This window comes from Aquarana catesbeiana, linkage group LG01, assembly GCF_042186555.1.
Source record: "Aquarana catesbeiana isolate 2022-GZ linkage group LG01, ASM4218655v1, whole genome shotgun sequence".
Taxonomy (NCBI): Eukaryota; Metazoa; Chordata; class Amphibia; order Anura; family Ranidae; genus Aquarana; species Aquarana catesbeiana.
In genome coordinates, this window is record NC_133324.1 from 930,709,503 (window position 1) to 930,853,097 (window position 143,595).

The following is a 143,595-nucleotide window of genomic DNA, read 5'->3' on the forward strand; positions in this document are numbered from 1 at the left end:
GCATCCCTGGTGGTCCAGTGTGGGCATCCTCAGGGGGGCTGCGCTGATAATCGATCAGAACAGACCCCCCCCGATCAACGGCTCTTCCTGTTTACATCGTGATCAGCCGTGATTGGACACGGCTGATCACGTGGTAAAAAGTCTCCGTCAGAGACTTGTTACCTAGATCGGAGTTGCGGTGTGTCAGACTGACACACCGCAACAACGATCGCCGCGATACGCACCCCCGGGGGAGCGCATCTGCTTAATATCCTGAAGACATCATATGACGTCCGGTCAGGTTATTGAAACCCCTTTGCCGCCATCATTTTGCTATATGGCGGGCGGCGAGTGGATAAATTTGTGTGCGCCCGTGAAATGGCGACAGACTTCAGTACCCTATATTTTCCATAGGTGACACTTTAAAAGCCTGCGATAGGTTATTCGTTTAGCGTTATGAAGGAAGTCTGGTTATAGAAATATTGCTCTCATTCCGGCATGTGTGGCGATATGTAACATGTGTATCGCAATCAATGTTTTCAGGTGTAGGCGCGTGCGTTTACATTTGTACGTGCGTATATGTGGGGGGTGGGGGGGGGGCCTCCATTTTTGGCGGGAATTTGTGCTTTGGTGTAACTTACATTTTTTACAATTAAAAAAAAATATATTTTTTTATTTAACTTTTTTTTTCCATCACATAGGAGACAAAAAGTCCCCATGATGATTTTTTTTTGTGACAGTATCTCTTTAATGAGACATGCACATTGCTCTGTATTATATTCTTTCCCGGCCGAAACTGTCAACGGGGACCAGGAAGTGACATCACACATGACTTCCGGGTCAACAACAAGCAGGGGAAGCAAGGTTCATAAAGACATGGATGAGCGAGTTTGGGGTGGAGGAACTTGACTGGCCTGCACAGAGTCCTGACCTCAACCCAATACAGCACCTTTGGGATAATTTAGAACGAAGATTGCGAGCCAGGTCTTCTTGTCCAACATCAGTGCCTGACCTCACAAATGCGCTTCTGGAAGAATGGTCAGACATTCCCATAGACACACTCCTAAACCTTGTGGTCAGCCTTCCCAGAAGAGTTGAAGCTGTTATAGCTGTAAAGGGTGGGTCAACCCAATATTGAACCCTACGGACTAAGACTGGGATGCCATAAAAGTTTATGTGCGTGTAAAGGCAGGTGTCCCAATACTTTTGACAATATAGTTTAGGCTGTGATTGCCTATCGGAGTGGTTACGGGTGCACTTACACGAGCACTTTTAACTGGTCCCGGGGCGCAGTTCAGTCCCTTGGGCTGGTTCATTTGTGAAGTGGGATTGCTCTAAACCAGCCTTTTTCAACCTTTTCAACAAGGAGGAACCCTTGAAGTAACTTTTCGGTATGAGGGAACCCCTACTAAAAATGACTAAATCTACAACTCATGATACACTAATGTGATGGTCAGTGGAAAGATTGTTCCTCACACTTGTGGTCATTGAGAAGAATTATCCCCTTACAGATAGCTAAAAAGATCTGTGGTGTCAGTGGGAACGTATATGAGAGGTAGAAACTGCTCATTGCTCAAGGAACCCCATAGCAACCTCTGGAGGAACCCTAGGGTCCCATGGAACCGTGGTTGAGAAACCCTGCTCTAAACCGAGGCCAGGATCTTGGAACAGGTGGTCCCGGGCGCAGTTCAGCCTCTTTGGGCTGGTTCATTTGTGAAGTGGGATTGCTCTAAACCAGCCTTTTTCAACCTTTTCAACAAGGAGGAACCCTTGAAGTAACTTTTCGGTATGAGGGAACCCCCTGCTAAAAATGACTATATCTACAACTCATGATACATTATTGTGATGGTCAGTGGGTAGAATGCTCCTCACACATGTGGTCATTGAGAAGAATTATCCCCTTACAGATAGCTAAAAACATCTGTGGTGTCAGTTGGAACTTATCTGAGAGACAGAAACTGCTCATTGCTCAAGGAACCCCATAGCAACCTCTGGAGGAACCCTAGGGTCCCATGGAACCCTGGTTGAGAAACCCTGCTCTAAACCGAGGCCAGGATCTTGGAACCGGTGGTCCCGGGCGCACTTCAGCCTCTTTGGGCTGGTTCATTTTTTGAAGTGGGACTGCTCTAAAACAGCCCTTTTCAACCTTTTCAACAAGGAGGAACCCTTGAAGTAACTTTTCGGGATGAGGGAACCCCCTATTAATAATGACTAAATCTACAACTCATGATACACTAATGTGATGGTCAGTGGGAAGAATGTTCCTTACACTTGTGGTCATTGAGAAGAATTATCCCCATACAGATAGCTAAAAAGATCTGTGGTGTCAGTGGGAACTTATCTGAGTGGCAGAAACTTCTCATTGCTCAAGGAACCCCTAGCAACCTCTGGAGGAACCCTAGGGTCCCATGGAACCGTGGTTGAGAAACCCTGCTCTAAACCGAGGCCAGGATCTTGGAACAGGTGGCCCCGGGCGCAGTTCAACCCCTTTGGGCTGGTTCATTTTTTTAAAGTGGGATTGCTCTAAACCATGCTTTTTCAACCTTTTCAACAAGGAGGAACCCTTGAAGTAACTTTTCGGTATGAGGGAACCCACTGCTAAAAATGACTATATCTACAACTCATGATACATTAATGTGATGGTCAGTGGGAAGAATGCTCCTCACACTTGTGTTCATTGAGAAGAATTATCCCCTTACAGATAGCTAAAAAGATCTGTGGTGTCAGTGGGAACTTATATGAGTGGCAGAAACTGCTCATTGCTCAAGGAACCCCATAGCAACCTCTGGAGGAACCCTAGGGTCCCATGGAACCCTGGTTGAGAAATCCTGCTCTAGGGGAAGTATTTCATAATGAGCTAGTATGCAATGCATGCTAACTCATTATGCCTTTGTCTTGCAGGTGTTTTTTTTTTAAGAAAGTTTACAACCGCTTTAATGCCGTGAGGCTAGGGTTTCCACCTTTTCTGCAAGCCAATCCCGAAGATTCTTGTACCAATAAAATATGCTTACAATGCTGGGCCACAAGTAAGTTTCCCACAGACATGTGTAAACCTCAGAACAATAATTAACCGCTTCCCGACCGGCTCACAACGGTGTACGTCGGCAGAATGGCACGGCTAATCAAATCGACGTACCTGTACATAGTTACATAGTAGGTGAGGTTGAAAAAAGACACAAGTCCATCAAGTCCAACCTATGTGTGTGATTATATGTCAGTATTACATTGTATATCCCTGTATGTTGCGGTCATTCAGGTGATTATCTAATAGTTTCTTGAAGCTATCAATGCTCCCCGCTGAGACCACCGCCTGTGGAAGGGAATTCCACATCCTTACCGCTCTTACAGTAAAGAACCCTCTACGTAGTTTAAGGTTAAACCTCTTTTCTTCTAATTGTAATGAGTGGCCACGAGTCTTATTAAACTCTCTTCTGCAAAAAAGTTTTATCCCTATTGTGGGGTCACCAGTACGGTATTTGTAAATTGAAATCATATCCCCTCTCAAGCGTCTCTTCTCCAGAGAGAATAAGTTCAGTGCTCACAACCTTTCCTCATAACTAAGATCCTCCAGACCCTTTATTAGCTTTGTTGCCCTTCTTTGTACTCGCTCCATTTCCAGTACATCCTTCCTACGGGCCTTCCTTTATCTAGCTGTACGTCCATTCCCCTTCGTGGCATTGCGTGCGCGCTGCCGGCGGCGCGCGCCGGCCGGGAGCTCCGTGAGTCGGGTCGCGGGTCCCGCGGACTCGATCGCCGCAGGGATACCTGCGATCGCCTCACGGAGAGGACAAACGGGGAGATGCCGATGTAAACAGCATCTCCCCGTTCTGCCTAGTGACAAGTGTCACTGATCTCTGCTCCCTGTCATCGGGAGCAGTGATCAGTCTAGTGACACATACAGCCCCTCCCCCCTACAGTTAGAAAACACTCCCCTAGGACACACTTAACCCCTCCCCGCCCCCTAGTGGTTAACCCCTTCACTGCCAGTGTCATTTACACAGTAATCAGTGCATCTTTAATCGCACTGATCGCTGTATAAATGACAATGGTCCCAAAAATGTGTCAAAAATGTCTGATGTGTCCGCCATAACGTCGCAGTCACAATAAAAATCGCTGATCGCCACCATTACTAGTAAACAAAAAATGATTAAAAAAAATGCCATAAATCTATCCCCTATTTAGTAAACGCTATAACTTTTGCGCAAACCAATCAATAAACGCTTATTGCGATTTTTTTTTACCAAAAATATGTAGAAGAATACGTATCAGCCTAAACTGAGGAAAAAAAAAGTTTTTTTATATATTTTTGGGGGATATTTATTATAGCAAAATGTAAAAAATAATGCGGGGGGGGTAGTAGAGTGTTTCTCCTGCCCGGGACAGTTAGCCACAGTTCAATGTGAATAAATTTGTCCGGGTTTCACGCAGTCCGAAACCAGGACACATGGTCCAAAACCTGGACCATCCGGGTGAATCCTGGACAGGTGGCAACCCTACGTGAGGCACCACGGTGTGCCCATCCACCAGAGGCTGGTGGCATTTGCGTGCATTCGTGGAAATCCACTCTGCCTGCGTAGATGCGCTGCCGGTCTCTGCCAGCTCTCAAACGCCGGGAAGAGAGTGGCAGCACCTCTGCGCTTATGCCATTTTTTTTTTTTTTTAATGCTGTCACAGAACAGGTGGGCATTTAGGAGCCTAGGAAGACAGAATTAATCAGTTCAGTCTTAACAATAATGCCCCGTACACACGGTCGGACATTGATCGGATTTTTTCCGACGGATATTGGCTCAAACTTGTCTTGCATACACACGGTCACACAAAGTTGTCGGAAAATCCAATCATTCTGAACGCGGTGACGTAAAACACGTACGTCGGGACTATAAACGGGGCAGTAGCCAATAGCTTTCATCTGTTTATTTATTCTGAGCATGCGTGGCACTTTTTGCATCAGATTTGTGTACACACGATCGTAAATTCCGACAACGGATTTTGTTGTCGGAAAATTTTATAGCCTGCTCTCAAACTTTGTGTGTCGGAAAATCCGATGGAAAATGCGTGATGGAGCCCACACACGGTCGGAATTTCCGACAACAAGGTCCTATCACACATTTTCCGTCGGAAAATCTGCTTGTGTGTACGGGGCATTAGGCTTATATAGTAGTTTACACTTGCGGTTGGGGGGGGGGGGGGGGGGGCAGTAAAAATAGGTGGTTGAGCCTCGTCCCTGTCAAGTGATTGAAGCCATGCCGCAAAAACTAAGAGCTAGGCACTAGGCTTGCGGTTGTGCCATGGTATTCCCATTAAAAAAGAGTTGTCTGGCTGTTAAAAAAAAAAAACAGCTATTCAGCCGTATCACCCCCCTGAATGCCCATCAGCCGCGCCTGCACCGCTTTGTGAAAAGCAAGCAACCACCGATCAGTTTTCGCAGACTGATGCAGGTTCAAGGGAGCCCTAAAAACATTTTATTAAGTACGTGTTTTCCTGGGCAATAAAACAGAGCGGAGGACTTTCACACAGGGATGGCAATAATTTCACGTATTTCTCAGGGATGGTTTGCTGACGAATTGATGCAAATAATACCCAACTGATAGCGTCTTAAAGACAACCAGTCATGGCAAAAACACAGATTCAGTTATGATGGTCTTCCAAAAATGACAATTGCCTGGCCATCGTAATGAGCCCCAGGCTGCAGTCTCTGATGCAGAAGCAAAGCTGATCATGTACTTTGCTAGGATAGGTTTCCTTTAATCACTTGGCGGCCGCCCTATAGCCCATTTACTGCTACAGGGCGGCCACGCTGCTCAGGATCTCTGGGCATTGAGCGCGGGTGCATGCCACTGGAGGCTCGCTCCTGCTGTGATTCTACACAGTGGGTCCGATCTTCGCCGGCGCCCGCTGATCGTTCCGAACACAGGCAGAACGGCGATCTGCCTATTAGACATGCGCACTGCCGAAAAATGTGTTTGTTTGTTTTTTTATTATTTATTATTATTATTTTTTATTTATTTATATATTTTTTTTTCGGTTTTCGGGTCATTCATTATGATCGGAATTCGTTTAGTTTGAATAAATTAGTAACTTTGGAAAAATTCAAATTAGTTACGTTCCATTCGTTTAGATGCAGTGTTCGTTATTTTGATAATTCGTGAAAAATCCAAAAATTCGAAAATCCGAAAATGAGAAGAAAAATCCGAAAATTCGAAAGAACGAAAATCCGAAAATTCAAAAATCTGAAAGAATAACTAACTAATAATAACTGACTATTAAATTATAGGTATTGGAATTTCCTTTCAAATTTGTCTGTTAGTGAACGTAACAAATACGAATTTATCCGAAGTTACAAATTAAGTATCCGAAATTATTATTATTATTATACGAGATTTATATAGCGCCAACAGTTTACGCAGCGCTTTACAATGTATAAGGGGGACAGCACAATTACAGTACAGTTCAATACAAAAGGTACAGGAGGGCCCTGCTTGTAGAGCTTACATTCTAAAGGAAGGGGGTGGTGGTACAAAAGGTAATAGCTGCAAAGAATGATTTGATGGGGGTGGAAATAACGAAAGCCGCATCTAAAAGAATAGAACGTGATGAATTAATAACAATTATAATAAAAATAAAAAGTTTTTATTATTATGATGATTATTATTAATAATTTGTTACGTTCCATTATTTCCAATAATAAAAAGTTTTTATTATTATTGTTATAATCATTATTTATTATTAATAATTAGTTCCATTCGTTTAGATGCGGCATTCGTTATTTTGGATCATTCGTAACTTCGGATAAATTCGTATTCGTTACGCTCACCAACAGCCAAATTTGAAAGGAAATTCCAATACCTACAATTTAATAGTTAGTGATAGTAATTATTATTAGTTAGTTATTATTTCGGATTTTCGTTCTTTTGAATTTTTGAATTTTCGAATTTAGAATTTTTGAATCTTTGGATTTCCAAATTTTCGAGTTTTTATTATTATTACAATCATTATTTATTATTATTAATTAGTTCCATTCGTTTAGATGCGGCATTCGTTACTTTGGATAATTCGGAACTTCGGATAAATTCGTACTCGTTACGTTCACCAACAGCCAATATTGAAAGGAAATTCCAATACCTATAATTTAATAGTTAGTAACAGTTATTATTATTATTATTTTTTTTTTTTACTCTCAAACACTCATCATCATGTTTTTTCACTTTTCACATTTTTTCACTTTTTCCCCTTTTTTTTTCACTGTTTCTACACACATTTTTCTCATTTTTATACATTTTTTTCAGAACACCACACTTACAATCATCCCCACACATGTGGAATGTGTTCCAGCAATTGGGCATGTTATGTGGAGGTTTTCTTGGCTGTGGTGGGGTTCCTGGCCTCAGCTCCGGAACAGACAACCATTCGGGGTCCCATGCTCCTCGATGCCAGCCAAGCACAGTGCTCCAGCCGACCTGTGAGTATAGATCTCTCTTTCCCCATGAGGTCTTTTCTCCCTTTAAAGGGGTAGAACATATTTGCTAACATTACATATTTATTTATATTTACAGTTTACTTCTGTACCCAACTCCTGATGAATGGCATGTAGCCATGAAACGCGTCGAGTTTCCATGGGGTGCTCAGACAAGTCTGGCTCATTACTTACTTAATGGCCCATATATACTTTTTATACATCTAAAATTCATTGAGTACTATGTAATTATCAATGTATATGTGTACCTATCTTATAGCAGCTCTTTTGCATATGATGTACTAATGCCTGCTAATATGAAACCTCTTGTATTATATTTATTAACATTTACTATCTTTTATGTGCTTCCAAGCTAATGTATATGTATCCATTATGTTTATGCCATTGTGCATGTATATATATGAAAATACTTTTATTCTAATGTTACAAATAATAAATGATTACTATATACTCTACCTCCACAAGTCAATTGCCACATTTAAAGTCCCATACTCCCTTTTTATGTAGTTATTATTATTAGTTAGTTATTATTTCGGATTTTCGTTCTTTTTTTGAATCTTCGGGTTTCCAAATTTTCAAATTTCAGAATTTTCGAATGTTCATTTTTTTTCGGAAAAATTTGTTAAACAGGTTTTCGTTAATTCCAATATTTCCGAATTTGTCGAATTTCGTCAAAAAATGAATTTGCAACTAAACGAATTGCACACCTCTACTGCCTATGTAAACAAGGCAGATTGCTGTTCTGTCAGTAAGGAAGGCATGGGTCCTGTGTTCTCGCGAAGCAGGGACATGGATCTATGCCTTCCACCAGTCCAAGCACCTCCCCCACACTACAGTAGAACACCAGCTAGGCACACAGTTAACCCTTTGATGTTAACCCCTTCCCAGCCAGTGTCATTAACTAAAAAACTAAAAGGATATTTAAAACTACATAAAGAATTGCAAACATTAATATTACATGTGTCTGATCTCTCAAGGTGAATATTGAATAACGTGAATAATAATAATTCATTATCTACTGAGTTTGTACTCAAAGTGCCAGTGCTGCAACAAACTTCACATCAAGGGGTGCAAAATAACACAAATAAAAATAATAATCTTATGTCTTATCACATTCCAACATTAAAATAGTAATAGTACTAGTAACAGTAATAGTAATATTAATAGTACCCCTACTGGGTATTGTAGCCAAAAACACCAGTACTGCAAATAATGCAAAAAATGTGCAAATAAGCAAAAATAGATTGCCACCCAGGCCAATTCTGACACTTCGCTCCTACCTGTAAAAATCGACTTTTTCTAGCTAGAAATTGACTCAGAACCCCCAAACATTATATATATTTTTTTAGCAGAGGCCCTATAGAATAAAATGGTGGGTGTTGCAATTTTTTGATGTCACACAGCAGATTTTCAAACGCAATTTTGTTTGAAAAAAAAAAAAAACACTTTCATGAATCAAAAAAAACAACAAAAAAACACTAAAGTTAACCCCATTTTTTTTGTATAATGGGGAAAGATGATGTTACACTGAGTAAATAGATACCTAACATGTCACGCTTTAAAATTGCCCGTGGAATGGCGGCAAACTACGTCGCTAAAAAATTCTCCATAGGCGACGCTTTAAAGGCCTTTACAGGTTACCAGTTTAGAGATACATGGAGGTCTGGTGCTAAAAGTATTGCTCTGGCTCTGACGTTCGCAACAAAACCTCACATGCGTGGTGCGATTACTGTTTACATAGGTGTGCGGGAGTAATGGAGTATGCGTTCGCATTAGCGCGTAAGCAAGGCAGGACGAGGAAGCTTTAAATGTTTTTTCATATATATTTTATTATTTATTTTTATACAAAAATTTATTTTTTATTTTTATTTTTTTTTACACTTTCTTTTTTTTATTAACTTTATTGCTATCAAAAGAGAAAAACAAGATCCCTTGTGACAGCATGGGCCGTGACAGGTCCTCTTTATGGAGGGTGCTGGAAGATAATGGTAGACACACAAAATATTGACACTTTGGGCCCAATTTGGACATTTTCACTTAGGGGTGTACTTACTTTTGTTGCCAGCGGTTTAGACATTAATGGCTGTGTGTTGAGTTATTTTGAGGGAACAGCAAATTTACACTGTTATACAAGCTGTACACTCACTACTTTACATTGTAGCAAAGTGTCATTTCTTCAGTGTTGTCACATGAAAAGATAGAATAAAATATTTACAAAAATGTGAGGGGTGTACTCGCTTTTGCAAGATACTGTATATTCTTCTACATGTTTTTGGTAGAAAAATCGAAATAAGCGTATATTGATTGGTTTGTGCAAAAGTTATAACATCTACAAACTATGGGAAAGATTTATGGCATTTTTATTCTTTTTTTTTACTAGTAATGGTGGTGATCTGCGATTTTTAGCGGTATTGCGACATTCCGGCGGACAGATCGGACACTTTTGACACATTTTTGGGACCACTGACACTTATACAGCGATCAGTGCTATTAAGATGCACTGATTACTGTGTAAATGTCACTGGTAGGGAAGGGGTTAACACTAGGGGGCGATCAAGGGGTTAAATGTGTGTTCCCTCAGCGTGTTCTAACTGTGTGGGGATGTGAGGAGACATACCATTGTTCCTACTTAGTATGAACAAATGACTTGTCTCCTCTCCCCTGACGGCACAGGGATTTATGGGTTTACACACACAAATCCCTGTGCTGGCGCTCATGCACGCGATCGCGCCCGCCGGCCACGTGCATCGGGTCCCCCGTCATACCCTCTGGTGGCCACTAAGGGGAAGGACGTACCCATACGGGATTTCGCCCAGGAGAGCCATTGTGCCGCAGTATATCTACGTGAGCCGGTCGGGAACCGGTTAAAGCGTATTTCAGTATAACATGGATAGGGCATAAGGAGCTGTGGGATACTCCACAGTGTAGAACAGTAGCAAGAGGATGCTCCTTCTTCTTCTATGGATACTCCTTAGAAAAGTTCCTTAGCAATGGCTCTGGGAATGGGCAGCACTGGGACACCAATACATTGTCCCAAACTAGGCAAACCTCAGTCCTTGTGCACCAGGAGGTTAACAACAGTAGCATTTACCTAGATCCTTCTCTCAGGTCGGTACTCATAGGTCCCTGGGTACTTGGATGCCTCCCTCAAAGACAGGCAGACAGTTGCTTAGTGGACTCGCCGGACTGGATCCTAGGTGAACTCCCCCTTCCTTAGCTTGAAATCCCTCAGAGAGTAGGTTCCCCCAGCCTTTGGGTAGCTTGGGCCTTAATGAGCTCTTGACAGAGGTGCTGGGTTGCCTGGGAGGGAGGCTGCCCTCCAGGCTAGGTGCTTCTCCTACTGGACAAGAACCATGACTGATCCAACCCCAGGCTATTTATGTTCTCTCTGGCCACCTTCTGAGCACACCTCCCCAGGGATTGGCAGGAACCTCATAAATATTCAGACTGCTCACTTAGACTGCTCCACTCCTATTGTCAGTAGCTTTCCATAAAGCAGGGAGAAGCAATCAGACGTGCAGCCTGTGAGAACCTGATCAACCCAAAACAAACAGCCGCTGCTCCACTGATTACAGAGGAGAACAAAAAGAACTAAATTTACCCGACAGCCCAACAGCTAACTACGAGGGCTCCCAGGACTATGAGTATCCCAGGAGGCTTTTGTAGAGGATATAGAGCCATTTTTCTCTGGGCCACAAAGCCAAAAGTGTGGGGAAGGATCCTGCTAAAATGTTCAAGTGTCATTAAACCCACATCATAAAAAAACTGTCAATAAATGGTGTATTACATGCTGTCCATACTCGCTCAGTCACTAGGAGATTTGTTTTCTGTATTCTGCAAAACACCTGGTTGATCCTGCTGCTCTCTATCTCCCCCTTCTGTTCATGTCCTCAGCTTGGGGTTTTTGCAGCTGCGGTGTCAACCCTGCACATGCTCAGTTTTCAGAGAGTTTCTATGCTGAGCATTTCCTCCCTATCACATCTCAGCAGCCCATGTGACTCTATAGAGCAGCGATGGCGAACCTTGGCACCCCAGGTGTTTTTGGAACTACATTTCCCATGATGCTCATGCACTCTGCAGTGTAGTTGTGCATCATGGGAAATGTAGTTCCAAAACAGCTGGGGTGCTAAGGTTCACCATCACTGCTATAGAGTCACACATGTGGGTGTATACTCAGTGCTAAATGACAGCCCACCCCATCCCTCCTCCTCCTCCACTAACCAACTAAACACAATAAAGGTGGAATATTACATGTAGATTAATGGAGGCTTCACCTGCCTGTTATTCTAAGGCACAAGCTGGAGGAGTGTGACACAGCCTGTGACTGCCACCCACACCATGTTATAGCCCCCAAAAAAAAATAAAGATTTGATTTCAAATATATATTTGTATGACAATTTAAAACAGTTTATTGTTATTATTTTTTTTTATTATTATTCTGTATTCCAAAGGCTGTTTATTTATTTTTTATTTTTTAACATGTGACCAGCAGCAGAGGACTAGAAGCTCCTACTGCTTATGTTTCCCTGCAGACCGGCTGGGAGAGATCTGGGTCATGTGACAGCTGGATATCCATTAGGAAAAAAGGTACTTTTTTTGATTATTAAAATAATTTCAGAGGCATCATCCATATACAGAAATAGAAGGGACGATGTAAATTATACAATGTGTGTTTAGTATGTTTAAATGTCCGATTGTGTAACATAGGAAGGGGGAAGTAGAAGATTGCAGAAACGGTACTTATTGAAGAAGGTAACGGTCTGCTTCATCTGCTTTTTTTTTTTCAAATATAAGTTTTATTAAACACCAAAAAAGGGCGAAGCCCCCACATTACAGAAAAGAGTGTGAACATTGCCAAAGTTACATAGTCTATATACAATGCCTAAGGTAATTGCAAATTACATTACATTACAGCTTACATGTTAGCACGAGACAATAGGCCAAGTGTTCGTCTCCAAAGAGGTTCACATTCACAGACATCAATTTCCGTGAAAATGTCAGGAGGTAAAGGGCACCCCCCCCCCCTTTGTTTTTTTACCTTTTCTTAACCACTTGCTTACCGGGCACTTAAACCCCCTTCCTGTCCAGACCAATTTTCAGCCTTCAGCGCTTTGAATGACAATTGCGCGGTCATACAACACTGTACCCAAATGACATTTTTATCATTTTTTCCCACAAATAGAGCTTTCTTTTGGTGGTATTTGATCGCCTCTGCGTTTTTTTTTTATTTTTTGTTAAAAAAATTTAAGAAGACCAAATTTAAAAAAAAAATGTTATTTTTTTTATATTTTACTATAAAATTTTGCAGACAGGTAATTTTTCTCCTTCATTGATGTACGCTGATGAGGCGGCACTGATGGGCACCGATAGGTGGCAGTGATGGGCACTGATGGGTGGCAATAATGGGCACTGATTGGCACTGGTTGGTTACACTGATAGGCAGCACTGCTAGGTGACACCACTGGTGGGCATTGATAGGTGGCACTTGTGGGCATTGATAGGTGGCACTCATGGGCATTGATAGGTGGCACTGGTGGGCACTGTGGGCACTGGCAGGTGGCAATGGCAGGTGGCACTGGCAGGGGGTACTGGTGGGCACAGATGAGGCAGAATTGCCTCTTTCTCCTCAGGACCGGTGTCCCTTGCACATAAGCCGGTGATCGGCTTTTTTTCTCCTCGCGCTGAAAAAAACGATTACCAATTGTTTACATCATGTAATCAGCTGTAATTGGCTGACAGCTGATCACGTGGTAAGGGGCCGAGATCGGCACCTTACTCGGATCCATGATCACCTGAGTCTCAGTGACTCGGTGATCACAGCGTACAGGGAGCGTAGGGCGAGCACGGGGAAAGTGCAAAGGGCAATTCACATCCGCACTGTGGCCGTCATTCGGCTATAGCGCGGACGCCAAGTGGTTAAAAAGAAAAAAAAAAAAAGGAAAAAACCAAGGGTGCTATTTGGTTGTAGGGTAGAATAGTATAAGGGAAAGGGAACACTCCAGGAGGGGGTGAGGGAAGGGGACAGAGAAAGGGAGGGGAAAGACATGGCGGTAACCGAAGGATATGAACTCAAGGCAAAAACATGGATGATCTATGACCCCAGAAGATGTTGCCCTTCATTAGAATAGATAAAGACATTCCATATATTCCAGGTCTTCGTATAAGTCTCCCGTCTGTGTTGTGCAGTGAGGATTAAATCCTCCATTCTGTTTACTTCCTCCACTTTTCTCAGCCAATGTGCAATGGTCAGGGGGGGGCTGTTGCTTCCAATAGAGGGGTATGCACACCTTTTCGGCATTAAGCAAGTGACGTATTAGTGATTTCTTGTATGTTTTGGTTGGGATCTTTGAATGGTGTAAGAGGAAGAATGCGGCATCATCCGGAATGTTATATTCCGTAAACTCCTGCATGATGCGGCGGACTACTCCCCAAAAGTTTTTCAACATGGGGCAGGACCAGAAAATATGTAGCAATGACCCCTCTTCCTCCCCACGGAGACAGCAATGGTTCGAGGCAGAGGGGAAGCATCTGTGTAGTCCAGAAGGTGTCAGGTACCAACGGGAGAGCAATATAAAATTTGTCTCTTGTGTTTTAGTACGCAAGGAAGATTTGAGAGCAAAATTAATGATACGCTGCTTTTGTACTGCTGAGAACGTGCACAGTTTAGGTCTCTCTCCCATCTAGTCAGGCAGGGTAGCTGTGGTTGTTCCTTTGGAGTATTTAGCAAGGTGAATGTTTGGGACAATATGTGGGCTAATGGGACAGTACCCGAACAGAGGTCCTGGAACGTTGTGAGCTGACATGCGAAGTGTTGGGGGCCAGGAATGGAGTGAAGGAAGTGGTGCAATTGCTTTCCAGAAGGGGAGTTGGAAGGTTCCCGTCGCCTCAGTCAATTCTAAAATTGATGGCCATTTCCCACTGATGACAAATTTAGCTGCATGTTCACAGTCAGAGCTTCTTAGTGTGGGGTACTCCGCAGGGTGTAAACCTGGCTCAAAATTCGGGAGGCTGAGTATTGGGAATAATGGAGAGTTTCTGGACGTGAAGGACGCTTGATTGACGACTAGATGGCAGTGTCTCAGAGTGGTGCCTATTAGCGGGTGTGATTTCAACCCCGGGGGCAAGTCGTTGTAACACCACAGCGTACACTTTAATGGTATGTGGGTTTGAGACTGTTCAATTTGTACCCAGAGTTTGGATGTCTCGTTTCGCCTCCAGTCAAGTATGCCGCCCAGGTGAGAGGCCAGATAGTACTGTCAGATGTCAGGCAGAGCTCCGTTTTGCTTGGGGAGCGTAATTTGTGTTCAATGAAGTCTGGGTTTTTTATGTGCCCAGACGAATCTGGTAAAAAGTTCCTGTACCTGTTTGAAAAAGGAGGATGGTATCTGTATCTGTATGGGCAGGGCTTGAATAAGATAAAGGAATTTGGGTAAAATGCTCATTTTGATGAGGTTGCATCTGTCAAACCAGGAGTGGAGGCCTGTGTGCCACTTCTCTAGTAAGATACGTGTCTTGGTTAGCGGGGGGGGATTGAGGTCAAATGTGCGTGATATGTCGGGTGGGATGTACGTACCAAGATATTTTAGTGTCGTGTTAGTCCATTTAAAGCGAAAATTGGTTTGCAAGGTAAGCAAGATGTGGGGAGGGACTGCAACGCCCATCACTTCTGACTCGGAAAAGTTTATTTTCAAATGAGAGACTGCCCCATATACCTCGAATTCCCGAAGGAGGTTTGGTAAGGAGATCCTGGGGTTTGTCAGGGAGAATAGTAGTTCACCTGCATAAGCTGATATTTTACAATGAGATTTACCCACCTGGAGCCCTGTTATATCTGGGCTTAGTCTTATCGTGCAGAGCAACGGCTCTAGGCAAAGGGCGAAGAAGAGGGGGGATAAAGGGCATCCCTGCCTTGTTCCATTCCCGATGGAGAACAGGGCCGAGAGTACTCCATTTGCTTTTACCTGAGCTGTAGGGTTTGAGTATATCTTGCCTATCCACCCCATCATCTTATCCCCCAAGCCAATGTGGCGGAGGACAGAGAACATAAAGTTCCAATTCACCCGATAAAAAGCCTTTTCGGCATCAGTGTTCACAAATACACAGGGGGTCCCAGTGGTGTCAGCTACCTGAAGGAGGTTAAGCACCTTAACGGTGTTGTCCCTTGCCTCTCTAGTAGGGATGAATCCAACCTGATCGAGGTGTATTAGGGCTTGGAGATGTTGTGCCAGTCTAGTGGCTAGGATTTTCGTGAACAGTTTCAAGTCTATGTTTAAGAGGGAGATGGGCCTGTAACTCCCGCGCAGACCCGGATTATTATTATTATTATTATTATACAGGATTTATATAGCACCAACAGTTTGCGCAGCGCTTTACAACATGAGGGCAGACTGTACACTTACAAAACAAATCAATACAGGAGGGATCAGAGGGCCCTAATCGTTAGAGCTTACAATCTAATCTTTCCCTTCTTTATGAATCAGGGAGATGTGGGCTCTCAGGGTGTCTCTAGGAAAAGTGGCATCTGATCCAAGTGCATTAAAAAATGTCACCATCCGCGGGCCTAGTATTGGGAGGAAGGTCTTAAAATATTGGTTGGTATACCCATCTGGGCCCGGGGCTTTACCCAATTTCATAGAGCCTAACGCTATTTGCAACTCCTCCAAGGTGATCGGTTTGTTTAGTTCCTCCTGTATCTCTGTTGGGAGTGACAGGAGTTGGGAGGTCGTGATGTATTTCTCTATATCAGCATGATTAGACTGAGCACTCGGTAGGTTGTAGAGGTCGGAATAAAAGTCGCCGAACCCCTGCGAGATTTGTGCTGGGATCGTGGCTTTCTGCCCGTTGGGGCAAGTTATCTGAGGGATGTAGGCCACAGATTTCAACTCTTTGACCGATCTGGCTGTTTTCCCACATTTGTCACCCGATTTATACGTCATCTTGCAACAGAATTGTAGCACCACTTTGGCCTTATAGTGTAACAAGTTTGTTATCTGTGTACGTAGTATCCTCAATTCAGTCTCTAATGTCTGTGAGGGAGCGTGTTTGTGATGTGCTTCCACGGAGGCTAGTTTGGAGAGTAAGCCGGCAAATTGTTCATTCCGTTCCCTCTTAACACACACACCGTGTTTAATAAGAACCCCTCGGAGGACAGATTTGTGGGCCTCCCACAGTGTACCAGGGTCACAGTCTTGTGTGTCATTTTCCTGAAAGTAAAGGGTCATTTTCTTAGTCACGTCCGTAAGAACTTCAGGGATTTGCAGAAGGCTCTCGTTCGGACGCCAGGATAGGGATCTGGGCGAGGGGCTTTCGGAGAGGGTGTACGTAAGGGAGATGGGGGCATGGTCCGACCATGTAATCTGGCCTATGGTAGTGTTGCTCATTAGATGTAACTGATCGTGAGGTATCATAAAGAAGTCTATCCTGGTATACAACTTATGTGGTGAGGAGTAGAATGTATAAACCCGCTCTCCCGAGTGTTGCAGGCGCCACACGTCAATTAATTGAGCAGTGTGAAGGGCTTGTGCTATTCGTTTCCTGTGCGCTGGAGGGACGGAGGAGGTGCCTGTGGAGGGGTCTGAGGAGGGGATCAGTGGGACATTAAAGTCCCCGCCTAAGATCAGTTGGCCTTCTCTGAACTCTAGTAATTTGTCTAGTGTGTGTTTGAGGAATCTGCCCTGGTGGTCATTGGGAACATACAGTGTTGCTAGTGTAAGTTGGACCTCCCCCACAAGTCCCTTAAGGAACACAAAGAGTCCATCCGGGTCTTTGACTACTGCCTGACAGTGCCACGGTAGCTTACCAGAAAGTAGTATGGACACTCCTTTCGACTTGGATGTGGGGTTAGAGGGGTGTGTTCTGGGCTAGAGATTGAGTAGGAAGTGGCTATGGAAGGCATTCTGTCTACATACAGACTAAACAGGATGTCAAATGGTACAAAGCCACAACTAAACCCAGAATACCAGAGGATCTGCAGACCACAGAGCAACATGGTACAGAGTTATGCATACCTCCCAACTTTTTGAGATGGGAATGAGGGACACCTATTAACAAAAGTATGTAGGCATAGGACGCACCCCCTGCCACGCCCCCTTAAAGAAAAATTATACAAAAAAAAATGACTAGTTATACACACAAGTGCTTTTTTACCACTACTATTCCTTTATACTGGCTTTTGACATTTACAAATGCAGTCATTTAGAAATTGGATGTTTAGGTTTAGGAAACACTATTTGAAAGATAAAAAGTGCATTTTATATACAACTATATAGACCAGATGAAAATGAGGGACAAATGAGGAGGAAAGAAGGACATTGCTCCAAATTAGGGACAGTCCCTCGAAATCAGGGACAGTTGTGAGCTATGGGTCTGATCTGTGCTGGGACTGATCATTCTATTCAGTGCTAGTGAAAAGAAAGTTGGCGTTCAGCTTTAAATTAAAGGCCAAAAACAGCAATGCATGTGACATGGCATTCCTAAAATCATGTGTGTAAATTATTTTTATTATTATTCAGGATTTATATAGCGCCAACAGTTTGCGCAGCGCTTTACATCATTAGGGCAAGACAGTACAATTACAATACAATTCAATACAAGGCAGAATCAGAAGGCCCTGCTCATTAGAGTTTACAATCTAGGAGGGAGGGTCAAGTGATACAAAAGGTAATAACTGTGGGGGGATGAGTTGATGAAGAAAATTAAAGTACAGTTGTTAGGTGGAGGCAGGATAGGCTTCTCTGAAAAAGTGGATAGAGTTGGAGATAGACAGATTGGGGTAGGGAACTCCAAAGGATGGGAGCGGCTCGGGAGAAGTCCTGGAGGCGAGTGTGGGAGAAGGTGAAGAGGGAGCTAGAGAGCAGGAGGCCTTGGGAGGAACGAATGGGCTCTTACAGATTTTATGAAACTTTTTTTTATGTCTACAGGACAGGAATTAGAAGGAATCTCCCCAATGGGTTGCAAACATGAACAAGTAAGGTATCCGTTAGACATATGCAATTCGTTTAGTTCCGAATTCGTTTTTTTAACTATTTTCAAAAAATCGTTAATTCGGAAACATCCAAATTAACGAAAACCTGTTTAACAAATATTTCTGAATATTCGTAAATTCGAAAATTCGTAAATTGTAAATTAGAAAAATCCGAAAATTCGAAAAAATCGGAAATGATAACTAACTATTAAATTATAGGTATTGGAATTTCCTTTCAAATTTGGCTGTTAGTGAACGTAATAATTACGGATTTACCCGAAGTTACGAATTATCCGATATAACGAATGCCGTATCTAAACGTATATGACCGTAACTAATTCATAATAATAAATAACAATAAAAAAAAAACCTTTTTTTTAATATTATTTTTTATTGATTTGTTTCGTTCCATTTGTTTAGATGCAGCATTCGTTATTTTCGGGTTAATTCGTAACTTCGGATAAATTCGTATTCCTTCCGTTCACTAATGCCGCATACACACGGGCGGACTTTTCGACCAGACTGGTCCGACGGTCTATCCGACAGACTTTCAGCGGACTTCCGACGGACTTTCCGAACAAACGGACTTGCCTACACACGATCACACCAAAGTCCGACGGATTCGTACGTGATGACGTACGACCGGACTAAAATAAGGAAGTTGATAGCCAGTAGCCAATAGCTGTCAGTTTTCGTCTGTCGGACTAGGGAGACTTTTCGACCGGATTCGAGTCCGTCGGAAAGATTTGAAACGTTCCAAATCTAAAGTCCGTCAGGCATACAGACGGACTTTTCGACCGGACTCGAGTCCGTCGGAAAGATTTGAAACATGTTCCAAATCTAAGGTCCGTCAGATGTTTGACCGAAAAAGTCCGCTGCAGGTCCGATGAAGCCCACACACGGCCGAATTGTCCACCAGACTCGGTCCGTCGGACCAGTCCGGTCGAAAAGTCCGCCCGTGTGTACGCGGCATAACAGCCAAATTTGAAAGGAAATTCCAATACCTATAATTTAATAGTTAGTTATTGTTAGTAAGTTAGTTGAATTTTCTGATTTTCTTTCTGATTTTTGGATTTTTTTTTGAATTTTTCGGATTTTTGAATCTTCGAAATTTACGAATTTGCGAATTATGAATTTTCGAATTTACGAATTGCGATCATAGCAAATTACCCGAAAAACGAAAAAAAAAAAAAAACTAGATGAAACGAAAACGAACATATTTTTCGGCAGTGCACATGTCTAGTAGCCGTCTTTATCCAAAACTGAATGGCCCAGCAACGCGTGAAGCCTGCATTGCCTCGCGTTGCAGTAACACGTGCGATAACACAGCTAACAAGTCTAAATGGGCCCTAAATGGAAAATGAGATATATTGTAGATCTATGTGTTATACTGGAGTGTGGGGGGGGGTTTGCCCAGCTGGTGACTGTACTGCTCAGCAATGATCTGAATGCAGCTGATGCACCTTGTGTTATAAATATCCTCCCCCTCCTCCACACCATGACTCTGCCTGGAAGAGACTGTGGACACAGCCTGATATACAGAGAATACCACCGACCACGGTCACATTATATGGCTCTGTGCGTTGGCGGCTTGGTGGTTCAGCTGGATGAGGGTTATATTACTGCTTGCTGCCAGAGTGTTTTAAAGTGAACCTGCAGTTTTGCAGAGGGTATATATATATATATATATATATAAAAAAGGAGACAATGGAAAGAAGAAGAAAAAAAAATTCAATGCAAATCAGCTTTATATTGCCGAGTGTAGCAAAAAAATTCCTTTTGCAGACCCTAACTTGCTTCTGTGCTGGAGATCAGGAGAAAGACCATCCCAGTGCACTTGCTAAAATCTTTTAGGATGAGTACTAAATGAGAGGTTATCGCCCCCTAGTGTTGTATTAAGGAATTTTAAACCTGGTGTTTCGTCACATATGATGACCCATCACATTTGACTACCCGCAGGACTGCGCATGCGCAACGCCGCCATATGCCACTGGGGCGATCTGCGCTTGCGCAGAATTTTGTGGCCACACCCCTGAGTCCAGTTTCAAGCCCCACCATCCAAGCGGACATAGAGTTAGATTAAACAGGCATACCCCACTTTTAAGTACACAATGGGGTTTATTTACTTAAAGTAAAAGTGCAAAATCAGGCTCACCTCTGCATAGAAACCAACGAGCTTCTGGGTTTTATCACGAAGTTTTCCTGCGGCAGAATGGCACGGCTGGGCGAAACCACGTTACCTTACGTCACTTCACCTTTTGGCCACTAGGGGCGCCTGCACTCACCCGCAGCGTGTGCCCGGAGCCGATGCGAGTGCCCGGTGTGGGCGCGATGACCACCGGTCTCCTGCGACCGCTTGTGACACACTGAGACCCGAGATCAACACACAAATCCCAGTTCTTTCAGGGGAGTAGAGACAGATTGTGTGTTCATACTAAGTACTATGAACACCGATCTCTCTCTCCTCCTAGACAGTCCCCTCCCCCCTACAGTTAGAACACACATAGGGAACACACTTAACCCCTTGATCGCCCCCTAGTGTTAACCCCTTCACTGCCAGTGACATTTACACAGTAATCAGTGCATTTTTAGATGTAAAAATTAAAGTTAAATGTGTCAAAAGTGTCCGATGTGTCCGCCGCAATATCGCAGTCCTGATAAAAATCACAGATCGCCGCCATTACTAGTAAAAAAAAAAAATAATAATAAAAATGCCATAAATCTATCCCCTATTTTGTAGACACTATAACTTTTGTGCAAACCAATCAATATACGCTTATTGCGATTTTTTTTTTTTTTTTTTTTACCAAAAACGTGTAGAAGTATACATATCGGCCTAAACTGAGGAAAAAATTTGTTTTTTTGAAAACAATGTGGAATATTTATTATTGCAAAAAGTAAAAGATAATGTGTTTTTTTTTTCCAAAATTGTTGCTCTTTTTTTGTTTATAGCACAAAAAATAAAAACGGCAGAGGCGATCAAATACCACCAAAAGAAAGCTCTATTTGTGGGGGAAAAAAAAGCACATCGATTTTGTTTGGGTACAGCGTTGCACGACTGCACAATTGTCAGTTAAAGCGACGTAGTGCCGAATCGCAAAACATGGTCTGGTCATTGAGCAGCCAAATCTTCCGGGGCTGAAGTGGTTAAGCTTTGACAAAAAAAAAAACCTGAAAGCTGATTGGTTACTAATCAGAGCTGCACCAGATTTTGCATTCTCCAGATTTATTAAATCTACTGCTAAAGCCTCGTACACACGGTACGATTGTTGGCCAACCGAGCGTCTGATTATTGTCAAAAGGGCGTGTGCCAGGATCTTGTCTTGCATACTAACGTTAGGAATGGAACAGCTGAAAAATAATCTTAAGATTTGAATATATTTGGTTAAATAAAGAAAAATAAAAAAACAATAGATTAAAAATATAGAAATAGTGAGATTTTCGCTGTTGTTTCTGTGCGGTGAACTGGAATTATAATTACTATAACTGTATGATTATATATATATTATAATAACTGAAGTTAGAATAACTGGAGTTACTTTTAATTTACTTTTATTGTTACTCTGATGTCTTCTGACACATTAAGTCGATTCCTCCACTTTGATCTACAATTCTATAATGCAGAGAATCCTGTTCTTTATTGTTTTGCAGGTATCCTCCCCACTATGAGGACCTACCTCAACCATCCAATCTGTATACAATCAGGCAGGCCCTTGCCCCATATCCTTGTTGGTAGATCTAACAGAAAGCATACAATCAGATTGTAACATGTGGGATGAGCTTGAAATTTGACCCTTGCATTGTATGTGATATTGTCTGAGAGGTGCAACACTATAGAGCAGCAAAAGTGGACTAGTCATATCATGGCAAGGAAGACGCCTGCAGGAGAGAAGAATAAGTTATTTAACTTTGTTCTTTACCCCATAGACCAGGGGTCTCCAAACTATGGTCTGGGGGCCAAATCTGGCCTGATGCAAGATTATATCTGGCCTTCTAATGTAAGATGGGACTCTGATGAGGACTCTCGTGTAAGGGGGGTCTCTGACGAGAACTCTGATGTAAGGGGAAACACTGATGGGGACTCTTATGTAAGGGAGGACTCTTACATAAAGGGGAGTACCATGTACAGTAAGAGGGACTTTGATGGGTTCTCTGATGTAAGGGGAAACTCTGATGGGGTCTCTGATGTAAGGGGAAACTCTGATGGGTTCGCTGATGTAAGGGGAAACTCCGATGGGTTCTCTGATGTAAGGGGAAACTCCGATGGGGTCTCTGATGTAAGGGGAAACTCTGATGGGGTCTCTGATGTAAGGGGAAACTCTGATGGGGTCTCTGATGTAAGGGGAAACTCCGATGGGTTCTCTGATGTAAGGGGAAACTCCGATGGGGTCTCTGATGTAAGGGGAAACTCCGATGGGGTCTCTGATGTAAGGGGAAACTCCGATGGGGTCTCTGATGTAAGGGGAAACTCTGATGGGGTCTCTGATGTAAGGGGAAACTCTGATGGGGTCTCTGATGTAAGGGGAAACTCTGATGGGGTCTCTGATGTAAAGGGAAACTCTAACAGGGACCCTGATGTAAGAGGAGATTCTGATGGGGACTCTCATGTAAGGGAAGACTTTCACATAAAGGGAACTCCCATGTAGGAGGGGAAAATCAGAAGGGGAGACTGATGGGGACTCTCGTGTAAGGGTGGACTCTGATGGGAACCCTGATGTAAGGAGAGATTTTGATGAGGACCCTGATGTAAGGGGGGTCTCTGATGGGGACTCTGATGTAAAGAGAATCTCTAACAGGGACCCTGATGTAAGGGGGGATTCTGATGGAGACCCTCATGTAAATTAAGACTTTCACATAAAGGGGACTATCATGTAGGAGAGGAAAATCAGAAGGGGACTCTGAAGGGGACTCTCATGTAAGGGGGGACTCTGATGAGGACCCTGATGTAAGGGGTGTTCTGATGGGGACGCTGATATAAGGGAGGATTCTGATGGGGGCTCTCATGTAAGGGGAGATTCTGATAGGGACGCTAATGTAAGGGGGGATTCTGATGGGGACTCTCATGTAAGGGGAGTCTCTGATGGGGTCTCTGATGTAAAGGGAAACTCTAACAGGGACCCTGATGGGGACTCTCATGTAAAGGAAGACTTTCACATAAAGGGGACTATCATGTAGGAGAGGAAAATCAGAAGGGGAATCTGAAGTGAACTCTCATGTAAGGGAGGACTCTGATTGGGACCCTGATGTAAGGGGAGATTCTGATTGGGACCCTGATGTAAGGGGGGATTCTGATGGGGACTCTCATGTAAAGGAAGACTTTCACATAAAGGGGATATATCCAATCTTATACTGTGGGTATAGGATTGTGTATATGGGATTGTTTGATATTATTTCTTATTTATTTATCTATTTATTTTTATAACTATGTAACTATGTAGGAGAGGAAAATCAGAAGGGGACTCTTATCTAAGGAGGGACTCTGATGGTGACCCTGATGTAAGGGGAGACTCTGATGGGGACCCAGATATAAAGGGGGGAGGGTGTTTCTGATGGGGACTCTTTTGTAAGGGGAGACTCTCATGTAAAAGGGACTACCATGTAGGAAGGACTTTGATGGGGACTCTCATGCAAGGGGGAACTCTTTTTTTAAGGGCGGGCTCTGATGGGGACCCTAATGAATAGGGGGGACTCTGATGGGAACTTTCGTGTAAAGGTGATTACCATGTAAGAGGGACTTTGATGGGGACTCTGATGTAAGGGGGGTCTCTGATGTAAAGGGAAACTCTAACGGGGACCCTGATGTAAGGGGGGGGGTCATCTTTTGTAAGGGCAGACTCTGATGGGGACCCTAATGAATAGGGGGGACTCTGATGGGAACTCTTGTGTAAAGGGGATTACCATGTAAGAGGGACTTTGATGGGGACTCTGAAGGGGACTCTAAAGTAAGGGGGGGTGTCTCTGAAGAGGACACCCCCTTGATGTAAGGGGGTACCCCCCTGATGTAAGGGGGTACTCTGATGGGGACTCTCATGTAAGGGGGGGTGTCTCTGAAGAGGACACCCCCTTGATGTAAGGGGGTACCCCCCTGATGTAAGGGGGTACTCTGATTGGGACTCATGTAAATGGGGGGTGTCTCTGAAGGGGACACCCCACTGATGTAAGGGGGTACCCCCCTGATATAAGGGGGTACTCTGATGGGGACTCTCATGTAAGGGGGGGGTCTCTGAAGGGGACACCCCCTTGATGTAAGGGGGTACTCTGATTGGGACTCATGTAAATGGGGGGTGTCTCTGAAGGGGACACCCCATTGATGTAAGGAGGTACTCTGATGGGGACTCTCATGTAAAGGGGGGTGTCTCTGAAGGGGACACCCCATTGATGTAAGGAGGTACTCTGATGGGGATTCTCATGTAAGGGGGGACTCTGATAAGAACTCTCATGTAAAGGGGACTACCACATAAGAGTCAGTTTGATGGGGACTCTGATGTGGATCTTTTTGTGTTTTCCTGTGATCCTCTATCCGTTATATGTAATCCTATCATGCTGATTACAAAAAAAAAAAAAGTTCATTTATTAAAATTTGATTTGTTCATTTATTTCAATTATTTTTGGTCCACAAAGATTAGAGAGAGATATAGGACGTGGCCCCCCGGTACTCCTGCAGTAGGCAAAACGATCGTTTAACCCTTGCAGTGCTGGGGGGGTGGGGGGTATGGCATAGTGAAATCCTGGGAACCCCTCAGACTTTTTTCATAAGATGAATTCTAACGTGTTCACAGAGTATAATAAGGCCTGGAGGGGTTTGTAAAGGATATTCCTGTCCTTTCCCAAAATACCAGCAGCTGTCATCGCACTGTCATGCCTGCTGCCCCCACCCCGGCCTGAGCAGAAAGCATGCTCGCCCATACCCCCCCCCCCAGCACAACTTACCCTGGAAGACCACCGAGCAGTAGGTGTCACTGATGTCGGTGTCAGGGGTCTGCACATTCTCTGCGTGGAGAATGAAGACGCGAAGCATTGCTGCGGCTGGGTGTAGCACCCTCCCTGGCTGCAAGTTGCTGGCAGCACCCACTCCTCTCCTCTCTTCTCCTCTCCTCTCCTCTCCTCCCGGACAGCTGAGCTCTCTGCACTGAGTGCTGCTGACACACACACACAGAGAGACACAGCATCTATTCAAAGCCCCAACCTGCCCACTGACAGAGCAATGACACATGGGCGAGTCACACTCAGGTCTGCCCACTCACTGGACAGCAGAGATCTTCTTACTGGCAGAATGCAAGACATTAACATTGCAAACTGATTGTTCTGTAATGCTGAATTGTCCAATAAAATCTACTGTTATAAAAAAATAAAAAATAATAAAAATAAAAAAAAGAATGCAAGACATTGATTGAATCAGGAGAATCTCATATTCACTGCTCTCGGATTCCCCTGAATATCTGCATGAAGAATCGCCCCATCTGCAGACAGCAATACAGTTTGAGATTTTTTTTTTTTTTAGAAGTGGCCCCCCAGAGAATAAAATAGTGGGGTTTTGCAATTTTTATTTATGTCACACGATATTTGTGCAGCGTTTTTTTTTTTTTTTTATGGGAAAAAGATACACTTTAATAAATTTGAATGCACACAAACACAATATAATCCCCCCCCCCTTTTTTTTGTAACATATAAAAGATGATATTACACCGAGTAAATAGATATCAAACATGTCACGCTTTAAAAATTGCGTGGCCCCTGTGGAACAGCACCAAACTACGATACTTAAATACTTCAGCTCCAGAAGGTTTTACCCACTTCCTGATCAGGCCATTTTTTTTGCGATACGGCACTGCGACATTTTAACTGACAATTGCGCGGTCTTGCGACGCTGTACCCAAAAAAACATTGACATCCTTTTTTTCCCCCACAAATAGAGCTTTATTTTTGGTGGTATTTGATCTTTTTTTTTTTCTTTTTTTTTCTTTAATTACTTCCCACCCAGGCCAACTCTGACATTTCTCTCCCACATGTAAAAAATTATCTTTTTTTTTTTTTTTTTTATAGAAAATTGCTTAGAACCCCCCCAAACATATATTTTTAGCAGTGGCCCCCAGAGAATAAAATAGTGGGGTTTTGCTTTTTTTTTTACGTCACACGATATTTGTGCAGCGTTTTTTTTTTTTTTTTTGGAAAAAAAATACACTTTAATGAATTCTACTGCACACAAACACAATATAATCCCCCCCCTTTTTTTTGTAACATATAAAAGATGATATTACACCGAGTAAATAGATATCAAACATGTCACGCTTTAAAAATCGCGTGCCCCTGTGGGACAGCACCAAACTACAGTACTTAACCATTTCAGCTCCGGAAGGTTTTACCCACTTCCTGACCAGGCCATTTTTTTGGCGATATGGCACTGCGACAAGAGAGACAAACTCTGGCTCTAAAAAAAAAAAAACAGTCCCGGGGTGATGCCTGTGGCTGCGGGCATCATTCTGGTATAACCACCGAAAGTCGGTAAGTGTTTTTTTTTTTAAAAATGTACATGGTCTCTCTAATTTTTTTTTTTGGATCAACTTTATTGCTATCACAAGGGGTGAACAACAACAAGGGCAGTGACAGGTACTCTGTATTGAAACATCTGGCGTCTATTAGAGGCATCCATATAGAACGCAATGAGCTTGGTATTCACATTTGAATTGCATTGCAGTACTCCAAAAACGCACAGGACTCTTTTTAACCGCTTCAGCCCTGGAAGATTTTACCTCCTTCCTGACCAGAGCACTTTTTTGCGATTCGGCACTGCGTCGGTTTAACAACTGCGCGGTCGTGCGACGTTGCACCCAAACAAAATTAACTCCTTTTTTTCCCCACAAATAGAGCTTTCTTTTGGTGGTATTTGATCACCTCTGCGATTTTTATTTTTTTGCGCTATAAACAAAAAAAAGCGACAATTTTGAAAAAACTGCAATAGTTTTTACTTTTTGCTATAATAAATATCCCCCAAAAATATATAAAAAACTATTTTTTTTCATCAGTTTATTCCGATATGTATTCCTCTACATATTTTTGGTAAAAAAAAAAAATCGCAATAAGCGTATATTGATTTGGTTGCGCAAAAGTTATAGCGTCTACAAAATAGGGGATAGTTTTTATGGCATTATTATTATTTTTTTTTATTAGTAATGGCGGCGATCTGCGATTTTTATTGGGACTGCGACATTATGGCGGACACATTTTTTGGGACCATTGGCATTTATACAGCAATCAGTGTTATAAAAATGCACTGATTACTGTAAAAATATCACTGGTAGGGAAGGGGTTAACAATAGGGGGAGATCAAGGGGTTAATTGTGTTCCCTAGCGTGTGTTCTAACTGAAGGGGGAAGGGGACTGTGTAGGGGAGATGACAGATCGCTGTTCAAACTCTGTATGAACAGACGATCTGTCTCTTCTCCCCTCAGAGAACCGGAAACTGTGTGTTTACACACACAGATCCCGGTTCTCGGTGTGTCAGCAGCGATCGCGGGAGCCTGGTGGTGATCGCGACCGCCGGGCACTCGCATCGGCTCCGGGGCCAAGCAGCAGGCGCGCGCCCCTAGTGGCCACGGGGCGAAGCGACGTAACATAACGTCGCTTCGCCCAGCCGTGCCATTCTGCCACCGTAAAACTGTGGCGGCTGCTCGGCAAGTGGTTAAACACCACGGCCTACCTGAGTATTGTTGCTGACCATGTCCATCCCTTTATGACTACAGTGTACCCATCTTCGGTTTCTGATATAAGTTTGGGGTGTTATTAACCATATAGACTAGAACCAGCATGCAGACCACAAGGGCAACGCAGCCACCTGCGGAGCTGGAAACACACACAGAATACACATTTCCCACACCCTGCTCTGGTGTGAACTGGCCCTTAGAGATTTGTGTTCATGCCAACTCAGTAGCTTCAACATTGGTGATTCCATGCCCACTGTGAGCCCTTTTTTCCTGTTCTTCGCTGAGAGAGTTGAACCTGACCCGGTCTTTCTGTGGCTGTAGCCCATCCTTTTCAAGGTTTGGTGTGATGACCTTCTGTAAACCACCGCTGTATAGAGACGTTATTTGAGCAGCTGTGACTTCCTGCCAGAGGGAAAAAGCCCGGCCATTTTTTTCTGACCTGTCATTAGCAAGATCATTTTACTCTCTACTCTTCTACTGGATGTGAACCTTCCGCAGCATTCCCTGTAAACTGTAGACTGCAATGTGTGAAAATTCACCACAAATCGCCACATCTGACACAAACAGTCCTTTCAAGGTCAACTGCATGACCTTCCACCTTTCTAATGTCACAGCATTTCACTTTTTCCACATTTTATGTTACAGCCTAATTCCATGGATGAAATTCATTATTTTCCTCAACATTCTCCAAACAACACCCCATAATGACAACATGAAAGAAGTTTGTTTGAAATCTTTGCAAATTTATTCAAAATAAAAAAACGGAAAAAATCCCATGTACATAAAGTATTCACAGCCTTTGCCATGACACTCAAAATTGAGCTCAGGTGCCCCCTGTTTCCACTGATCATCCTTAAGATGTTTCTACAACTTGATTGGAGTCCACCTGTGGTAAATTCAGTTGATTGGACATGATTTGGAAAGGCACACACCTGTCTATATAAGGTCCCACAGTTAACAATGCATGTCAGAGCACAAACCAAGCCATGAAGTCCAAGGAATTGTCTGTAGACCTCCGAGACAGGATTGTATAGAGCAGGTGTCTCAAACTGGCGGCCCTCCAGCTGTTGCGAAACTACAAGTCCCATGAGGCATTGCAAGGCTGACAGTTACAAGCATGACTCCCACAGGCAGAGTCATGATGGGACTTGTAGTTCCGCAACAGCTGGAGGGCTACAAGTTTGAGACCCCTGGTATAGAGGCACAGATCTGGGGAAGGGTACAGAAACGTTTCTGCAGCATCGAAGGTCCCAATAAGCACAGTGGCCCCCATCATCCGTAAATAGAAGAAGCTTGGAACCGGACAAACTGAGCAATCGGGGGAGAAGGGCCTTAGTCAGGGAGGTGACCAAGAATCCGATGGTCACCCTGACAGAGCTCCAGCATTTCTCTGTGGAGAGAGGAGAACCTTCCAGAAGAACAACCAACTCTGCAGCACTCCACCAATCAGGCCTGTATAGTAGAGTGGCCAGACAGAAGCCACTCCTCAGTAAAAGGCACATGACATCCCCCCTGGAGTTTGTCAAAAGGCACCTGAAGGACTCTTAGACCATGATAAACAAAATTCTCTGGCCTGGTGAGACAAAGATTGAACTCTTTGGTCTGAATGGCAAGCCTCACGTCTGGAGGAAACCAGGCACCACTCATCACCTGATCAATACCATCCCTACAGTGAAGCATGGTGGTGGCAGCATCATGCCGCGGGGATAGTTTTCAGCGGCAAGCGAACTAGGAGACTAGTCAAGATTGAAGGCAAGATTAATTAAGCAATGTACAGAGACATCCTTTATGAAAACCTGCTCCAGAGCGCTCTGGACCTCAGAGTGGGGGGGAAGGTTCATCTTCCAACAGGACATCGACTCGAAGCACACAGCCAAGATAACAAAGGAGTAGCTACGGGACAACTCTGTGAATGTCCTTGAGTGGCCCAGCCAGAGCCTGGACTTGAACCCGATTAAACATGTCTGGAGAGATCTGAAAATGGCTGTTCACCGACGCTCCCCATCCAACCTGATGGAGCTTGAGAGGTCTTGCAAAGAATGGTAGAAACTGCCCCAAAAATACAGTAGGTGTACCAAGCTTGTAGCATTATACTCAAAAAGACTTGACCCTATGTGAATGAGTATGTAGTACATTGTACCCCTACCCATTTACCTAAAAAAATAAAGTGTCAAAAATAAACAAAGTACACAGGTTTTTACAGTAATTTATTAGGGCCGCTCCGGCCTTCTTTTCTTCTTTTCTCTGGCTCTTCTGCCTCTGCCGGTTCTTCTCCCCTCTCCGCTGATGTCTGCTAGCCCTCTCCGGTTCTTCTCCCTTTGTTCTTCCGATGTTAACACGATGCTCTCTCCCGCTCTAATGCTGGGTGCACGGTGTGCCACTACTTATATTGGCATGGGGTCACTGGCTGAGGTCACCCGGAGGCCCCGCACCCTATGACGTCAGGGGGCAGGGCCTCCGAATGACGTCAGCTGGTGACCCCACCCCATGCCCATATAAGTAGTGGCACACTGCGCACCCAGCATTAGAGCGGGAGAGAGCATCGAGTCAACATCCGGAGAAGACAGCGGACAGAGGGAGAAGAACCGGAGAGGGCTAGAAGACATCAGAAGCAATGCCGGAGCTGCCTTAATAAATTACTTTAAAAACCTGTGTACTGCATTTTATTTTTGACACTTTTTTTTTAGGTGAATGTGTAAAGGTACAATGTACCCCATACTCATTCACACAGGGTGGGGGGCCGGGATCTGGGGGCCCCCTTGTTAAAGGGGGCTTCCAGATTCTGATAAGCCCCCCCCCTCAGACCCCGACAGCCAATGGCCAGGGTTATCAGGAAGAGGCCCTCGTCCTCATCAACATGGGGACAAGGTGCTTTGGGGTGGAGGGGCGCTAAAACAAAAGTACGAACATGCGCGGTGAGTGCCGCTTCCCGACCATAATCAACAGGAGAATGTCTCCCATCAAAATCCATGCCGGGCACACTCCCGGCCATGGAAACGTTACATAGGAGGAACAATTTTCATCCCTACATATTACATTGTAATATGTAATGTAGCAGCATATAATTGTTAGGAGGGACCAATGATGCCTTCTTGTTTTGGCGTGGATGAGTGGCACGCCATGCACCTTTTGGGTGCTGCAGATTCATCTAATTATATGGGACCCCATATTTGGATATGATCTGGGGGCAGAGGGTCTGTTCACAGGTCTCCGCCTGGCCAAGGTGGTGGAGTGGAGGTGGTTGGATATATGGGGTCACCCCCTACATCTGTGGTCCTTTATTACCTAGTCCTTGGTCCCAAGTCCTCAGTTTTTCTTGCGTTTTGCTGGGAAATTACATATGTGGTCACGAGTATACACAAATGAATGTTGCTCTAGGACGGATGATACTTTGATCTTTTGCCATGAAAGAGACTGATGGACTCTGTCTTGTGGCTTTTTGCCCCGCATAATGAGGAAAATTGTTCCTCCTATGTAACTTTTCCATGGCCAGGAGTGTGCCCAGCTTGGGTTTTAATAGGAGACATTCTCCTGTTGATTATGGTCGGGAAGCGGCACTCACCGCGCATGCACGTACTTTCGTTTCATCTAAACTCATTGTAGTTGTGATGATGCGCAAGAAGAAGGACATGTGTTGCGGTCACGCCCATCTGTGAAAATGGAGTGAGCCATTGACATCCCTGATTGCAGGGAGGCATTTGGTTGATGTGGTAGGGCAGACCTCCCGCACTCACGTAGGAAAGAATTGCTTGACACAGATGTAATCATTAGGCGATTAGATGACGTTTTTTTTACGCCAAACACAGATACTTAAAGTGATTGTAAAGATACGTTTTTTTTTTTTTTTTTTTTTTTTTAACCACTTGCTTACCGGGCACTTAAACCCCCCTCCTATCCAGACCAATTTTCAGCTTTCGGCGCTGACGCACTTTGAATGACAATTGCGCGGTCACACAACACTGTACCCAAATGAAATTTTTATCATTTTTTCACCACAAATAGAGCTTTCTTTTGGTGGTATTTGATCACCTCTGCGGTTTTTACTTTTTATTAAAAAAATGTAAAAACCTGATTTTTTTTTAAAAAAAAAGTTTATTTTTTTATATTTTGTTTTAAAAAATTTTAAACGGGTAATTTTTCTCCTTCATTGATGTACGCTGATGAGGCGGCAGTGATGGGCACTGATAGGCGGCAGTGATGGGCACTGATGGGTGGCAGTGATGGGCACTGATGGGTGGCAGTGATGGGCAGCACTGGCAGGTGGCACTGATTGGCACTACAGGTGGGCATTGATAGGTGGTACTTGTGGGCACTGATAGGTGGTACTTGTGGGCACTGTTAGGTGGCACTGTGGGCACTGTTAGGTGGCACTGTGGGCACTATTAGGTGGCACTGTGGGCACTATTAGGTGGCACTTTTATTGGGCACTGATGAGGCAGATGTGCCTCTTCCACTTGGGGACCGATGTCCCTCACATCCGATCCGCTGATCGGCTTTTTTTTCTACTCGCGCTGTCAGCGTGAGTAAAAAAAAAAAACCGATTACCGATCTTTTGTTTACATCATGTGATCAGCTGTCATTGGCTGACAGCTGATCACATGGTAAGGGGCCGGGACCGGCCCCTTACACAGATCGGTGATCAGCCGAGTCTCAGTGACTCGGTGATCACAACGCGCCCGGCGCGCGCCCTGTAGGGCGCGCGCAGGGAGCGTGCACAGGGGAGGACGTCATATGACGTCCTCCCGGGAATGTAGGTCCGCGCTGTAGCCGTCATTCGGCTATAGCGTGGATGCCAAGCGGTTAAATAGTGTGATGCCATACTTATCTCCACTGTGAGGTTTGTTTTGCACAGAGTGGCCCCGATCCTTGACTTCTGGGGTCCCCCAGCAGCGCTGGTAGCTCCTCCTGCATCGAATAACCCCCAGGAGAAGCGATCTCCCGAGTACAGCATTCTGCATAGACGCAGAATGCCGGACTCGGCCCAGGCGCCCGAGTCATTGGATTTGATTGACAGCACCGGGAGCCAATGGCTGCTGTTTGTCAGGATTAAATGGTCCTGAGGAAGCAGATAGCAAAACACGGTGATGTCAACGGAGCAGTACAAGCTAATACAGTCTGGCCATTTGCTTACATTCTTATGAGCTTTGCTCTGAAAGTCTAATGCCCCGTACACACGGTCGGATTTTCCGATGGAAAATGTCAGATCGGAGCGTGTTGTTGGAAATTCCGACCGTGTGTGGGCTCCATCGGACATTTTCCATCGGATTTTCCGACACACAAAGTTTGAGAGCAGGAAATAAAATTTTCAGACAACAAAATCTGTTGTCGGAAATTCCGATCGTGTGTACACAAATCCGACGGACAAAGTGCCACGCATGCTCAGAATAAATAAAGAGATGAAAGCTATTGGCTACTGCCCCGTTTATAGTCCCGATGTACGTGTTTTACGTTACCGCGTTCAGAATGATCGGATTTTCTGACAACTTTGTGTGACCGTGTGTATGCAAGACAAGTTTGAGCCAACATCCGTCGGAAAAAATCCTAGGATTTTGTTGTCGGAATGTCCGATCAATGTCCGACCGTGTGTACGGGGCATTACATGTGTTATTTTAAGTTTTTTGTAATAAAACTTTGATATAATTTTGGTTGCTGCGTCTCCTGATACCGTTAAAGTGGTTGTACACCCTGTACAACCACTTTTACCTACAGGTAAGCCTATATTAAGGCTTACCTGTAGGTGCTGGAAATATCTCCTAAATCTCCACGGTTCAGGAGATATTTACAATAAAGCCGCGCGCCGCTGTCTACGGCGCATGAGCACTTTAGAAAGGGCAGATCGTGCTGCTTATGAAGGGGGTCATGCCATGACTGGCGGCTCCAGCGCGGTAGTGACATCACGCGACTCCAGCCATTCACAGAGCCGGAGTTCGCGGCCCCTAAGAGGGGCGAAGATTGACACTCGCTGCTAGTGGGGACAGCGGTGACATTGCGGGCTTCGTTTTAAGGTGACACATAATGGGCTACTATGCATTTCATAGTAGCAAATTATGCTTTACCTTTGCAGGGAAATAAAGAGGAAGTAAAACCCATTGGGGTTTACTTCCTCTTTAAAGTTAGTACATTTGTTCTCTTTTTTTCTTAAATCTGATGTTATTGTTTCTGCGGTAAGGCTCCATTCACACTTGTGCGACTTGTCATGCAACTTTGGACAAAGTTGCATGACAAGTTGTTTTACAACGATAACCATTCATATATGCGCGACATAACCACTTGCCAACTGGACACAGTGTGTGTGTGTGTACATATGTATATACACACACACACACACACACACATATACACACAGTATCACACAGAAGTGAGTACACCCCTCACATTTTTGTAAATATTTTAAGATTATCTTTTCATGTGACAACACTGAAGAAATGACACTTTGCTACAATGTAAATTAGTGAGTGTACAGCTTGTATAACAGTGTAAATGTGCTGTCCCCTCAAAATAACTCAACACACAGCCATTAATGTCTAAACCGCTGGCAACAAAAGTGAGTACACCCCTAAGTGAAAATGTCCAAATTGGGCCCAATTAGCCATTTTCCCTCCCCGGTTTCATGTGACTCATTAGTGTTACAAGGTCTCAGGTGTGAATGGGGAGCAGGTGTGTTTAATTTGATGTTATCACTTTCACTCTCTCATACTGGTCATTGGAAGTTCAACATGGCACCTCATGGCAAAGAACTCTCTGAGGATCTGAAAAAAAAGAATTGTTGCTCTACATAAAGATGGCCTAGGCTATAAGAAGATTGCCAAGACCCTGAAACTGCAGCTCTGTGGCCAAGACCATACAGCGGTTTAACAGGACAGGTTCCACTCAGAACAGGCCTCGCCATGGTCGACCAAATAAGCTGAGTGCACGTGCTCAGCATCATATCCAGAGGTTGTCTTTGGGAAATAGACATATGAGTGCTGCCAGCATTGCTGCAGAGGTTGAAGGGGTGGTGGGTCAGCCTGTCAGTGCTCAGACCATACGCCGCACACTGCACCAAATTTGTCTGCATGGCTGTCGTCCCAGAAGGAAGCCTCTTCTAAAGATGATGCACAAGAAAGCCCACAAACAGTTTGCTGAAGACAAGCAGACTAAGGACAGGGATTACTGGAACCATGTCCTGAGGTCTGATGAGACCAAGATAAACTTATTTGGTTCAGATGATGTCAAGTGTGTGTGGCGGCAACCAGGTGAGGAGTACAAAGACAAGTGCGTCTTGTCTACAGTCAAGCATGGTGGTGGGAGTGTCATGGTCTGGGGCTGTATGAGTGCTGCCGGCACTGGGGAGCTACAGTTCATTGAGGGAACCATGAATGCCAACATGTACTGTGACATACTGAAGCAGAGCATGATCCCCTCCCTTCAGAGACTGGGCCGCAGGGCAGTATTCCAACATGATAACGACCCCAAACACACCTCCATGACCACCACTGCCTTGCTAAAGAAGCTGAGGGTAAAGGTGATGGACTGGACAAGCATGTCTCCAGACCTAAACCCTATTGAGCATCTGTGGGCCATCCTCAAACGGAAGGTGGAGGAGCGCAAGGTCTCTAACATCCACCAGCTCTGTGATGTCATCATGGAGGAGTGGAAGAGGACTCCAGTGGCAACCGGTGAAGCTCTGGTGAACTCCATGCCCAAGAGGGTTAAGGCAGTGCTGGAAAATACAATTTAAAGGCTGCGCTGCTAGTGCAAATACATGATCATATTAACTGAAAATACCATAATTATGAATGAACACAAGTGAATTGTCAGTGCGCAGATCGGAAGCCACCTCTCCAGGAAATCAATCCAAACGTGATTTATCCGCTCACAGACCATGGATAAATAGGAAAGAAATGCTCCATAGCGTAATACAGTTAAAATCCACTTTAATTTATAAAAGAAAAGCACTTACAATTTGTGCAGTAAAGATCGCTTATAAAAACATGTAGCGCCGGCCGGCTTCAGCTGCTGCCCGTTTCTTCCGGGTTCAGCGTGGTATGGTGGTGACGTCAGCACGCCGCTCCTCCCTCCTCCTCCGCTTCCGATCTGCGCACTGACAGAGACCCAGTGGCTGGGGGACACAGCCACATGTGTGCATGATCTCTGTGACAGGAGATCTTTGGATCTGGTAAGGGGCTTACCTTACTTGAGGTGGAGGATCTTCTCTCTATTTTAACATCACGCTCCCTACGGAGATAATCTTTATATCACTTGAAGGAAGGGTGTCTTTCTCCCTCTATCCAACCATTTTCTACACCCACAAGACCTACAGTTCATTTCAATCTATGACTAAATGGACTCTACTTAATCGTTTTTGTTTACTGAATGTTCCACTCATTTTTTTTGCATGCGATTCTTTTTTTTTTTTTGCATGCGATTTATGTGCCTTTTTGTTTTTTTTTTTTTTTTGTTATGAAACAATTCACTTGTGTTCATTCATAATTATGGTATTTTCAGTTAATATGATCATGTATTTGCACTAGCAGCGCAGCCTTTAAATTGTATAGCTAGTAAGGTGGAGGTTGTTTCACATCTAAGGTTGCAGCAGCATTTTACATTTCAATTTTTGGTTTGAGATATTTGTCTTTTCATCACACACATGTGGGGATCATTTCCACTTATGGGATAGCGCAGTATTTTTTACGATATTACAGTGCTGGAAAATAATGGTGACCACACAAAATATTGACACTTTGGGCCCAATTTGGACATTTTCACTTAGGGGTGTACTCACTTTTGTTGCCAGTGGTTTAGACATTAATGGCTGTGTGTTGAGTTATTTTGAGGGGACAGCAAATTTACAGTGTTATACAAGCTGTACACTCACTACTTTACATTGTAGCAAAGTGTCATTTCTTCAGTGTTGTCACATGAAAAGATAGAATAAAATATTTACAAAAATGTGAGGGGTGTACTGACTTTTGTGAGATACTGTATATATTTATTTATATATTACACACACACTGCAGCAGGTCAGCTCTATTGCATGAAACGACGTACCTGTACATCATTTTGTGCAATAGACAGTGGGGGCGCGCTGATTAGCCAGAGAGAGAGCCAATCAAAAGGGTCCAGCGGACCTGATGTCCACCAGCCACCCGTGATTGCTCCACAGAAAGGGAGAAGGGGGATCTGCCTATGTAAACAAGGCAGATCCCCATTCTGACAGGGAAGGACAGAGATCTTCTTTACCTGTTAAAGCGGAGTTCCGCCAAATTTTTTGTTTTTTTTAACCACTTGGCGTCCGCGCTATAGCCGGACGACGGCCACAGCGCAGACCTGAATTTCCGGGAGGCTGTCATATGATGCCCTCTCTTGTGCACGCTCCCTGCGCGCGCCCTGTAGGGCATGCTGTGATCACCGAATCAGAGTCACTGAGACTCGGGTGATCACCGATCAGAGTAAGGGGCGGGTCCCAGCCCCTTACCATGTGATCAGCTGTCAGCCAATGACAGCTGATCACATGATGTAAACAAAAGCTCGGCAATCGTTTTTTTTTTCTCCTCACGCTGAGGAGAAAAAAAAGCCGATTACCCGCTTATGTGCAAGTGACGTCGGTCCCGAAGAGGAAGAGGCAATTCTGCCTCAACTGTGCACACTAGTACCCCCTGCCAATGACACCTACCAATTCCCACAAGTGCCACCTATCAATGCCCACCAGTGGTGCCAATCAGTGCCGCCTATCAGTGTAACTGATCAGTGCCCATTATTGCCACCCATCACTGCCACCTATCGGTGCCCATCATTGTAGCCTCATCAGCGTACATCAATGGAGAAAAATTACCTGTTTTAAAATTTTATAACAAAATATAACAAAAAAAAAATTATTTAAAAAAAATTTCGGTCTTTTTACATTTTTTTAACAAAAATAAAAACCGCAGAGGTGATCAAATACCACCAAAAGAAAGCTTTATTTGTGGGAAAAAAAGATAAAAATTTAGTTTGGGTACAGTGTTGTATGACCGCGCAATTGTCATTCAAAATGCGACAGCGCTGAAAATTGGTCTGGACAGGAGGGGGGTTTAAATGCCCAGTAAGCAAGGGGTTAAAGTCAGCAGCTACAAATACTGCAGCTGCTGACTTTTAAAATATGGACACTTACCTTTCCAGGGCGCCCGTGATGTCCTCTCCCGAAGCCGATCTGTCCCTCGGCTCTCGGGTGGAGGCACCGCCATCTTCGGTAAGGGAATCAGGAAGTGAAGCCTTGCGGCTTCACAGCCTGGTTCCCTACTGCGGATGCGCGAGTCGCGCTGCGCAATCCCACAGATCCCTGGTGTCTTCTGGGACCTGTGCGTCTCCCAGAAGACTGTGTGACTGTGTGTGTGTGACTGTGTGTGTGTGACTGTGTGAGAGTGAGTGTGTGTGTGTGTGTGGCTATCTATGCCCGAAAGTGGTAGCAAATACCTGGCATATACAGGTATCCGTTTCCCCCCGAAGGGTGCTAAATGTGACACCGGAAGGGGGGGGGGGGTTGGAGGGAGGATTCCAAAAAGCCAGAAGTTCCACTTTTGGAACACTGACCTGTGTTCATCCAGTGAGTCCACCCACACAGTAAGCAAGCACCTCCTAGGGACACACTTAACCCTTTGATCGCCCCTGGTGTTAACCCCTTCCCAGCCAGTGTCATTAGTACAGTGACAGCGCACATTTTTAGCACTGATCACTGTATTGGTGTCACTGGTCCCAAAAAAAAGTGTCAGGTGTCCAATTTGTCCGCCGCAATGTCCCATTCCCACTAAAAATCACTGATCGCTATTACTAGTAAAAAAAATTTAAGAAATAAAAATTGCCATAAATCTATCCCATAGTTTGAAGACGCGATCACTTTTGCGCCATTCAATATACGCTTACTGGGATTTTTTTTTTTTTTTTTACCAAAAATATGTAGCAGAATACATATTGGGCTAAATTGATGAAGAAATTAGATTTTATTGGGATATGTTTTATAGCAGAAAGTAAATAGTTTTTTTCAAAATTGTTGCTCTTTTTTGGTTTATAGCGCAAAAAATAGAAACCTGCAGAGGTGATCAAATACCACCAAAAGAAAAGCTCTATTTGTGGGAAAATTAGGACATCCATTTTATTTAGGTACAGCGTCGCACAACCGTGCAATTGTCAGTTAACCACTTCAGCCCCGGAAGATTTGGCTGCTCAATGACCAGGCCATTTTTTTGCAATTCGGCACTGCGTTACTTTAACTGACAATTGCGCGGTCGTGCGACATTGTACCCAAACAAAATTGACATCCTTTTTCCCCCCCCACAAATAGAGCTTTCTTTTGGTGGTATTTGATGGCCTCTGCGTTTTTTTTTTTTTTTGCGCTATAAAACAAAAAAAGAGCGATAATTTTGAAAAAAAACGCATTATTTTTTACTTTTTGCTATAATAAATATCCCCAAAAAATATATTGAGCCCGGGTTCACACCTATGCGAATTAGATGCGGCTTACACCGCATCTAATTCGCAGGACATTTTAAAATACATTCATATGAATGCATCTGGTTCACATATGTGCGTTGCATTCGCACTGCGCATTGCACAAAAAACGTGTGCGTTTTTTGGGCATTGCGGTGCAAACTACAAGCCTATTATCTCCTATGGGAACGCATCTGATTCGCAGATGCATTGCGTTCTGAACAAGGAATTTCTACTTCTCCTCACTACATCTCCCCCCCCCCCCCCCCCTCCCTCCCCCTCTCCCTGCTCTCTGATACTGAGCAAAAACGCAATGAATTCTTTGAACAGGAGATTTTTATCTCCCCAGTGAAACCTGAGCTTCAATTCGCACCGCACATGTGTGAAACAGGGCTAAAAAAAAAATATTTTTTTTCTTCAGTTTAGGCCGATATGTATTCTTCTACATATTTTTGGTAGAAAAATTGCAATAAGCCTATATTGATTGGTTTGCACAAAAGTTATAGCGTCTACAAAATAGGGGATAGATTTATAGCATTTTTATTTATTTATTTTTTTTACTAGTAATGGCGGCGATCTGCGATTTTTATCGGGACTGCGACATTATGGCGGGCACATCAGCCACTTTTTTGAAACTATTGACTATTATACAGCGATCAGTGTTCTAAAAATGCACTGATTACTGTATAAATGTCACTGGCAGGGAAGGGGTTAACACTAGGGGGCGATCAAGGGGTTGTGTTCCCCAGGGAGGTGTTTCTAACTGTACATATTATGAACGTCAATCTGTCTCTACTCCCCTGAAAGAATCAGGATCTGTGCTTTACATACACAGAATCCCGGTTCTTGCTCTGTCACGAGCGATCGCGGGAGCCCTCTGGGCATGCCCCTAGTGGCCAAAAGACGAACCGACCTAAGATAACGTGGTCTCGCCCAGCTGTGCCATTCTGCCGCAGTAAAACTGCAGCGCCTGGTTGGCAAGCAGTTGAAGTAATGCAAAGCCGTATCGCAAAAAAAAAAAAAAAATGACCTCGTCATTAAGGGGGTAAAACCTTCCAGGGCTGAAGTGGTTAAAGTTAGAGCAACTTCAAAGTAGTTCATGCACTATTTCGGTCAGACTTTCATGCAACTTGAGGGCCATAGACATGAATGTTTACCCTCAGGAGTTACATGAAAGTCGTACCTGAATGACGTACAGTACGTACAATGCAACTTGTGTGCAACAGTTGTCCATTAGCACTGATTAAAGCCAGTCGCACCCAAGTTGGACCCATCCAAAGTTGGCGCAACTTTGGAGTCGCACAAGTGTGAATAGAACCTAAAAAAGGAAAGCTTTGTAAATTCCTCTCCATTCCTGCTTTGTACACTTACCGCTCTTGTTCGGCCTAATGCCACTGAACGTGATTTTGTACTTGCTTAATCGCATTACCTAAATATTTTTTTTTTTTTTTTTTTAAATTGGATGCACTGGATGCCTTCAGCTGCCATTGTGCTCTTACTTGGGCATCCCGTGCCTTTAACCTCTTCAATACCAGGCACTTTCACCCCAGTCGTGCTACACCAGTGATTCTCAAACTGCGTGCTGCGGGAGAGATTTGCAGGTTGTGTCACAGGAGTTCTGAGAAATATTTTGGGGAGCCCTCAAAGACTAACAGCGGTCAGACCCCCTCCAGGGCCAGGGTGGGAGGACTCGATGGCAGTCTGCAAGTGTTGGAGCGCAGCGCCTGCCAGAAGTGGATCACCGGGAGGAAATGAAGCAATGCGTTTCAGAGCATGCGCGGTAGTCCATAGAGAGGTAGTCCAATGCTCCTTACTCAAGCTCTCCGAGAGCGCAAGCCCTGTACCAACTTCACCAGCACCATTGAAACAACCTATTTATGTGACTGTATACTTTCTCCCTCAAGTGAATGGATATCTGTTGATTATTTTAATAAATGTTACGAGATACTACACTTAGAGGCTCCTGTCCCCTTTTCTCTACAATACAGTGATAATTTAAGAGTCTGCTTCAACACTTGGACCGGTGTTCTGACATATAGTGTCCTCCTATCAGATAGTGTCCGACCCGTACTGCGCAGGCGCAGCGCCTGCGCAGTACGGAGCAGCAGGAGATGCCGAAAATGTCCGAAGTTGATCAGCTGACCATCAGCTGTACACGGCGCTCGGGCACCTGTTAGCGATGGCTGTGTAAGAGGGCCCCTCGCGGGCTCGCTTCGCTCGCCACGCTTCGGGTACGGCAACTATTTATTCTAACTCTATGTCCACTTGGATAGTAGGGAATGATCCTGGACATAGGGTAAGAATAAATGCGCAGGCGCCATGTACAGCTGACGATCAGCTGTTGAACTTCGGAGACTTTCGGCGTCTCGTTTGTCCTCCGTACTGCGCCTGCGCAGTACAGGGCGGACACTTCTGGATAGGGGACTGTATTCGACAAGACACCGGCAGCCCAAGTGGATGCCCCCCGCTTATGAACTAGTTACAAAAATAGACTTCAGCCACAATTAAACTACCACACATCCATCATTCATATGTCTATTTCCCAAAGACAACCTCTGGCTATGACGCCGAGCACATGCACTCAACTTCTTTGATGAAAAAATGATTCCTTTATTAATGTAAATCCATACAGCAAGGATGAAAACAGCTAACGCGTTTCACACCATCAAGGCAGGTGCTTATTCATATTTTATGTATTCGTTATTGTTAAACATTAGGCTCATAATTTTTATGCAATTGCTTTATTTTTCTCTCTTAAGGACTCATGTTTGATGTCCACACAGAGGAGAAGTTCAGCTGATTCACTTTAACATTAATTGCTGTGGGTGTATGCAACTTCTAATTGAGCCAATGTTCAGCTGTGTCTGTGTGTATATATGTCTGTTAGTATTTTAAAACCTAGCTATGAATAAGCACCTGCCTTGATAGTGTGAAACGCATTAGTTTTTATCCCTGCTGTATGGATTTACATTAATAAAGGAATTATTTTTCATTGGAGGGCGGCCCTCCGGACTTTTGTTTTGCTTTTCTTGCATGTGGTTACATATTGAGCCACACCCACACCTGAAGAGGGATGAGATCGTTGGAAACAGACACCTGGAGAGGGTTTTTATTTTTATTTTTTTTCACTCAACTTCTTTGGTTGACCATAGCGAGGCCTGTTCTGAGTGGAACCTGTCCTGTTAAACCGCTGTATAGTCTTGGCCACTGTGCTGCAGCTCAGTTTCAGGGTCTTGGCAATCTTCTTAAAGCGTAGGCCAGTGATGGCGAACCTTGGCACCCCAGATGTTTTGAAATTACATTTCCCATGATGCTCATGCACTCTGCAGTGTAGTGGAGCGTCATGGGAAAGGTAGTTCCAAAACATCTGGGGTGCCAAGGTTCACCATCACTGGCCTAGGCCATCTCTATGTAGAGCAACAATTCTTTTCAGATCCTCAGAGTTCTTTGCCATGAGGTGCCATGTTGAACTTCCAGTGACCAGTATGAGAGAGTGAGAGCGATAACACCAAATTTAACACACCTTCTCCCCATTCACACCTGAGATCCTGTAACACTAACGTGTCGCATGACACCGGGGAGGGAAAATGGCTAATTGGGCCCAATTTGGACATTTTCCCTTAGGGGTGTACTCACTTTTGTTGCCAGCGGTTTAGACATTAATGGCTGTGTGTTGAGGGGACAGCAAATTTACACTGTTATACAATCTGTGTACACTCACTTCATTTACATTGTAGCAAAGTGTTACAAAATGTGAGACAGAGAGAGAGTGTGTGTGAAAATGAAAATTGTGTGTATATATATATATATATATATATATATATATATATATAAATAATATTTCACCACAAAACTGCTAAATCTTTTCAGGTGTGCCGTGAAAATTTTTAGATCTTTTTGGTGAGCTGCAAGACAGAAAAGTTTTAGAAACACTACCAAAACGAAATTTTTTTTCAAACAAATAAAGCTTTCTTTTGGTGGTATAATGTGCTTATTTTTTACTAAACAAAAAAAGGCCAAAAAGTTTTTTGGGGGAAAAAAAAAAAAGTTTTTCCCTTGTTATATAATTTTGCAAATAATCTTTCTTCATAAATATAGGCCAGATGTCACTGCTATAAGAAAATAATTTTTATTCAATGACGGTGTGTAAACAATGTCTATTACTGTGATTAGCGGTGACCAGTAAACATGGTACAAATGGGCTGTGATTGGCCCTGTTTGTACCATGTGATCACTGTGACCAATCACAGCTAGCAACACAATTGAATGGCACGAAAGGAAGCCATTCATCATTTACAACTGCCATGTGGTCTGCCATGATTGGTCACAGTGATCACATGACACTGGCAGCACTCCAGTATAGTGATCAGTCATCTGCAGGATGGAGATTGCTCTGGGACATGCAAGGTGCATTTTTTTTGGGATGACAACATATGACGTTCTCCCAGAACAATACGGTTACTGGCCGATTATGAAAATAGTAATCGATTAATTTCATAATCGATTAGTTGTCGATCGATTAGTTGTTTCAGCCCTAAAAACTTTTTTCACTCATGGTTAGTGTTTTGCTGAAGCCATGTATTATCAATCAACTGTTTACTCGCTTTAAATCATAATCACAACAGAAATGACCCAAATGACCCTGATCAAAAGTTTACATACCCTGGTGATTTTGACCTGATAACATGCACACAAGTTGACACAAAGGGGTTTGAATGGCTATTAAAGGTAACGATTCTCACCTGTGATCTGTTTGTAATTAGTTTGTGTGTATAAAAGGTTAATGAGTTTTTGGAATCCTGACAGACCCTTGCATCTCTCAACCAGTGCTGCACTGACATTTCTGGATTCTGAGTCATGGGGAAAGCAAAAGAATTGTCAAAGGATATGCGGGAAAAGGTAGTTGAACTGTATAAAACAGGAAAGGGATATAAAAAGATATCCAAGGAATTGAGAATGCCAATCAGCAGTAATCAAACTCTAATCAAGAAGTGGAAAATGAGGAGTTCTGCTGAAACCAAAACACGGTCAGGTAGACCAACTAAAATTTCAGCCACAACTGCCAAGGAAAATGCTCGGGATGCAAAGAAAAACCACAAATAACTTCAGGTGAAATACAGGACTCTCTGAAAACATGGGGTGTGGCTGTTTCAAGATGCACAATTAAGGAGGCACTTGAAGAAAGATGGGCTGCATGGTCGAGTCGCAAGAAAGCCATAACTATGCAAATGCCACAAAGTATCCAGCTTACAATACGCCAAACAGCACAGAGACAAGCCTTAAACCTTCTGGAACAAAGTAATTTGGAGTGACGAGACCAAAATTGAGCTTTTTGGCCACAACCATAAACGCTACATTTGGAGAGGAGTCAACAAGGCCTATGAAGAAAGGTACACCATTCCTACTGTGAAACACAGAGGTGGATCGCTGATGTTTTGGTGATTTGGAAGCTACAAAGGCACAGGAAATTTGGTCAAAGTTGATGGCAAGATGAATGCAGTATGTTATCAAAAAATACTGGAAGAACATTTGCATTCATCAGCCAGGAAGCTGCGCATGGGACGTACTTGGACATTGACCCAACACACAAGGCTAAGTCAACCTGTCACTGGCTACAGCAGAATAAAGTGAAGGTTCTGGAGTGGTCATCTCAGTCTCCTGACCTCAATATCATTGAGCCACTCTGGGGAGATCTCAAATGTGCAGTTAATGCAAGACAGCCCAAGAATTTACAGGAACTGGAGGATGTTTGCCAAGAGGAATGGGCAGCTTTACCATCTGAGAAGATAAAGAGCCCCATCCACAAATACCACAAAAGACTTCAAGCTGTCATTGATGTTAAAGGGGGCAATACACGGTATTAAGAACTGGGGTATGTAAACTTTTGATCAGGGTCATTTGGGTAGGTTCTGTTGCCATTATGATTTAAAAAAAGAGTAAACACAGTTGATTGATAATAAATGGCTTCAGACAAACACTAACCATGAGTGAAAAAAGTTTTTGTGTTATTCATATTCTCTGAAAAATGGCCAAGAAATCAAATTCTGCCAGGGTATGTAAACTTACGAGCACAACTGTATGCTCCAACTTAGGAGACTTTGAAAATTAAGGACTGCCGTACACAAAGGACCACTGATGTAGGCACTGTAGCATACGCATATATTTGCAAAATGTGTGCAAACAAAATATTGTTTTTAATGTGAATTGTTAGCCAGGAGCAATTGGGTATTTTTGCAGGCTAGCTGTGAGTAAGTGTGCTGGGAAAGGTTTGCTTACCACTGCAGAATATTGTGAGACACTGCGGAGGGGACACTAAAAGTGGGTGTACACCCACTTTTACCTACAGGTAAGCCTATATTAAGGCTTACCTGTAGGTGCTGGAAATTAGGAGATATTTACAATAAAGCCGTGTGCCGATGTCTACGGCGCATGTGCACTTTAGAAAGGGCAGATCGTGCCGTTTCTAAAGGGGTCATGCCGTGACTGGTGGCTCCTGCACGGGAGTGACGTCACGCAACCCCGGACAGTCATAGAGCCGGAGTTCGCAGCCCCGGAATGAAGAGGGGTGAAGATGGACGCTCGCTGCTGGTGGGGACAGCGGTGACATCGCGAGCTTCGGTTTCAGGTTAAGTGACACATAATGGGCTACTATGCGGTGCATAGTAGCCCATTATGCTTTACCTTTGCAGGGAAATAAAAAGAAAAACCCATCAGGGTTTACTTCCTCCTAAAGTATAAATTCCCTCTGTGTGGAGACCGGTAATTTTCCTCTAAAGTGTTAAATTCACATCAGTTCTGAATGGACCCATAAAACAACACCACAAAAACAGGACTGCGATACCGTTTATATTTTATTTACAAACACTTTCTAGTTTTCATTTTGGAAAAAAATATACATTAAAGATATGCCAAGATTTATTTGGCAAAACCAAGATAATACCATTCAAAAAAACAACAAAAAAAATCTTAACAATGGCACCCTTCTGTGCAATGATACTGAGGCCTCTCTTTAAATAGCATTAAGCTAGTCTTCCTACCTCAAAAAAATAAAATAAAACAGATAAAAAAAGAAACTGGAAAACATTGTAAGAGCATTTGCCAACAAAATACGTTTAAAACTGTGAGGAATTCACATAAGACAATGCTGCTGAAAAACAAGCAATAAGGCTGTCCCTATACACCTATATAGCAGAAATGTGTGTCCCGTTGTTGTCTTCCTCACACAAGTAAGCCTTGGGGATTTGAGGCAATGAGAGAATCACAGGGGAGCTGTTGTGGGTGCAAACTCTGAGCCAGGACCATGTACAGTTCTCAAAACAAGTGACCAAATCATTGTATGTACTATAACAATAGTACAATGTAAAAGACTAGCAATAAAGATTTCCTGAAAAATGACTATTACATTTATACCAGTCTACAGAGTGTACAACATAAACATCTGTTTAAATAATTGAACATGTTAGAAATGGAAAAGAAATTTACACAATGATCCCTATAGTTCTACTTCACATCCCGGAGCTTGTATAGTTGTTAGTGAGGTTCAGTGATCTCATGTGCTGGGAGATTTCCCTTTTGTCGTCGTAGTCTCCTCCTTGGCGAAGTATTTCTAGAAAGAAAAAGGTATTTATTATTTCTAAAGAAAACAGAAAAAAGCTGCGCTAAAAGGGAAAAGTATAAAATTAGCAGCCAGCACGGACTATAGAATATACTATACAGCAGGATGGTTAATATAAATATGTGTGTGTACAGTGCTAGAACGTACACTATATTGTTAAAAGTATTGGGACGCCTGCCTTTACACACACACACGAACTTTAATGACATCCCAGTCTTAGTCCGTAGGGTTCAATATTGAGTTGGCCCACCCTTTGCAGCTATAACAGCTTCAACTCTTCTGGGAAGGCCGTCCACAAGGTTTAGGAGTGTGTCTATGGGAAGGTTTGACCATTCTTCCAGAAGTGCATTTGTGAGGAATGCGCTTCTGGAAGAATGGTCAAACATTCCCATAAACCAGTGATGGCGAACCTTGGCACCCCAGATGTTTTGGAACTACATTTCCCATGATGCTCATGCACTCTGCAGTGTAGTTGAGCATCATGGGAAATTTAGTTCCAAAACATCTGGGGGCCAAGGTTCTCCATCACTGCCATAGACACTCCTAAACCTTGTGGACAGCCTTCCCTCAGAGTGCATGAGCATCATGGGAAATGTAGTTCCAAAGCATCTGGGGTGCCAAGGTTCGCCATCACTGGTTTATGGGAATGTTTGACTATTCTTCCAGAAGCGCATTCCTCACAAATGCACTTCTGGAAGAATGGTCAAACCTTCCCATAGACACACTCCTAAACCTTGTGGACGGCCTTCCCAGAAGAGTTGAAGCTGTTATAGCTGCAAAGGGTGGGCCAACTCAATATTGAGCCCTACGGACTAAGACTGGGATGCCATTAACCTTCATGTGCGCGTAAAGGCAGGCGTCCCAATACTTTTGGTAATATAGTGTATATGAGATACTTTTTATAAATGAATGGGAGGATCTCTGTGTGTAGCGCACTCATGAAACACAAAATACATGTCACCCTTGCAGTGTCTTTCATTGTTATTGGCCCTCTGAAGATGGCAAGCAGATGCACGTTTTTACACATGTAAAAACTCTGGACAAGTGGATCAATACACACAAAGCTCTACATCCAAAAAGCTACATGAGCTACTTTGGTGTGTTTTACTGAAATGAATGGGTGCCTGACCTCAACCCAATAGAACACCTTGGGAATGAATTAGAGGCGAAACTGCGGGCCAGGCATCCCAATACTTTTGACAATATAGTGTGTGTGCACGTAAATGTATTTTATTGGGATTTTATCTGATAGACCAACACAAAATGGCACATAATTGTGAAGTGGATGGAAAATGATAAATGGTTTTCATTTTTTTTTTACAAATAAATATGTAAAAAGTGTGGCGTGCATTTGTATGCAGCTCATTATATATGCAGTCTCTACCTCCTACATAGCATATCTGCAGTAATTAAAATTTCCCTGTTTATCTCAATGAAAAGTGTAATGATAGATAGCGAAAAGGGAACATGCACTTACGACCCATATATTTAAGGCCGCAAGACAGATCATTGCAAAAGCATGGAAAACACCTCCCCTTTCGGTGGAGATAAAAAGGATGGGTCCATGGTACATTAGTAAACGAAAAAAATGACACGATACTTATGTACACATTATGACAAATTTTTACCCTGGTTAGATCCATAGCCTACGTTTTATGGAACTGTAGGGCGCTGCATCAGCTTAGTTGCGTCTTACCCCCTCTTTTTTCTATTTTGCTGTACTTTCTCCAGCGCCATTTTTGCTCTTCAGCCTGACCAACCCGTCACTTCATCACAAGGTCGAACTTTTAATTTGGTTATATGTTCTACTCTTGGAAAGGTCCAGTACTGACTGTTGGACAAGGTGGTTGTCTTAATAGTTGTCTCCTGAGCCGCAGTCAGGCCCTTTTGGCCTGTACCATGGGCACATATCGATCTCAGACATTGCTCTGGACACCATTTTTACTATAGGCAAAACTTTTGTTTTTCATTTCGGATAAAGAAAGGGAGGGTTATAACCTGTCAGACACTTTATTTTCTTTGCCATCTGTGTCCCATTGCGGTGACTTCCCTTCACTGTCCCAAAACCAAACAGGAAGAGGAAATCCCTGCACATTAAGGGAATTCCTTGGGGACCCCCAGGTCACCAGAACCAGTGTCCCCATTGAAAGATTTCCCCTCTATTACTTTTCTGGGGACAACCCAATATTTGGGTTTTTTTTTACTTTCAATGATAATGGTTAACAGGACAAAAGAGGATGAAGCTCCCTAACGGGGGCACACACAGCAATAAAAACTAACAAACGTTCTAATCTATCTTCACTCTATCCAAAACTAAGAAAAAAGTTTTGCCTTTAGTTATACTTTAACCCCTTGGGTTCTTGAAGTATATACGTATGTATTCAATTATTTATTGTCATACTTTTTTCATTCTGCTCAGTGGAGCGAACGCCTGTATTGGATATTCAACTCTGATGCCAGATTTTTACTATAGCCTTAGTTTACTGTGATGTTGATGGTCTGATTTATTGTCAATCCTCATGTATGACTCTTTTGTATGTTAATGGTTTTCTTGTTTTAAAACCTTTTTTCCAATAAAAATATTGCGAAAGGAAATGTAAAAAATCCGGTCCATAAACAAAGTGAGGGATAACCTCTGCAATTCAATGATAAAATCTAGGAGATGGCAAAATGTGATCGCATACCACCACCTAGTGGCTAAAATGCATACAACACACACACTTTAATAGCAATTTCAGTACCTGCACTGCCTGGTAATGGCGCAGAGTCTTGCAGTGTTTCAACTTTGATGCCTCATCCATGTAAAAGAGTGAACACAGCTCACAGAAATATCCAGTCTTAGGAACAAGAAACTCTAGGCCTGCAAGAGGAGAAAAAAAAAAAAAAAAAAAAAGCGCTTAAAAAGACCTTTCAGGCACGTTGTACAAATCTGATGTTGCAGGCAGCTGACACACGCTAAGGGATCTCTTGCAGGTTCACCCCCCTCCCCACCCACATTCACCTTTCCCTTCCATTGGCATCAGGAGTCATAACTGCCAGCTTCGTATTGATAAAAATACTGAATGGGAAAACTGACAGTCTAAGACTGCTTTATTACTGCTCTATTGCAACATGCATGTGTTTTTGCTGCGTTTTCAAAAAGGGAAAAAAAAAAAAAAGGAAGTGTGACCCAAAAAAACCCCACCAAAAAGACAATTGTGGGTGCATTTCAATGGAGAGGTGCGCTTTTGGGGCAGGTTTTTTACCGCACTAGACATGCAGCATTGAGGACTGTAAAAACGTAAATGACCGGCAACTGACTAGAGTGTGAAGAGTTCCATAGGGTTTAACCACTTGCTGACCAGGCCTTTTCTGGAACTTTGTGTTCACAAGTTTAAAACCGTATTTTTTGCTAGAAAATTACTTCGAACCCCCAAACTATATATATATATATATATATATATATATATATATATATATATATATATATATATATTTTTTTTTTAAATGTTTTTTTAGAGACCCTACAGAATAAAATGGCGGTCATTGCAGTATTTTATGTCACACTGTATTTGCTTATCGGTCTTTCAAATGCATTTTGTTTTGGAAAAAACGCACTTTAACCACATGCCGACCAGCCACTGCAGTTTTACTGCGGCAGAATGGTACGGCTGGGGGAAACGACGTTATGCAACGTCGCTTTGCTCTGTGGTCACTAGCCCCCCCCCGAGCCGATGCAAGTGCCCGGCAGTCTCAATCACCACCGGGCTCCCGCGATCGCCGAGACACAGAGGACCCAGAACTGTGTGTGTAAACACAGTTTCCGGTTCTCTGAGGGGAGAACAGACAGATCGTCTGTTCATGCAGAGTATGAACAGGCGATCTGTTATCTTCCCTGCACAGTCCCCTCCCCCCTTCAGTTAGAACACAAACTAGGACACACTTAACCCCTTCACTGCCAGTGATATTTTTACAGTAAACAATGCATTTTTAATTGCACTGATCGCTGTATTAATGCCAATGGTCCCAAAAATGTGTCAAAAATGTCTGATGTGTCCACCATGTCGCAGTCACGATAAAAATTGCAGATCGCCGCCATTACTAGTTAAAAAAAAATTAATACTAAAAATACTATAAATCTATCCCCTATTTTGTAGACACTATAACTTTTGCACAAACCAATCGATATACGCTTATTGCGATTTTTTTTTACCAAAAATATGTAGAAGAATACGTATCGGCCTAAACTGAGGAAAAAAATGTTTTTTTATATATTTTTGGGGGATATTTATTATAGCAAAAAGAAAAAAATGCGTTTTTAAAAAAATTGTCGCTTTATAGCGTAAAAAAATAAAAACCGCAGAGGTGATCAAATACCACCAAAAGAAAGCTCTATTTGTGGGAAAAAAAGGACGTCAATTTGTTTGGGTGCAACGTCGCACGACCGCGCAATTGTCAGTTAAAGCGACGTATCGCAAAAAGTGCTCTGGGCGATTTTCTTAAAAAAAAAAAAAAATAAAATCTGCGATTTAAAAAACTCGATTCATGATTCGAATAGTTTATTCTTTTTGGACACCGCGCCAGTCCTGAGGAGCTGCAGGCAGGAGTCTTTAGGCGAGGCCGCAGATCGGCCTAGTCCGCGGCATCCGGCCTCGCGGAAAAATCTAAAAACAAAACAAAAAAAATCGATTTGCTTAAATTTTGAATCGATTTGACCTCTCAACTCAAGATTTAAGTCGATTTTTCCCCAGCCCTAGGAAAGGGGTCAAATCTTCCAGGGCTGAAGCGGTTAAATTAAAAAAAAAAAAAAAAAAAGTCAGCCCAATTTTTTTGTATAATGTGAAAGATGTTACACGGAGTAAACAGATACCCAACATGTCACGCTTTAAAATTGCGCACTCGTGGAATGGGGACAAACTACAGTACTTAAAAATTTTGATAGGCGACACTTTTAAAAAAATGGTTTACAGGTTAACCTGTTTGGAGTTACAAGAGGTCTTTTGCTAGAATTATTGCTCTCGCTCTAACTATCGCAACAATACCTCATGTGTGGTTTGAACATGGTTTACATATGTGGGCGCGGCTTACGCGAGCGTTCGCTTCTGCGCGCTTGAGATCCAGTCTATAAGCCCCGATTCACACCTCAGCGTTTCATAGCTTGAAGCTCCAGTTCACACAGTAGCTTTTTGTGCTTCAGGCATTGAAGTACAGGCTTGTGAATAATTATATATTACTAGTGGGTTTTTTTTTTTTTTTTAGGCATAAACCATCTCCTCCTAGAATCTAGCTTTCCATTGGAAAAAACAAAAACAAATGCTCAAGCCTAAATACACCTGGAAAAACCATACACAGAGAATAGGTTTCCAAAATCCATGTAAACTCGCACGTGTGAATGCCGGCAAGTACTAGAGAAGGTGGACTGCCATGCTAGACTGATCTGGAACACCCGACTTGTGTACACGACTTCAAAATTGGTTTCTCCCTGCACCATTTTTAGGTTAAATTTCGGTTTTGGTAACACAAACTGATGAAAAGCTGTAGTGGCATTATGGTCACAAAACTGTCAAGAGGATTAGCTGATCTATGATTGGGCTATCCTGTAACATGCAAATACTCACCCACTGGCACAGTAGCATTAAATGGGCCCAATTTGGTCTTCCCTGGGGAAGGAGATTCCAGTTTTGTTTTCTTAGCTGGAGTTTCAGAAGCTTTAGGTGTACCTGAAACAAAAACGAAAGGTTGGAGTTCATGCAAGTTGCAGTACAGCGATTTTATCAGTTAACAATTGGGCTTTTTCCTACTGATCGAAGGTAGAGACAACAGTTCCTACACCAGCTCCATTTGGATGCTAGACTGCTACAATTTTCTAAACCAGCTATAACATCGCTGAAAAAGGGTACCCCAGTTAAAATTCATGCTATTTTCCCTGACACCCCTCATACATGTTTCAGAGGTTGCAATTCAGCAGGATCCTTTTCTCATATCTTCTGGGATTGTGATAGAGTTACTCAGATATGGAAACAACTGGAAAAATTTGCCTCCAAAATCTCAAACAACAACATAAACCTCACTATATATAACTGTCTCCTATTTTCCCCTATCATCGGTCTTTCCATACATAATATGAGATTGATCCACACAATATGTGTTGCTGTACACTGGTTGATAGTATACCATTGGAAATCCCCCACAGTTCCTCTTTCACATTTGAAAACCAGAATTAACAATATTAATTTAATGGAAAAAATATTCCACACACTACAAAACACTAACCAATTCTACACAAAGAAATGGGACCCATGGTTTAATCATGCTAATCTCTTCTTTAACCCTGAATAATTCTACCAAATACTGAGGTTCACTGAAGAGTATTATATGAATATAGAGTTTAATGTATAATAGGAATTGCTATATTTATATATAAATTTATACTCTATTCAAGAACCGCTTAATATATATTGTTATTCCTTTTTGTAGAAATTACTTTGTACATTTTATGGCATGTGTCAATAAGCTTTTTGTACTATTTCTTTGTACCAAATAAAAAGTTTGTAAAAAAAAAAGAAGAAAAAGAAAAAGGGGGCGACGTCATGTTATCTTCACTCACACGGACATATCAACCCTGAAGCAGCTCTTGGGTCATCCCCCAAAGACAATTTAGTAAGGAATCATTTTGTGCTACAGTAAGTCACCTATGAAACACTGGAGAATAATATTTCCCAAAATCTTCCTTAAAAGCCACTAGAAGTATAAGACCCCTTTCACACTGCTGACGCCCAGGCGTCAGCGGTAAGGCCTCTTTCACACGGCCGATCCATTCAGGTCTGCATGTCAGTTTCTTAGGCGGACCTGAACGGATGCTCCATAGACCTCTATGGAGCGTCGGATGTCAGCGGTGACATGTCCGCTGACATCCGACACGAAAAAGTGTGACAGAGGAAAAACCTACTTTTCCATCCGTCTGCGGATCGGATGACGACGGACTCTACGGTCCGTCGTCATCCGATCCCCCATAGGGGAGAGGAGTGTTCTGACAGGTCTGTCGCTGCAGTGTGCAGCGATGGACCCGTCGTCATCTACCTGCTCAGCGGGGATCGACGGAGTGAACCCCCGCTGAGCAGAGCAGGCTCCGTACACAGACAAGTCCGTGTGGAGGAGCCCTAAAGCAGCGCTATTTTTAGCGCCACTTTACCGTCGTTTTAGCTGTGCTATTCAGCCGCTAGTGGGGCGGTTTTAACCCTAGCCAAAAAGGGGTTAAATCCGCCGCTGGTATCAGCGGAAAATTGTACAAGAAAAACATATGGTATAATGAATGGCTAGCCCATAATATGGCAATGAAAACAAGCTCCAACCCCTTTCTGGACTATCCAAAATCAATCTAGCTGCAGCTTGAGTTTACAATGTGATGGGGGATTCAATTGCTGGCACCTTACTTAAATAGGGTTGAAGCGCTGCCAGGTCCTTCCGTGTTACAACCTTTCTATATCCATATGATTGTTAGAAATTTATTAAAAAAAAAAAAAAAAAAAAGGCATGGGAAATTACAGAATATCTACACCACTTTTCCTAAGCATACACACACAACCTACCAGCTGAAGGCTTTTCCGGGGTGGTAATAGTGTTGCCACCTGCTTTGCCATGGTCAGCGCCTTTAGTAGCCGTCTTCGGTTTAGTCTTAGAAGGGGTCTTATCGGGCTCGCTGACCATACTGGAATCAGCAGAAGTCTGCAGTGATGTGTCCTTGGTGTCCTCAGCGGATTCAGATAAAGGACGTTTTCTGGGCCTGCCTCTTCGCCCAGCTGGCGTTTTGGAATCTATAAAAAAAAAAAAAAAAAAAAAAGATAAAAATGGGTTTGAATACCCAAACAATATCTTCAGTATCTCTGTAAAAGTTGACTGTGCAAAATCTGAGCTGATCATGAATTGAAATGAGAAAGCAAAGTTAAGAATATCTAACTATTTTGTTTTGGAAATGCTGTGTAATGATCAGTTTCCAAATGGAAACATTAACCACTTGAAGACCAGCAATGTACCCGTATGGTGCTGGACTTCAAGTGGTTATTGCAGCTGCAGGCATCATCCGGTACTTTTTTTTTTTTTTTAGAGCAGACTGTCTGTCAACTCATGTAAAAGCAATTCTAGCAGCTAACTACCTGCCGGGTTGCTTTTACAAGGTGTGGGAGGGTATGTCCCCCTTTCACACCGTTTCATCAGGCTGTGCCATCCCAACAGGACACCCAATTGACCAGTCAGTGCTTCTGCCAGCTGATCATAGAAACGAACAAAGGCCGGAACTGCTTTGTTCATCTCTATAATATAGGGAACTGAAAGCGATGACCTTACATCTGTTCCGGTTTAACCGGAGGTAAACAGTGTAATTTCGGAAAACAAAAAGCATTTGATCACACTTGTCTTGGTGAGATCAAATGCTTTTAATTTGGGGTCTTATAGACCCCAGATCTCTCCATAAAGTGTACCTGTCGCATGCCTATTACTGGCACAAGTGATGTTTACATTAAACAAAATGAAAGTGTGTAAAAAACAAAAATAATTTTAAGTGCTGCTGTCACACAGGCAAATGCAAGCGACAGCCTTGCATGCATGCAAATAGCGATTGTTCCACAGGTGAGCTATCACCATGAACTTCAAATCATGGGCAGTAATCCTAGAACCAGACCACCTGCGTAAACCTAAAGTGGTAACTGTAAAGACTTTTTAAAGTGTCGCCTATGGAGTGTAAAATGTATGTTGTTTGTTGCCTCAACACATACATATTAGGTATCCATTTACGTGGCGTAACATATCATATTTTACTAAAAAAAAAAAAATTGGATTGCGGATTATGTTTTTTTTTTTTTTGCATCAAAAAATTCTGTGACAAAAAATTGCAAAACCCACTAACTTATTCTCTAGGGCCTCTGCTTTAAAAATATATAATGTTTGGGGGTTCTAATATTCAAGCTAAAAATAAATAAATGTGTAATTCAATTATGCAGAGATACATCAATTTACTACAAAGTTGTAATCATTTTAATCAGTGTGTGAATGGTCGACTGACTCCATGTACATAAACTTACAACCAACCTGTTTTTAGAAAACAAAAAACGCACTGCTGATCATTAGAACATATACAACTGTAAAAAGAGTCTACAGTTTCTTTGAATAACACAAACTAACCTGGTTGTGATAATTTAGAACTTGTTTTACTGTTGGATTGTCCCGATCTACTTGAGGATTTGGACTGGGAATCTGCTACAGCCTCCTCTTTAACCTCTGAATCTTCCTCCTCTTCCCCAACTTCATCAACCGTTAAGAATTGGTGTTCCATATCACCTATGGAATCCTCCTCTTCCTCCTCGTCTGCCTTCACCTCATCCAGCGTGAGCATAGGCTGCTCTGCATGGCTCTCTTGGTCTGGCTCTTGGGGATGGACATCTGGGACTTTTGGATTCTCCTTTGTTTCCGGGTTCGCACTCTTTTTCTCTTTGTTCTCAGTCTGTTCTTCATCTTCACCGCTGACCTCATCAAGCGTCAGGAGCTGGTCTTTGTCAAGGATGGTGGAAGAGCCGCTCGGCATGGCAGGACCATTTGGCTCCTCGTCATCACTAACTTCATCTAATGTCATCAACACGCTTGACTCCTTTGTGCTAGGAAGGGGGCCGTCGCCTGCATGGGCTTTGTCTACTGCCTGTACTTTGTCTTTAGAGTGGACTTCGTCTGCTGGCTTCAAGGATGGGGCTACCCCATGCTGGGCACCTTCTGGGGTGGCTGCATTATCCTCCTCATCACCAACCTCATCCAAAGTGACAAAAGAAAGCTCCTGAGCCTCTCCGCTTGCCTCCTTGGGTTTCTTCGTGTCTGAAGATGGAGGATGATTTTCCTTTCTCTTTTCTCCTCTCTTGGTGGCACCAGTTCCAGACTTTTCCTCATCCTCTTTCTGCTTTTCTGTATTATCTTCTACAATCTCATCCACTGTAACAAACTCATCAAGATTGAATGGGAAAGGATCTTCTCCTTCCTATAAAGACGTAAACGAATAACTGATCAAAGGGAGGTCTTATCAAATAAAGAGATGTGGGCAGTGAGAAATTCATGAAGTTCCAATCATTTATAACGTTGCAGCCACCAGAATGGTGTGTAAATCTAACAAGCAGACCGCCGCCTGTCAAATGAAAGCAGTCCGGCAGCAGGGGCGCAACCTCATCTTTTATATTTTACCAAAAAATTGGGTAATTTATTGCCTTTGCGGCAATATCGTGTAACAAAAAAAATTGGAACCTACCACTATTCTCTAGGGCAGCGTTTCTCAACTCCAGTCCTCAAGGCACCCCAACAGGTCATGTTTATAGGCTTTCCATTATTTTGTACAAGCGATTTGATCAGTTTCACTGCCTTATTTATTACTACAGCTGTTTCATCTGAAGGAAATCCTGAAAACATGACCTGTTGGGGCGCCTTGAGGACTGGAGTTGATAAACACTGCTCTAGGACAGTGGTTCTCAAACCTTGTCCTCAAGTACCCCCCAACAGGCCATGTTTTGAGAATTTCTCTTAGATAAAATAGCTGTCCAAAATACCAAGCCATTCACTCTGATTTAAAGCTCCTGTGCAAGATAAAGGTAAACCTGCAAACACAGCCTGTTGGGGGTTAGAGGACAGGGTTGAGAACCACTGCTCGAGGGCATGTGTCAAACACAACCCCGCAGGCCAAATCCGGCTCTCGCACCTCTCCAGCAGCTGTGGCACACCCCTAGTCTCCGCCTTCACTTTGTGTCGGCAGCAAAGAGGAAGACCAAACTTTTCTTACAGATCCTGCGGCTCTCTGTACAGCTGCAGCACCCCTTCGTTTCCACATTCAGCCTCTGCACTTTATTTCCCAGTTCCACCCCCAGCTTCTTCCTGGCCGCAGCATAAAGTAAGGGTGCACTTGTAAGGGAGGTGGGGACTCTTGACATCTAAGGGGAGGGGGTGCTCTGGACATCTAGTCTAACAGATACAACCAGCCCTTTGGAGGGTAACCATAATGCTGATGCAGCCCACAAGGAAATAGAGTTTGACACCTCTGTTCTAGGGTGTCTGCTTTCAGAAAATATATGTTTTGGGGGTTTTATGCAATCTCCAGGCCTAAAATGATTTTTTTAAACAGGTGTGCAAAAAAAAAAAAAAAAAATATATAAAACAGCTCTGGAAACAAAATGAATTAAAAGGGTAAGTGCGCCTTTATTAAAAAAATAAATAATTGCACTTTTTTTTTTTTCCTGCAAAGAGTGCATTTTATGCCTGGAAAGCATTGAACATTTGTGATCAGTGGACCAAGGGTGCAACTCCCTGATGATTTTTATAGTCTATTCATTCACAGGCAACTGAATGAATGATGCGGCTGTGTGGGTCAAGTCCCACACGGCCACACTGTTTTTGTATTCTAACAGCGGTTGCAGAGAGATTATCCCCAGTCTGCTGTCACGCCAAGAGGGAAAAGAGGCTGCAGGAGCTGGGACATGTTCCACCTTAAATACTACCCAAAGGTGAACCTAGCCTTTATACTACTGATAGAACACTGCCATTTTTTTTTAGCTCTATATGGCCAGTCCTCACCCAGGATTGAGACCTCCCGGGCACACTGGAAATGATCTGTTGGATCTGAAAGGCGTGACTTCATCAGGCTGTCAATCTTTTACAGCCTTAAACAACAAGCCAACTAAAAAAAAAAAAAAAAAATTCGAATGGAATGGCCCAAGAAAAGCCACTCGGACATAAAAGTCTCACCTCTTTTGATCTCTGTTCCCGATTCTTTCGAGTGGAGTTTCGTACCCACCTTCCCGATGATGAATTCTGCACAAAAAAAAAAAAAATTCTTATGTCAAAAATGCATGAAACATTCCTGTTATTTTAAAAAACACATGATGACCTGCGCTGAGATTTTATGGCTTGCATCACCTTGCCATCCAATTTCTAATACATAGGTATGAGTCCATTCTTAAAAGGAATTGTGTATGCAGGCCATTACTTGCCTGGATATTTATGCGCTCTATACTTTCAGAGCAAGCATGCGGCTAGTAAGCACTGAAGCGTTTGGGTGTACATGACAGCTTGGAAAATAACCCTTTCATCAATTGGAGGTTTCAGTAGAGGCAGTCCACATATTGTCTCAAAACAGGTCCTCTTTAACAGAAGGTTAATAAGCTCATTGGATATCACCACCACTGCTGTTAAAACACTTAGCACTGTTTACTGTTCTTACAAATAAGAGAGGGCCATTTCCAGGAATAAAATCACAGTTCATATTGTCCTTTATTACTAATATGACAAGACCAATGACTTTCTGGTGCAGTGAAAATCTCATATTTATGGCTGCACAAGGAAAAAAAAGAAAAAAGAATGGCAACACTGCCACCTGCTGTTTATAAAGGGAAACTACTGAAAAGTCTGGAGTGGTTTCAGACTGTATGCCAATTCTCAAGTGATGTTACACCAGACATTTGCTAGCCGGTCCCTTTTTGAACAAAAATATAAATCCTCCACAGAGATTCAGATTTTTAGTCTCGACAATGAAATATGTGAAAAAAGCATTCCAATGTATAGAATAGGATACCTGTCAGGTAAACCTACTTCAGGACAAAATAAAGCAGAACTTCTCCCAAAATGGGGGAGGCGCCACTTGTTTGCATCCTAACCCCCCCCCCCCCCCCCATATCTGGCACTTTTTTGAGGGGGGTGGTACCTGGTTTTGACAGATACCCATTCCCGGTCAGATTGTCGTGCCGATCCCCCCAGCCTTCTGGGACACAAGTTCCAGAAGTCTGCAGGACCGTACACAAAGCGCAGCACAGCTTGCGCATGCGCAATAGGCTGTCTGCCGGTTTCTCTTACCCAAGATGAGAGCACTTGGGCCCAAAGCAGGCTGAAGACAGGTAAGTGTTCTTATATTAAAAAAAGTCAGCAGCTACAGCATTTGTTGCTGACAACCTTTTTTTTTGGGGGGGGGGCTCCTGTACTGCTCAGATGACTTTTACTGCTATATTACAGTAATTGGTGCTGACTGCACTGCCTGAGATAAACCTGCATGCCCAAAGACAGTGAGCTATCTTTGTGACTAGAAGACTCATTTAGGAGACTACACTTCAAACCGTGTCAATTCCCCCCTCTTCCTCAACTCTTTCTAAAGAAATCTGGTTTGAACCATTTAATATGCATTGTTTATACTACAGGGATGGACAAATCCTCCCCAACACACTGCACATTCAGGGAAAAAAAAAAAAAGTATGCAGCATAGCATGCTTGTTATACTCCCTGTGGAACTTAAAAGGTTAATCCTCTGCATTGTGTAAAAAAAAGCCGTTATATGGTGTATGCACAGATCCTCCACTGCAATGTCTAGCTTGGGAAAGCCAGCTAACACACAAGCAAAAGCCAACCTGCACATGCTCAGTTGTGTCTTTTATGGTGGAGAGAACAGCTTCTTGTTCTCAGAGATAGCCAGGTCACATGATACTGACATCACACATGTGGGCGTGTATACAGGCTGTAGTGGGAAAATCTCCACCTCCTGAACCCTCAGCACTGAAGAAACTGTTGTGTTTCTGATGTAACCGTGGTATACAGATCATCCAAAAAGGTATATAGTGGCAGCATCTTAATGTAGAAAGAAGATTTATAAGCGGTGGGCGCGGTTTTTGCCTGTCATAGATACAAATGTTCCTTGGGTTCATTAAGAGGTCATTCTACAACAAAGCAAGTTTTGAATTTACAGACATTCCTATTGTATTCTCCATAGCATAAAAAATCCAGCTGGGAGTTATTGAAGGGGGTTCTCATCTATAAAGTCTTCCAAAGAGGAAACTATTAGAGGGTTTTAAAGCTTAAAGTATAACTAAGGCATTTTTTAAAAATTTGGATAGATTGGAGAGGGATTAGAACACCTGTGAGTTTTTATTGCTGCCTGTGTCCTCTTTAGGGAGATTCCCTCTCTCTATTTGTCCTGTTTACCGGTTATCATCAAAAGTGAAAGTAAAACGAAAATCCATTTTGGTCGAAAACGAAAATCCATATTTTGGGTCGTCCCCAGAACAGTAACAGAAGGGAAACTTCCAATAGGGACACTAGTTCTGGTGAGGGGGGGGTCACACAATGGATCCCCTCAACTTGCATGGATTTCCTTTCACTTCCTGTTTTGGCTATGGGACAGGAAGTGGAGGTAAATCTCCTCAATGGGACGCAGAGGATGGGGGGAATAAAAAGTTATAACCTTCCCCTACTTTATCTGAAATGAACAGAAAAAAAAGAAGTCTGTCAAGTTCATACTGCTGAGTGCACAGATGGGTTTTTTTTTGTTTTTTTTAGTTCTTCGGTTTTAAATTTATCAGCCTCAATTTGGGTGGACTAATCTTTTGCTGCTTGCTCTTACACTTGCCAAGCAGGGACAGTAAAACTACACAATAGTTTAGCATTGTTTGCAACGCCAGGATATCCTGCTGTCTGCTTTGCCCTCAAACAAGATGGAGAAGAATAGGATCATGAACAGGGATTAATAGGCAGATAAGTGAGGTATCAGAAGGTAGGTTACATTGTCCACCACCCAGAAGCACAACGTGTTTTCATATTTCACCAAAAGCAGAAAATCTCTTAAGGGCTCGGTCACACGTGTGTGGATTATAAAGAATGAAAGCAACGCTAATGAATGCACCTATAGCATTGATGTGTTGACGCATTTTGTAGCATTGAAAAAAGCATCAAGGTTGCTTGCTGAATGCCCATGAAAGTGTTGATTTTCTAGTAGGAAGTGCTTAAAGTGGATCTTCACTTCATCTGAGCTCCACAAACCAAAAAAAAAAAAATGTATTAATTTTTAATATTCAAAAGCAAACTTCCCCACCCATCCCCATCCATGTTTCGAGACATGCTTAATTTTATTGAGAATTTTAACCCCCCCCCCCCCCCCCCAGCATTTCTGGCTGTGGCCATGTCGAATAAGGACAGATTATTTATGTAGCATTTACTTCCTAGAATCCACCTGCCCTTGGCTCAGGCATGCATGAGTGTGAAATATTTTCCTCTTTACCAATGCAAGCAGCATGGGGGTTAAAAATAATCAATGTTGACTGAGTGTGTGAAGTTCCACTTTATAGGGAAAGTGATGAAGAGGAAAACTGCTTTGAGGCGTGGTTAGGTTGCGATGTGATGGGACATTTTTGTGATTTCTCTGTAAGTTGAATACGTATGTTTTGATCTTTGGCTTGGTCCAGGTCAAGAGGATCATGAAAAGATTGTCACGGTCACTTGCAGGCACTGACACAAAGCTTTGCATTGAATGCTCATTGCCCCCAGCTCCAGCCTGGCACTGTCAGTATCGCTGTCAGTCTTGAGGCTTTTGCCTGGACACAAGCAAATGGTTTTACCACAAGGCGGCTTTGTACAAACAGGAAGCTGCTGGAGCTGTGCCATCTGTGTTCTCCATTTCCCAGTGCATTTTGGGACACAGGAACCTCCAACTGCCTCTCCCCCAGCACCCAGCTAACATGTTATAAAAGTTACACTACTGCGCCATAAATGCTATAGGTGCGTTACCACTAAATTAAATGGAGACAACTGATAAGCATTGATGCCTTATAAAAGCATCATGCTGCTTCATTTTTAAAGACAATGCTACTGCATCTGTGTACCACACTGTGTAGTGCCCATTGTAATACTCCTGGCAGGCATTGAACGGTAGTTAGGAAGCTTACAAAACACTGCATAAATGCAGCTTAAACACCGGGTTTTGACACACGTGTGAACGAGCCCTTAGTGTAAATTCAGCAGGCTTCTAAATATCTTATCTAGTAATTCAGCACACAGGATTCAAATATATGTACCTTTATTAAACTCTGAGAGCTGGACGTGTCACCTGTACTCTGATTAGACTCCCCTATGCCATCACCAACAGATTCAAAGCAAACCGGCTGCAAAAATAATCAGTACTGCAATTACCATTAGAGATATATATCTATTTGCTATATACCCAAAAGTCTGGAAAGCGCACATGAACTCTGGCCTAGGGCTGCATAACATAAGCTATGTAGCACAAAATAAATTAAATTAAAGAGACCCTGTAACCATATCAGGAACATCAAGATTAAGATATGTATTACAGATACTTTGAATGGGGGCCAGGCAGATGATCGATAGGACATATGAAGATTTCTACTGAATAAACACAAGGAGGGACACATCACACCAACTTGTAAGTTATGTCCCTTGTGCTGATTTTTAGTTTTTTTTTTTTTTTTTTTTTAGCTAAAAAAAAAGGCTTTAATGATTTAGGTTACAGAACATCTGGAATGCACATAATGTAACAGTTTAGGACGGATTTAAAGATATATTCTTACAAGTACTAAAGTACAGAATTCAATTACAGAGTGCATTATGGTGAATGACCTAGTGCACTTGAAAGTGCTTAAACCGCATTAGAGGCATTGCCAGTTTATAAACAAACTATCACAAGATCTGAAAAAAATAAATAAATGACAGCTGTATTGTCCTTTATCTGTACCCCCTTGTTTAAGTCTGTATAAAGTCACCTAGTTAGATGAGACGCAGCATAGCTGAAATTCTGTCACCACAGAATCCGTTTTAGAAAGCATCCTAGTCAACCTACAGCTTACCTTGAAAACTCTTGCCTATACAAATTCTGTAGGATTTTTATTTTCTTCGAGACACTTGTGAAAAATCAGAGTAACTATTTTAATTCACCTTGTAGGTTAAGGTTTCAGGACCACTTTACAAGTCTGCAACACTGTTTCGGCTTTGTTAAAGCGGAGTTCCACCCAAAAATGGAACTTTCACTGTCCAGATTCCTCCCTCACCCCCTCCCGTGTCACATTTGGCACCTTTCAGGGGGGAGGGGGTGGTTGGGGGGGCAGATACCAGTATTCGCAGCGATCTATGCCACGTCCGGCCCCTCCAATCCGCCCGCTGTCTTCTGGGAGACACACAGGTCCCAGAAGACAGCAGGGACCACTCAGAACGTGCAGCATGACTTGCGCATGTGCAGTAGGGAACCAGGCTGTGAAGCCGCAAGACTTCACTTCCTGATTCCCTTACTAGCAATGCCGGCGCCTCCACCCGGAGCTGAGGGACGCGCCCTGGACAGGGAAGTGTCCTTATTTTAAAAGTCAGCAGCTGCAGTATTTGTAGCTGCTTTTTCCCAGGCGGAACTCCGCTATAACACAGGAATATTTATGTGTATGCCTGTGCAAGGTGCATGTCTCTCTGCACAGGGATGCACAAGTGTTTGGTGCATCATCATGCAGGCAGTCCCATTCATGGCAATAAGGAAGCAGCAGGTGCATGGATAAAGCCCCGACTCCGTGTGAGTGCATGGCCCCGAACGTTCGTTGACAGCTGTCAAACTAGGAGCAGCTTCTGTGTCCTAAAGGCATGAATGGGACTGCCTGCACGGGGATGTATGGAACACCCGGGCATCCCAATGAAGGCAAACATGGCTCTCACAAAGGCTTAAGTATGCCCATGTGAACGAGGCCCAAAATGCCAGTATTGCAAACACTGCATGCACTTTCACACTAAGGTGTCATCTGACCAGGAAGCAATTTATAGGCTGCAATTTTTAAACATTTAAAAGGAGAAGTTCACTTTAAAAAAAATGCTGCACTTTTTTTTTACAGGTAAAATAAAATGTGCATTTAACATTTCTCTTTTTTTTTTTTTTTTTAGGAGTCTGGAAAGCATTGCAGCATGCAAGTAAGTCTCCAGCAGACTGTCAGTGTGAGCCATCTTCCCCGTAAATAGTATAGCCAGGTTCACACCAACAGGAAGTCTCCATGAACTATCACAGCGCAGGTCAACAGCCGCAAAAGTATATCGGGGCTTGTAGTTCATACACACACAGAGCTGTGAATGAATGATGTGGCCGTGTGGGTGGAGCCCCGCACTGCTTTCAAAATCTGACAGCTAGTACGGGGAACCTCTCCCTATACTGCTGTCACAGGGAGGAGGGAACAGCGAGTAGCTGCAGCCCTGGCAACATGTTACATGTTCCACCCCTTTTTAGGGTGGAACACGCAATATGTTCCCAAAGGTGAACTTCTCCTTTAAGAAAATCACTGGTGAAAAGCTCTTTGTAGGATTATCAAATTGCTTACAAATCCTAGGCATGCAAGAACAGGAACATTGTCCTAGCTTTTAAAGGCTATCAGCAGAATTATATGCTGCCATTTACACAGAAATTATAGTTTGAGTTAATTTGCAAAAGATTTGGATTTTACCTAGATTTGAGCTTATGTTAAGCATGCAAAATTTGAGAGGCCTACTTGATTAGGGGGGAGAAAAAAAAAAAAAAGATTGCTGATCACACTTCATGGTTGCTGAAAAATCTCAGATTTGTGAGTGATCTGCTTAGAAATACATATGAAAATCAGCTGGTGATCTCAAACATGTTAGGAGTAGTACACACAATTCAAAAATCGTCCAAAAAAATACTGCTTTCAAAGCAATCGTACGACAATCAGATCGTTGGTACAGAGCTTTCGAGAGCCAATCTTGACAGTTCGTCCAATATCCAATCGGACAAGCACGAAAATCTTGTATGATACCAGATCGTCCAATTGTTGTTTAATCAGTACAGTTGTCGTCCAAAAATACAATACAAATACACTACGACACATGGCATCACTTCCAATTTTTTATTCTGTCGTACGAGAATTTTCATCACTTTAGTAAACTCATTTTCGATACGAGACTAGCATGAAAAGAAAAAAACGGATGATCTGTCTTCGGATTTTCAGGTCGTGTGTACGGCCCATTAAAGACTTGGTTTCCATTAAAAACTTAGTGGTTGATTTACTAAATATGGAGTGCAAAATCTGGTGCAGCTGTGCATGGTAGCCAGCTTCTAACTTAAGGCTTTGACAAAGAAAAAAAAAAAAAAAAAAAGGAAGCCGATTGGCTACCACACACAGCTGCACTGGATTTTGAACTCTCCAGGTTTAGTAGATTAACCCCTTAGATACACAGGACTGCAGCAATCTTTTTCCTGGTTTTTACTTAGAAGTGCTGCACTGTGTTGTCCTCTTTCTTGATCGCAATGTAATTCTAATAGTCAGGTCTGTCTGACTGAAAATAATGGACTTGTAGTTGCGATTACATCTGAGCAGCTGTCAAACAGGGAGGCCGAGGTTTTACTTAAATACTTAAGTTGGTCATACATAGGTTCAGTTTTTTTTTCAATCAGCCAGGTAAGCTGAATAGGAAATAAAAAAAAGAAAAAAAAAAAAAAAAGAAGAAGATTCCCACATCCACACATTCAAAAGGTGGATGAGGGAATCCTCCCGCCGGTCCGTCATTGCATTCTGACAACGGGGAAACCCACCTCCTGTCAGAATACACAGATCAGCACTGCAGCCGCAGATCGAGCAGTATCCGACAATGTGGTTGAACAGAAGTGAAACGGTAGAAAGACTTCTGTTCAACTACAGTGGCCACACATGGATTGAAATTTGGCTGGGTTCAGCAGGGATCCATCTATGACCACCTTTAGCCATTAAAGGGACGTTTGCAAATCTGAATAATATAGGAATTCAAACTTCAGCTGCATCAAGTAACCTAAGGAAAGAATTAGCATAACTCCCATAGTATCTCGCTTAGAAATGTAATATGACCAGGAGACAAAGTTGGATCAGTTAAAGAGGAACCTTCAGTAATTGTATCATCTTTCCATCTATTAAATGTTCTGCCCTTGTTGGTTTAACTTTGGATAGTAAAACATTTTTTTATCTGCCAGTACCTTATACAGCCCACTTCTTGTTTCTTATCTGGTCATTAGGCTAGGCTTATGACATCATGCACAGCTCTCTTACTCTCTTGATAGTTTGCCAGGAAGGGAGGGGGGGGATGAGCCATAAGAGCTGAAGGTGTGCTTCTGTGTGTCTGTGTAAATCTAGGAAGTGAACAGGCAGCAGCTTCAGCTGCCCACAGTTAAAATGGATGCAACCAGACTCAGTGGAGGGAGATTTTTGCAGCATATTTGGCAAGTACAGAATCACAATATATATAAAATATGCAAACTGGTTGGAGGGAGGCTTCAGAGTGGCAAAGATGTTTTTATTACAAATTGAGCAGACTGCAGTTCCTCTTTAACAACCATGTACAACTTTGCATGGTTCAACATAAAATTTAGGAGATGTGTGTGTAAAACTAGCAAATACAAGGAGACCCAAAATTGGGCAACAGAACAGAAGAATATGATAAAATAAACTTACACTATCCTTTGATCGGTCGTCCTTCCTGTTTGACCTGAAGTCGATGTCCCGTGCTCTGGAGGGGACTTTTGAGTCTCTGTCCTGAGTGCTGACACCTCTGTGACCGCTCCTTGTCTGGTGTGACCCAGTGGCAGTTTTTGGGTTACTGGATATGCTCTCTGATGGGCTGGATCGATTACTGCTCGATTTTGGGGTGCTGCTCTCTCTTCCTGAAGATCCTCTGTCTCCAGAATACCTTTTTCTGGAGTCCGGTGTCTTTGAAGACGACTTATCCACTGTGAGTGTTACAGACAGTTCACCCCTTTGAGGATTAAATTTTGCAGTCCTGGCCACAGGTGCTTTACCTGCCATGGCTGCTTGTTCTGAGTCTTTGGGCTCTTCAAGGACTTCTCCGACTGACTCATCTGCGTTTTTTCCATGAGAAGACTGCCTGCTCCTTTCTCTCCTCTGTCTAGACTTATCCTCATTAGAATGGGCATTTTCTTCACTACGTTTACTCCTCGCATCCCTCGGACTACGACCAGATTCAGGTTTGGCTTCCTTATCGCTGCTCTCAGCTCTGACCGAAGAAGTCTCCTCTTTACCGAGAGAGCCGATGACCGTGGAACCCTCAGACTCCTTGTTTGTGGGTTCAGAAAGCGTGTTTGGAACTTGAGATGCTTCGACACTTATCCATTCATCATCTGGCTTCGGATCTACTGCAAAGGCATTTTGGTCCTTTACAGCTGAGGCTTCGGCTACACGTTTTGGGCAATCCCCTGACATTACATTGGCAGATGTCTCCATATCATTGCTATCAGACTCTGAGTCTTCTGCTGTCAGCATGTGTTCCATACTGGCACTGTCAATCACTGGTATTGCATTTAGGATTTCAGGACACTGCGTGTCACACTCTTCCTCATCAGATTCTACAGACACCAGAACGTCGGACTCTTCCGTTACATATGGCTGAGCAATCAAACTACATTCAGGCTGTTCTACTGGCTGTGGCTGGATAAAGGATGGCGCCTCTGGAGCTTCAGGTGCTTCGGGTGCCTCCGCAGCTTCCTCATAGTCATCATCGTCCTCTACTTCGACTTCTTCGTTGGTAAACACACCTGCAGCTTCCACAGCTGCCGCTTCAACAACCGCTGCTTCAACAACCGCCGCTTCCACACCTGCCTCAGCAATGTCAGTCTCAGACACAGGCTGCTCCTCCGGCTGGCTCTCTTCATCAAGAGTTGGGGGCACTTCTTCACATATGTTTTGATCAGGCTCGGAGCTGGAAGGCGTTACATGATAAAATGTTAAAAACACCCTTCCTGGTTACCTCAGACTAGGTCACTCAGACCAAGATGTCTATTTTCCTTGTGTGAGTGTCCAAGTAAACTGAATTTCACCTAGTTGCCTGTTCTCTGCTACAGGGTCCCAAAGTTGCAAAACACAAGTTTCACCTACTGAGTAACCTGCTGGCAAAATTAAGTGATGGGAAAGACCTGACTGAGGGAATTCAGGGGACAAGAGCCCCCCTTGTGTCACTATGCAGACAGGTCCCAATTACAAAAAGTGTATCAATTTCAAGTTGCATCCCCCTTTAAAAACGAAAGCTACGTACAAAACAGTATTTCATACTTCAACTGTCTCCTCTCATATCGGATCTGCTCTAATGACTAAATAAAGTAAACAGCAGGATGGTCTAAGGGCCCTTTCACACGGGCGGACCAATCTGGGTCCGCCTCGCAGTTTTTCAGACAGAGACCCCAGTCTCCCCTATGGAGCGGTGGGTGCCAACTGATGTGTGTTGACACCCACCGGCATTCGATCCTATCCCCTAAAAACAGACAGATGGGGATCAGTTTCCCATCTGTCTGGCAGATGTCAGTCCGGTGTAAACAGACTGGCGGTCCGTTTATATCCGACCGCCCATAGATTAGAACGGGTTGTGTCCACTCTGCAAAAGCGGGGATCAGCAGACAGACTCCAACAGAGCCCGCCCTTTTTTTAGGACCCCTTATATTTCTGGGTTTAAACGACACGACTCCCAGCGGAGCCCACCCTTTTTGTAGGACCCCTTATATTTCTGGGTTTAAACGACACGACTCCCAGCGGAACCCACCCTTTTTGTAGGACCACTTATATTTTTGGATTTAAATGACACTATGCTAATGTCAAAAGGTCACCCTTGCTAAAAGTTCAGATTTTTAAGCCAGAGAAAGAGTAGATTTTACATTTAAACAAAGACAGTTAACACTATCAAACAATAAAACATTTTTTTTAAATTACCTTTTCTTCTCCTCCAAGTAAGTCTCATATTCATTCTAGACAAAGAAAAAAAATAATAAAAAAAAAAATAAGACAAGATATAAAATGTGTGCAAGCCTTTATAACGCCCAAATCAGACCCACTATGGAATATTGGCCTGTGGTTGTTCAGCTAGTCAGATCTCGTGCATCTTGCTGGTCTTACCTCGGGTAGCTTGGCCTTGGAAACCAGAGAGCATTTTAGTACAGTGTCATCAATACGGCCTGGAAACCGGGAAAGGACAGCATGCATACTCTTGGCAGCACTATAACTGTTCATGTGAAGGATTGCCTGCATAATCAATGACAAATATATGATGAGCAAACAGGTTCATTAATATAATTTGAACCAAAAGATGTAGCTACCAAGGTAAAGGACACCTGTGCACATAAAATAATTCTGGCTGTATTTGTTGAACTTTACTTTTACAATAAAAAAACTGCCTAGACTTTTTTCTGACTTCACTAGGTTGGTTCTAGATAACAAAGTACCGAGGCCAGAAATAGTCAAGCAGCTAGTAAAGTGACATTAAAGTCTTTTTTTTGTTTAAAAATATCAAACATGTTATACTTACCTGCTCTATGAAACTGTTTTGCACAGAGCAGCCCAGATCTCATGTCCCCCCTGGCCCCTCCCTCCTGCCCACACAGCAAGCAGCTTGCTTTATAGGGGAACCAGAGCCGAGCCACTGCTCTGTGGCTAGGCCCGGCCCGCTCTGTTCTCATTGGCTCACTGACTGACAGACAGCAGCGGAAGCCAATGGCACCCACTGCGGTGTCTCAGCCAATCAGGAGAGAGTTTCTAGATCGAAATGGGGCTCAGGTAAATATTAGGGGGGCTGCTGAACACAGATTGGTTTTATTTTAATGCACAGAATGCACAGAATGATCAAGATAAAAAAAACAAACATTTTGCCTTTACAACCACTTTGAAGCTGAAATTTTATCAGCCTATATTTGAAGTCCTTAAAGTGTTACTAAACCCACAACAGTAAAATCAGTCTGTATATGCAGTAAAACATGCTCTTTATACGCACTGTGGAAACTAAGGGGTTAATAGTCTGCATTGTGTAAAAAAGGTAATCTGACCTCCCCTTCTTCCACTGTTCCCAATCCAACTCCTTATAGTACAGAGCCTTGGGAGCACTCTACACATGCTCAGATTAGAGTGTATTGCTAGAGTTTTTTTTTCTTGGGAGGGTGCATGTGATCAGCAGAGAGCCAATTAACACTGTCCAGACAGAGGGTCAGGGGTCCTGCAGCCTCATAGGACAATCAGGGGAGAATTAAAACTCCTCCTACAAGCTTTAACCAGACACTAAAAGAAGTCACAAGAATGCTATATACTGCTGAGAAAAGATATTTAGCGGTGTATATTTACTGAAATAATTGCCTTTCCATGTTCCATTTACTGTGGGAGAGCAGATATAGTGAATGCAGGGTGCTGAGTTTAGCAACACTAAGTTTTCATTTTAGACCCAGTGACATCACGAACCTTTGCTTCTTGCAGTGCAGGCAAGATCATGATGGGTGGTAAAAACTGGAAGGGTGCTGCATATCTTTCTGAAAATCTCACCAGCACACACTTGCCCTAGTATTTCTTGCCAGAACCCTAAGCTATGATGCAAGCAGCTACCTGGCTCTTGGAAGTATTTATGCAAATACCCAAAATGCCTTGATGGGCGGACGTCAGTCTGCACGATTGAAAGAACTGAAATCCAATGAAAGGGGTAGGCCAAGGACAGTTGGGCTGGGGAGGAAAGGACTATTCAATGCTGAACATCCTTCAGCCAGGAAATGAGACAGGCTTGGTCTGACTTGCTACAGCTTCTAATGCACACTTTGAGACGCTCACACTGCAGTGGGATCAGAGTAAGTCATTTCAGTCCGGGAGAGGAGTTGGTACAACGGCAAGACTGAACGGATGACTGGCATTCAGTTTTAACGAAAACAATGGCAGGCTCAATATTTCTCCTGAGTTGGCTCTTGCAATCCTGTAAATTGTTCTCAGCATTACACCACACACCTGCAAATACTACAACTTTTTCTAACATGAGTGTTTCATTTTACAGAACAAGTCGGTAATTTCAAATACATACTAGAAAATATATATATATATATATATACACACACACATATATATATATATATATACACACATATATATATATATATATATATATATATATATATATATATACACACACACATACACACAAATACATACACTGTATCTAGAATAAAATAAATGACAGCCATATAGGAGGACAGGAATTTGAGGCCTTGCTTAAAAAACTGTTTATATAGGGACACAAATAAATGGTACGATACAGCCACCAAGTGCATATTGAAGTAATAAAACACTCACTTTTCGCCTATTGCTGATCACTATATAATGCTCCACTTTTCCAAACCGAAGCCCGATACGAGTTAGCTCAAACTCTTCTATTTCCCCTTCAGGCAGATTTGAGAGATGAACAAACTTTTCGTAGATTGTTGGCGTGATCTGATAAAGAAAAATCAATCACATGTTTACAAAAAGAGAACGGTGAAGCCTCACATTCAAACTACAGGTACAGTAGACAACCCCTTAAAAAGTGCGTTTCTACCACTTCTGCTAAACTGAGACAACCTGGACTTTATACTGGTTTAAAATGTGTTCCTATTAACATAGCATAACTTTAAAAATAGTTGCTTACCTTTTTATTTGTTAAAAGAACCTAAGAAATCTAAGCTGGCCATACATAGTTCAGATTTCTTCATTCAGCCAGCTGAATGAAAAAAACTGAATTGATTCCCCCATCTATACATTCAAGGTGGATGTAGAAATCCCCCCCCGTCATTGTTTTCCGACAGTGGGACTGCTCCACTGTCAGAATACACTGATCAGCGTTGCAGCCGTTTGGCTGCATGCACTGATCGAGCAGAACTTTATCAACAAGGTAGTTCATGAGAAGTCGATTGATAGATTGGCTACTCATGAACAGGAACGGCTGTACATGGATCCGAAATTCAGCCGGTTCCTGCTGCCTTTTGCTCTATGTACAGCTGCTCCGGTTCATGAGAAGCCAATCTATCAATATCTCATGGACCGACTTTGTTGGTAAATTTTTGCTCGATCAAAATATATAAAAAATAGAAAGGACGTTAGGTTATTTATATTCATCCCTTTGTCTGCACCGTGCTGCCAAATCTCATCAGTGAACAAAGTTTGTCTTAAAGTGTTAAAAGATCAAGACTTAGGGATACATTGTATATATAAATCTGGCCCCTATTTGCACACTGCAAGCTATTTAAAACTTCCCAAGTTTTGCATACAGACATGGTGCAAAGAAACTGGAAAGGCAAGAGAAATCTTAAGAATAAGTTCACCATTACAAAATAAATATATTAATATATATATATATATTATATACCGTATTTATCGGCGTATAACACGCACCCCAAGCTTAGGAATTTTAAAGGGAAAAAAAACACTTTTAGGAGGGAAGTTTAAGGAAAAAAAAAAAAACAACTTACATTTAAATGCCCATCAATGCAGCCTCATCAGTGTCCATCTGTACCTTGTCCCCCATTGCGGCCTTGTCAGTGTCCATCGCAGACATCTGGCATTTAAAAATGGCGCCGGCGCTCTCGACGGTTCACGTGGGACTGCGAGAGCCGCCGAGAATGCCCGAAAGGCGCCAAAAGGCTCAGAATCGGCGGGGGATCGCCGTATAACACGCACCCACGATTTTCCCCTGATTTTAAGGGGGAAAAAGTGCAATATATATATATATATACACACATATATATATATATATATATATATATATATATATATATATATATACACACACACACACACACACACATATACACACACACGGAAATATAAAAATAAAGTGCTTTTATTTTTGTTAGGGAACTGTAAAGCATTGCACCCACAATCAGCAGATTGCGGGTTTAATATGCCAGGGTCCTGCAGACTGTCTGCCTGTACCTCTGATATTACACAATGACAGGAAGCTCAGTGAACTACTTAGAGCGATCAACAGCACCCCGATAGTTCATTGAGAACAACAAGTAAAAAGGATGTCGGGACTTGTTTTCCCATTCACAAAATACTGTGAATGGATAACTCTTCCAGGTGGGATTTGATGCATTTTGTAATATATGTTACACCCTGAATATGGATGTGACATGCTAGAAAAGATTAACTTATCCTTTAAAATTCTTTTTAAGTATGCTATGGGAATTGGAACACAACATAGTGGGGTAGGTGCAAATCTGACTGCAAAAGTGGAAATACACTTAAGTACAAATAAATGCACAGCAATGTGTTACCTTGCATGAAGCTTGTTCAATGATCTCAGCAAAGATTCGATTCTGTTAAGAAAAAAAACATATATAAAATCATAGTATGGAGTGAGAATTCACATATACATTATAATTCTTAGGAGATCAAACACCCATCTATAATATTAACTGATAACTGCAGGTTGCGGTCTCAAGATATTTATAGAGTCATATTGTTCCAATTATCAGGCCCCTTCATAACACATATTCAGACTAGTCCATTTATAGTATACTGCAGCCACATGAGCAGCATTATAGCTGCTAATGCGGGAAGCGCTTTTAAAAAGGGACACTAAATTTAGATTTTGCCCTTTATAGGAAATATTTAATACTAAATCTGGTTTTAATTAGATTGTGCAGCATCCTTTGTGCACTTCTCATTATGTTGGCGCAAGAAAATATATATCAAATTAAACCAATTTTTCAGACTATATTAACCTATTGAGTAAAATATCTAATTTAACCTAAGGAAGGGAACAGAAGGAAGCTCCTAGACTTGTTTTATAGAAGCTTTAGTAATTTGCAGTCAAATAATAGCAAGAGACAGCCCAGCTGCCGCACACCTCATCCAGCATGAGTGGTTAGCAGGTAAAAGCCACGGCCAGGCCAGATCCCTAAAATGTTTCTCCCCACCCCAGGGCTTAATTATAGAAATACTTGATACCCTGAGCGGAGACCCTTAAGCATTTATCATGGGTTACTGCAAATTTGTAAAATGTTTAACTAATCTCAAAAGTGAGGATTGACTATGGAAAAAAAATGTTTTTTTTGCCTTAATGTATTCTATGCATTAGGGTAAAAACCTTCCGTGCTGCAGGATCCCCCCCTTTATAACTTACCTAAGCATGATTTTGATCCATCACTGCACAAGAGCAGCGGCTCTCTCCCTCACTGTCAAATTCTGTGACAAGGGAGTGGGGCCCGAGCTGCACTGTGTCTATAGATGGCTTGGGTGCTTTGTATGGGAGGTAGGTACAAGATTTTTTTTTTTTTTTTTTTCTATAATAAAAAAAGTTCTCATGGTCCAAAATTCCTCCTGGGAAAAAAAAAAATCTGTGCGCTTCTTGATTTAAGGCCAACCTCAATTGTTTTTCTGCACTGTGAGATCTAAGGCACTGCTGCTTCTGACTGCTGGTCTCAAAAGATCTGATGTCACTTCATTTGTACTGCTCACTGGCCCAAACCTGCAGGAGGCTGTGACATAATAGCAGGCCTCTGGCACAATCAGCTGTGACTGGGAAATTTCCCACCCTGCAGCCACACACAACCAAGGGGTGGTGGGGATGATAGACATATCACTGGACCTGATATAGCCACATGGGTCCGAATCTTAGCTCATGCCTAGTTCATACATAGAGGAAGCAAAAGCCCTGTCAGGATTACGGCCTTCACACAAAGTGCAAAATAAGGCCTTGTGGGGTTGATTTACTAAAACTTGAGTGCAAAATCTGGCGCATTTGTGCATGGTAGCCAGTTTCTAACTTTAGCTCGTTCAATTAAGTTTTGACAATAAGCCTAGGTTTACACTGAGGGCAGGTTTGAAATCATGCAATTTCAAACCGGCATTTCAGTTCGACTACGTGGGCTATTTGACAGACATTTGCACAGATGTCTATTGAAATCGCCAAAAGTAGTGCAGAAACTACTTTTGGGAATCAGTGCAGTACTGCAGTCGCACAGATTCAGCTTTGCCACTGTCTGCAGTAGGCTGCGATTTGACATGGCAAATCGCATGCCAAATCGGCCCAACGTGAACGTGGGCTAAAAACCTGGCAGCCGATTGGTTTTTTTGTATGCAATCCCGGTATGTCGGTAATCGTGATGTGGGCTTGTTTGGATGGAAACCCGGAAGCTGCCACTGCACACCGCCAATCATAGGCAGTGAGGCATTTCCCGCCCGGCAGCTGCACACACACACCCTGCCTATGATTGGCGGTGTGCAGTTGTGGCTTCCAGGCGGGTTAGATCTGAACACGCCCAAGCCCATTCCTAGTCCGTAATGGGGAAAAGTTCAGATGCAGGGAGACTACAAGCGAAGCTAGCAACTACTACTCAGTTATCTGTCTTGCCTTTTATTTTTTTTTGAGGGGGGAAGTTAGCCTCCAAAATTCCATTCCTCCAAGTTAATGTTAAGTTGATTTTGTTCTTGGTTAAAACAAACCATACAAATAGCGTTTAATCCATTAATCGGAAGCGCTTCCTCACCTCATCCTTTAAATCCTTGTATGCCGAAGCCATGGCGATGTTCAGTGTATTTCCAGAAAGGCAAGTTGGGAACACATTGTAAAACTTGAGCATTGAATCTAAAGAGTTTCTACTGGGCAACTCCAAATAAGCCTGAAAAACAAGAGAACACAGGCTAATTAAACAGACTATCAGGCCAATTTATTAAGCAAAATGCACAAAAACAGTCACCAGACAGTTCATTCAGTGAGAAAATAAGGAATATTTATGGAATCGTTAATTTTCTTGGCTTTTAATAAATTGGATAAGGATCAACAGAGGCAAAAGGGAGTCTAATCTTCAAAGAGATTATAGAGCAGCCTCTAGTTCTGTTGACTATTCTTGTCAACAGAAATGTCAGATGGAAAGTTACCTAGTCACTTCCCTGACAATAGTGCCGATTAACCTCTTGCCGACCGCACAACTTACATATATGGTGGCCGAGCGGCTCTCCTGTGCTGGATCATGTATCTAGTATGTGATCAGCACTACTGATTCGTTACAGCACAAGCTGATCAGCAGGGCCTCAGCCAACGTTTGACCGCTTGGACCCGCTGATCGGCTCAGTGATGGTAAATACAGAGCTCTGTAGAGTGACAGGCAAACTTCTTTTTTTTTTTTCTTTATTCCCTGCTAAGCAGAGAAAACACAAGATCCCTTAGTAAAATCAGCACACATTTTAACACTTTCTAGGCACCCGGTTAACTCTTTGATTGCCCCAGATGTTAACCCCTTCCTAGCCAGTGCCATTTGTACAGCATCAGTATTTAAGCTCTGATCTAATTGGGGGGGGGGGTTCTGCTTTAATCGCTTATTGACCGCCTCACTCGCATATACTGCGGTGGGGCGGACGCTTTGTGCCAGACCATGTACATGATCTGACACTTCCGGGTCTGAGGCGCATGCACCACCGGTGACCTGCTGCCAACTGATTGGACACAGCGGGAGCCAATCAGCAGGTGCGGCAGACTATGCCAACCGCCAATTGTTTGAGAAAGAAGCAGAATGGTGGTCTCCCGATGTAAAAAAGGCAGACCGTCGTTCTGTATGTCATTAGAAAAAAGGTAGTGATCCTATGTTTACAGATCTCTGCCTTCCCACAGTACAAGCACCCCCACCCTAGTAACCAAGCACACTTTAGGCACACAGTTAACCCTTTGATCGCCCCCGTTAACCCCTTCACAGCCAGTGTCATTAGTACAGTGACCGTGCATATTTTTAGCACTGATCACTGGTCTCCAAAAAAGGGTCACTTGGCATCAGATTTGTCCACCACAATGTCACAGTCCCACTATAAGTCGATAGTCACCACCACTATTAAAAAAAACAAACACAGATTCCATAAAAATATCCCAGGGATTGTAGACGCTATAACTTTTGTGCAAACCAATCAATTTACGCTTAATGGGATTTTAACCAAAAAAAAATATATATATATATATATAACAGAATAGATATTGGCCTAAATTTATGAAGAAATTTTATTTTTTACTGGCTATGTTTTAAAGCAGAAAGTAAAAAATAGTCTCTCCCCCCAAAATTTAGGTTTTTTTAACCCCAGTTCCAAGCGGTCAAAGAAAAAATTTATGAAAGTCTTTTTCCATTTTGATGCAAATCTAATCACATTTGAGGCTGAATATTCGGATTTCCATGTTTATGGGCACATTAAAGAGGAAATAAACCTGGGTTTTTTCCTTACCTGCAAAGTAAAGACATATGTGCCAGTATGCATGACATACTAGCACATTATGTGACACTACCCTGGCCCAGTATACAGTGAATATCTCCTAAACAGCGCACGTTTAGAAGATATTTACAGTACCTATAGGTAAGCCTTATTCTAGGCTTACCTATAGGTACAAAGAATACAGGAAGGTTTACTTCCCTCTTGAGGACATTGGTCATTACTTCACACTTTATTGCTCACTCACCTTTCGATAATTGGGGATGACAAGGATGTCGTTCACACCACCAAACGGCTTGGCCAGGTTGGATATTTCCTCCACAGTGTATTGTTTCTCAGGCAAATTCGATACAACAACAACGCATTTCTCAGCTTCCTACAAAGCAGAAGCATTTACATGAACATACATAACAAGCATGGTTTGCTCTCTCTGCAGATATTACACACAGGAAAACAGAAACAGACCTTCAGTAGGGGATCGACAAGGCGGTGACATTTGACGAAGCCAGGGGGAACCTCTGAATGGAGGGAAAAAAAAAAAAAACAAAACAGGTCACTTACTTGCTGGTGAAAATGTAAACTGCACATGCTCAGTCCACCAAACACTTCAATAGCTATACTGGAATTTATTGAACATTCCCCTTTTGTCAGATTTAAGTTTTACCTACTTAGTGGACCAAAGTTTCAAAGCAGATTTCTAGCCTCAGCCTAACTAGTTTTAACACCTATGCGGACTAACCTGTGTTAAAAAAAAAAAAAAAAAAAATATAATACACACACATTAATATATATATATATATTATATATATATATATATATATATATATATATATATATATATATATATATATATATATATATATATTAAACAATTTTCACCCCTGCTTTGGTCCAGTCATGTGATCTCACTGCTCTATATCAGCCCGCAGCTGCTGCAGGGGAGAGGAGGGAGCATATGGCTGATGTCATCATTCCCAGCTTTTGTGGAGTACGATCTCTTCGCTGCTGGCTGCCCCAGGGGATCGTGTGACTGGACTGAAAATAGGTGGATATACTCCCACTGGCCCCTTTTTTAGGTTCACCTGTTCAATTGCATGGCAACACAAATTGCAAATCACATGGCAGCAACTCATTGCATTTAGACGTGGTGACGATGACTTGCTGAAGTTCAAACTGAGCATCAGAATGGGGAAGGGGATTTAGGCAACTTTGAATGTGGCATGGTTGTTGGTGCCAGGCGGGCTGGTCTAAATATTTCAAAAACTACTGGGATTTTCACGCACTACCATCTCTGAACGCACAACACATCAAACCTTGAAGCGGATGGGCTACAGCAGCAAAATACCACACCGGGTGTCACTCCCATCAGCTAAGAATAGGAAACTGTGGCTACAATTCCCACAGGATCACCAAAATTGGACAATAGAAGATTGGAAAAACGTTGCCTGGTCTGATGAATCTCGATTTCAGCTGTGACATTCAGATGGTCGGGTCAGAATTTGGTGTAAACATGAAAGCATGGATCCATCCTGCCTTGTATCACCGATTCAGGCTGGTGGTGGTGGTGTAATGGTGTTGGGGATATTTTCTTGGCACACTTTGGGCCCCTTAGTACCAATTGAGCATCGTGTAAACACCACGGCCTACCTGAGTATTGTTGCTGACCATGTCCATCCCTTTATGACTACAGTGTCCCCATCTTCTGATGGCTCCTTCCAGCAGGATAATCACCATGTCACAAAGCTCAAATCATCTCACCACTGGACAACGAGGTCACTGTACTCCAATGGCCTCCAAACTCACCAGATCTCAATCCAATAGAGCACCTTTGGGATGTGGTGGAACGTGAGATTGGCATCAAGGATGTGCAGCTGACAAATTTGCAGCAACTGCGTGATGCAATCATGTCACTACAGACCAAAATCTCGGAGGAATGTTTCCAACACCTTGTTGAATCTATGCCATGAAGAATTGAGGCAGTTCTTAAGGCAAAAGGGGATCCAACCCGGTACTAGCAAGGTGTACCTAAAAGTGACCAGTGAGTGTATACACCCTTTATTGCACAGGTTAGTCAGCATAGGTGTTAAGGGATGTAAGGGGAACATTTAAAAGACTAGTTAGCTTGAAGCTGGAACTCTATATAAGCCATTCTGCCTGTAGCCAACAATGTGCCGCAGAAGAAATACAAGCATATATATATAAAAAAAAAAATCAAAAACTAGGAAAAACAATTTTGCGTGTGTGAAAAACCTGCACAACACCTACCAATATTATGCTTTGGGGGCTCTGGCTTTTTCTCTTTCTTCTCCTCTTTTTCCTCTTTGCGTGCTTTATCATCTTTTTGCTCCTTTGCAGGTGTAGCTGAAAAACAAAAACATCAATAAGAAATTTGAAGACAACAGCGAAATACAGATAGATATACACACACACATTTCCTCTTCATCATTCATCTCTACCAAGCATCAAAAAGCTTTGCAAACAGGTTATTTAGAGCCACAGTTCCGATTCACTGAATACTAATGAATTGCCTTTTTATGACAAGACAGCTCAGTAATTGCCTCTAGTGTTACCGGGGAATCTGAGAAATCTCCCAATGACTCTTAGAATCATTAATGGTTTTGGAACGAAGGAGCCTATATTTATAGGACGGAGAGCAGACACCAGTGCTTACAACTGCTCCCGCATTTTAGAAGATATTCATCACATTTCAACTGATGAAACTGTATTCTCCGCTTTACACGGCACCTTCCAAATCTCCTTCAGCTTACACTACCAGTCATCAGAAAACTAAATATTGGGGAGGGGGGGGGGGGCGGGGCAGATCTGACAGAGAAGCAAATCTTGCCTTTACCAAGGTGACCACCTCCACACAAAACAGGGCAGAACGATTTTAGGTCAGTAATGGGGAAAGCTTAGTTGCACGGAGACCATAAGTAATACTAGGGACTAGTCCCCTTGTCCTCTTGCTTGCCTTTTATGAAAGGTGGCTTTCATAGTTTAGGTCCTGCGAATATTCACTGACACAATTGTTCTTTTATCCACATACTGCTATATATTCCTTATACTTATTTCCAGTTGGCACTCTTAGGTTATTGCATAAACAGGCTTAATCAGGACAAGCATTACATTCTTTAAAATCAAGGAAAGACCCATTTTAAATTCAATGGCTTCAATGTTCAATTACAAAAAAATAACATACCACTGGACAACCCTATTTTAAACAATAAGCCCTATCACACTGGGGCGGTGCGGGCGTTAGCGGTAAAGCGCCGCTAGTTTTAACAGGGCTATTCGGCCACTAGCGGGGTGATTTTAACCCCCCTAGCGGCAGAGAAAAGGGTTAATAGCCCCCCGAAAAAGCGCAGCAGCCGAAGTGCAATGCAGGCACTTCGGTAGCGCTGCCCATTCATCTCAATTGGCAGGGGCGGTGTAAGAGCGCTGTATACACTGCTCCCGCACCAAAGATGCTGCTGGCAGGAGTTCCTGCAAGCGCACCGCCCCAGTGTGAAAGCACTCAGACTTTCACACTGGGAAAGCTTGAGAGGTGCTTTTCAGGCACTATTTTTAGTGCAAAAAAGCCTGAAAAGCGCCCCAGTGTGAAAGGGGTCTTAATATAGATCCTGTAACAGTGGTTCCAATTAAACCGCTTCAGGACCGCCCACACTGTACTGTGGATGGGCGGCTCGGCTCTCCTACAGGCACAGTGACGTAAGGGTTCAGGGCACCCCTCTTTACAAAAGGCATGTAGCAGAATACATTTTGGCCAAAATTGAAAGAAATTTGATTTAATTTTTTTGTATTATTGGATAGGTTTTATAGCAGAAAGCAAAAAAAAAAAAAAAAGTTTGTCAAAATTATTGGTCCTTTTTCGTTTATCTAAAAAAAAAAAAAAAAAAACAATTGGTGATCAATTAACATCAAAAGAAAGTTCCATTTGTGTGGAAAAAAATTTTGTTTGAGTACAGCGTTGCATTTTCGCGCAATTACCAGTTAAAAGTATAGCAGTAAATTTTTCCAGAATGGTTAAAACAAAACAAAAAAAACAAAGCTCATAGAAGGGCCTATTTGGGGTTTCAGTCACATGGAAATGTCAGGTACACCGTGGCATTTAAAACAAAAAAAAAAAAGAAAAGAAAAAATACACTGGGGACATTATTTAACATAGCAAAGGAAATTGTTGCAATGTTATTGTATTATGGATAGCAGGAGGGGAGGATTGTGGAGTGGACTGTGCCGACAGGCAGAGAGGGGAGAGAGGACAGAGCAGGGATGCGGATGACGGAGGCACGTAAACTGACCACAGTGTCAGAGAACAGCAGCCATGATAAACCGTGGTCAGTTTACAGGGGGGTGGGCATAGCCAGGCAGGATCAGCCAGGTTTTTCAGGTTATACAGAAGACCAAATTAAACAGCACAAGCACTGTGCTGTATAATATGCTATAAGGGAACAGGATCCTTTTTTTTTTGGGTAACAAACACTTTAAAGATTCTTATTAAACTAGCATGAATACACTAATGAGCTAGCTTGTTTTTAATAAACTGGTGTGTGGCTTTGCAATGGTGAGCCTGCGCTTAAAGTGATTGTAAAGGCAGAACTTTTTTTTAATCTCAGCTCTCACTTCTCATTGGCTTAGAGAAAGCAGCGGGAGCCATTCACTTCTGCAGCTGACAATCACAGCTAATGTGGAAAGAGCATGGGGGCAAGGCCAAGCCAAGCGCTGTGAGTCTTATGGACATATACAGGTGTCTCAGGAGCGAGCACGCACACAAGCGCCTCCATAACAAGTGGATTGCCATGGTAGGCACTTGGTGGGGGAGAGGCCAGGAGCATCAGCAGGGACCTGAAAAAAAAGCAGGATCAGGGCTGCTCTGTGCAAAATCATTGTTGAAAAAATAAAAAATAAACACTTTTTTTTAAATAAAAAAACAAAAAACAAAACACACTGACCATTTAGAACCACTTTAAATATGGTTAAATGTGCACCACTGTCATATTGGTATTGTTGAAGGGCTTCCTGTAAAACTGTCCCTGCCCACAATATGCAAAGTTTCTTCTCTACAAGCATTGCAGTCTTTTCATTCGGAGTCTGATATCCCCCCCCCCCTCCCTTTTTTTTTTTTAGCTAAGGAGCGACTGTTGTCACTTTACGATCCTACACTAAAGTTTGATACAGCCACTGCTATCCGTATCACTCTTTGCATACAATGGCAAAGAGCACTGGTTGCCAAATCTAGCAACTATATTCAGAATAAGGATTATTACAGGATCAACCTGAAAAAACTTACCTTTCTGCTGTGGGGGTTTCTTAGACTCTGCGTCACTGTGAAATGAAGACAAATGACAAATAAACATACTGCCATAAGTGGATGTACAGAAAGGGGGGGGGGGGGGGTGAGAAGGCAAATGGAAGTTACAGCAGGATGAGGGGCCTGTTATGCAGTTAACGTGGTAACTTAACGAGCAAAAAAACAGGCTCGCTTTAACACAAGCAACCGTTGTTGCTTGTGTTCACTGTTACCCAGCTTCCGCCAGTATAACAATACTTATACAGTGGCAAGGTTGCGCCAGATCACGTGCCTAGCACGTGATCCAACACTTCCAGGTCTGGGGCACGCATGATTATACACAGCGGAAGCGGAGAGTCTGACAGACTCGATGTCTGCCGGCACCCACCGATCATTAGGCAGAGAGCCAGAACAGTGATTTGCCTATGTAAACAAGGCAGATCGCCGTTCTGTCAGAAGGTAAGGCGTGAATCCTGTGTTCCTGCAAAGCAGGGACATGCATCCATTCCTTCCTCTAGTAAAAGCACCTCCCCACTATACACACACACTAGCTGTGCACACATTAACCCTTTGATCACCCCTTATGTTGAATCCCTTCCCAGCCAGTGTCATTAGAACAGTGACAGTGCATATTTTTAGCACTGATCACGGTTTTAGTGTCACTGGCTCCCAAAAATGTTAAGTGTCCGATTGTCTGCAATATCGCAGTCCTGCTATACGTCGCTGATCAATGCCATTACTAAGCAATAAAAAAAAGGAAAAGTATTTATAATAATTTGCAGACGTATAACTTTTGCACAAACCAATCAATATATGCTTTTTTTTTTTTACCAAAATATGTAGCAGAGTACATATTGGCCTAAATTGAAGAAATTAGATTTTTTTCAATCTGTCTATTGGATATGTTTTATAGTCGAAAGTAATAGTTTTTACTTTTTTTCCCAGAAATGCCCATTTCTTGGTTTATAGTACAAAAAATAAAAGCCACAGAGGCGATCAAATACCACCAAAAGAAAGCTCCATTTGTGAAGAAAAAAAAGACAATTTTTTTTTGGGTAAAGCTTGACCACGCAATTGTCAGTAAAATTAGTGCAGTGCCGTATTGCAAAAAATTGCCTGGTCATGAAGGAGGGGTGTGTGTGAATCTTACAGAGAGCAAGTGGTAAAATAAATAAAAATAAACCCCAGACACAAGTTTTTACTCACCTGGTAGCTTTAGTATCTGTCTTCGCTTGTACCTGGGGGCCCTGGGGAGGAGTAAATTAAATAAATCTTAATTTTACAAGTACTTCAAAGTAGTTGAAAGCAACCACAGATTTGAAGAAAAAGAAAAAAAAAAACCATGTGGTACAGTGAAAGTGGATAAACTACAATAGAGCAGTGATTCTAAAAGCTAGGGATGATTTGTATAGACTACAGAGTCAGAGCTGGAGCATCTGTCCTAATAACATGATACCTTGTAGGCATTTATTTCATCATTGCCATTAATAATGTATTGGCACTGCAGCAGATCATAAAAGGCAGTGCATTTTAAACTTAGTGTGGGAAAAGCACACAGAGTGTGCCTTTCCCGCACCACGTTCTGGTGTGACCCGGCCCTTAGACAAATATCTCTGCAGGCATGTTTGGAGTTCCACAGGGACCCATGGAGAGGTCAGCATCCAAAAGTGTGGCGTCTTCTCGATTAGGAACACTGCGGGGTTACCCAGCCATAGAAACATGCAGTATCCCATCAGCCTCCTCTTTCTCTATAAGTGACCTCACATTGAATACTATTTTTGCTGAGCTTGACTTGCTTTCAATTCTGAAGCCCATGTATGCCATTAATACAGGAACTGCTTCGGATTTTGTAAAATTCTAGTTTCTCGCAAAGGCCTAAAATTCTAAAGGTCAAGTGGTTGATTAAAAGTAGGAATTTCCCAATGACCTCCAGGAACAAATAAAGCAGAGCTCCAGTCCCTCTAATTTTTTTTTTTAAAGCTCCCCTGTGATTATCAATACTTGCACAATAATATTTGCATACTGTCCTGTCTTCATGCTACTTTTAAAAGAGAAGTCCAGCCAAAGCTCGTTTGGCTGGGCTTCTATCGATCACAGGAGTGCAATTCGTTTTGCACTCCTGTGACCCGTTTTCACCACAGAGCAGGCTGAATTTCTGCTCTCTGCTGACGTCACAGAAATCAGTCCAGGAACCGGACAATAAAATCTGGATCCGCCAGGTGCCTGTACTGACACCCCGCTCAGCCCATCAGTAAGCCACTGAGACGGCCGCTCCCCGCCCCTCCACAGCTTAGCGCTCCAGTGATCAAGTAGGGGAGAGCAGGGAGCTGGGAGCTCTCGGGGAGTTGAGAGAACAGAGTCATCGGCAGTGTTCGATCGCTCGGTTCTCAGTGCAGAGTCGCTGGGGGACAGGTGCAGCATCGGACCAACGCTGCATCCACCTAGGAAAGTATGATTCTGAAAAAAAAAAAAAAAACACACACACGCCACAAAACTTTTAAAATTGTAATATCTAACATGATCTTGGAAGCAGGCGCCATCTCAGATGAAGGCATCCAAAGCACGCTCGTGTGTATTTCTGGGAATGCGTGCAGCTGGCTACCCAGCATGCACCTCCCGATCTCGTGCAGTAATGATAGTGCAGTGAAGTTTGGTTATGCGTTGCCATAGCAATGGTGGTATTGGGGGAAGTTTCCACCCCAGATAGGCACATGCGGCCAGGGGAAAAGTAGCAAGCCCTGCTTCCCTTGGACTCCTGGGATAGAGGATGCTGAGTCCATTTGAATCACCTAATGTCATTGTCTAGGCCACATACATACACATCTCCATTAAGGAATGTACACCAGGGTGGCATAGAGAACCAGTAGCCCTAGACTGGGAGTGAGCAAGCCGTCAATCTTCAATCCACCGGTCGACCGATACCATGGCTCTGCCTCCCCCCCAATGTCTGCCCCTCTTAACTGCAGAGCGGTAGAGCTTGGAGGGCTGGAGCTACTCAGTGATTGGTCAAAAGGGTGCAGAGCTTGATAGTTTTTTTTTTTAAGGGCATTGTGTAGTAGACCCCGCACCCCCCCCAGACAATATCAATAAAATACGTAGGTTGAATAAAGCAAGTTCTTACTCTATTCCGTCCAGCCAGAGACAGGACCAAGCGTTTGCCGTTTATCAATACTGGCACTGTTTCGCTGAATTTAACAGCAGCTGCGGCTGCCTCCTTGAAGTTGGTTTCCAAGAAAGCCTAGGAGCAAAATGAAACACTAAATTACTCAAACTTTATCATCTTTAAATTAGGACCAGAAGTATTGTTCAACCATTTCTCTGTAATTTAAATTTGGCAGCTCAAAATCCACCAGGCATTACTAAATATATTGCATGGAACAGGATTAAGCTAAAAATGTACTCAAATGCAAATTTGCTTGCAAAAAACCTTTAGATGCGAGTGGAATGCAGATGGCCATTACCTCATTTTTGGATCGAATAATGAGGATATCACCGACTTTTCCAAATGGCTGGACAATTTTCAGGATATCTTGATCTGTGTAGCCAGTGTCCGGTAGATTGGTAACATGAATGATCTTATCAGAGCCACTCTTGCTGGTAAACTGAAAAAATAAATTGTGCAATATGGTGTGTCAAACAAACACTGGTAGTGACTGGAAAGTATACAACATGTAATTCAGTTATTAATGAAGTCTGGAGGGCCGAGGCACGCCCTGAATCCTTTTCAGGGCAAGAAGTAATGTGATATTCCATCCACTCTAAAAACTAATTCTCCCTGCAGTGCTGTCATCTATAAAAGTCAATCCATAACCCTGTTCCATAAGATTCATGCTTTTCCATACACTGCACTGATGATGATGAACAGAAGTTTTAATACTTTCCAACTCTATTCAAAAGTTTAGATACAGCAGGTAAAACAAGCATATCACCATTCTAGGTAAATATATTATAAAAGCTGCAATTGACATGAAATTTTCACCACGCCAGTAACAACCCATGCAACCAATACATACAAGGAAACCAAATTAAGTTCTGTGTAATAAAATGGAACGACAAAGGGAAAAAGTATTGAACACAGGAGGAAAGGGAGGTGCAAAAAAGGCATGGAAAGCCAAGACACCAGCTGAAATCCATCAATTAGAAAGCAATCCTGCCCCTTGTCAGTGCAAATTAATATCAGCTGGTTCAGTCTCATCTGATGGCCTATAAAAAGGGCTCATTACCAAGGTGTCACAAGAAACATCTCATGAAGGGTAAAAGCAAAGAGCTCCCTCAAGGCCTTCACAGCCTTATTGTTGCAAAACATTCTGCTGGCATTGGTTACAGAAGGATTTCTAAACTTCTGAATGTTCAAGTGAGCACTGTTGGGGACATAATACAGGAGTGGAAAGATAAATTTCATAAACCGGCCACAACCATGTGCTCCTCGTAAAATTTCTGACAATGGAGTAAAAAAGGATTATAAGAAGAGTTGTCCAAGAGCCAAGGAACACTTGTGGAGAGCTTCAGAAAGACCTGGAATTAGCAGGTACAATTGTTTCAAAGAAAACAATAAGAAATGCACTCAACCACCATGGCCTGTATGACCGCTCACCATGCAAGACTCCATTGCTGAAGAAAATGCTGAAGATCGTTTAAAGTTTGCTGCACATTTACACAAGTCTGAAATACTGGGAGAATATAGTCTGGTCAGAAGAGACAAAAATGGAACTCTTTGGATGGCATAATACACACCATGTTTGGAGGTCAAATAGCACATCGTCCCAAAAACACCAGCATACCTACAGTCAAGTTTGGAGGTGGGATCATCATGGTGTGGGTGGGGCTGTTTTTCAGCATACGGTACTGGCAAGCTTCATATCATTGAAGTAAGGATGCATTGAAAAATGTACCAAGACATTCCTGACAAAAATCTACATCCATCTACCAGGATGATGAAGATGAAAATGAGGGAGGACATTTCAGCAAGACAATAATCCCAAACACAAAACCAAGAAAACTCTCAATTGGCTTCAAAGAAAGAAAATAAAACTGCTAGAATGGCCCAGCCAATCACCTGACTTGAATCCAATAGTAAATCTATGGAAAGAACTAAAGATCAGAGTTCATAGAAGAGGCCCACGAAACCTTCAAGATTTGAGTACTGTGTGTGGGGAATGGGCCAAAATCACACCTGAGCAACGCATGCGACTAGTTTCTCCATTCAGGAGGCGTCTTAAAGCTGTCATTACCAACAAAAGATTTTGTACCAAGTATTAAATACATTTCAGTTAGGGTGTTCGTTACTTTTCCCCTGTGTCAATCCATTTTATTACACATAACTTACCGTATATACTTGAGTATAATCCAAGTTTTTCAGCACATTTTTTTGTGCTAAAAGTGCCTCCCTCGGCTTATACTTGAGTCAAGCACTTTTCTGCAGCAAAAAATGTCATTTTCCGAACAGACTTTGGGGCCCCGTATCTCGGGGCCACTTGGGGCTAGGATCCCCAGCTTTGGATATGTTTTATTGCTAGTTCCACTGGGGTTGCACACCAAATGTGATGTGCCTAGCACTAAGTGGCCCCAAGATACAGGGCCCCAAAGTCAGTCAACTGTGTTCATCTGCAGCAATGTCATTTCGGGACCCTTTGGGTCCAGAGACCCCACATTTTGGCTGCAGCTAGGGGGCATCTAGGAACCCTTAACTACAGTTTGAAGTTCGGGGGACCTATGGCTGCAAATGGGAACAGTGAGGCTGCAAATGGGCATTGTTGACCCTCTTTTCCACTTACAGTAGCTGCGCATTTCTCACCCTAGGCTTATACTAGAGTCAATAAGTTTTCCCAGTTTTTTGTGGTAAAATTAGGTGCCTCGGCTTATATTCGGGTCGGCTTATACTCGAGTATATACGGTAAATTTCTGAACTCATTTGTTTTGGTGTCTTTGTATGTATGGGTTGCATGGATTGTTACCGACATGTGGTGAAAATTTTATGTCAATGGCATCTTTAGAAATATATTTACCTAGAAAAATGGTGACGTGTTCAACACTTATTTTACCCGCTGTACATTATATCAGCATTTAAAAGGCATAGTTCGCCTTTACCAAAAAATGGCCTATAAAAAAAAAAGGTAAGAGTAGCTTTTGAATAAAAAACAAAAACAAAAAAAAAAAACTGTGCTGCTTTGACCAAAGCTGAATAAAATACCCTTGCTATAAGTGTAGGACATTTACATACCTCTTGAAGCCTAACTGGAAAACTCCCAGATATGGCAGACCACTTACCCCAACTTTTTGCTAGACTGCTAGCGGTTACTGTTCATCCCCCCAGCTCTCAAAAGGCTGAGCTCAGAGCTACTGTGTCAAAGAAAAGAAAGCACATCTGAGAGGGTTTGAATAAAAAAAAAAAAAAAAAAAAAAAAGCTTGCTCCTGTGATGGTGAAGGAGTCTCTTAACATCCTAGCAATCAGGCAGGACGGAGGTCTGCCAACTCGGAGTTTTCCAGTCAAACTTCAGGAGGTACGTAAATGGCCTATACCGATAGTAAGGTCATTATTCAACATGGATAAAAGTCACACAATTTATTATTTTTTTTTTTAACTTAAAGAAGAAGTTCATTTTTGGGAACATGTTACACATTCCACCCATTTTCAGGGTGGAACATGTTCCCAATGCTGCAGCCACTGCCTGCTACCCCCCTTGGCAGCAGTACGAACTAGCTGTCACTTTTTAAACTGAGCACAGCCGTGCAGGGCTCTGCCCATACATCCGCGTCAATCCTTCACACATTTGTGTGTGAATGAACTACAAGCCCCAACATCCTTTGTAGCTGTCGGCTTGTAGTTCTCACTGAGCTACCACGGCGCTGTGGGAGTTCATTTATTTCTTCCTGTCAGTGTATCTGCCTGCCCATACGGGATGGAGCACACAGATATACGGAGATCTGAAAGAGACCTGTTGATGCGGGTGTGACGACATCACAAGCCTCTAGCCCCTCCCTACGTGTTTTGTCTATGCAAGGAACATATCTGGTGTACTGCAGCGTGGTGCCTCTAAGCTTTTGTTAGTATGAGTATATCTGCAGGAAATAAATCTGTGTTTTTAGCAATATTACTCTATGGGCCTTCGAATCTCACTGCAAAGAATTGGGTTTTTCAGACAGCCAGCGAAGGACCTAGTAGGCGTGGAGGTTGTTACCATACCCTGGTGCGATTCGTATTAGTATCCTGCGCTAGTGATCTCTTATAATCTGGTAAGGGAATTCATATACCTATGCTTGAGGTGGTTGGGACCAACATGTGGAATTGTGGCCCAAGACCTTCATGTGAGCCGCTCAGGCTGTATGAGAATGAAGTCCTGTTACCACTACTCAGTGCTGGGCGGAGTGAAACACGTTTGGACGTGGCCTGGCGGTGGTCCAGGCTGAGACTGCCACTTTATATCACACAGCAGGCTTTTACTTGATGTGCGGCTCCCGGGACACTAGTAACCAACATGGAACTGTGGCTTTTCATTTTCACACAATATTTTACATTGGCCCCCTAGTGGAGCCCACAAATATTCTATCGGGAGTGGACTTTCATTTTTATTATATCATTGTTTGATTTATATTGAATATGCCTTTGTTTTTCCACTTTATTGGTGTTTTTTTTTATTGATGCTTATATTTGTTATCACTTTGCTTTCATTGCAATTTTTTATATGTGGATATATTAGATTTACTCACGGCTGCTTTTATTATTAGGGTTTATTTGATATGCCCCATTATCTTGTGGAAGTAGTTATGCTAGAGTGTAAATATGGGTGGAAGATGTCATACCTTATTCAGTGGGTTGTAAGGTTCTGCAGCTTTCGGTGCATTAGACGGTGCATTAGTCTTGTTTGCTTGTGGTTTCTTGCTGGGAACAGAGCCAGTTCTCTTTTTAGCTCCTGTGCTTACAACAGGCTTCTTGGGGCCTGATGAGCTGGGCAATGGCTTCTTGGGAGCATTGCTAGGTAAAGGTTTCCGTGAGGCACTGCCACTACTACTGTTGGACTTAACAGAGCTGACGCTACTAGGCTTCTTTGAAAAGCTGCTGTAGCTTGAATTACTGTTTTTCCTCCCTGTGCTGCCAGAACGGTTTGTTGAAGGACCACCACCGAATGGTTTCTTGCCTTTTACATTTGCGTTCCCTGGCTTCGGTGGCAATTTCTTTACATCACCAGCAGCCTTTGGCTTCTCTCCACCTTTGTCTTGCCTTCTTTCCGCTTCAATAAAGCTCTGCACAGCAGCATCCACAGCTCTCTTGTCTGAAAGAGAACATAGCATAAAGGGTTAGTATACAAAACTAGCCATGTGCATTCAAGAAACTGCAGTCCACTATAGAAAAGGCAGACATTTGTATTACCAGGTGGAGTGCCGCTTCTACCTCTTCTAGGTCTCCTTGGTGATGGTGAGCCTCGTAAAGGCCTAGGGCTACGGGACCTCCTTGGGCTGTGTCGAACACGGCGTGGGCTTCGACTCCTGGTTCTCTTTGCAGATCTTGGGCTGCGTGACCTGTTAAGCCTTGATCTTGATCCAGACCGTCTAGCTCTACGAGGACTTCCACTCTTGGATCGTGATCCCTTTGGTGCGGTCTCATTTGGCTTGCCTTCATTTCTGCTATTACAATTTAAAAACAAAAATCAGGTTTAATTTGTGCCATGTCAATGTTCCACACTATTCTAGCTTAGTTGATGTTACACATTAGTGTTCAATTCCTCGTTTTCTCAATGGCAGGACAGTGTGGCATATCTCAATCGCTCTCATGTCTGCAACTAGCCAATTCACATTATGTACCAGTAGACAGAGTGCCCTGTCTCCAGCTCAGAGCATACAAATGGGAAAACCATTATATCGTTTGCTCACATTCACTGAACTGCAAGCAGTTCTCAGAATTCCCGAGACCTGGACACAGACTTGGCTTCAGTGTCAACTGCCACTTTGCATTAAAGATAGCTGAATGTTTACAAGGAGGGGGGAGGGGTGCATGCAGAATATGGACAATGCCTTTCAAATGTTTACTTATCCATATCTAAAGTCAATAGATTTTTATAAAAGAAATGTATTAAAGCTCCACTTACTTTGAAGTGTGAACCTGGGGGTTCCAATCGGGGTACCTAAAAAAAAGAAACAAAAATGTTAACTTTAAAGTTAAATGCCTTTAAAAAATAAGACCTACTTAGCCAAATCCAAGCAAATGAGCGCATCAAGAAAATGCTCTTGCAGTGTACAGACCTAGGAACCCCAAGAGTATTTTCCCCTAGACTTTCCCTTCTGCACTCAGGGAGGCTCTAGTGTATAAAACAGAACGCCTGGAAATTACTAGATAAAATAGGGGGGACTAGTATGCTCATCCCCATACAATTTTTACAGAGCTATGGCTCTCCAAATAAATGTGCTTCAAGGTCCATTTTACAAATAAAAGGACTTTTTTCCAAAAAAAAAAAAAAAAAGTGCAAAGAAGCCTGTGCAGATCACTGCACCCATGATCAGTGGATGGCAGGTGCAATGTCAGGCTCCTGCAAACACTGCCTCCAGCGTTCTTACTCATATCTCCATATGGGCTGTCGGTAAGCTGGAGGGTGAGTTTGTAAACTATGAGGGTGCCCTTGCAGTATATTGGAGAACTACAAGCCATCTGCCATGATAGTGTCATTTCTTCATTCACATATTCCGGTTAATGAATGGCATGGCTAAGCTGCACCAATTTTGAAATGCAGGTGCAGGGAGAAGATCCTCGCCCGTTGTCACAGGAAGGAAGGGAACTGGAGCATGTCACAAAAGGTAAACTTAACTAGGGATGCACCGATCAGCCTTTTTTTTTTTTTTTTTTAAATCGGTGAGTACAAGTACTAATACTTTCGGTCATTTACTCGCCGATTCAGAGTACCGATACTTTGCAATCTGCGCCCATACAAAAATGAATGTACGCGAATTGAACAGAAATGCGGTACAAATTCTATCCAAATCACATGCGGTTTCCGGACTGCTCCGGTGTGAACCCAGGTTGGTCATGGTGCTTTTGAGCCAGAGTTCACACAGGAGCAGGGAAACCTTCCTGCACGACAGGTTCCACCAGCTCAGGCTCCTATCAGACTGGCTGCTCCTGCCTATCCCATGGCTTTGTTCCCCCAGCCTCCAGCGGTTTGAGCCATCCACTGAACCCCACCCTTCCTCTCCAATCCTCCCTATACCATACTGCTGATCCCCTGCTGTCAGAAAAGCCACTTCACTGGTCCAGGGATTTGAAATACCTGTGGCTTTCTCTACTCTGACAGTACGGGCTAGACACCTTCTGATTGGCCAGCACTGTCCATGTGATGGTGCTGAATAATCAATCCCTGTAGTTCGTACTGTCATCAGCACTAGAAGGCGATGGCTTGAACCGCTGGGGCAAGAGAGCCGCTAGAGGGGGACACAGCTATGGCAGAGGCAGGAGGAGCCGCAGATGGCCACAGTTGGTTGGGAGCTGGAACTGGTGGAGCCCGACATGCAGGGAGATTTCCCGCACCGCTCCTGTGTGAACTTCGTTACGACAAACCTGGGATCACATAGGAGAAGTGCGGTAAACTGTATGGGACACAGAAATCGCACCTCACTCCTGTTCAAAACGCATGCAATTCTTTGCAGTGCAATTTGTGCCCATTAATTTTGAATGCATGCAAATCTCACCGCAAAAGTATCAGTTTCAGGAGCATTTTCACGAGTACTCGTGAAAATGCTTGGTTTCAGCACCGACACATCCCTAAACATAGCCTTTATAGTAACTCATACATTCATATCAGATGTAAAGTGTGTGGACTGGAAGTATTAAGCCAATGCTACTGATTTTTGGAGAGCGATAAGCAGGGACAAAATTGACAAGTCTGCGACTTGCCAAGCCAAGAAGTCATGTATTAAAAATCTGATGTCCTTACTGTTGACGCAACTTCCGACAGCTATCAATGTGGCTCGTGTTATTCTGGTGTTTAATCCAGTCCTATCAGAGGGAGGAAGAAGTAAAAAGTTATTCATAAAACAGGAGTACAAATTTTCCTACAACACGTGACCCAGTGTAGATAACCTCTAAGCACTTTCTTTAGAACAGAAGAGAAAAAAAGCTCCCAAATCAACTGAATTCCTTTACAATATTATATGCATTGAAATATGGAGTGTATGATTTATACATGGAAAAATGTAAAATATTTTGCCTTTCCCCCTTTTCTTTGGCCCACTTTATATTCACTAACTTTTGAAATCTACTAATGCTGTTGTGATCTTATACTGTTACAGGGGGAAAAAATGAAATGTAAGCAAATCTAAAAAAGAAAGCATAATAAAAGCCTAAACAGGGTCCATATTTTATAGAGAAACACTGTTCTACAAGTTAAATTTAATGACCCCAAGTGCTTTGGCACTTACCTTAAAAACAAACAATAAATCACCTAGCCAAAAAAAACAATTTTAATTGTCAAAACTGTTATGAAAACAGATTTACAAAATGAACCATGATGATTCTGGAGGTTAACAATTCCACAGCTTCTTCTAAGCAGCACTTATCTGCTGGAATACAGGAAGAGACTTGCCACGCTGGACCACGAAGGAAAAAAAAAAAAAAAAAAAAAATAAAAAAAAAAAAAAAAAAGTATAATCTGCATCTGGTGCTCCTTTCCCGGAAAAGTCTTCACTTCTTTCACATTGGCAGCATCAGTTCTTCTCTTTACCCCAATGGCGGTGTTGATTTTTCTCTTTTTTATGAAGGTCTTCTTTTAAACATTTTCTCCCCAGCTACAATGCAAGCAATTCTACAATTCTAGCTTGATGTTTCAGGATAACCTGCAAATGGATTCCTTACTTCTGTTCAAAGTGGTGTCCCATCTCTAAAAGGTCTATCCCAATCCATATGCAACACTTATTACATACAATAAAACCTTTACCCTAGTGTTTTTATACTTTGTACCGCTAAAAAAAAAAGTTTGTGTTGCATTTTATGCATTAAAGGATCACTCAACCCACATAAAAAACTACCAATAAAATGGTGTATGTATTACATGCTGTTCACGAGATTCATTTTCTGTATTCTGCAAAAAAACTTGCTTGATCCTGCTGCTCTCCATCTTCCCCTTCTGTCCATGTCCCCAATTCAGCTAGGGATTTTGCAGCTGTGGTCACAACTCTGCACATGCTCAGTTTTCACAGCAAGTTTCTATCTTGAGCACTTCCTCCTTACATCCGAGCAGCCCATATGACTATAGAGGCACACAAATGACAGCCCACTCACCAGCTAAAACACAATGGGGGCAGGATATTACATGTAGGTTAACGTAAGCTTCACCTCCCTCCCCAAGACACAGGCTGGTGGGGAGTGACACAGCCTGTGACTGGCAAAAAATCCACCCACATCATGTTATTGCCAAAAATATTATATTTGATTGCAAATATATATTTGTACGTCAATTTAAAAAAATTTACGGATATGATTTTAACTCTGTAATCCAGAGACTTTTATATTGAACATGTGACCAGCAGCAGAGGACTAGAAGCTCCTCCTGCTTACGTTTTTCTTCAGACAGGCTAGGGAAGATCTGGGTCATGTGACAGCTGTATATCCATTAGGAAAAAGGTACTTTTAAAAAAATTAAAATTACAGTGCTATCCTCCGTATACCGAAATAAAAAAGGGACAATGTAAATTAAACAGCATGTGTTTGGAATTGCTATTTTTTTCCACCTGCGTCATTTTTCATTCATGGACAGGATGGAGGAACTAATGGGATCTGGTTGTGCTAAGATGTGACCTATAGGTTCATTTGGAAAGGGATTTTTATGAGGGATCCATTTAAAGCATTAACCAAAGCAAATTAACTTGTCAAAAATCTTAAAACTTTGATGAACTACAAATGTACATCAATAAATGGATAAATGGATTGAGCGTTTAAGAATTTGATCACTTTAGGTTGACTATAGAAAAGCAAAATATTTTAACTGTATGTGCCAAGTACACTTCCTTTGCAAGAATACAAGTGGCAAAAAAAAAAAAAAATCCCCCATGGAAGTTTTTGCAAAGACAGTACATAAGAGTTAAGGATTATTTTGAGGAACCCCTAAATCTGTTCAACAGGTAATGCTGTGTCATTTTGTGACTTTTGCAATTCATTTTTCACAAAGCAGTATTTAGTGGGAATACCTAAAGACATGCATTCACTGAATATGAAAACACAAACAAACATGAAAACACTCACCTTTAAGTGTCTACATTCTAAGTTACACAGAGAACAGATATGCGGAAATATCCGTGGAGAGGCAGCAAAATAATCATTCATCATGGAAGGAGTGGGCATGCGCTTCATCTTCTGAGCTTCCTCTTGAGACAAGGGTGGCGCCAAGCTCCCTTTCCCGGCAGGGGGATTTGCTTCAGCAGGTGACGCGTAGTTACCCTGGCTAACCACAGTCCCAACTGGAGACTCTGCAGTCATGCCTGAAAAAGTGGTGGTGGTAGTGGCAGTGTCTGAGATAACGGGAACATCGCGGAGAGCGGAAGAATCAGTCTTGGCTGTGTTTGCGGGACTCTCTGCATTCGAGACGGTGACTGAGCTCTCACTAGCTTTAGCAGTTGTCTGTTCACCACCCAAAGGCTTGTTTCTGTTGAATCGGTCATGCTTGGAAGCCTGCCATGCTCCCTTGCGGCTGCTGGATATAGTTGGGATTTTGTTATCCATTGGGTTTTTGCCTTTGCCCCCCTTGTTAGTATTGGAAGGTCCTGGTTCCTTGGAGACTGGTGACGGTTTCTGTTTTTGTTCCGATCTTGAAGAGTCAAAAGGTCGTGAAGGTACAGAATTGTCATTAAACTTAAATTTGCTTGAATGTCCATAGTCAATAACTTTACTTGGTAAAACGTCACTTCCTGAGCGTCTTCCTCCTCCTCCTCCTCCTCCACCTTGATCATGCGCGCCTCCGGTGCGGTTGATTTTGCGCATTCTGATGTCTCGCAGAATGTTGGGCAAGTTTACCGGCGTCAACTGTTCATCAGGATAACGACTGAGCTCCTCTAGGTCTTCATTGGATAACCCAAAGCTTTCCAGTATACTTGAAGCACTCTCATTAGTATAGCGATTCTGGACGTTTGGCATCTGTTCCAATGATGAAGATGGACCTGGTTTTATTCCCATATTCGGATTTAAATTTCCAAACATACCAACAGGGTTTAATGGTTTCTTCTCCATTAGATGAGAAGCTTCTTGTATGGGAGTTTTTGGATTCCCTCTCAAATGATCTGAAGAATGAATCACCCTACGGTTCACGATAGAAGGTATTTCTTGACTCTGCAAGATATTTCTGGGTTGTGCTGGAGTCATAGGGCTGCTGGAAGTAGGAAAACGTTGTTGCAAACCCTGAGGACCCATGTGTCTTTCAGGTGTTCTGAGTGGCAAGCCTGTCATTCCCATCGGCTCCTTGTTTCCCCCAAGAAATGACCCAGGACTGTCCATTGACCTCATGCCAAACCCTTGGTTTTTTATTTCTGACTGAAAACCCATTCCTCCTTGATTCATGCCAGAAGGGCCCATTCTAAACACATTCATTCCAGACTGATTCATCCCAGATTGATTCACGTTGGCGAGACCTAGATTTGGGTTGATTCCGGGATGGCCCATGCGGGGCACGCCAGTGTTCATGTTTGGCTGGTTCATGCCTGAAAGGTTCATGCTTGGCTGGCTCATGCCTGAAAGGTTCATGCTTGGCTGGCTCATACTAGACAATCCCATGCCACCCATGTTCATGCCAGACATATTCATACCCGACATATTCATTCCAAGGGGATTCAGGCCAGGCTGGTTCATCCGTGGGGGCCCCATTGGTCTTTGACCAGGGAATCCACCTCTTGTGTTAAACATGGCTTGAGCTGTGCTGATTTTCAACAAAGCTTGATTTAACAAAGCATGAATAGGAGGTGTGCTGTTTGAAGTGACTGACGTCAACTGCTGGAGAGCCAACTGAGTCTTAAGGTGGACAAGCTGTAAATGAGGATGGCTCAACAGGACGGGGCTAGAAATGCCAAAGTTCAAGGTATTCACAACTGGTGCGCAATTTTCCAAGAACAACACAAAGCTGAAATTTAAAACACAGATATTAGATTAACAATCGTTTAGAACTGTTATACAGTGGCTACAACCAGAGATGGATATACTGCAAGGAATTATAGCCCATACGCAAAAAACTTGCTGGTAATAAAATGAATAAAACTTTTTACAAACGTGAGATAATCTTAACCGACTTGTGGGTGGTGGTAGGTGCATGACAAATCTCTGAGGTACTTCCAAACAGGCTGTGGATACACAATTTATATACCATAGACAAAAAAAAACAAAAAAAAAAAAAAAAAAACAAAACATTTTGTGTCTGTTTTTAGAAGGTTCCAAATGATCAGTGCATGAAACACGCCAAGAAACTGCATGTAAAACATTTTAGTACTCAGATTTAGCCTGGAGCTAAAAAAATATTACATATATTACTAATGTTGAGAACTGTGAAGCATGCCACCAATACAGTCAAGTAAACTGACTGACGTTTACCTGATTGCAAGAGCGAAAAAAACAAAAACAAAAAAAAAAAAAAAAAAACAAAAAAAATTCCCTTCTAAAACTCGATTTTAGGATTTCTTTCTGGGGGAAAAATTCAAGCTGGATACAATGAAACCATAATTAAATGGTTTGTTTATGGTTTAACTATTTTTCAAGCCAAAGAGGAGTAATTCCAGGCAGCAGGCACTCCAGGAGAGCCAGGTCCTTGACCATAACTGCTACCAGCAACACAGGTTGGTCAAAAATGTTAGTCAGAAAACCGACCATTAAACCAGCTGCTTATACTGGGTGATATTCAAGATTAGTTCAGACATAAAATAGTTGCATTTAAAATACTATAAAAAGGAGAAGTCCAGCTTGTTTGGCTGGGCTTCTCCTATGGATCACTGGAGTGCAATTTGTTTTGTTTTTTGCACTCCAGTGACCCGTTTTCAGCAGAGAGCGGGCTGAAGTCTGCTCTCTGCTGTCACAGAAGGCACTGGCATCATCACGACTAAATCTGGATCCGCCAGGTGCCTGGACTGATACCCATCTCAGCGAGCCACAGAGCCTGAGATGGCCGCTCACCGGCCCTCCACAGCTCAGTGAGGGGGGGGGGATGTGGCACAGAGCGGAGAGCTGGAACTGACCGGCAGCAGCTCTCTGCTCAGGGAGCTGAGAGAACTGAGCTATCGGTACAGAGGCAGCGGGGGACAGATGCAGCATTGGACCAATGCTGCATCCACCTAGGCAAGTATGATTCTGGGAAAAAAAAATGCTTCTCTTTTAAAGGTTTAATACATAACCATTTAATATATCTGGAGTTCAGTTTTCAGTTAAATGTATCTCACAAAATATAAGAGGATGCAAAACGTAGAAGCCATATTATTACGGTTTATTTTGCAATTGTCTCAAAATCAGCAAACCTTTTGAATACATTAATAGGGAGAGCTGATAAGCAGAAAAAGTCAGGCTGATCACAAGGCAACGATCATTAATATAGATAATGTACCTGCGTAAAAAAAAAAAAAAAAGGGGGGGGCAGCATAAAACATATGCCATATTTGACAATATTTGGTAAAGTGACGCATAAATCTCTGGTTCTATGGGTGTAGTAGCAATTCTCATATTTTGGTTCTAATTTTGCCTGTCATGTGCTTTCTTTCTTGAAAATAGTTGCCCATAAATATAGGTGCTGCAGAAAATAACATGAATAAGGCGTGATTGTGAAGAGTGGGAGATACAACTCATAAAAGTCCAGTAAAGCGACACTGTCACATTTTAATTTTAAAAAAGTTGTGATTGTGTGTTGGGCTGCATGCATAGCGCCTTGGGCCACAGGTTGGACACCCCCACCTAACACACAGGGTCTTCTCAGTGGCTTCAAAATGGATTGTAACCCTCTGACAATCATTCCACCCATTATAACTTCCTTCACATTCAGCAAGTTTTTTTTCTTGTACACCGAATTGGGCATGGGTAAGATGCAAATAGAGTGAAGTTGGGAACCCTGGCATATAGCATCACAAGTTCAGGATTCCAGATCATCAGGTTCTTGGCAACAGGATGACCAATAATGAAAAAGTGGCGTATTAAAAACACAAAGTTACCAATGGATGGTCTGTGCCCCATATCTATTGGTTTATCTCTAGGTCTCACAAATTTACTTGAGTGAAACTTCCATGTCAAATAAATTCTTTGCTTAAAAATGGCAGAACTTCAGCCAAAAAAAAAAAAAAAAAAGAACAAATAAATAGCCCATTAAACAAAAAACAACTCCAGTTCAAAGATTTCCCCTGCAGCATTTTTTAGATCTCTTCAGTCATTTGGCCAGCACAACTGAACACAGTACCTATGAGTCCGGGTCGTTCTGAACCCACCCCAGAAAATAGGTAAGTGATTAAGAAAAAAGTTAACCATAGTATCCTCATGAATTGCAGCATCATTCAGAACATAGTATTACGCAAGCAAACCTGCTGGTATATAACAGTTAAAAGTACAGGTTCTATGGCGTTCCTTGTCTGGGCACTAAAGTTTCACACACAGACTTGAAGTTGTTCCATTCCTACTGTATAAATCAAAGACATCTTTTTTTAAAAAAAATCCTAAATTATGGTCTTCTGAGACACTGAATGCATTCCATTGCTGGACAGTTATCACCCTGAAACATTAACCATGGTCAATGCCATGAAATCTCATCTCTATATATTACGTCATGCTGCATTCCTCTGGGTAGGTAACAACTTGTGCCAGTAAGTTGAAGACCCTGATACTGAAAAAGCTGTTCAATATACTAGTATAACTATCATTCATTACTTATGCAAAGCCTGATGTCTGGGCTCCTTTCAATGATTTAGGTCAGCTGCTGAACCAACAAGGCCGAAGTGTGGAGAGATCATTTACAGCCCCAATTCCCAAAAAAGTTGGGACGCTGTGTAAAATCTACATAAAAACATGACCTACTTTTGGTTAGACATATAATGCTCTTTGTTGTGTACTCATTGCTGACTTATATATCGGTTAAGGCATGATCTTCAAGTCGTATGATATAATTCAACTCTGTATTCACTTTTATTATTTAGGTCTTTCTCTTGCTTCCACTTGTTCCGTGGAAGTGATTTTTCTGTCCAAATGTAAAATTAAAAATGTTTAACAAAAATTACCCAATTCAAAAAAATATATAGGATTTTTATAACAGCTTACCTGTAAAATGCTTTTCTTGGAGTACTATCGACTTCCTTTCCCGCTTGATCCTGCGAAGAAGTCGAGGTAGCAGCAGAATAGGAGGGAATGCATAAATCAGTGAGAACTGATCCCACAGGGTCACCAACGCATCTGTTCCGCATGCAACTGGATCCCTTGTTCTTGACACAAAGTTGTCCACTTTGTTGTTGAACCTGGATGCAAACAGATCTACATCCGGGATCCCCCATCTTTGGCATATAGCCAGGAAGATGTCGGGTTGAAGGGACCATTCCCCCGGGAACAACTGCTGGCGACTAAAGTAGTCTACCTGCCAGTTCTCTACCCCTGGAATGAAGATTGCCGAAATGCACGGCACATGTTTTTCTGCCCAGGTTAGGATATGGTTTACCTCTCCCTGGGCTGCCTGACTTCTGGTGCCCCCTTGGTGATTGATATAAGCCACTGCTGTGGCATTGTTGGATTGAATGCTGACAGGAGAATTCTGCAACCTGAATGTCCAGGCCCTTAGGGCTAGACGCGCTGCCCGAATTTCTAGAATGTTGATGTGCAAAGGTCCTTTCGGTTCTGGACCATTTCCCTTGGACAGACACCTCTTCCAGGACTGCTCCCCAACCTGAAAGGCCGGCATCTGTTACCACCTTCCAGATAACCGGCAAGAAGGATTAACCCTTCTGAATATTTTCGGATATCCTCCACCAACTGAGGCTCTGGCGCATTTTTGGCGACAAATGCATTGGAAAATCTAGTGCCCGAATCTAAGCGTTCCAGGCAGTTAGGATACTGTTTTTCAGCAGTCTTGAATGAAACTGAGCATAGGGAACGGCTTTGAATGAAACCATCTTCCCCAACAACCTCATAAAAAAGGCTAATGGAAGGACCCTTCTTTGCCCTGACCCCTTGGACCAGCTCCTTTATGGCGCTGATCTTTGCCTGGGGTAAAAAAAAAAAACCTTCTTCTGGGATGTATCTATGACCAGACCCCAAGTACTCTAATCTTCTTACTGGCTTTAAAGAAGATTTCTCTAGGCTGATGACCCAACCTAGTTTTTCCAGGTAGTTGACTGTGGTGACCACACTTTGGTCCAAGCGGACTGACTGGTCTATTAAGAGCTGGTCGTCCAGGTATGCTATTATTGTTATACCTCGAGTCCTTAATCTGGCCAGAAGTTTTGTAAACACCCGAGGTGCAGTAGCTAGACCGAAAGGCAAGGCTACAAACTAAAAATGACATTTTTCTACTTCGAAACACAGATACTTCTGGTGAGCGGGGAAAATAGGTACATGCAGGTATGCATCCTTGATGTCGATTGATGCCAGAAGCTCTCCTCCTTGTAGGATGGAGACTACTGATCGGATTAATTCCATGCGAAGAGAGCAAATCTTCAGGAACCGGTTTAGATCTTTGAGATCTAGAATCGGTCTGACATCATTTGGTTTTGGTACCGTGAAAAGGTCTTCCATGGGAACCACCACGATCACTTTTTGCGACAAAAGTCGGTCTAACACTAGAAAGACTTTTCTCTGGATCTTTGGGGACATTTGACCTGAGGAAACGGGAATTCTCTGAACTCTAGTTTGTAACCTAGAGTAGGGCTGGGAAAAAAAAAATCGATTTAAATCTTGAATCGAGTTGAGAGGTCAAATCGATTCAAAATTTAAGCAAATCGATTTTTTTTTCCCCCGCGCCGGTCCTGAGGCGCTGCGGGCATGAGTTTTTAGGCGAGGCCGCGGCTTCGGCCTAGTCCGCGGCTACACCCGGACGCCGCGGACTAGGCCAAAGCCTCGCCTAAAAACTCATGCCCGCAGCGCCTCTGGACCGGCGCGGACACCATGCCGGGCCTGAAGTGCTGCGGGCAAGGAGTTTTTAGGCGAGGCTTTGGCCTAGAAAAGTTGGTCAGCCGAAACGCCATGCAAAAAGCTCCTGGCTGGTTTTCCTTTCCGCGGTGAAAAGCTGTTTGGGGAGGATTTGGACAAATATATCCAAAAAATATCAAGTGGTAAAAGTATCCTTTTGCCAGTTAAGAAAGGGTAAACGTCCCTCATTTAAACGGGCTCTTTCTCCAGTGCCATCAGCCTCCAGGCAGTCGCGACGGCCTCCACCGTCAGGTTCAAGAGGTAAATCTCAGCGTCAACCCCAGGGACAAAAGAAGTCCCGGGGGAGGAAACCCGCAAGACAGAACGCTAAGCCTCTTCATGAAGGGGTGCACCCGCTCGCTCCAGTGGGGGGAAGACTTCTGGAGTTCTCAAAGGTCTGGCAGGAAGAATTTCGGGACAGATGGGTGGTCTCCACAATAGCTCTAGGTTAGGGCTGGGAGATTTTCTTTAAAAAAAAAAAATCTTTGATTCTCTTAAAAAAAACTCGATTCACGATTCGAATCGTTTTTTTTTTTTTTTTTTAAACCGCGCCGGTCCTGAGGCGCTGCGGACATGAGCTTTTAGGCGAGGCCGCGGCTTCGGCCTAGTCCGCGAGTCCGGACGCCGCGGACTAGGCCGAAGCCGCGGCCTCGCCTAAAAGCTCATGTCCGCAGCGCCTCAGGACCGGCGCAGTTTAAAAAAAAAAAAAATCGATTCGAATCGTGAATCGAGTTTTTTTTAAGAGAATCAAAGATTTTTTTTTTTTTTTTTAAAGAAAATCTCCCAGCCCTAACCTAGAGCTATTGTGGAGACCACCCATCTGTCCCGAAATTCTTCCTGCCAGACCTTTGAGAACTCCAGAAGTCTTCCCCCCACTGGAGCGAGCGGGTGCACCCCTTCATGAAGAGGCTTAGCGTTCTGTCTTGCGGGTTTCCTCCCCCGGGACTTCTTTTGTCCCTGGGGTTGACGCTGAGATTTACCTCTTGAACCTGACGGTGGAGGCCGTCGCGACTGCCTGGAGGCTGATGCCCCTGGCACTGGAGAAAGAGCCCGTTTAAATGAGGGACGTTTACCCTTTCTTAACTGGCAAAAGGGTACTTTTACCACTTGATATTTTTTGGATATATTTGTCCAAATCCTCCCCAAACAGCTTTTCACCACGGAAAGGAAAACCAGCCAGGAGCTTTTTGCATGGCGTTTCGGCTGACCAACTTTTCAACCATAAGATTCTACGCATATGTACCCTGTTTCCCCGAAAATAAGACCTAGCGTGATTGTCAGTGAGGGCTGCAATATAAGCCCTAGCTCCAAATAAGCCCTAGTTAAAGTCCTTGTAGGTCTTATTTTCAGGGTAGGTCTTATTTTCGGGGAAACAGGGTAGGGCTTATTTGGGGATAGGGCTTATATTGCAGCCATCACCGACAATCATGCTAGGTCTTATTTTCGGGGAAACAAGGTACCAACCCAAGCGTAAGGTGAGAGGTTTGAAGAATAGAATCTCTGACTGTCAATTGCAAAGCATAAAGCTGATGGCAGCTCAGCTAATTCCTGGGCCTGCTGTTCAGGGAACACATTGAGTACCTGTTTCAAATGGTCTCTCAAGGACTGACATACCCCAATTGCTGCCACTGCAGGTTGAGCCACTGAACCTGCCAAGAAAAAAAATGTTTAACAGGAATTCCAATTTTTTATCAGTTGGATCTCTAAGCATTTGCACATTGTCAACTGGACAAGTCAAACTTTAATTCAGAGGATATAGCAGTGTCAAATGCTGGTATACTCCACATCTTAGTAAATTTTTCCTCCATAGGATAAAGTGTTTAAAACTTTTTAGGAGGGAAAAAGTGCTTATCTGGGTGATTCCACTCAGAATACATAAGCTTTTCTAGTAATGAATGGACAGGAAAGGCACGCAAGGCTTGCAGAGGCTTTAGTGAACCCAAACAGGAAGTGGGCTCTTCAACAGACTCCATTAAGGGTAGCTTAAATGTGGAGTGGACCATTTCAGAAAGAGAATGCACCAGCAACTTCTCAGCATGTGAAGCTGAAGAGGGTCCTTCCCCACTTGATCCCTCGGAAGAGAAGTCATCAGCCTCTTCACGGTCCCCTGAGGGGGATTCATCTTCTCCCTCCCACAGTTTCTTCATTTGAGGATCCTGGGTGGTAGAAGGGGACCGAATGTGTTTTCTTCCACTCTGTGAAGACGTGATTAAAGCTACTAATCTTTCCTCTAAACCACTCATAGCTGAGGAGAAAACCTGCTCAGTTATATAGACAGGGGCTGAAGTGTCGGAAGCAATTGCAGCCCCTGATGGCTCTCTGACCAGCCTCCTTAGATCGGGATGGTGTTGCAGAGGGAGGGTTCCTTAGGACCTGAGGGCGACCCCTTTGTGTCCTTGGTTTTTGTGGCATTTGAACCACCTCCTCTGGTCATAGTGCTGAGCACAACGCAGAGGTACCACCAAAAAAAAAAAAAAAAAATGCACCCACTGCTAAGCAATAGTTCAGCAACTGCCACTGCTATTAAGCTCAGCCTGATGCTTAAGTAAATTTGCCTGGGAATGCCTGTGTTACCCACTCACATGCCACCCGTCCGCTCTGTGTCCCTTCTTTAGCTGAAAAAAGGAGCAATTTATAGCTATACAGCCCGTGTTGTGGACGCTGAAGCATGCCAACGGCGCTAAGCTCCGCCCCTTCCTCTGACCACCCATCGCACTCCTTCCCTCATCTATTTTAAAATGGATCATTTTCCCGTGCGAGCGGGCTCCGATCCTGACCGGACCACATGGAGGACGACTAGGGTGGAGGAGGAGGGGAGCTGCCAAAGGGAACCACCGTAATGGCGGCGGGAGCGGCACAGCATACCGCCGTCTAATGCCATGCTCCCTCTGTCTGAAGGAAGCTATCCAGGTGGGAGGACATTCCTAGTAAGAAAAAAAAAAAAAAAACCCTTCCCACGATTTTACCTGGAGCCTGAGCCAGAGGAAGTGTGCAGCTTGTACCCAGAGCGAGACTAACAAACATGGAACAGGTACGTGCTCTTGACAGCCCCCCGTGGTGACTATAGGCATGATAACATTTACTTAAAGTGGAGTTCCACCCAAAAAAGAAAAAAAAAAATGCATTAATGTGCCAAAAAAAAAAATAAAACATTTGGAACGTTTTTTTTTTTTTTAACTCACCTCTAAATGCCTATTGCCAGGGGGTCCCTCGTAGTCTGCCTCATTTAGTGCCTGGGCTGGTGACATCACTTCCCCCTCGGCACAGGAAGGGCTCAGCTCGGTTCCCTCCCTCTTGTCAATCATCTGGGACCCATTACAGGTCCCAGGTGACTGAGCGGCCAACCATGGCGCGCGGCGCCGCTCGCGCATGCGCAGTGGGTGCCCGGCTGTGAAGCCACAGCCCGGCACCCACAGTTGCAATGCGGGTGCCGCCGAACGGGGCTTCGATCCCCCGCATCGCTGGACCCTGGGACAGGTAAGTGTCCAATTAAAAGTCAGCAGCTGCAGTATTTGTAGCTGCGGACTTTTTTTTTTTTTTCTTTTAATGGGCACTCCTCTTTAAAGGAGAAAACCCACAAGAATTAGAAAAATTCCTTAGGAATCTCCCTTACCTTATCCAGCTGCAAGGTTCTGTGGTAACAGACCCAATCTTCACCTCTCATGGTGGGCTCCGTTAAAAAACCTTCAGGGACTGAGGCCCCCTTTTTATCGGAATATGGCTGAAAAAAAACAAAAAAAAAAAAAAAAACAAACAACAAATACTGGATCCTGGGGTCCATCTCTCTAAAAAGAGAAGCGTTGCAGGTAAAACCTTGTTTCTTTGGACACGAGGCCCAGGTACCATTCAATTCGGTCTGGAAAAAGACACGGATCCGGTTGCATGGCTTGCCCCAGTAAGGAATATTCCAGCAGAGCTCAGCACAGCACATCCTTACTCTTGACCAACACCTAAGACACCGGCAAAAAAAACTGAGGTACTCCCGGTAAGGGGAGGGGTTATATGGGGGAATTGAACTTCCCATTTAGGGTATGCCAGTGTCCATCACCTGAAGGTGCCATATAACCCATACAGTTATTACTGTGGCTCAGTGTCCCGTGATGTACGATAAAGAAAAGCCATTTTCAAATTGATGGCAGCAACAAGTCTCAAAAAAGTTGGGACAGGGCAATGTTTAGCACGGTGTAGCATCGCCTCTCCTTTTAACAACACTCTAAGTATATGGGAACTGAGACCAGTTGCTGGAGTTTTGTGAGAAATGTTGCCTAATCCTTGCCAGATATAGAATTCTAATTGCCCAACAGTCCTGGGTCGTCTGTCGTATTAAGATGAGCCAAATATTTTCAGTTGGTGAAAGGTCTGGACTGCAGGCAGGCCAGTTAAGCATCCAGGCTCTTCTACTACAAAGCCATGCTGTTGTGAGATTCAGTAACGCAGTGTAGCATTGTCCTGCTGAAATATGCAAGGCCTTCATGAAAAAGAGGTTATCTGGATGGGAGCATATACTAGTCTAAAACCTGGATAAAATATCTGTCAGCACTGATAATGACTTTCCAGATGTGCAAGCTGCCCATTTCACACACGCCAATTAATGCACCCCCCCCCCCATACCATCAGACATGCCGGCTTTTAAACTGAGCACTGATAACTAGGGGTCGACCAATCTAGTTTTTTCGGCCACCCTTCAGGCTGATAGCCGATATTCTGTACATCCCCATCACTTGCCACTGCCATCCAGATGCAGCGTGTCACCTGCCACCCGAACGCAGTTCGTCAACTGCCACTGTAATCCAGATGCAGGTCGTCACTACTTACACTACTTCTGGCAGCCTCTCCCAAGCAGCGTCCGAGCAGGCAACTTTCCACAAGCGGGTGGTGAGAGATGACATAACTATCTCTGCTCATCCGCAGCTGCAGCTCTATCAAAAGCAGCCTTCACGGTCCTGCTGTAGGGGGCGAAACAGCAGTGTTGCGAGGCGGGCAGTGAGAGAGGTCATCTCTCTGCTGCCTGCCGCTGACAGATTGTCAGAGACTGCAGTGAGCGCCACGCAGGGACAGGGGGAGGAGGTCCAATATCGGTAAGTTTCTGACCGATACCGATTTGAAAAATGTGAATATCAGCCCCCAATAATAGTCAGGAAGATGTCGCTCTGATAATTGGTCAACCCCTGCTGATAACAAGCCTAAAGGCCCCTCTCCTTTAAACCAGAGGATGCAGCACCAAAAAATAATGTCAGAATTCTATTGGTTTGATCACAGACAAATAGGCGCTTTTGGCCCAGAGTAGACCGCTGTGTTTCTGGATGATGTTCAGATAAGTCTTCTCCTTTGCATGATAGAGCTTTACTTTGTATTTTTAGAAGGCATGGCAAACTGTGTACACAGACCGTGATTTCTGGAAGTATTCCTGAGCCCATGCAGTGATGTCCATCACAGAATCATGCCTGTTAACGCAGTGCCGTCTGAGGATCCCAAAGATCATTAGCATCCGACATCGTGTTTCAGTCTTGCCCCTTGATTCAGATTTTCACAATCTTTGGATGATACTACTGTAGATGATATATTTAAAATCTTTGCAATTTTTTCTTTGAGGAAAAATATTCTGCAATTGTTCTCAGCTTTTCCCAGACTGGTGAACCTCTGCCCATCTTTACATCTGAGACACTGACCCAACGATGCTCTTTTTATACCCAATTATGTTACTAACCTGTTGCCAATTAACCAAATTATTTGAAAAATGTTCCTTCAGGTTACAGTTTTTTGGTTGTCGTTTTGTATCTGTTTTGATCTCTCCAAGTGGACTTCCGTTCTACCACACCGTGGCGAGGTACGTCATTTCGCCTCCCCCCCCATGCCTTCTGGGACCTGTGTGTGTCCCCTCAGAAGATGACGGGATCATAAAGAAAGTGCAGCACGACTTGCGCATGCACAGTGGGAAAATGGTACATTTTTATTTGGTACAAATAACCACATGTACCACAAAATGGTACATTTTTATTTTTAGTTTAAGCATTTGATATGTTCTCTATTGTGAATAAAATATGGGTTTATGAGATTTGTAAATCATTGCATTCTGTTTTTATGTAGATTTTACACAGCGTACATTTTTTTTTTAGAATTGGAGTTGTAGAATCAGGCAAAGTCATGAATGCAAGTCATTTATCACAGCGTTTCCTTACATACTGTGAAAATCAAACTTGTAACAATTAGTATTGGTCCAAACAGACTTATGACAACAAGCGCTAAATTGCAATTAGAAAAATGCAGGGTGCCATTGCTGAACGCCCGCTGAAAATACTCATTTGCCTGGTTGTCTGTCAGTGAGACATTGATGTGACACTGATGAAGTATCAGAGTGAAGTCTGATTCACCTCATCTGCAAACTAGTATAGATACATGAATCAAAAAAATACTAAAGACTCTGTACCAGCGAGATAAGCAAGAACCCTTCATTTTTAGGAAAAGCCAGCACAAACCTTCCATCATTAGAGGAATCCTTTAATATGCAGGTCAAATTGTACTCTACGGCAGTGAGAAGAAATCCTCCATAGCCTATAATAAATTCCCATTTGTGGTGAATGCATGAAAACTGGAACCTACAATTTTTGTCCCACTCAGCTTTATCTTTTTCAATAGGGCAGAATGTGTAAATGACGATGTAAAAACATTCAAATCACTGTCCCTGCGATGTATCTTGCCTATCTTCTGCCAAAAGTTTGTAGTTCAAAGCATTATTCAACCCTCAGTGTTAGCTAAACACATTAAGCACAATAATACAAACAAACCCCAATAAACGATTTGTTAAGTGTGGGGGACACAACTCTAGCCCCTGTATGCAAGGGAGACGCAACAACTCTAGCCCCTGTATGCAAGGGAGACGCAACAACTCTAGCCCCTGTATGCAAGGGAGACTCCATAGGATTGTTGCAAGAAAAAGGAGTCACCCTGAAGCAAGAGACCTGGGGCAGCAGTCATTGCAGCAGCTTAAAAAAACGAGAACACTTGCTGTCCTAGGGTGACAACAATGCTGAACAGTGTTGTCGCCTTAGGACTACATAACTCCCCCCTCTTTTTATCATTGCAGGGGGGGGGAGTTTTGGAGTTGATGGAAATAGCAGAGAACAATGCTAACTGATAACAGTCTAGAGGCAGGAAGTTATCGGCTCACAAAATTTCTGGCTAGATAAACTGCTTCTTTGGCTTCTAACAGAATAAAAAACACTTTCAACTGAATGTTTAACACATCAAAAAGGAAGCAAATAAGAAAAATTGGCTAACAGATTGATACTCAACATGGTACAAGACCACTACTACTACTAGCTCACCTCCACAAAATGTCACAAAAAGAGCATTAAAGAAAGTGGTTCTAATACTCAGACATGAAATATGAACAAAGCATATCCCAAGTGTCATTTCTGTCTGCTGCTTCCTTCCCCTGCTAGCTGCAGGAGTCACTGACAAGTTTTCCTGACACCAACAGAAAAAAAAAAAAAAAAGGGGGGACAAACTCCAGCACACAGCCTGTGACTGACTGCCTCGGTTCTGTACCTTTGTGAAGGGGAGGGGGTTCCTTCCCTCCAATCAGCTCTCAGAGCTCTCTTCACTGAGATCTGCAGAGTGTAACTTCAGCTCCTGCCCCCTGCAATCTGAAATTTCAGACAAGCTGTAAATTCTGGATTTTGAATGGGTGAAGAGAAGACTGCATCTCAACAGGTAAAATTCACATTGTTTCCCCTGAGGCCAGTGATTTCACTGGGTATATGTGAGGGTTTAGGTGAATAATGCAGTTGATTTTACAACGCCCTGCCTGTGAGGAAGATGTATTTGTAACATGCTGATACAGTATTCACAAGTACGATGGCAAGCTACACTTCAGTCAGTGACTGATATCTGGAGAGATTTGTATTCTATTTCTGGCTGCATACTCTCTCCAGCCCCAGGGTGTTTACAGCAGCACGCCCTTCAATTTCTTCTCGCTGCTGATGAAATGCAATGCTTATAATTTGTTTTCAGAAATAGCCAAATTATAGTTTAGCATTTACTAAAAGAAGCCATTTTGTTCTTCCACAGGGCTCTGCATCAGCCATTCGGCCCTCTGAGATAAGAAATCAGGAGACAAGTCTATTTTTCTGCTGCCCAGTATTGAGAAAGGTCAGACATGCAGCCAATTTCTTTTCTAAAATAGTTTACTGTAGAAGTATGCAAAAAGTTTTTAGTTATGCTTCTCATGTAGGTCATGGGAATGCACTTCTTTGTGCACCCATTACCCAGATTCAGATGACAGTGGGCTAAAGCCTGACATCACAGAGCCACTCCAGGCTCTGGAAGGATGCCAACCAGATGCCCGATTGGCAGTTCGAGTTTAGGAGCTTTTGGCGTTCTGTTACCAAAGCTCCAAACTCCATAAAAGCCTAGGTGTCAATGTACACAGTCATTTAGCAGAGTTTTGGAGCTGTTGTGTGTAAGTGAGCTTCAACCCTCCTCTCCTGAACGCAGAAGAATCGTGCTCAGAATACAAACGCTTTGACTGGCTGCTGGCACTGGAAAAAACGCTAAATCGCGCAGCGTCTGCCGGAAAGCAAATGTAGGCCAGTGTACATGAAGCCTAAAACTTCACTAAAACATGGAGATCAGCTATAAACCTTTTTTCACCACTATAAGCGAAAAAGTTTAGACAATAGGTCACCTTGGTGAGCACAAGTTGTACATTATTGCATTCATCTGCCTAATTGCACCTGGCAATAAACTGCAAAAAGGAATCATACTGGAGGAACCAGACTTTTGGCGAATTATATATAGTAAAAGGTTTTGATTCTCATCTTAAGTACAACCACTAAAGCCAACACTCCAACCTACATGTGTCCTCTAGGAATTTCTAGGCAAACTGAAAATATCACAAAACATCCAATTCAGCAATTAATATTTATTTCCCTACAGGATGATACATTGAGGTACCAAGTATCTTACATTTTTTGCTTCTGGGTGATTGCAATATTTTGCCATACAAGACATGTCCAAATAAAAAGGAGAACATTTGACACTCAGAAATATCACCAATGATATAAATTAGTGAAGACTGAACAAATTAAGAAGAATAGCATGCAGGAGCACTTGGAGAGGATAATTCTCCCGAACAAAGCAGCAGATAACAGGAAAAAAAAAACCCGACAATGGTTCTGACCCTTTCTTACATCACCCAAAAACAAACAAAAAATGTAGGGCTTTAAATGCACTTTAACCTGCAATATAAAACAAGTCTCCTTTGCTTTTTCAGTTCCAATATGTGGTTGGACTCTCTCCAGTTGGGGAGAGGTGGGGAAGGGCGTTGGGGGGGGTCAGTGGGGAGTACAGACAAAAAACTTTAAAATTCCCCATACTCGAAGAGCAGTCTGAGCCACACTAGCTATGCAGGTATCTGTCAGTAATGTGCACGATAAATCCTCCTTACTAACTTTGTCAATCCAAATATTGTGAAACATGTCTAACCTGTAATGATTGCAAAGTATTTACAAGCCTGCTTTCCTAGGAATGGGTGAATTGTAAAGCACTAGTTTGCTATTACTGAGGTTGAAGTCCAGTAACACATGAAGGTCTGTCAACTGGAACTATTTCACAATGAGAAGCTGTTGCACAATGCCATAGAATGCTTCGGGAGGCCGGTTCCATGTGAACCACACAAGACAAGAAAAGTTACATAATAAGAAACGTGCAGCAACACGCTTCACCTCCCTTCCAGAACCATCTTACTAGCACCTTGGTCTTCCACACCGAGAACATTAACTCCTTCATTTCATCATCAGAATAGAAGGAAGAGCAAGCCATCTAGTTTCTTTGGTGTCTAGAACATTTAACACTAAATCCTCCAACTGCAGCAAAGTTTACAATCCAGAAGAATGAGGGGAAGGGGGATGGTTTCTGCCGCGATGGCTGGACAATTTTTCTGAGAGCTCCGCCTCCAGCACCAGTCAGAAGCCTGCATATTCCCGGCAGCTCAGAGCCTCCCGACAGGTCCCCGGACATCCTCTGTACCCAACTGCTATGTCAATTCAGTGTGATGACCTAAATCTCACATGGTGCTAGTCTATACATTCTACAATAACCCCCAAGAGCGTAAATAAATAAAAAAAAAAAAAAATAAACCTGCATTTTCACCTAGTATTCGCTAACCCTAGTGGTTAGAAGTTAGCACTTCTGCCTTTGCAGCACCAGGGTCATCGCTTGGAATCCCAGCAGGTCACTACCTGCATGTTCTCCCTGTGCTTCCATCTCCTTCACTCAAAAGACATGCTTGCATGTTCAACGGCTCTTGCCTTAAATGGCTGTAGTGTGTGCACATGTATGCATGTGTGATAGGAACACTAGACTAAGCTCATTAAGAGCAGGGACTGATGTAAATGTACACTATGTAAAGCTCTGTGTAAATTGTCAGTGTTGTATAAATACCTGTAATAAAATAAAAATCCTGACCCCCGATATAGAAGGGTGTAGACATGTCAGTGATAGATAAGAGAAGCATGCACTGCACATCGCTCACTGCTGAATCTTAGATCTCTATCAAATTAGTGATTTATTCGCAGCTCCAGATTTGCTTTCCTCAGCTTTTTTTTATTTTTAAGATCAAATGCAGTCAGTGAATGGTCCGGGTCAAAAACGCCAACACATTTGAGGCTCAGTTGCTGAGTGATTTACATTGTGTTTGGAGCTAGCCACAGAATCACCAGCATAGTAACGGCTCATAGTATCCAGCTGCCAGTGACACACCAGAGAGCGGTAGCTGCACAGAGAAGCATTGTGGTCAGCTACAGAAGCAACTCTGTATCCGGCTACTGATCACCGAGAGATCTGTGGCTGCTACAAAGTTGTTAAGACTCATTCAGTGTGCTCCATATAATCATGGCCCCCCTCTGTTGCGAAGGGGCAGTGCGACTCGCTGTAAAAACCTCCTTCACACACACACAAAAAAAAGCGTCTGAAAAGCTCACTAAAACCTATTGCCATTAAAATCACTGTTATTTTTTTACTTTATAGAAATGTTACAAAACATGACATTTCATTAAACCCTATACACGTGCCGTGGTGCAGAGAGTTGTGCTGCATTTTTACACAATGCACATTGTGTGTTGTGAACAGGGTACATTGAGAACAATTCATTTCCCTGTGCCCTTGCATTGAACTAGGTCACATGCGTCAAACAAGGCCTGGAGGCCGAATCCGGCCGACATTTCATATGGCCCTTGCACCTCTCCTACAGCTGCGGCACTCTCCTTGCCCCCACTTTGTCTTAGCAGTGGACAGAACTCCTCCACCAGATACTGCACTTCTCCGTGCAGCCTCCAACAGGCGTATCTTTGCCACCCCCCTCCAGATCCTGTGCCTCTATGTGCAGCTGCAATACCCCCTTGTCTCTGCCTTCCCTGTTTTCAACATTCAGCAGAACCTGGCAGCTGAACTCCAGACCCTGCACTTTCTGCTTTCCAGCTCCACAAGATAATGTGGGGTGCACAGTAATGTAAGGGAGAGGGGGGGGGGGGGACTCTAAAACTATGATGGTGGGGGGTGCTCTGAACATCTAGTCTTACAACTGACCCTTTGAGGGCAACCATAATGCTGATGAGGCCCACAATGAAAATGAGTTAGACACCCCTGATCTAGGTAGGTCAACAGGCATGGTGTGAATGAGCCCTTAGTGTGACATAGCCCTGACTTCTCAGAGTGGCAGATGATACTTAAAGTGGATCTTCACACACACAAAAAACAAAAAAGGCTCATCACCATTGCAACCACCCATGCCTGGCCTGTTCCCTTTCAAGCAAAGGCAAGAATGACAGTATATCCTGCTCCCACAATCCCCTTGAGATATCCACAGAACTTAACCCAGAAGGCTGCAGGAGAAGACACACAAACACAGCGCTGGAGGGAGGACCTAGTGAAGCGTCATCATGGGAACCAAGAGTCCATCACCCGCGGGGTCCCTCGCCAGCATCTTCTCCCTGGATTCTTCTAGGTGCTGGTCTTTGGCTGATTTGATTGGCCAGTGAGGGGAAGCATTCATCCTGGCACACGGTGTCAGAATGCAAACTGAACTGTGTGCCTTTATCCTGCAAGAGGATTGGGAACAGGCAAGTATTTTCCTGCAGCAGAAACATTGTACATCCGTGTCCACCGCCAACAGTGTGTAAATCTGACCAGCCAGATTGAATCGGTGAGCCGCCTCATTGCTTCCACACCCCAGTAACAGTAATCTGCATTCATTTACCTGGAGGACAGGTGAGACATATGGGGTCTTCTAGACCCCTGATCTCTCAAACCAGTCAAAAAAAAAAAAAAAAAAAAAAAAAAGAAAAGCCCCATATGAAAATAAATGCACGCTTTGAGAACACCTAGACAAAAACATTGATTGCACTACCCATGTTACTCGCCAGAGATACAGCAATAATTCTTGGCCCATTAGCCATGGCTCACTCTAAAGGGATGACCCGTAGAGGTTTTTAAAGCATCACCTATGGATATTAGAACGTACTGAAGGTTTGTCACCATTTTATGGCCGCACGCAATTTCAAGGCTTGACGTGTTGGGTATCCATTTACTCAGCGCACCCCAAATTTTATCAAAATAATTTGGTAATGTTATTGCCTCTCTGTGCCCTAAAATACTGAAATGTTGTATTTGATAAACCATTGTGCTCACGCTGACATGAAAAAAAAATTGCAAAAGCCAACGTTTGACTCTTCAGAGCCTCTGCTTTCAGAAAAATGTGTTCCAAGTCATTTACTAGCCCAGCCCCCCCCCCCCCCCCAAAAAAAAGGTTTTTAACATGCTTGCAAAATGTCAGAATTCCTCCAGCACGCAAGCGGTTAAGTAGGGCAGAAAGTATATATACTGCTCAAAAAATGAAAGGAACACTTTGAAAACACATCAGATCTCTTTGTGAAAAATTTGCTGGATATCTATCCTGATATGGATGGGGTAATGTGTTAGGAACACTGGTTGATGGAAATGAAAATTGTCAGCCTACAGAGGGCTGAATTCAAAGACACCCCCAAAATCAAAGTGAAAAAATGATTCAGTAGGCTCGTCCATTTTTCAGAAATTTAATTGCAGCAACTCAAAATGGTCCTCAGTATTTTGTATGGCCCTCATGTGCTTGTATGCATACCTGACAACGTCGGGGCATACTCCTAAAGAGACAGGTGGTGTCCTGGGGTATTTCCTCCCAGATCTGGACATCACTGAGCTCCTGAACAGACTGAGGTGCAACCTGGCGGCGTCCGATGGACTGAAACATAACGGCCCAGAGGTGTTCTACTGGATTTAGGTCAGGCGAGTGTAGGGGGCCATTCAATGGTATCAATTCCTTCATCCTCCGGGAACTGGCTGCATACTCTCACCACATGACAAATCCAGAACCCACTACACCAGCGTAGGGTCTGACAATGGGTCCAAGGATTTCATCCTGATACCTAATGGCAGTCAGGGTGCCATTGTATAGCCTGTAGAGGTCTGTGGGTCCCTCCATGAATATGCCTCCCCAGACCATCACCGACCCACCACCAAACCGGTTATGCTGCCTGTGACAATGTCACAGGCAGCATAACGTTCTCCATGGCTTCTTCAGACCCTTTTCACGTCTGTCACATGTGCTCGGGGTGAACCTGCCCTCATCTGTGAAAAGCACAGGGTGCCAGTGGCAGACCTGAGAGTTCTGGTGTGCAATGGCAAATGCCAATCGAGCTCCACTGTGCCGGGCAGTGAACACAGGGCCCACTAGAGGATGTCGGGCCCTCAGGCCATCCTCAAGGTGAAAAAAAAAAAAAATGTCAGTGGCCTCCACGTGTAAAACCATTCCTGTTTTGTCTCATTGCTACCCATCTAGAGCACCTGTGGTTACTTTCATTAGCACCAAAGCAGCTGAAATAGATTAAAAAAACCCTCTTCCCTAACTGACCAGATCAATATCACAGGAGTTTAATTGACTGGATGCTATACTCTGATTAAAAAGTGTTCCTTTAATTTTTTTGAGCAGTGTAAAGTCACATCCTGCTGGTGGAGCTGATGATGCCCCTGGATACAGAAGTAAATATATACTGCCCCTAGTGGTGCAGCTGATTATGTGCGTCCTTGAAAAAAAGGACCTATAGTGCCCCTAGTGGTGGAGTAGATTATGCCCCTTATTACAGTAGGACGTAGACACACTCACCGGCCACTATATTAGGTACACCTGTTCAATAGTTTGGTAACACAAATCAGCCAATCACATGGCAGCAACTCAATGCATTTTGGCATCTAGATGTGGTGAAGACGACTTCCTGAAGTTCAAACCGAGCATCAGAATGGGGAAGAAAGGGGATTTAGGGAACATTAAACATGGCATGGCTGTTGGTGATGGACGGGCTGGTCTGAGTATTTCAAAACCTGCTGGGATTTTCACACACAACCATCTCTCGGGTTTACAGAGAATGGTCCGAAAAAGAGAAAATATCCAGTGAGCGGAGGTTGTGTGGAGGAAAATGCCTTGTTGATGTCAGAGGAGAATGGTTTGAGATAAAAGGCAGCAGTAACTCAAATAACCACTCGTTACAACCAAATGTATGCAGAATACCATTCTCTGAACACATCAAGCTTTTAAGCAGATGGGCTACAGCAGACCACACTGGATGCAACGCCTGTCAGCTAACAGGAATCTGCAATAAGTGTAATATATATATATATACATACACACACACTGCCCCTAGTGGTGGAGCTGATTATACCCCTTACTACAGGAGAAAACGTGTGTGTGTGTATATATATATATATATATATATATATATATATATATATATATATATAGAGCCCCTAGTGGTAGAGTTTAATATGACCCTTATTAGGTCAAGAAGTAGATATACTGCCCCTAGTGGTCACCATGGAGTTGACTAGGACCCCGATTAGGGTAAGTAGTAAATATACTGCCCCTAGTGGTCACCATGGAGTTGACTAGGACCCTTATTAGGGCAAAAAGTAGATATGCTGCCTCTAGTGGTAACGACTGAGTTGCATATGACCCTTATTACAGCAAGAAGTAGATATACTGCCCTTAGTGGTAGCAGTGTAGCTGATTATGCCCCTTGTTACAGCAGAAATTAGATATACACTGCCCCTAGGTGGAAGAGCTGAATGTGACCCCTATTACGACAGGAAGATTACATAGTGCCCCTAGTGGTGGAGCGGATCGTACCCCTTATTACAGCTGAAAGATGATACAGTGCCCCTAGCGTTAGAGCTGATTATATAGTGCCCAGTGGTAGAGCTGATTATATAGCGCCCCTAGTGGTGGAGCGGATTATATGGTGCCTCAGTAGTAGAGCGGATTATATAGCGCCCCCAGTGGTGGAGCGGATTATATGGTGCCTCAGTGGTAGAGCTGATTATATAGCGCCCCTAGTGGGGAGGATTATATGGAGCCCCCCAGTGGTGGAGTGGATTATATGGAGCGGATTATATGGAGCCCCCCGGTGGTGGAGCGGATTATATGGAGCCCCCCGGTGGTGGAGCGGATTATATGGAGCCCCCCGGTGGTGGAGCGGATTATATGGAGCCCCCCGGTGGTGGAGCGGATTATATGGAGCCCCCCGGTGGTGGAGCGGATTATATGGAGCCCCCCGGTGGTGGAGCGGATTATATGGAGCCCCCCGGTGGTGGAGCGGATTATATGGAGCCCCCCGGTGGTGGAGCGGATTATATGGAGCCCCCCGGTGGTGGAGCGGATTATATGGAGCCCCCCGGTGGTGGAGCGGATTATATGGAGCCCCCCGGTGGTGGAGCGGGTTATATGGAGCCCCCCGGTGGTGGAGCGGGTTATATGGAGCCCCCCGGTGGTGGAGCGGGTTATATGGAGCCCCCCGGTGGTGGAGCGGGTTATATGGAGCCCCCCGGTGGTGGAGCGGGTTATATGGAGCCCCCCGGTGGTGGAGCGGGTTATATGGAGCCCCCCGGTGGTGGAGCGGGTTATATGGAGCCCCCCGGTGGTGGAGCGGGTTATATGGAGCCCCCCGGTGGTGGAGCGGGTTATATGGAGCCCCCCGGTGGTGGAGCGGGTTATATGGAGCCCCCCGGTGGTGGAGCGGGTTATATGGAGCCCCCCGGTGGTGGAGCGGGTTATATGGAGCCCCCCGGTGGTGGAGCGGGTTATATGGAGCCCCCCGGTGGTGGAGCGGGTTATATGGAGCCCCCCGGTGGTGGAGCGGGTTATATGGAGCCCCTGGTGGTGGAGCGGGTTATATGGAGCCCCCCGGTGGTGGAGCGGGTTATATGGAGCCCCCCGGTGGTGGAGCGGATTATATGGAGCCCCCCCGGTGGTGGAGCGGATTATATGGAGCCCCCCGGTGGTGGAGCGGGTTATATGGAGCCCCCTGGCGGTGGAGCGGATTATATGGAGCCCCCCGGTGGTGGAGCGGGTTATATGGAGCCCCCTGGCGGTGGAGCGGGTTATATGGAGCCCCCTGGCGGTGGAGCGGGTTATATGGAGCCCCTGGTGGTGGAGCGGATTATATGGAGCCCCTAGTGGTGGAGCGGGTTATATGGAGCCCCCTGGCGGTGGAGCGGGTTATATGGAGCCCCTGGTGGTGGAGCGGGTTATATGGAGCCCCCTGGCGGTGGAGCGGGTTATATGGAGCCCCTGGTGGTGGAGCGGATTATATGGAGCCCCTGGTGGTGGAGCGGGTTATATAGCTCTCAGTGGTTGATCTGATTATATAGCGCCCCTAGTGGTGAAGCGAATTGGGCCCCATGCGGATAGGTCTCCCCTCAGTATATGTAGAAGGCTCTCCTAGTCCTGAGGGGAATCCACACACAGGAATACATAGGAACCTTCCTTCATCATGGCGGCGGTAGGAGGTGAGGCCTTAGCTCAGTCCGCCATCTTCCCTCACGCACAGCACGGTGTAGTGTGGCGATGTGTATAATTACCTGATCCCACTCTGTGTCCTCCTCTTCTGTTTCCTTCCCTACACCGTGTGTCGGTCCCGGCCTCTCACTCTCTCCTCACCGAACAGGCGGATACTTCCTCACCACACAAAGCACCGAGCAGATCGCCACCACCTCCGACAGAGTGCGCGTCCACACACTCCAGGCTTTTCCCTGCGTGCGCGCGACCCTCAGCCCCGAGCGTATCGTAGCCACCGCCTCCTCCGCAGCGTGCGCGTTCACTCACTCTAAGGATTTCCCTCCCAGCGAGCGAGCGTGCGCGCCCACCGCTTATCTCAGCCTGTGGAACCCGCCAAAAGAGAGCGCGCGCGCCTGCAGGTTGCGTGTGTGACCACCAGAGAGCTCCTTCTCTGTCGCCATTTTGGTTGCTCTCAGAGACTGTGTCAGTGGGCGAGTGAGCCTGCTGTGTGTGACCTGAAATGGCCACAGAGGAGGTGATAAGTGGCCCTTCACGTCTACTAAGTATTCCCAGCACCTAATATGTTAATAACACATACCTAACACCATTCTCCTCAGTCACCTCAACACTTATCCCAGTCACCATTCATCCTCCCTAGTCAGCCAACAGCCCACCCCACCTGCCTCCTTCAACATGGCCTCCTACTGCTATAGGGTGCTTACCCACCGTACTGAGGTGCGAGCGTCAGTTTTATGTCCAAAAATGACATAAAAGTGCAAAGATGGGCTGAATAATACATACACATATAATAGAAGCTTTTCTTTGGTGTGTCGTACGCATGTACGTGCGTAAAATGAAGGGCAACAAAGCTAATAAAGGGTCTGGAGGATATTAGTTATGAGGAAAGGTTGCGAGCACTGAACTTATTCTCTCTGGAGAAGAGACGCTTGAGAGGGGATATGATTTCAATTCATAAATACTGTACTGGTGACCCCACAATAGGGATAAATCTTTTTCGCGGAAGGGAGTTTAATAAGACTCGTGGCCACTCATTAAAATTAGAAGAAAAGAGGTTTAACCTTAAACTACGTAGAGGGTTCTTTACTGTAATGCACACACGGTCGGATTTTCCGATGGGAGCTTGTTGTTGTAAATTCCGACCGTGTGTAGGCTCCATCGGACATTTTCCGTCGGAATTTCTGACAAACAAAAATTTGATCTGGATCTCACATTTTTCGACAACAAAATCTGTTGTCGGAAATTCCGATCGTGTGTACACAATTCCGACGCACAAAAATCCACGGATGCTCAGAATCAAGAAGAAGAGCAGCACTGGCTATTGAACTTGATTTTTCTCGGCTCGTCGTACGTGTTGTACGTCACCGCGTTCTTGAAGTTCGGAATTTCCGACAAGATTTGTGTGACCGTGTGTATGCAAGACAAGGATTTTGTTGTCGGAATGTGCGATCGTGTGTACGGGGCATTAGAGCGGCAAGGATGTGGAATTCCCTTCCACAGGCGGTGGTATCAGCGGGGGGCATCGATAGTTTCAAGAAACTATTAGATAAGCACCTGAACGACCACAACATACAGGGATATACAATGTAATACTGACATATAATCACACATAGGGTGGACTTGATGGACTTGTGTCTTTTTTCGACCTCACCTACTATGTAACTATAAAATGCTGTCCTGCAACGCAGATTTTTTTTTTTTCGCTTTTGTTTACTGATCTACTATATACAGAGCATCCGGAAAGTATTCACAGCACTTCACTTTTTCCACATTTTGTTATGTTACAGCCAGGGCTGGCGCCAGCATAGGACCCCTTTCACACTGAGGCAGTTTTCAGGCATTTTAGCGCTAGAAATAGCGCCTAAAAACTGCCGCCCGAGTGCTTTCACACTAGGGCAGTGCGCTCGTGGGACATTAGAAAAAGTCCTGCAAGACGCATCTTTGGGGCAGTTTGGGAGCGGTTGTTTAGCTCTCCCAAAATGTCCCCTGCCCATTGCAATGAAGGGGCAGCGCTTCAGAAGCGCCTGTAAAAGCAATTAGGAAGCGCCGCAACACCTGTGTTTTTAACGCCTTCTTTGGGGTTAAAAGCACCCCCCCCCCAAGCAGCTGAAAAGTGCCACTTAAACAGCAGTAAAGCGCGCTAAAACAAAATGGCGCTTTACCACTAACGCACAGGCGGCCCCAGTGTGAAAGGGGTTCAGGGCAGCCAAGATGGTCGCCTGAGGAGGCCGGGGGGGGGGGGGGGGGGTAGGGGGGTGCTAAAGCCAGGGCTTCCCCAAGAGTTGCTTATGCCGTCGGCCGGTGTTCCGTCAGATTAGGCGAACCGTCAGAATTGGTAACGGAAGGGACGTTCCGTCGCCGCCATCTTGCTACACCCCACACTACTCCACAGTAAGAGGACATCTTGTTACACCCACGGGAGTTTTGTATTTCTCACTTATTTTTAACAGTAAATGGAGCTTATAAGGTCAAATAAGTATTTAGACAACCGACAGACTGTTTAGATGTTGAATTTTAAAAGCAGCGGCAAACCTGCTGATCTCACAGGTTTGCTAATCTGACAGAACACCGCTTCTTTTATAATTCAACATGTAAACAGTCCGATGGATTTCTAAATATTGTATTTGAGGATATAAGCTCAGTTTACTGTTAAAAATAACTGTGAAATGCAAAACTCCAGTAGGTGTAACAAGATGTCCCCTTGCCCCTTCTCGGTGTATCCTTACTGTGGAGGAGTGCAGGGTGTAGCAAGATGGTGGCGACGAAACGTCACTTTGGTTACCAATTCTGACGGGTCGCCATATCTGACGAAACACTGGCCCTGCTCACACGGCACCTGTACCCAGCCCAGCTCAGTACACTGACAGGAGGCGGCGCAGCACAGCCCCAGCCGGGCGCTGTTTACTTCACCATCTTACATCCCCTTACTACAGTCCTGGTCCTGCCTACTGCACTCCTCCTCCTCTGCCAACTGCAGCACAGAGCGACACTGTTACTTGGGGAACCGCAGTCCGTTCGAAATAACATGCCCGGGTTTTAGGAAGTCTGAAACCCGGACGCACAATTCCAAACCTGGACTGTCCGGGTGAATCCCGGACGGGTGGCAACCCTAGGTAAACAATTTGTTAAAATTCTAACACCCAGCATTTGTAGATTACAACTATTCAAGCTGCTGACTCCTGCTCTCAGTGCTGCTTCCCTGAACGTCCAGTCTTCACAGGAAATGGTTAAGAGTGGACAGTGCAGCCTTGAGTCTATGTGTTAATTTGCATAAGAGAGAAGAGGAAGAAGGAGGAGCAGGGAAGTGCTTTGCCATCCTGGGCTACAGGGCTGTATGTTTCTGTTGATATGCACACTGTAGGGAGGTGCAACTCTAGTTGCTGTTTGCAAACATGGCTCAATAGCAAGTGAAAGGAGCTACCCTGAAACTAGAAACCTGGGGCAGAGGTCATGGCACCAGCTTAAACTGGAACATAGGCAAGGATTAAAAAAAAAAAAGCTGCATACTCCTTAGGCGATTTTACATGTTTTCCCTGTGCCTGCCTGGGTTTCCTCTCACACTCCAAAGACGTGCTGGCTCCTGTCTAAATCGGCCCTAATATGAATGAATGTGAGTTAGGGACCTAATGCCCCGTACACACGGTCGGATTTTCCGACGGAAAATGTGTGATAGGACCTTGTTGTCGGAAATTCCGACTGTGTGGGGGCTCCATCACACATTTTCCATCGGATTTTCCGACACACAAAGTTTGAGAGCAGGATATAAAATTTTCCGACAACAAAATCCTTTGTCGGAAATTCCGATCGTGTGTACACAAATCCGATGCACAAAATGCCACGCATGCTCAGAATAAATAAACAGATGAAAGCTATTGGCCACTGCCCCGTTTATAGTCCTGACGCACGTGTTTTACGTCACCGCGTTCAGAATGATCGGATTTTCCGACAACTTTGTGTGACCGTGTGTATGCAAGACAAGTTTGAGCCAACATCCGTAGGAAAAAATCCATGGATTTTGTTGTCGGAATGTCCGATCAATGTCCGACCGTGTGTACGGGGCATAGGAGTGTAAGCTCCTTGAGGGCAGGAACTGATGTGAATGTACAGTATATACAGTATCTCACAGAAGTGAGTACACCCCTCACATTTTTGTAAATATTGTATTCTATCTTTTCATGTGACATACATGTATACAGCTTGTATAACAGTGTAAATTTGCTGTCCCCTCAAAATAACTCAACACACAGCCATTAATGTCTAAACCGCTGGCAACAAAAAAGTGAGTACACCCCTAAGTGAAAATGTCCAAATTGGGCCCAATTAGCCATTTTCCCTCCCTGGTGTCATGGGATTCGTTAGTGTTACAAGGTCTCAGGTGTGAATGGGGAGCAGGTGTGTTAAATTTGGTATTATCGCTTTCTCATACTGATCGCTGGAAGTTCAACATGGCACCTCATGGCAAAGAACTCTCTGAGGATCTGAAAAGCGGGCATGCGCACGCGTGATTTACTATGTTGTCCTGCTCTGTGTCTCTGTGTAGAGGTGGCCATTTTGAAAGAGGCAGGGCTTTGCTTCCTCGTGTTTCCAGCAAGCAGAACACTGAGCAGCACAGTAGAGGCATCACCAAACCTTGCTCTCCTGAGGCTTACAGACAACAGTAGATTTACAGTAATACAGCTTGGCCTAGGGGTCATCCTAAAGTACATTTACAAAACAAAATTCTGACATTAAAAGTCAGAATTCTTCTGAGATTTAACCACTTAGGACCGGAAGATTTTCCTGCTTAATGACCAGGCCATTTTTTGCGATGCGGCACTGCGTTGCTTTAACTGACAATTGCGCGGTCATGCAACGCTGTAAACAAAAAAATTGACATCCTTCTTTTCACCACAAATAGAGCTTTCTTTTGGTGGTATTTGATCACCTCTGTGGTTTTTATTTTTTGGGCTATAAACAAAAAAAGAGCGACAATTTTGAAAAAAAAACAAACAATATTTTTAAATTTTTGCTATAATAAATATCCCCAAAAATGTTTTTAAAAACAAATTTCTTCATCACTTTAGGTCAATATATATTCTTCTACATATTTTCGGTAAAAAAAAAAAAAACGCAATAAGTGTATATTTTGTGCAAAAGTTATAGAGTCCACAAACTATGGGAAAGATTTATGGCACTTTAATGGCATTTTTATTATTATTATTATTTTTTTTTTTTACTAGTAATGGTGGTGATCTGTGAGTTTTAGCGGTACTGCGATATTGCGGCTGACAGATCAGACACTTTTGACACATTTTTGGGACCACTGACATTTATACTGCGATCAGTGCTATAAAAATGCATTGATTACTGTAAATGTCACTGGCAGGGAATGGGGTTAACACTAGGGGGCGATCAAGGGGTTAAGCGTGTTCCCTAGGTGTGTTTCTAACTGTGGGGGGATGGGACTGACTAGAGGAAGAGCCAGATTGTGGTTCCTACTTAGTAGGAACAGACAATCTGTATCTCCTCCCCTGTCAGAACAGGGATTTGTGCGTTTACACACACAAATCCCCATTCCTGCTCTCATGCCTGCGATTTGAGAGATCAAATCGCATGACAAGTCACAGCCTATTGGATGCAATGGCACTGTTCCAGATCGGTACAACATCAATTTTGCGGCACCTCACTGATTTGCAAAAGTAGTTCCTGCACTAGTTTTTCCGATTTCAGGCGCGACTTCAATAGACATCTGTGCATGAAGCCACACAGATATCTATCAAGTAGCACCTGAAATCGCGCTGACCTTGCTACTTTGAAATCGCACTGCTTCAAGTGAAGTAGTGCGATTTCAAAGTAGCATCAATGTGAACCAGGGCTAAAAGTCAGAATTCTGAGTTTCAAAGTTAGAAATACTCCTGTAATACTCCTGTAACACTCCTTTTATACCCTGTAATCTCAAAATTCTTACTTTGAATTTCAGACTTCTTACTTTGAATCTCAGAATTCTGACCTTGGATCTCTGAATTCTGACCTTGGATCTCTGAATTCTGACCTTGGATCTCTGAATTCTGACTTTGGATCTCTGAATTCTGACCTTGGATCTCTGAATTCTGACCTTGGATCTCTGAATTCTGACCTTGGATCTCTGAATTCTGACCTTGGATCTCTAAATTCTGACCTTGGATCTCTAAATTCTGACCTTGGATCTATGAATTCTGACCTTGGATCTCTGAATTCTGACCTTGGATCTCTGAATTCTGACCTTGGATCTCTGAATTCTGACTTTGAAACTCAGAATTCCAACTTTGAATGTTTGAATTTTGACTTTAAAAGTCAGAATTCTGATTTTTAATCTCAACCAATAGTCAAAATTTTGCTTAATACATTTAAGGATCCCCCAGGGCTCTTCCACCTGTCTGGTCACTTTGGAAGAGTCAATTCTGATTTTCATATCTAACAATACTCCTGTAAGTAACACTTCTTTTATTCCCTGTAATCTCAGAATTCTGACTTTGAATCTCAGAATTCTGTCTTTGAATCCTGGAATTCTGATTTTGAATCCTGGAATTCTGACTTTGAATCCCGGAATTCTGACTTTGAATCCCGGAATTCTGACTTTGAATCCTGGAATTCTGACTTTGAATCCTGGAATTCTGACTTTGAATCCCGGAATTCTGACTTTGAATCCCGGAATTCTGACTTTGAATCTTTGAATTTGAATGTGATTATGACTGCTAATCTCAGAATTTTTACTTTGAATCTCAGAGTTCTGACTTGAAACTCAGAATTCAGATTTTTATTCTCAGTCAACAGTGAAAATTTTGCTTAATACATTTCAGGATGGCCCCAGGGCTTTTCCATCTCTGAACATGCTAGCAAATCTGATTACTTAGGAAGACTCAATTCCCTAGCTTAGCCACCTTCTTCCTTGGGCATAATATCCCTCTCCACTTCTTTTCCTTTCTTTAATGCGGAGCTCCACCCAAAAGGGGAAGCTCGGATTGTTTGCTTCCTCCCCTCCTCTGCTGCCACATTTGGCACCTTTCGGGTGGGAGCGGATACCTGTCAAAACCAGGAATCTGCTTCCACTTCAGCATAAGTCCCTCCTCCCCCCGCTGCCCTCTGGGAAACACACAGGTCCTAGAAGACAGTGGGACCGTTCAGAAAGTGCAGCATGACTTGCCCATGCACAGTAGGAAACAGACTGTGAAGCTGCATGGCTTCACTTCCTGTTTTCCTTAGTAAGGATGGCGGCGTCTGCACCCGGAGCCGATGGACAGATCGGCTAGGGGTGCCGACATCGTGGGCTACCTGGACAGGTAAATGTCCTTATATTAACCACTTACAGACCGCCCGCCTTCGTACTTTGACATTAAGGGCACTTCCACACTGAGGAGGTGGGGGCGGCAGCGGTAAAGCGCCGCTAGTTTTACCAGCGCTTTACCGCTGTTTAGGCGGCACTTTGCCGCCGCTAGCGGTGTGCTAAGTGCCGCTTAAAAAGGGGGTTAAAAGCACCCGCAAAGCACCGCTGCCACTTCGGCAGTGCTGCCCATTGATTTTAACTTTTTAGACTTTTGTTAAATGTCCTGCGAGCGCACCGATCCAGTGTGAAAGCACACGGGTTTTCACACTGGAGTGACAGGAGAGACGCTTTACAGGCACTTTGCAGGTGCTATTTTTAGCGCTAAAACGCGCTAAAAAGTGTCTTAGTGTGAAAGTGGCCTAAATACCATTGTTATGGCAGCAGATACAGTAGGTGCCATAACCCTGGTATTTTTTTAAACGGCGCCCTGTCCAGCCATGCTCGCGAAGCGAATGCATAGGTAAGTCGCACCCACATATGTAAACGGTGTTCAAACCACACATGTGAGGTATCGCCGCAATCGTTACAGTAAGAGCAATAATTCTAGCAAAAGACCTCCTCTGTAACTCAAAACTGGTAACCTGTAGAAATTTTTAAACGTCGCCTATGGAGATTTTTAAGTGTCAAAGTTTGTCGCCATTCCACGAGCGGGCGAAAGTTTGAAGCGTGACATGTTGGGTATCAATTTACTCGGTGTAACATTATCTTTCATAATGTAGAAAAAAATTGGGCTAACTTTACTGCTTTCTTACTTTTTTAACTTAAAAAAGTTAATTTTTTTTTAAAAAAATTGCATTTGTAAGACCGCTGCGCAAATACGGTGTGACAAAGTATTGCAACGACCGTCTTTTTATTCTCTAGGGTGTCTGAAAAAATATATATATATAATGTTTGGGGGTACCAAGTAATTTTCTAGCAAAAAAAAACTATTTTAACTTGTAAACAAATGTGAAAAATAGGCTTGGTTCTTAAGTAGTTAAAAGTCAGCAGCTACTGTATTTGTAGCTGCTGACTTTTTTTTTTTTTTTTTGTACAGACTGGACCTCCTCTTTAACATGCTTAACTCCTTCCCGCTGGCCGTACACATATATGTGGCCTCTCAGCGGATGGGTCTTAATACCGGACCCCCATACTCAATAGGAGTACGTCCATCATATAAGCTTCCTGTATCCGTTACCAGCACGATTTGGGGTTGTGTCAGTGGAGACCAAAGTCCCATCCACTACCACAGGAATTCCATCTTTTGTTAGTTGAGGGCAGAGGCCAGCAGCACTCCACCCTATTGCTAGCTCTTCTGCTGGGTTACTGTCAGTGGAGACCAGCCTATGGAACTGGTGTCTGGGGACAGAGGTTCCCAATCTCCTGTCCGTAGAATGAAGAAGATGTTACTGGTGCTGGGCAGAGCTCAGTGATGTTCGGCCATGCTGCCAGCTCTGCTGCTAGAGGCTCACTAGGTTATTCCTTCTCTGCAGAAAAGTCTATTAAATCCCCAGTCTCTGGAACTGGTGTCTGGGGATAGAGGTTCACCATCTCCTGTCTATAGAACGAAGGAGATGTTACTGGTGCTAGGCAGAGGCTAGCAGAGCTCTGCCCTATTGTTAGCACTTCAGTTTGAATTTCAGTAAATGTTACATGCTTCAAAGAAAAGTCAATTGAATCCCTACTTTCATTGATCTGTGGCTGGGGACTGAGGACAGCTTCCTCTTCTCTTGAGCCCTTGAACCGAATGGAAAGATGAGCCGGCTGCTCCATCTCCCATACCCTTGGGCGAACATATTCCTCCATCCAGGGGAGTAGATAAGGGGGGGGTTAGGGGGTGTTGAACCCCCCCCCCCAAGAGCAATTGTTAGTGGCACAGTGACAGCAGCTAGGATGGTGGAGCTGTTGGAATACCAGCTTCGGAAGCCGCGCAGCCTGTCTCCTGTCACCGCTGCAACCTGTCTCCTACACTTCCATAACAAAAGAAACCGGGAATCCCGTGTGATGACGGGAAGGACTTTTGAGGAAGCTTCAGCTACTTGTTGGCTGAGGAGGCAGCAGGGGGCGGTGTAGCCTGTACAGGCTGCACCGCCCCCTGCTGCCTCCTCAGCCAATAAATAGCTGAAACTTCCTGAAAAGTCCCTTCCTCCTGTCGGGACATCATCCGAGATCCCCCCAATGCCGGTGTCTTGCCGAGAAAGTTCCCTCGGCGGATAAGGACCCCCCCTGTACTGCGCAGGCGCAGCGCCTGCGCAGTACGAACTACTATCGGCCGCCGGAGATAGCCGAAGCTCAAAATGTTCAATCAGCTGTACACGGCGCCTGCGCCCTAGGTCCAGGTTCCTTCCCCACCATCCAAGTGGACCTAGAGGGGGAATAAAAAAGAGCCGAGCGAAGCGAGGCCGTGCCTGAAGCATAGCGAGCGAAGCGAGCCCCCGAGGGGCCCTCTTACAGGCGCCATGTACAGCTGATTTTCACCTATTCACCTTCGGCCTGCGCAGTAGAGGGGGGTCCTTATCCGCCGAACTTTCTCGACAGAACACCGGCGGGCGGCTGCATGTTTTTTTTTTTTTTTTTTTTCCCGCTGCCTTCTCATCCAAAACGCACGGTCCCACACTGCTACACTGGAAAAGACTTCTACCATCCCGCACCTGCATTACAGGAAACCCACGGGATTAGAGGCAGCTCTGATGAAGAGGGGAGAACTGCACGGAAGTGCCTGAACTGCCTGCCATGAAGTTCCTCCACTGATCGAAGTGAGAGAGGAGGAGAGAAATGTTTTGCCCAATAGAAATGAAGGAAACACAGAGCTTTTAGAAGTGCCTGTACCACCCCCCCTTCAATTACAACCATTGTAATGCCACCAATTTTTCTGTCCTTTTTAACCACTTAATGGTGAAGATATTTGCCAGCACACCATGGAACGACATAAATAGCTTCCAAACAGGTAATTTATTGCATGATCACAACACAAGGAGAGTGCAACGTTTCGGAGTCACGCAGGACCCCTTCGTCATCACATGCCTGACGAAGGGGTCCTGCGTGACTCCGAAACGTTGCACTCTCCTTGTGTTGTGATCATGCAATAAATTACCCTTTTGGGCGCTATTTATGTCATTCCATGGTGTGCTGGCAAATATCTTCACTGTGACTTGAACCAGTATCCAGCTGGTTGTTGCTGCAGCACCCAAACTCGAGAGCTCATCCAGGACTGTGTGCGATGGGAATATGAAGTATTACTTTTAACCACTTCAGCCCCGGACCGTTTGGCTGGCCAAAGACCAGAGCACTTTTTGCGATTCGGCACTGCGTCGCTTTAACTGACAACTGCGCGGTTGTGCGACGTTGCTCCCAAACAAAATTGGCGTCCTTTTTTTCCCACAAATAGAGCTTTCTTTTGGTGGTATTTGATCACCTCTGCGGTTTTTATTTTTTGCGCTATAAACAAAATAGCGACAATTTTGAAAAAAAAACACATTATTTTTTACTTTTTGTTATAATAAATATCCCCAAAAAATGTATATAAAAAAAAAAAAAAAAAAATTTTCCCCTCAGTTTAGTATTCTTCTACATATTTTTGGTAAAAAAAAATAAAAAAAAAATTGCAATAAGCGTTTGATTGATTTGCGCAAACTTTATAGCGTTTACAATATAGGGGATAGTTTTATGGCATTTTTATTAATAATTTTTTTTTATTAGTAATGGCGGTGATCAGCGATTTTTATCGTGACTGCGACATTATGACGGACAGATCGGTGGACACTTTTGGTGCGATTTTGGGACCATTCACATTTATACAGTGATCAGTGCAATTAAAAATGCATTGATTACCATGTAAATGTGACTGGCAGTGAAGGGGTTAACCACTAGGTGGCGCTGTAGGGGTTAAGTGTGTCCTAGGGAGTGATTCTAACTGTGGGAGGGAGGGTGTGTGTGAGACAACACTGATCGCGGCTCCCGATTACAGAGAGCTATGATCAGTGTCCTGTCACTAGGCAGAACGGGGAGATGCTTGTTTACATTAGCATTTCCCCGTTCTTCCTCTCCATGAGACGATCACGGGTATCCCCGCGGACATCGAATATGCAGGACCCGCAATCACTCTCACAAAGCTTGCGGCGTGCGCGTGCCCGCAAGCCTCCTCTTAAAGGGCAACGTACAGGTACGCGATTCTGCCTGTACGTGCCCTTCTGCCGCAGTATATCTGCGTGAGGCGGTCGGGAAGCGGTTAACAGGGTAAGAGTAACCTGACACCTGTGCAGTATGCAAGTCAGCTTACTGTCACCATGTTAAAAAGGACTGCAATATTGGTGGCATTGCAATGGCTGTTATTAGGCTGGGTTCACACTAGCCAAAACTCTGAAAAGCAGTCCAGAGTGGATCGCTTTTCAGAGTACGGTTCAGTGGATGCTGTCAGGTGTTCAGGAGGTGATCCTGTCGCCCCTTGAATGCCTGTGTTTTTTTTTTTTTTTTTTTCCAGAATGGAAGTTTGTAATGATGTTAATGCACCAGGATCACAAGCCAAGTGTTTGGTTCACAGTTGTTGGTCAGCCCCATTGACTTGGGTGGCTTGATCATCTCAACATGCAGTGTTCAATTTTTTTTTTTTGCAGCTGTGACACAAAGTGTGGCGGTCATGGCATGTAAACAGCACTCCTCCACCTAACGTCTAAAATACAGCTGGGTGGCCAGGGAGTAGTATAACTGGGGCTCGGCCACCTGTTTTTACTGCCCCACAACAGCCCACGCATGCTGTTACCACAAATTTTGCCACGCCCATGCAATGCCTCATACGTCTCTGGGTGCCCAAGAGGGGTCCCTGCCAGGTAGTCTGTGCAGGGCCTTGTGATTTCTAATGACATGCCGGCTAATAGGACACTGCAAGGGGAGAGAAGAACTCTGATTCGCTGCACTGGCAGTCTGATTTTGCCTCGTCCACTGGCAAAAAAGAAAGGTCGGGGGGGGGGGGGGGAGTGTGAGAAAGCAGAGGTCATAAATGGGGCCCACAGGAGAGAGGCAATGCTTGTGGGAGCCAGCAGAGAGACCCAGCAGAGACTAGGTAGCAGGTCACCTGCAGTACAGGAGAAGTTGGGTGTAGACAGAGGACTGCAGTAGAGAACTGTGTACAAAACCAGGTGAGGCATGAGCAGTGTGAGCCAGGGGAGAGAGCAGGGCCGTATTTAAGGCAGGGCGAAAGAGGCAGCTGCCCTGGGCCCCATCATTGTTTGGGGCCCAAAGCAGCTGCCTCATACTTGCCAACTATCCCAATTTAAATTCCCTTGTCCCTTGAAGTTTTAGTCCTGTGCCCCGATATCTCAGTGTGAAGTTCTGTTACTAATGCTGCCCAGCTCTGCCCTATTGTCATGTACAGATGACTCACCTGCAGACACCGTGTTTACATGTAAAATAACCTGCATTGCCATGTAAATAGTGGCAGCATTAATATGTTAATAGCATTGGACCAATAAATAGAGGCGGCATTCATATGTATATCATGCCTCCCTGAGTACAGTCTAGCAAGCAATCAGTGAGCAGTACTAAAGTGCAGTAACCTCTAGCAACCAATTAGTGAGCAGTATTGATGTACAGTAATCCCTAGCAACCAATTATCAAGCAGAAGTCATGTGCTGTAACCTCTAGCAACTAAATCAGTGATCCATAATGTGTGCTGTGACCTCTAGCAGCCAGTCAATGAGCGGTAATAATATGCTGTAACCTCTAGCACTGCCTGATCTGATTTAGTAAACTGATTTTGAGTCTAGCAGCTATTGTATGTCTCAGAGCAGGTGGAACACGAAATTGCATGGCGGGGGGGGGGGGTAGAAAATGTCTGCCCAGGGTCCAATCAATAGTAAAGACAGCCCTGGGAGAGAGCAGTTGTACCGAAAACACAGACCACTTGGAAACAGCAGCAGACCCTGGAGGCACACAAATGCAAAGCAGCCCTGTCTGTAAACAGGTTGGAAACCCCAATCAGGCCACAGCCTTCAGCTCAGCCCAAAGTGTAAACAAAAGCCCCTCTGTAAAGATCCTGGCAGACTTTGAAGGCTTACTCCATGTTTACTATTTGCTTCACTAACAGATGTGCCGGCTGGGGGTGCTGTATAAACTGTGGGTAGCATCAGCTACCTACAGTATACAGGGCTATGTTCTGTCAGTAGAATAGAGATTTCCTGTCCCACTCCTGAAACAAAATCAAGACGGGAAGAGCGCTGCTCAGCCATTCACAGGAAGCCTTGTATTTTATCAATACAAAGCTTCCTTTGATTGACGGAGGCAGGGGGGATAACATTAAGAACTTCTTCTCAGTCAATCAGAGAAAGCCTTGTGTATTCATTGATAAAATGTTGAATGGCTGAGCAGCGATCGGCCAGACTTGATTTTGTTCCCGCAGCAGATGGGAAGTCCCTGTCCCACTGCCAGAACACAGCTCTGTACACAGCTGGTACGGCACTGAAAGCGAGTTTATCTGTTCATAAAGGAAATTGTTCATTTGGACCAGCTTGGCCCGAATGAACTATTTAAAGTGACTGTAAACATGAAGTTAGGTTTAAACCCCCTCCGCTGTGCTATAGGGCTAGCCACCTAGATTCCACCTCCATCCAGAATACAGGATTGGCCATCAGGGTGTGGACTGCAGAGCCAGGGGACCATGTGGACACCAGGTACAGGAGCATCGCTGACTACTTCTGGCTTGGTTAGAACAGAGTTGGGGAGATTGATCGCCATCAGGAGGTCATCGCCCACTAGGGTGACCACATTTCCAAACTGCCATTCAGGGACACCCCCCCCCTCCACGCCTGTCCAAAAAAAGATGTTTTTTGATACTTTTTTTGCCAATTTTTGGGGGAAGAAAAAGCAAACAGTGGTAACCAGTTTAAACAGGTGGTATGCAATGTGCACCGGTTTTAACTAAGTCACTTAGTGACAACGGCGTACTTTGTACATCACTTACTCTGGCAAGTTCACTGCATCAAAGTTATGCTTGAGATTGCTATAAACATAGCTGCCCATTGTTCAGTATTTTGTGATTGCGTCCTGCACACAATCACTGGCTACATAAAACAGCTCATACTTTTAAATGTGTTGGACATCTCTTAAGAAATAGAAAAAAACAACGTGTATTATTTTCAAAAAAAGTGCGCTTGTAAGACCGCTGCGCAAATACGGTGTGACAGAAAGTATTGCAATGACCGCCATGATCTCTCTGCTCTGATATCATACAGGTTTCTGCAGCAGTTTTCATGGACCACTCATAGGACTCACCTGATGATTCCAGGAATAAGGGCCCCTGGGATCCTGTCCTCAGGCACTCAGTCAGGCGGCTCAGGTGACGGTCGCGGCCCTTGTAGGCGGGAGGAGGCTCAGGAAGAGAGAAGTCAGGCTGCTGGCAAATGGTGGCAATGCGCTACAGGCAGAAGGTCGGCCCCCGGGACTGGCACTGGGCACAGGGTGCCGTGGATCCTGGCTTATGAGCAGTGCCACTGCCAGCACTGCAGAATGCCGCTGGACTGGAGTCAGGACTCAGGAGGGAGGAAATACAGAAGACGCTCTCTCACTCTGCCCTGGGCTCTGAGTCTGGCTGCTCTCTCTGCTGCTGTGGTGAGGCGGAGAAGGAAAGGAGGTGGGTGGACCCTGGAGCTCTGCGCAGGGCAGCTCTGGGTAAGGCCACGCTCAGCCGACGTCACTAGTTGCTAGACGTGAGGCGGGGCGGCCCTAGCAACCAGTTCGGCAATGTTATCTCAGGGTGTATGTGTTGTCCTTATTTCATTCCAGGACATTGTATTGTCCCGGAATGTAGGTGCCCGGGACACGGGACACAAATTTGAATTAAGGGACAATCCCGGGCAATCCGGGACACGTGGGCACCCTATCGCCCACCCTTTTTTATTTCATGCAATTTTTGCTGTTACTGGGATTTGCTACCACCAGTAGGAGTTTTGCCTAAAGGGGATTGCATACGTTAGGCTTCATATGACATAATTATGCTATAAATGTACAGATGCTGGTTGCTCAGTAGTCACTGTTAATGAAGTTCTTCTTCAAGGTAGGCTGTGTGTAGGAAAGCATATGCAATGGGAACATTTTACAAACCGATATGCTGAAGTCTGTTAGACTCCTAGTTGTAGCACAGTAATTAAAGCATATTTTTGGGGTACAAGGGCTGTGATATATGCTATTGTATAAACAGTGAGTACGGTTTTAAGCCCCTCCCACTATTAGCACAATTTTCCACACACCCACAATTTCTTACTGGGTACCCAAGGTTGAACCCTCCCCAGGAATAAAAAAATATCTACGGCCCTGCCTCCATCCAAGCTCGTCCTATGCAAAAAACAGGTTCGTCCAGATGAGTTAAAACTTGCTGCATCCGCCATAATAGCTCCGCTTCCGTTTTCTTTTCTTTTTTTTTTTTTTTTTTTTTTTATATATATATATCTTTTTCTCTTCCTCCTCTCCTTTTTCATTTTTATTTTCACATCCCATTATAATTTTTTTTCTTAAGCTCAAAAATTGATGCTCTTCGTCACGTCCGATTGCCATTTAAGATATAATCCATCATCTACCAGTTACTACTTTCTCAAAGTTTTTGAAATCTGTATTGATTGCACAAAACTGCTTTTTTTCAATTCTGTAAACAGACAATGTTGGATTGTAGTATTTACACTAGTGCGACGGAAAATGTGCGATCGGAGCTTGTTGTCGGAAATTCCGACCGTGTGTGGGCTCCATCGGACATTTTCCATCGGATTTTCTGACACACAAAGTTTGAGAGCAGGCTATAAAATTTTCCGACAAAAAAATCCATTGTCGGAAATTCCGATCGTGTGTACACAAATCCGACGCACAAAGTGCCACGCATGCTCAGAATAAATTAAGAGATGAAAGCTATTGGCTACTGCCCCTTTTATAGTCCCGACGTACGTGTTTTATGTCACTGCGTTTAGAACGATCGGATTTTCCGACATCTTTGTGTGACCGTGTGTATGCAAGACAAGTTTGAGCCAACATCCGTCTGAAAAAATCCTAGGATTTTGTTGTCGTAATGTCCGATCAATGTCCGACCGTGTGTACGGGGCATAACTGTTATTACCCTGACTGTGATATAGCATGGCGATTTGTCTACCTGTAGTTGTCATCTTCTGTGCATCTGCCAATAAAAAAGATAATTAAAAAAAAAAAAGCTGATTTCAAATTTTTTTTATAAAAGTATGAAAACACTGAATAATACAGCAAAATTTAGTTGTATTCATTTCAACTGATAATTATTTTTTGTAGATGGAGGGAAATGTGGGGAGAGGCTTTAAATGTATAATGACACTATGCTTTGCAGTGAGCTTAGTACTTTGCCTTAGGCAACCAAATACTACAGATAATGAAGAAGACATGGGTGTAACTCAATGTAGCAAAGTCCCGGAGCCCCGAGGCCTAATGGTGACCTCCAGAGTAAGGGAGAGCTGACATCCTTCAGTGTAGAGTGGGTTGCAAGGCATGGTGGGTGTAATGCAAGATGAAATGGTGGGCGCCAGACACTTTTAAAATGCAAAGAGATTTATTGTCTCTTGAACAGAACTGGGGGAGAGAGGGTTAGGGATAGGACACCCTAAAGTAGATGCAATGATAATTAGCAGATTTCTATAGAAAGACAGCTATACAGGTGAAGGCCTCCAGCCGGACACCACTTTTGTATAGGTAGCACCGCTGTCTCCTATGGCAACAGTCTTGAAGTAGTTACTAACGGCAATTGTATTTAACTATCTGCAACACAAACGTTTCTTCGCTTACTCCACAATCACTCATTGTGGGTCTTCACTCAATGAACTCCCAGTCTTTCGCTAGACTTCAGATCCAATAATCACGGGATCCCCTGAGCTCTTTCACTGTTAGCACTCAGTATCTTCCTCATGCGTCACCCCCTCTTCCCTGCTGGGTCCCTGGCTTGGCACTCACAGATACTCTTCAAGCATCACCCCTGCTGACACGCTATGTCCCTGGCTTGGCACTCACTGATACTGTTCAGGTGTCACCCCTGCTGACACGCTATGCCCCTGGCTTGGCACTCACTGATGCTCCTCAAGCGTCACCTCTGCTGTCCCGCTGGGTCCCTGGCTTGGCACTTGCTGAGGTTTTCCCAATTCTTCACCGTCCCCGGCTGATGAGAAGTCTGCTCTGGTACTGTCCTCAGCTTACTCACAGTAGTCTCCAGTAACAAGGAGTAATGGTCCCTTAGTGGTGACAGCTTCCCCTCTACCTCCAACCACAGCTGGTTCCCCATCCGGCTGAACAGCTACTTCTGGTTGGACTACAAGCCCGCAGTCCCAACCCTGTGCTGCTCTCCTGCTATTGGATAGGCCCTCAGACAGCCTAGCAGCCAGATGTCCCCAGGTTAAGCCTCAGGCTTTCAGCCTAGCAGCCTGGGGCAGCATAACACACGCCCACTCAGACAGCCGTCCAGGTGGCACAGAACCCCAGATCACCTGACTCCACCCAAATAAATAGGCTTTCCCAGCAGGCCAAGGGACTAAAGAAACCCCCATCAATTGGCTGAGACACCCCATTCACTCATAATCTGTCCTTGCTACGCCCTTGTCTTATCCAATGTCACCAGCTACTATGCCACCTAGTGACAGAAGAGAGGAGTGCAGCAATTCCATAATTAGGGGGAAATCAATTGATCTCCTATCAATTAGCCAAGGCAACTGTCACCTGGCAACTGAATTTGATAGCAACCCTGCCTAAACTTCAGGGTGCTACATCGATTTATTAAAATTTTTATTGTATAACGAGGTTATTTTTTAGACATGCTCAAGTGAATATACCATTCATCAATGCTGTCAAAGTAAGTGTTCTGAGGTCTGTGAGGTTGATTTACTAAAAAAGGAGAGTACAAAATCTGGTGCATTTCTGCATAGAAGCCAGCTTCCATTTTTTTTTTGGTCAAAGCTTAATTGAACAAGCTGAAATTAGAAGCTGATTGGCTACCATGCACAGATGCACCAGTTTTTGTACTCTCCAGTTTTAGTAAATAAACCCCAGTGTGTCACACACATAGGATGCCAGCAGAATAATTTGATGGGGATCTTACCTCCATCAATGTCATATGGCCCTGAGGGAGGAATGGGAACCTTTGGCTTAGTTGGCTGGCAAGATAAAAGTTGGGTGTTCATGAGAGATAGAACTCCTCCCACCAGGTTAGAAAACACATTGCCAGGTCCTCCAGGTGCTGACCTCAGCGTTTGTGTTTTGTCCATCTAGAGGGGCAGGTTGCCATTAGGAGCCAGCTTTCCTCGCATTTTTACCTAGTGGAGTTTCGATGAGTCCGTGGGATCCCTGCTTGTTACGGGTAGTGGGGTGACCTTGTGTAGCAGTAGGGGGAAGTAGAACGTTTCTCCTTTTGGCCAGTGGTAGGTCTCTGCTTGACTGGAAGATGTCAGTGCCATTTAGGGGCAGGGTGATATCAACCCTGGGTGTTGGAGGATTCAGTTCCACCCTCTTTCTGGCACTATTCAGTCATTTGACATCCTAGAGCTACTCACATAGAAATAAAATCACCTTAACACTGTATGCATAAGTTGGTCCCAGGGTAGCACAGGCTGCTTCCAGGTTCTTAATGTGGGGTGACGTCACAAATGTTGGCCCCGTCCTATGCGTTTCGTCATAAATTATGTCATTCGGGGTGTAGACTTTATGAGTGAATATTATAACTATTGATATCTAATGGTGTGCTGGCAGCTTGTTGTTTTTTTTTCAACCCCCAGTTTCTCATTGTACTCATCCAATAGAAAACCTCCTACAAGCCACCAAACTAGAAATACTTAAAAGCCGGTGCAATCTCTGCAAGGCATCCATGTTACTATGGCAACCCCCCAATTTGCACCAAACAAGAAGCGAAAACATTCAAAAGCTGGTAAAATCTCCATTGGCAACCCACCTACAAGCCACGAAACAAGAAGCTGAAACATTCAAAACCTGATATGATCTCCAATGTGCGTTCCTGTTACTGTTGCAATCCACCCACAAGCCACCAAACAAAAATTGGAAGCATTCAAAGGCCAGTACAATCTGTGCATCCCTGAGGGTGGGCTGCCACGCCAACGGGGACACCGCCAGAGATTGTACCAGCTTTTGAACGTTTCTGGTGATCCTGCTACCCACAGTGCCTCCCTGAGTGCCGCCTCAACTCATAGGAGACGCGACCCTGCCCTGATTCTACTCTACTTCCTACATTCAGTTTTATCTGATCATAACCTTATTTATATTCGTTGGTCTGAATTTACCAGCTTGGTGGCATTTATTTTTAAGCACCTGTCTGTAGTGTGAATTGTATTTGATAAATTTTACCATACGATGCGGTTCCTGGGCCAAGCATTGTGCAGGGGAGAAAAAAAAAAAATCACCAAATTTCCCTTTTTAAATATTTTTTTTTAACAATTTACATTTATATCATGTTTTTTGTATATGACATATGGTTTTGAGTGTCATTTTGTACCCTTATTTGTAGGCACGGTAAAATATGAGCTGGCGGAGTCAGGGTGCCTGAGCTAAGTAATAATGCATTCCATGAATAGCTTTTTTCTCTGCAAGAAAATATATACTTTTTATCCCTCTTCACAAAGAATTTCTCCTTAGGCTAAGCAGGCGGTTAAACCACATTTTTACTGCCCCCCCCCCCCTCCCTTAAGGCAGCTGAATGGGGTTATATACTTGGCAGGCCCCCCAGTGTGGCAATAGACACACCCCCGTTGCATTCAGCAGGCAGCACCTCTTACAGAACATGACCCATTTAGGTGAGAAGGGTCATACTGCAAAAGAAAGAGACACAATGCCTTGCAGCCACTTCTGAAAAGCGATCCATCTCAGATCACTCCTCAGAAGGAAAAGCTAATGTAAATGGGCCCTTACTGTGGGCTGCCAACACTATAAACTCTAACCTGCAGCTGGCGACCTCCTTTTTTTTTTTATTGGAAAAAACAACTTTATTGAGAGGAAATGCACATTACAACAAGTTTGGATACATATGTCAAATATGGTAATTAGAAACACATTCGTCATGGTCCTATTGATCCAATCAATTCAGATAGGGAAAACAACATATTTCTATTGTAACAATATATTTTCGGTTCCTGGGAACCAGAACACAACCCACCATAAAGATGGAGGAATGAAGCTTTTGCCTAATGGTACATCCCTGGGGTGTGATATAGTCAGCATATGTGCATGTTTCTGTTAAGTACAGTTCTCGCCATCTCCCAACCACCTATCCCACACTCTGGAGTACTTACGTGGACACCCTCTATGGCAGTGGTTCTCAACTCCTGTCCTCAGGACCCACTAACAGGCCAGGTTTGCAAGATAACTGAAATACATCACAGGTGATATCATTTGCTGCTCAGTGATTGCAGTATTCTAGTCTGCATCTCCCCCAGGTAATACTTAAAACCTGGCCTGTTAGTGGGTCCTGAGGACAGGAGTTGAGAACCAATGATCTATGGGTATAGATCAGTTTCTTAAATGGAAGAGTATCATTGACAACTCTTCCAGTTCTGAATTGTGTGGGGGCATGCCTGCATCCAAGACCGGGCCACAACCTTCCATGCCAAAAAGAGAGTCTCATATATAAATGTGGCCAGAAATTTGTCTATCTCTGCATCTGGCAATAAGCCCAGCGGACATAGTTTCGGGTCCAGGACCACGGGAGACCCCATTTTATCATGTAGGAAGTGGACAACTTGAAGCCAGTACGTTTGCATATTGGGACAGTTCCATATCAGATGACAGAATGCACCGGGGTTGAGGTACACAGGGGGCATGATGGATTGCGTGTAGGTTGAAACGATCTAACCTTTGTGGTGTCATGTAAGCTCTGTGTACAATATATAGTTGTGTTAACCTATCCGATAGTTTAGGAGATGCTGTTTTAACAGCCTCAAGAATTTCTTCCCAGTCTGAGTCATTAATCCTGCTCCCATGCCGTTTTAGCCCTCTGACATAATGCCATGACACTTGGAAGTCTAATGGTAACGAGTGGAAATATGCTCCAATAATATTCAGGAGGGGGGGGGGTGTCTAGTGTGACTGCAAGATTCGTAAGCTGGGTCCGCAGTGCATGGCTGAAGTATCTAAACAGTAGATGGTTTGGAAGGAAAAATTCATCTTTAAATGACTGGAACGTTTTAGGCCCAGACGCAGTCATGACTTGGTGTAGGTAGATCACACCATAGGAGGCCCATATGTTAGGTCCGGAATGGTGCGCAATTCTGGCATGTGGCCGTTGAGCCATAATGGGTGTAATAGTGGAACTGACTGATATTTTGTCTCTTTAAGGTGATTTCCCATACCCTTTGATGATGCAGAAGCATCCCGTCATTATACTGGGGGGGGGGGGATCTTCGTTGTGTTTGTCCCCCTCATAGAATGGCTTGAATAAGTGTATACGCTGGATGACCGGAACCGTCGCAAACCAGGGATCTATATCACTGTAGCTCAGTCATATTAAAATAATAAAAATGGGAGAGTTGAGAGGCTAGGTAGTAATCCTGCAAATTTGGAAGGGAAGTTCACCCCATGGACGCAGGGTTTTTAAGGATATGCCAGGCTAGCTTGTGTCTACTGTGTCCCCAGACAAAAGAGTTTAAAATAGATTCCATCTTCTTAAAAAGTTTCAGGGGGATATATAAGGGAGCATGCCACACCATATATAGAATCTTAGGTAGGAGAATCATCTTGATTATATTTATACGCCCCATTATGCCCAATGGTAGTCTAGCCCATGCTTGTATTTAAGCGTTAACCAAGGTAAATAAAGGTTCTATGTTAAGAAGAATATAATCCCTGAGACTCCTTGTAACTGCCACTCCCAAATATTTAATTGTTGCTAGAGGTAATGGAGGATGTGTGGGGGGTTGGAGAGAATTGATCCAGGGGGAGAATTTGGGATTTATCCCAATTAATGCATAATCCAGGGAACTTTCCCAGGCTCTCAATAATCTCTAGTGCAGCATGTAAAGATGGTCCCTGGTCGGCTAAGTACAGTATGGTGTCGTCTGTGTATAGGCCTATTTTTTCCAGCGTGGTACCCATGCGTAGGCCAATTATGTTGGGCTCTGCTCTAATGGCCATGGCCAGTGGTTCGGCAGCCAGGGCATACAGCAGAGAAGAAAAGTTGGCAGCCCTGACGTGTGCCCCTTTCAAGGGGAAATTGGTCGGATAGCCATCCGTTAACAATACCCGGGATTTAGGTGACTGGTATAGGAGCTGTACCCATTTAATGAAGTTAGGCCCGAATCCAAAGCTATGGAGGCATTCCCAGAAGTACTGCCATTCGACTGAGTCGAAGGCCTTGGCCGTATCTAAGGCCACCACCACTCTAGTTCCAGAGTTGTCATGAGAGGCCTGAATATTCATGAACAATCGTCTGATGTTCATAGCGGTATCTATAGATGGTCTTATAGCGATCATCGTGACCGACCCAACACAGTCCACCACCTCCACCCAGAACTGCCGGATGTGCGGGCAATGCCAAAAAATGTGAGACCCCTGATATTTGTGTGAAGAAAATGATAAAAATGTGTTTGGGTACATAGTGTAGTATGACCTCGCATTTGTCATTCAAAGTGCGACAGCGCTGAAAGCTGAAAAATGGCAGGAAGGGGGTGTAAGTGCCCGGTAGGCAAGTGGTTAAAGACATGTAGCAGGATACATTTTGGCCAAAGTTTATAAAGAAATTACATTTTTTTACATTTTTTTTATTGGATATGTAACGGAAAGTAAAAAAAAATGTTTTTTTTTTTTTAAATGTCCAGTCATCAAATGGCACCAAAAGAAAGCTCTATTTGTGTGAAAATGTTTGTGTACAGCATTGCATGACCGCACAATTACCATTTAAAGTAGCGCAGAGCTTAATAGTAAAAAATGGCCTGGTCATGAATTGGGTAAAATCTTTCGGAGCCAGGGTCACCGATAGGAGGGTACCACTGGGCCTCCTGTAGGGGGCCCCGGCACACAGGGGGGGGCCGAGCAGTGGGGGGATTGGTGCAGTGGGACAGGAGGACAATTACAAAAAAATGCAGCCGTGTC

At 43.7% G+C, this 143,595-nt stretch overlaps 2 protein-coding genes across 8 annotated transcripts in view; both read right to left on the reverse strand.

Moving 5' to 3' along the window:
• Positions 1 to 25,679, reverse strand: part of DYSF (dysferlin) — a 395,589-nt gene extending 369,910 nt beyond the window's left edge. For 2 of the 4 annotated variants that reach the window (XM_073611050.1, XM_073611047.1), the window contains exon 1: positions 25,347 to 25,673. In XM_073611050.1, the coding sequence (XP_073467151.1) occupies positions 25,347 to 25,629 (283 nt within the window). In that variant the 5' untranslated portion in view covers positions 25,630 to 25,673. Of the gene's footprint in view, positions 1 to 25,346 lie in introns of all 4 variants that reach the window. The other 2 variants (XM_073611045.1, XM_073611046.1) reach the window with 2 other exon arrangements.
• Positions 25,680 to 46,395: 20,716 nt separating this feature from the next.
• ZNF638 (zinc finger protein 638) lies at positions 46,396 to 120,474 on the reverse strand. 4 transcript variants are annotated; one of them, XM_073611053.1, is made up of 26 exons: positions 120,263 to 120,474; positions 96,443 to 98,306; positions 94,140 to 94,201; positions 92,304 to 92,339; positions 91,589 to 91,839; positions 91,021 to 91,490; positions 86,681 to 86,821; positions 86,341 to 86,457; positions 84,426 to 84,466; positions 83,220 to 83,254; positions 80,198 to 80,293; positions 78,398 to 78,450; positions 78,180 to 78,308; positions 76,231 to 76,362; positions 74,014 to 74,055; positions 72,056 to 72,193; positions 69,854 to 69,979; positions 69,671 to 69,705; positions 67,409 to 68,669; positions 63,008 to 63,094; positions 58,923 to 58,988; positions 56,334 to 57,174; positions 54,746 to 54,970; positions 52,775 to 52,876; positions 49,919 to 50,037; positions 46,396 to 47,168 (listed from the first exon to the last, which is right to left on the reverse strand). In XM_073611053.1, exons 2-26 carry the CDS (start codon positions 98,090 to 98,092, stop codon positions 47,112 to 47,114), a joined length of 6,312 nt encoding a protein of 2,103 aa, XP_073467154.1. In that variant the 5' UTR covers positions 98,093 to 98,306; positions 120,263 to 120,474; the 3' UTR covers positions 46,396 to 47,111. The 4 variants fall into 4 exon arrangements, with proteins under 4 accessions (XP_073467154.1, XP_073467155.1, XP_073467153.1 ...); XM_073611054.1 differs by having other exon boundaries at positions 91,610 to 91,842; XM_073611052.1 differs by having other exon boundaries at positions 91,589 to 91,842.
• Positions 120,475 to 143,595: the final 23,121 nt, after the last annotated feature.

Excerpts from the sequence above, each read along its gene's own strand:
- ZNF638 (XM_073611052.1), bottom strand. The coding sequence starts at position 98,092 with ATGTTTAACACAAGAGGTGGATTCCCTGGTCAAAGACCAATGGGGCCC. Across the intron at positions 86,458-86,680 it reads TTATTCGATCCAAAAATGAG|GCTTTCTTGGAAACCAACTT; the intron begins GTAATGGCCATC and ends TTTTGCTCCTAG. Across the intron at positions 63,095-67,408 it reads ACGACCGATCAAAGGATAGT|CCGGTTTGCTTTGAATCTGT; the intron begins GTAAGTTTATTT and ends TTATTTTTGCAG.